The sequence below is a fragment of the Pecten maximus genome, chromosome 9 (genome assembly GCF_902652985.1).
Source record: "Pecten maximus chromosome 9, xPecMax1.1, whole genome shotgun sequence".
Lineage (NCBI taxonomy): Eukaryota > Metazoa > Mollusca > Bivalvia > Pectinida > Pectinidae > Pecten > Pecten maximus.
Genome location: NC_047023.1, coordinates 5,237,046 through 5,381,224, shown reverse-complemented (window position 1 = coordinate 5,381,224; position 144,179 = coordinate 5,237,046). Strand labels below are relative to the sequence as shown.

General features: G+C 35.6%; 5 protein-coding genes across 11 annotated transcripts; 2 read left to right on the top strand and 3 right to left on the bottom strand.

The window, feature by feature from the left end:
- The first annotated feature begins 4,459 nt into the window (after positions 1–4,459).
- Positions 4,460–21,593, top strand: LOC117334689. 2 transcript variants are annotated; one of them, XM_033894446.1, is made up of 3 exons: positions 4,460–4,832; positions 14,638–14,695; positions 19,875–21,593. In XM_033894446.1, exons 1-3 carry the CDS (start codon positions 4,830–4,832, stop codon positions 20,477–20,479), a joined length of 666 nt encoding a protein of 221 aa, XP_033750337.1. In that variant the 5' UTR covers positions 4,460–4,829; the 3' UTR covers positions 20,480–21,593. The 2 variants fall into 2 exon arrangements, with proteins under 2 accessions (XP_033750337.1, XP_033750338.1); XM_033894447.1 differs by lacking the exon at positions 4,460–4,832 and adding an exon at positions 14,355–14,546.
- A 7,969-nt stretch (positions 21,594–29,562) lies between these two features.
- LOC117334187 (centromere protein H-like) lies at positions 29,563–44,393 on the bottom strand. Of its 3 annotated transcripts, XM_033893669.1 has the most exons (10): positions 44,315–44,393; positions 39,040–39,236; positions 38,568–38,607; positions 38,236–38,307; positions 38,010–38,108; positions 37,273–37,336; positions 36,732–36,783; positions 32,604–32,694; positions 30,366–30,537; positions 29,563–30,315 (listed from the first exon to the last, which is right to left on the bottom strand). In XM_033893669.1, exons 2-9 carry the CDS (start codon positions 39,200–39,202, stop codon positions 30,387–30,389), a joined length of 732 nt encoding a protein of 243 aa, XP_033749560.1. In that variant the 5' UTR covers positions 39,203–39,236; positions 44,315–44,393; the 3' UTR covers positions 29,563–30,315; positions 30,366–30,386. The 3 variants fall into 3 exon arrangements, with proteins under 3 accessions (XP_033749560.1, XP_033749558.1, XP_033749559.1); XM_033893667.1 differs by having other exon boundaries at positions 29,563–30,537; positions 44,315–44,391; XM_033893668.1 differs by lacking the exon at positions 44,315–44,393 and adding an exon at positions 44,167–44,269 and having other exon boundaries at positions 29,563–30,537.
- Positions 44,394–44,455: 62 nt separating this feature from the next.
- On the top strand, positions 44,456–55,071 carry LOC117334186. Of its 2 annotated transcripts, none has more exons than XM_033893666.1 (8): positions 44,456–44,563; positions 44,883–45,124; positions 47,199–47,402; positions 48,268–48,404; positions 48,762–48,916; positions 51,658–51,775; positions 52,533–54,213; positions 54,340–55,071. In XM_033893666.1, exons 2-7 carry the CDS (start codon positions 44,890–44,892, stop codon positions 52,770–52,772), a joined length of 1,089 nt encoding a protein of 362 aa, XP_033749557.1. In that variant the 5' UTR covers positions 44,456–44,563; positions 44,883–44,889; the 3' UTR covers positions 52,773–54,213; positions 54,340–55,071. The 2 variants fall into 2 exon arrangements, with proteins under 2 accessions (XP_033749557.1, XP_033749556.1); XM_033893665.1 differs by having other exon boundaries at positions 54,273–55,071.
- A 1,981-nt stretch (positions 55,072–57,052) lies between these two features.
- Positions 57,053–119,567, bottom strand: LOC117334185 (dual oxidase 2-like). 2 transcript variants are annotated; one of them, XR_004534058.1, is made up of 32 exons: positions 119,429–119,567; positions 110,957–111,043; positions 110,417–110,578; positions 109,035–109,210; positions 107,766–108,000; positions 106,731–106,897; positions 105,285–105,399; positions 104,998–105,094; positions 104,089–104,236; positions 99,545–99,638; positions 97,689–97,873; positions 91,813–92,009; positions 90,965–91,086; positions 88,734–88,901; positions 87,925–88,035; positions 87,386–87,606; positions 86,987–87,172; positions 84,232–84,454; positions 82,867–82,960; positions 82,016–82,197; positions 81,725–81,812; positions 70,589–70,794; positions 68,951–69,181; positions 67,399–67,492; positions 66,505–66,554; positions 66,005–66,286; positions 64,859–65,094; positions 63,688–63,849; positions 62,587–62,742; positions 61,209–61,337; positions 57,646–57,860; positions 57,164–57,593 (listed from the first exon to the last, which is right to left on the bottom strand). XR_004534058.1 is itself a non-coding variant. In XM_033893663.1 (31 exons), the coding sequence occupies exons 1-31, from the start codon at positions 119,475–119,477 to the stop codon at positions 57,738–57,740; spliced, it is 4,776 nt and encodes a 1,591-aa protein (XP_033749554.1). In that variant the 5' UTR covers positions 119,478–119,567; the 3' UTR covers positions 57,053–57,737. The 2 variants fall into 2 exon arrangements, 1 of the variants encoding a protein (XP_033749554.1); XM_033893663.1 differs by having other exon boundaries at positions 57,053–57,860.
- Positions 119,568–123,688: 4,121 nt separating this feature from the next.
- LOC117334184 (thiopurine S-methyltransferase-like) lies at positions 123,689–127,834 on the bottom strand. 2 transcript variants are annotated; one of them, XM_033893661.1, is made up of 2 exons: positions 127,665–127,834; positions 123,689–124,539 (listed from the first exon to the last, which is right to left on the bottom strand). In XM_033893661.1, the coding sequence occupies exon 2, from the start codon at positions 124,530–124,532 to the stop codon at positions 123,843–123,845; it is 690 nt and encodes a 229-aa protein (XP_033749552.1). In that variant the 5' UTR covers positions 124,533–124,539; positions 127,665–127,834; the 3' UTR covers positions 123,689–123,842. The 2 variants fall into 2 exon arrangements, with proteins under 2 accessions (XP_033749552.1, XP_033749553.1); XM_033893662.1 differs by lacking the exon at positions 127,665–127,834 and adding an exon at positions 127,282–127,318.
- Between the last annotated feature and the right edge of the window lie 16,345 nt (positions 127,835–144,179).

The following is a 144,179-nucleotide window of genomic DNA, read 5'->3' as shown; positions in this document are numbered from 1 at the left end:
GGGTTACAGTGAATACCTTAGGGGTCAGGAACATTGATTTACAATAGGGGTTACTGTGAATACCTTAGTGGTCAGGAACATTGATTTACAATAGGGGTTACACGGAATACCTTAGTGGTCAGGAACATTGATTTACAATAGGGGTTACACGGAATACCTTAGTGGTCAGGAACATTGATTTACAATAGGGGTTACTGTGAATACCTTAGGGGTCAGGAACATTGATTTACAATAGGGGTTACACGGAATACCTTAGGGGTCAGGAACATTGATTTACAATAGGGGTTACTGTGAATACCTTAGGGGTCAGGAACATTGATTTACAATAGGGGTTACACGGAATACCTTAGGGGTCAGGAACATTGATTTACAATAGGGGTTACTGTGAATACCTTAGGGGTCGGGAACATTGATTTACAATAGGGGTTACTGGGAATACCTTAGTGGTCAGGAACATTGATTTACAATAGGGGTTACAGTGAATACCTTAGGGGTGAGGAACATTGATTTACAATAGGGGTTACTGTGAATACCTTAGGGGTCAGGAACATTGATTTACAATAGGGGTTACAGTGAATACCTTAGGGGTCAGGAACATTGATTTACAATAGGGGTTACACGGAATACCTTAGGGGTGAGGAACATTGATTTACAATAGGGGTTACTGTGAATACCTTAGGGGTCAGGAACATTGATTTACAATAGGGGTTACTGTGAATACCTTAGGGGTCAGGAACATTGATTTACAATAGGGGTTACACGGAATACCTTAGGGGTCAGGAACATGCATACAGTACTTACTAAGAAAACGTGGAAATTTCGAATGAGGGAATGAATAGTGATAACGTCCTTCATAAACATATTGATCAGTTGTGTGTGAAATATTTAATGATTCTACTATATATATACTGGCTCTTCTTTATTCTTCTTGATCATTTTTTAAATGATAATTAAAACAATATTTTAATGTACTTTATACATGCTAGGAGTTTTGTTATAAAGGATATTACTAAGGGTTGATATTTATTATGTTTTGTGCCATTTTAAATTTCGCGGACTTTGTAAGATGCGGAAGGGGGAAAAGGGTTGTATGCGCATGCGCAACAAATCAGCTGCAGGAACACAAAGGAAAACGGTTATATCAGGTCAGTCAGTATTTTCATTTAATTACAAGTAATTGAGAAGTTTAATTTCAATCCGCCGCCATCCCCTCCTCCTTCCGTTTTTATAATTTTCTAATGTGCGAATTTTGGATCATGAAAACAACTTTATCATTACTAGTGTCCATTTGTATTCTTTTATGTAGAACAATAGTGTTCATTTGTATTCTTATATGTAGAACAATAGGAGACGTTTCCGTATATTTTCTTATGCGTGAATTTTTGATCAGGAAAACAACTTTAGCATTACTAGTGTCCATCTGTATTCTTATATGTAGAACAATAGGTGGCGGTTTTTATCCCCACCTAGGACCAAATGTTTTTCTTGTATATCAAGTTGGATGTCAGACTTGATCATTCATATTTTCAAGTCCGTCGTTTATAAAAATATTTCCCCACTCCACGTGGACACAAAACGTTGTAAATTGATATTTTCTTAGCCAGAGCGTTATGAAAAATATTTTGTCCGTTACCAGTGTCGCTATGATATATATTTTGTCGGTTACCAGTGTCGCTATGATATATATTTTGTCGGTTGTTAGAGCCGCTATGATATATATTTTGTCGGTTGTTAGAGCCGCTATGATAAATATTTTGTCGGTTGTTAGAGCCGCTATGATATATATTTTGTCGGTTGTTAGAGCCGCTCGGTTGTTAGAACCGCTATGATATATATTTTGTCGGTTACCAGATCCGCTATGATAAATATTTTGTCGGTTGTTAGAGTCGCTATGATATATATTTTGTCGGTTACCAGTGTCGCTATGATAAATATTTTGTCGGTTGTTAGAGCCGCTATGATATATATTTTGTCGGTTACCAGATTCGCTATGATATATATTTTGTCGGTTGTTGGAGCCGCTCGGTTGTTAGAACCGCTATGATATATATTTTGTTGGATGTCTATTTCCTGAAAATAGAACATTTGTCTGGAATTATTTTTAACTGACACTGATGTAACTAATATGACATTGTTCGAAGATTTCTGATTCGTCAATTTAATACGGATATCTATGTTTTCACAAACATCGAACTGTAAAAGTGTTGTGTTTTTACTTGTGTGGTTTTTTTTAACAAGTGAAAATGAGTCATGAAAAATAAACAAAATTGTTATTTTCACTTGATTGGAAGAAAAAACGTGTTTTCTGGTTTAATATTTCTATATATTTTACTTGGTATTCTACGTCCTCGTGAAATATACATGGTTTCCCACAGCTGACATTATCCTGTGAATCACTGTGTCAGTTTGTAAGGTGTGATTTGTCACACTATACTTCCAGGCTGTTGTAGAACTTCCTCTTCTGTACATACGTGGTGATCACTGGTGTATTTACCAGACATATTTTATCCCTAGACACCAATTTGAGTCCTCCGTCCGTCACTGCCAGCTTTAGCTAGATGTAGAGTGTCCAGTCCGATCTGGTCTGACAGGTACCGGTCAGGGTCAATGTGTCTGGTGTATATTACCGTATAAACGTACTATGTGACTGTTCAGAAAAATGACGCATTTGTTGGGTTAAGATAATTAACTGATGAAAGAGGTAGAAAGACAAGTCTTCCCAATCAGATGTCGGGGCCCATGAATCCGAAATGGCTGTCTGTCTGTCAGTCATTTTGTCTGTCAGTCATTTTGTCTGTCTTCTTAGTCTCAAAATTACATAGGCACAACTAAAAATCGAATAGTAGCTCAATTGAGGGAGCTCGATAGCTAAATCGGTTAGAATGCTAGTCACGTTACCCAAGGTGTGCGCCGCGATATCTCAGTCGGTTAGAGCGCCGGTCACGTTACCTAAGGTAATTAAGTGCGCCGCAATATCTCAGTCGGTTAGGCGCCGGGCACGTTACCTAAGGTGAGTGCGCCGCGATATCTCAGTCGGTTAGAGCGCCGGTCAAGTTACCTAAGGTGAGTGCGTCGCGATATCTCAGTCAGTTAGAGTGCCGGTCAAGTTACCTACGGTGAGTGAGCCGCGATATCTCAGTCGGTTAAAGCGCCGGTCACGTTGCCTAAGGTGAGTGCGCCGTGATATCTCAGTCGGTTAGAGCGCCGGTCACGTTGCCTAAGGTGAGTGCGCCGCGATATCTCAGTCGGTTAGAGCGCCGGTCACGTTACCTAAGGTGAGTGCGCCGCGATATCTCAGTCGGTTAGAGCGCCGGTCAAGTTACCTAAGGTGAGTGCGCCGCGATATCTCAGTCGGTTATAGCGCCGGTCAAGTTACCTAAGGTAAGTGCGCCGCGATATCTCAGTCGGTTAGAGCGCCGGTCAAGCTACCTAAGGTGAGTGCGCAGCGATATCTCAGTCGGTTAGAGCGCCGGTCAAGTTACCTAAGGTGAGTGCGCCGCGATATCTCAATCGGTTAGCAATTTAAGGTGAGAGCTCCGTCATAGCTCCGTTGGTTGGTTGGTTCAACGCTTCCTTCCCTAATTGCTGTTCATTGAGGAAGTCATCAACTACTACAAGAAAATCCCACCTCAAAACGACCATGACTTTTCACGTGGCGATAAACCAAGCAAACAAACAATAGGTTTTAGGCTTGTCAAGATTACCTTGATAGACAGATTTGCGATATATAGATATGATCTTAATACAGGTTTTAGGCAAATAGAAGTGACTTTATGGACAGGTTTAGATATGTAGAGGTGACCTGAATAGACAGGTTTTAGGTTTATATAGATGTGACTTTTATAGACAGGTTTTATATGTATAGAGATGAATTTATAGACTGGTGTTAGGTATATAGAGGTGACCTTAATAGACAGGTTTTGTTTATAGATGTGCCTTTATAGAAAGGTTCTATATATAGAGAGGTGCCTTTTATAGACAGGTATTCGGTATATAAACGTGGCATTTAAATACAGGTTACTGTATATAGAGGTGATATTTAGAATCAGTATTAGGAAAATCGACAACACAACAGAATGATTCGGACATGTTCGAAAGTGAAATGTTCCGTAAATTAATTGAATTAAAGTTATGATAAATATCATCGCCTTGCCTTCAAATGACCATGACAATTGAAAGGACGCTAAACAATACAAATCCAAGACTATACAATTAATATTTTGTGTAAACAGACTATATAATTTATATTTTGTGTAAACAGACATAAGCTTTCATTATCACGGAAATTAAAAAAAAAACTAATTGTAGGAAGTGATTTTCCTAATAAACTCGTTACGAGGTAAGTGAACGCCCTGCCGAGCGTCACATCAGATTATCACCTGGAGATAAATCATTTGATTGGCCAATGTTCTGTGATGTATACACAGCTGACCTCTCCAGCCATCTTATTTATCGTCCGTGTGGGACTGGTCACATGCGACATCTCACTCCGTACGCCAAGTCCATCTAATCCGACAGTCAAACTGTCGTCTTTACTTAGTTATGCTTCGGTCTGACAAAATCATTAATTAAGCGCTCCACGGTAATATTTTATCTGTCTGTACGATTGTATTACAGGTAAATAGTATATGCGTCTCATCTCAAACTCATCTCTCAAATCTGCAGCAACCGTGGTTGAGTTATTTGCTGGCGGACACCTGTATGGGCAGTTTCGACTTAAGGTGAAGGGGAGGAGGTGACACTCGTAGTAACACCGGTTATCTTTGAATAATGTGGTAACTCTCACATCTGATTCTTATTGTGCTTGGACATTTCCCTGGCGTTTTAATATGGTAAGTTTAAGGTTAAAACTGTGGGGTTTTTTAATTGATTTGAAAGAAATTTTGTGCAATTTTTTTTAAATATCATTGTTCAGCTTAATTAAAGCAACTGTATCTTGTATATCGGAACAGCTTTTCTTACTAATTGAATAAATTATGTGGTTTTCTTTGTTCTAAGCGACAAGTATGTGTTTCCTAGGACTACGACGTAATGTCCTTTGTTACGATTTAGACAATTGTTCATAGCACGGTTTTTTTGTTAAGAAAAAGTTAAAAGTTTAAAAAAAAAATTATTCACAGTACAGCTTTTGTTACGACTACGACAATTTTCCGTGACACGACTTTTGTTACGACTACGACAATTTTTCGTGACACGACTTTTGTGACGATCACAACAATTTTTCGTGACTCGACTTTTGTTACTATCACAACAGTTTTTTTCGTGACACGACTTTTGTTACTATCACAACAATTTTCCGTGACACGACTTTTGTTACGACTACGACAATTTTTCGTGACACGACTTTTGTGACGATCACAACAATTTTTCGTGACTCGACTATTGTTACTATCACAACAGTTTTTTTCGTGACACGACTTTTGTTACTATCACAACAATTTTTCGTGACACGACTTTTGTTACTATCACAACAGTTTTTTTCGTGACACGACTTTTGTTACTATCACAACAGTTTTTTTCGTGACACGACTTTTGTTACTATCACAACAGTTTTTTTCGTGACACGACTTTTGTGACGATCACAACAATTTTTCGTGACACGACTTTTGTTACGACTACGACAATTGTTCGTCAGCTACTGTTACATGTTTTTGTAACAACTATTCAATTAATACACTAACGCTCTCTCTTCTATATACGGGCATATCACATTTAACATGTATTTGTATAATATATTCAACATAAAATGATAGACGACACCACGTGCAGTTATGTGAACATCTGTACAGTTTATATGTATATAATGTAAGAGTTATTCATTCCTCCAAAACAGTCCGTCAATACGTATTTCTTATCTAATTGTACGATTAAGACGTGCCCTAGGAACACAAAACATCTTCGCAAATTAATAAACTTTTTTTTTCATTTTTATGTATACATCTTTTAAAATAATGTGAAATAGGTCTTATATACGATATATGACAAGGGGAGACGCCTGGGTCAAGTTTTGAACTCCTGTCCTAGTATTGTCACACCGTTTTATGTTATGTGTCATATTCCTGTCCCATATTGTCACACCGTTTTATGTTATGTGTCATATTCCTGTCCCATATTGTCACAGCGTTTTATGTTCTGTGTCAGGTTTCAGACCTCTGTCCCAGTATTGTCACACCGTTTTATGTTCTGTGTCAGGTCCCAGTATTGTCACACCGTTTTATGTTCTGTGTCAGGTCACAGTATTGTCACACCGTTTTATGTTCTGTGTCAGGTCCCAGTATTGTCACACCGTTTTATGTTCTGTGTCAGGTCCCGGTATTGTCACACCGTTTTATGTTCTGTGTCAGGTCCCGGTATTGTCACACCGTTTTATGCTCTGTGTCAGGTCCAATATTGTCACACAGTTTGATGTTCTGTGTCAGACTCCTGTCCCAGTATCGTCCCACTGTTTTATGTTCTGTGTCAGGTCACAATATTGTCACACCGTTTTATGTTCTGTGTCAGGTCCCAGTATTGTCACACCGTTTTATGTTCTGTGTCAGACCCCTGTCCCAGTATTGTCACACCGTTTTATGTTCTGTGTCAGGTCCCAGTATTGTCACACCGTTTTATGTTCTGTGTCAGGTCCCAGTATTGTCACACTGTTTTATGTTCTGTGTCAGACTCCTGTCCCAGTATTGTCACACCGTTTTATGTTCTGTGTCAGGTCCCAGTATTGTCACACCGTTTTATGTTCTGTGTCAGGTCCCAGTATTGTCACACTGTTTTATGTTCTGTGTCAGGTCCCAGTATTGTCACACCGTTTTATGTTCTGTGTCAGGTCCCAGTATTGTCACACCGTTTTATGTTCTGTGTCAGGTCCCAGTATTGTCACACCGTTTTATGTTCTGTGTCAGGTCCCAGTATTGTCACACCGTTTTATGTTCTGTGTCAGGTCCCAGTATTGTCACACCGTTTTATGTTCTGTGTCAGGTCCCAGTATTGTCACACCGTTTTATGTTCTGTGTCAGGTCCCAGTATTGTCACACCGTTTTATGTTCTGTGTCAGACTCCTGTCCCAGTATTGTCACACCGTTTTATGTTCTGTGTCAGGTCCCAGTATTGTCACACCGTTTTATGTTCTGTGTCAGGTCCCAGTATTGTCACACCGTTTTATGTTCTGTGTCAGATTCCTGTCCCAGTATTGTCACACTGTTTTATGTTCTGTGTCAGGTCCCAGTATTGTCACACCGTTTTATGTTCTGTGTCAGGTCCAGTATTGTCACACCGTTTTATGTTCTGTGTCAGGTCCCAGTATTGTCACACCGTTTTATGTTCTGGTCAGACCCCTGTCCCAGTATTGTCACACCGTTTTATGTTCTGTGTCGGACCCCTGTCCCAGTATTGTCACACCGTTTTATGTTCTGTGTCAGGTCCCAGTATTGTCACACCGTTTTATGTTCTGTGTCAGGTCCCAGTATTGTCACACCGTTTTATGTTCTGTGTCAGACCCCTGTCCCAGTATTGTCACACCGTTTTATGTTCTGTGTCAGGTCCCAGTATTGTCACACCGTTTTATGTTCTGTGTCAGACCCCTATGTCCACCTTATTTGGTGCACATCACACCGTTTTATGTTCTGTGTCAGGTCCCAGTATTGTCACACCGTTTTATGTTCTGTGTCAGACTCCTGTCCCAGTATTGTCACACCGTTTTATGTTCTGTGTCAGGTCCCAGTATTGTCACACCGTTTTATGTTCTGTGTCAGGTCCCAGTATTGTCACACCGTTTTATGTTCTGTGTCAGGTCCCAGTATTGTCACACCGTTTTATGTTCTGTGTCAGGTCCCAGTATTGTCACACCGTTTTATGTTCTGTGTCAGGTCCCAGTATTGTCACACCGTTTTATGTTCTGTGTCAGGTCCCAGTATTGTCACACCGTTTTATGTTCTGTGTCAGGTCCCAGTATTGTCACACTGTTTTATGTTCTGTGTCAGGTCCCGGTATTGTCACACTGTTTTATGTTCTGTGTCAGGTCCCAGTATTGTCACACCGTTTTATGTTCTGTGTCAGGTCCCAGTATTGTCACACCGTTTTATGTTCTGTGTCAGGTCCCAGTATTGTCACACCGTTTTATGTTCTGTGTCAGGTCACAGTATTGTCACACTGTTTTATGTTCTGTGTCAGGTCCCAGTATTGTCACACCGTTTTATGTTCTGTGTCAGGTCCCAGTTTTGTCACACCGTTTTATGTTCTGTGTCAGGTCCCAGTTTTGTCACACTGTTTTATGTTCTGTGTCAGACTCCTGTCCCAGTATTGTCACATCGTTTTATGTTCTGTGTCAGGTCCCAGTATTGTCACACCGTTTTATGTTCTGTGTCAGGTTTCAGACCTTTGTCCTAGTATTGTCACACCGTTTTATGTTCTGTGTCAGACTCCTGTCCCAGTATTGTCACATCGATTTATGTTCTGTGTCAGGTCCCAGTATTGTCACACCGTTTTATGTTCTGTGTCAGGTCCCAGTATTGTCACACCGTTTTATGTTCTGTGTCAGGTCACAGTATTGTCACACCGTTTTATGTTCTGTGTCAGGTCCCAGTTTTGTCACACCGTTTTATGTTCTGTGTCAGGTCCCAGTATTGTCACACCGTTTTATGTTCTGTGTCAGGTCCCAGTATTGTCACACCGTTTTATGTTCTGTGTCAGGTCCCAGTATTGTCACACTGTTTTATGTTCTGTGTCAGGTCCCAGTATTGTCACACAGTTTTATGTTCTGTGTCAGTTCCCAGTATTGTCACACAGTTTTATGTTCTGTGTCAGGTCCCAGTATTGTCACACCGTTTTATGTTCTGTGTCAGTTCCCAGTATTGTCACACCGTTTTATGTTCTGTGTCAGATTCCTGTCCCGGTATTGTCACACCGTTTTATGTTCTGTGTAAGGTCCCAGTATTGTCACACCGTTTGATGTTCTGTGTCAGGTCACAGTATTGTCACACCGTTTTATGTTCTGTGTCAGGTCCCAGTATTGTCACACCGTTTTATGTTCTGTGTCATATTCCTGTCCCATATTGTCACACCGTTTTATGTTCTGTGTCAGGTCCCAGTATTGTCACACCGTTTTATGTTCTGTGTCAGACTCCTGTCCCAGTATTGTCACACCGTTTTATGTTCTGTGTCAGACTCCTGTCCCAGTATCGTCCCACTGTTTTATGTTCTGTGTCAGGTCACAATATTGTCACACCGTTTTATGTTCTGTGTCAGGTCCCAGTATTGTCACACCGTTTTATGTTCTGTGTCAGACTCCTGTCCCAGTATTGTCACACCGTTTTATGTTCTGTGTCAGGTCCCAGTATTGTCACACCGTTTTATGTTCTGTGTCAGGTCCCATATTGTCACACCGTTTTATGTTCTGTGTCAGGTCCCGGTATTGTCACACTGTTTTATGTTCTGTGTCAGGTCACAGTATTGTCACACCGTTTTATGTTCTGTGTCAGACTCCTGTCCCAGTATTGTCACACCGTTTTATGTTCTGTGTGAGGTCACAGTATTGTCACACCGTTTTATGTTTTGTGTCAGGTCCCAGTATTGTCACACCGTTTTATGTTCTGTGTCAGGTCACAGTATTGTCACACCGTTTTATGTTCTGTGTCAGGTCCCAGTATTGTCACACCGTTTTATGCTCTGTGTCAGGTCCAATATTGTCACACAGTTTGATGTTCTGTGTCAGACTCCTGTCCCAGTATTGTCACACCGTTTTATGTTCTGTGTCAGACTCCTGTCCCAGTATTGTCACACCGTTTTATGTTCTGTGTCAGGTCCCAGTATTGTCACACAGTTTGATGTTCTGTGTTAGGTCCCAGTATTGTCACACCGTTTTATGTTCTGTGTCAGGTTTCAGACCTCTGTCCTAGTATTGTCACACCGTTTTATGTTCTGTGTCATATTCCTGTCCCATATTGTCACACCGTTTCATGTTCTGTGTCATATTCCTGTCCCATATTGTCACACCGTTTTATGTTCTGTGTCATATTCCTGTCCCATATTGTCCCACCGTTTTATGTTCTGTGTCATATTCCTGTCCCATATTGTCACACCGTTTTATGTTCTGTGTCAGGTTTCAGACCTCTGTCCTAGTATGGTCACACCGTTTTATGTTCTGATTTATCATCAGACAATTCCCTGCACGTGTTTTTATTTCCTGTTACAGTGCAGGCTGATATATACGTAGAGTCTGATATATCGAGATTGATGCGATATTTCCAACCCCTAAACTACGTATATACACCAGACGTAGAGGCTTGTTTTCAATAATAAGTTTGAAAGTTAGAACGATAAAGTGAAGCTAACTGAAATGTGGTTTTTCCTAAAAGATGAACACGAAAATGTCGCGGTTCATTAACCTTGATCGATGATGTCTATTTTACCTAAAACAATTTAAAAGTACATTTGGTGACATTGAAAGTATGCATTTGTGTGTGTGTTGTTTAGGCCATAATAAATTAATTCTTAGATTCTCATTCGAATTTTTTTTCGGGGTGAATTTTATTTTTAACTTTTTTTCCCCAAGAATTCCCTGTATTAGTATGACGTTCTACTTTCCAGAGAAAAAATGTAACAACCAAGATATAATTATGATAACATATAGCAAGCAATTTGAATCCTGTGAAATGGATATTTGACCCATTACAATAATTATACCTACTACTACATATATAATTGTAAAAAGAGGGGGGAAACAAGCAAAACCACATCTACATATCGCTGTGTAAAAAGTCAGAAAACTTTTTACAGACGGCATATAATATGTATGTCCCTAGAAAAATAAATTCAAAAAAGAAAAGTAAAAAAAAAAAAAAAAAAAAAAATACTTACATTGATATGTTGGTATTTTACCCTTTCATATAATACAAAAAAAATTAAGTTTGTCTATATTCTCTAAAAGTAAAAGTTTGATCTATTTTTGAATTCAATCATTAACCTTAATACTAATTCAGTTTGAAGAAGAAGAAAATAATAAGAATGAAAAATAATAAAATATGATCATTTCCGGATTATGTCCAAATGTCGGTCCCCTTATATATATATATATATATATATAATTATTTGAAAACAAACACTGCCTTTTTTGACAGATGACCATCAGTTCTTTACCGAGTTTCGTATGTGAAATAAAATATATTTAATTGGCTACAAAGATTGCTACTTTGGCGGTTAGTATCACTTTCCATGTATTGTTCTTTGTTTGTTTTACTCCAACTGTAATAAACAACAACTGTTACTAAAAATAGCGATGTTTTACAGCATCAATAAAACAGAAATAACTTGACAATAGGCATCAACTATCCTGATGTATAGTTCGGAAGCAGCACACATACTTAGATGTGAGACAAGAAAATATAATATGGATTACGGATTCTATTCATTCTCTTCTCCTCTCTCCCAACAGGAATAACGCAAGTTTGCATACGAAACATTTTCGGGAGTTTACAGCTCTTTCGCAGTTGCTTGATGTTTTGACATTTAAACAACGATTGATTAATGTTAATCTAGAGACATCTGAATCGCATCAGTGTATACAAATACACAAAGAAATAGAAATCGAGAATCATATATAAAAAGAAAAACAACGAGTGCATTGCTTTTTGATATCTAACCACATCTCGACATTACAACTGACTTACCGTCTTTTTGATATCTAACCACATCCCGACGTTTACCGTCTTTTTGATATCTAACCACATCCCGACGTTACAACTGACTTACCGTCTTTTTGATATCTAACCACATCCCGACGTTACAACTGACTTACCGTCTTTTTGATATCTAACCACATCCCGACGTTACAACTGACTTACCGTCTTTTTGATATCTAACCACATCCCGACGTTACAACTGACTTACCGTCTTTTTGATATCTAACCACATCCCGACGTTACAACTGACTTACCGTCTTTTTGATATCTAACCACATCCCGACGTTACAACTGACTTACCGTCTTTTTGATATCTAACCACATCCCGACGTTACAACTGACTTACCGTCTTTTTGATATCTAACCACATCCCGACGTTTACCTTCTTTTTGATATCTAACCACATCCCGACGTTTACCGTCTTTTTGATATCTAACCACATCCCGGCGTTACAACTGACTTACCGTATTTTTGATATCTAACCACATCCCGACGTTACAACTGACTTACCGTCTTTTTGATATCTAACCACATCCCGACGTTTACCGTCTTTTTGATATCTAACCACATCCCGGCGTTACAACTGACTTATTGTCTTTTTGATATCTAACCACATCCCGACGTTTACCGTCTTTTTGATATCTAACCACATCCCGACGTTACAACTGACTTACCGTCTTTTTGATATCTAACCACATCCCGACGTTTACCGTCTTTTTGATATCTAACCACATCCCGACGTTACAACAGACTTACCGTCTTTTTGATATCTAACCACATCCCGATGTTTAAACTGACTTATCGTCTTTTTGATATCTAACCACATCTCGACGTTACAACAGACTTACCGTCTTTTTGATATCTAACCACATCCCGACGTTACAACAGACTTACCGTCTTTTTGATATCTAACCACATCCCGACGTTACAACTGACCTTACCGTCTTTTTGATATCTAACCACATCCCGACGTTACAACAGACCTTACCGTCTTTTTGATATCTAACCACATCCCGACGTTACAACTGACCTTACCGTCTTTTTGATATCTAACCACATCCCGACGTTTACCTTCTTTTTGATATCTAACCACATCCCGACGTTACGACAGACTTACCGTCTTTTTGATATCTAACCACATCCCGACGTTTACCGCCTTTTTGATATCTAACCAAATCCCGACGTTACAACAGACTTACCGTCTTTATGATATCTAACCACATCCCGATGTTTAAACTGACTTACCGTCTTTTTGATATCTAACCACATCCCGACGTTACAACAGACCTTACCGTCTTTTTGATATCTAACCACATCCCGACGTCACAACAGACCTTACCGTCTTTTTGATATCTAACCACATCCCGACGTTACAACAGACCTTACCGTCTTTTTGATATCTAACCACATCCCGACGTTACAACTGACTTACCGTCTTTTTGATATCTAACCACATCCCGACGTTTACCGTCTTTTTGATATCTCACCACATCCCGACGTTACAACAGACCTTACCGTCTTTTTGATATCTAACCACATCCCGACGTTTACCGTCTTTTTGATATCTAACCACATCCCGACGTTACAACTGACTTACCGTCTTTTTGATATCTAACCACATCCCGATGTTTAAACTGACTTACCGTGTTTTTTATTTCAATTTTAATTGTTATTGACGTCACAAAGGTTCCCATTAATATTCTACTCTGTCAGCCAACCTTGTGTAGCTCTACTGGGAAATATATTTAGTAATCAAATCATCGCATAACCTTCAACTTGGTGACCGATTACATATTTTGCAATGAATTATTACATTCTGTTCTCTATTGTTGTGTTTGGGGTTTGCTTTGCTGTGTGTACAATATAGAAAATCTCGAACACGTGGTGCCTCCAACTTATATTTTATTCTTCTTCAACTAAACATCAAAACAACTTCCGGTGATGGACGGACACAAATTACGGAACAATTAACATACTAACATAAAAAGATGATATTGATTAATTCCGGATACACACTTGATGGTTGATAATATATATATATATACCATATATATAACATTATACTACCAGGTTAACTTGTACATCTCGAGCAAAGTATAGGCACCTAAACGTCTATGGAATAATCCTGGTATATAGAAAAGATAAGTAAGTATCGTTGAATATATTTGAAATGACGTAATCATAGTTTGTACATGATCGAGCGATTTGGGATGGACGTGTAAATGGCAGTTATAGTGTAAGCATGTCACGACACTTAAAATTCAACATAAAAATCACCACGCAGAAATTAATTTCTTAAATGTCGAAGTTTGTATCTAATAATATAACAAATGTCTGCAGTTTAATGTAGTAATCCAATAAAAAAAAAAAGCACGGCATGTCAAATATACAAACACTAATGCACTTTCTTTGTCGTCCTGTGGCCGATTTGAAATATTCATATGACTTTAAAATATTAAAAACAATAGTATGAGTTGAGTTGGTATGACATAAAGGAGTGGCTATATAGCCAGATAAAACATGAACACAGCTTTTATATAGTTTTTTTTTAAATGAAAACGGACAAGACACGTTTTCATAGCAAAAATGACAAGCTATGTCTGTCGGTGAAATATTACCGGTTCAAAGGTTAGACTGATATCGTGTCGTAATGTTGAAGTAATGAGCACTAAACGACACTAATTCCCTAGCCGTCTGTCGAGTGCAAATGAGCTGAACTTATTAGTGGACATGTTAACAACTTAACGATGAAAGTTATATCCAATTTATGATCGAAGAATGACTAAAAACTTAATGTATGGAAAATTATTCTCCTTCTCGATTTGGCACCCGCAAGTTTTGGCGCAGCACTTGTGACTGAGAAGGAACGATTATATTATGGTAATATGGCTGATTTATAACGTGAATACCTGTCTTTATTTCTAACACCTGACCATTAAGGATTTCCTAAACCTCATTTCCTTATTTACAGAACTTGGAACTGTTTTGGCTGACGCTGCTGGTGGTCGGCGGGAGTGCTCAGCGTCTCGGTAAGTACATACACAATGCTGTTTTTGTTTTTTCAAAGTCTTTATTTCTTTTTTGGCTATTTTTCACAATTATTAGTGTTTTCATCGTGTCCTTAACATGTTATAACATTGCTCGTAGCGCCAATGTTTAAGTAACCAATAAAAATGTCGTGATGTTTAAGTTCCAGTAAAAATGTCGTGATGTTTAAGTAACCAATAAAAATGTCGTGATGTTTAAGTAACCAGTAAAAATGTCGTGATGTTTAAGTAACCAGTAAAAATGTCTTGATGTTTAAGCATCCAGTAAAAATGTGGTGATGTTTAAGTATTAAACCAGTAAAAATGTCCTGATGTTTAAGTAACCAATAGAAATGTCGTGTTGTTTAAGTAACCAATAAAAATGTCGTGATGTTTAAGTAACCAGTAAAAATGTCGTGATGTTTAAGTAACCAGTAAAAATGTCGTGTTGTTTAAGTAACCAATAAAAATGTCGTGATGTTTAAGTAACCAATAAAAATGTCGTGATGTTTAAGTAACCAGTAAAAATGTCGTGATGTTTGAGTAACCAATAAAAATGTCGTGATGTTTAAGTAACCAGTAAAAATGTCGTGATGTTTAAGTAACCAATAAAAATGTCGTGATGTTTAAGTAACCAGTAAAAATGTCGTGATGTTTAAGTATCGAGTAAAAATGTCGTGATGTTTAAGTAACCAGTAAAAATGTCGTGATATTTAAGTAACCAGTAAAAATGTCGTGATGTTTAAGTAACTAATAAAAATGTCGTGATATTTAAGTAACCAGTAAAAATGTCGTGATGTTTAAGTAACCATAGTAAAAATGTCTTGATGTTTAAGTATCCAGTAAAAATGTGGTGATGTTTAAGTATTAAACCAGTAAAAATGTCGTGATGTTTAAGTAACCAATAGAAATGTCGTGTTGTTTAAGTAACCAGTAAAAATGTCGTGATGTTTAAGTATCCAGTAAAAATGTCTTGATGTTTAAGTATCCAGTAAAAATGTCTTGATGTTTAAGTATTAAACCAGTAAAAATGTCGTGATGTTTAAGTAACCAGTAAAAATGTCGTGTTGTTTAAGTAACCAATAAAAATGTCGTGATGTTTAAGTAACTAGTAAAAATGTCGTGATGTTTAAGTAACCAGTAAAAATGTCGTGTTGTTTAAGTAACCAATAAAAATGTCGTGATGTTTAAGTAACTAGTAAAAATGTCGTGATGTTTAAGTAACTAGTAAAAATGTTGTGTTGTTTAAGTAACCCATAAAAATGTCGTAATGTTTAAGTAACCAGTAAAAATGTCGTGTTGTTTAAGTAACCAATAAAAATGTCGTGATGTTTAAGTAACCAATAAAAATGTCGTGATGTTTAAGTAACCAATAAAAATGTCGTGATGTTTAAGTAACCAATGAAAATTTCGTGATGTTTAAGTAACCATAGTAAAAATGTCTTGATGTTTAAGTATCCGGTAAAAATGTCTTGATGTTTAAGTAACCAGTAAAAATGTCGTGATGTCTAAGTAACCAGTAAAAATGTCGTGATGTTTAAGTATCCAGTAACAATGTCGTGATGTTTAAGTAACCAATAAAAATGTCGTGATGTTTAAGTAACCAGTAAAAATGTCGTAATGTTTAAGTAACCAATAAAAATGCCGTGATGTTTAAGTAACCAGTAACAATGTCGTGATGTTTAAGTAACCAATAAAAATGTCGTGATGTTTAAGTAACCAGTAAAAATGTCGTGATGTTTAAGTAACCAATAAAAATGTCGTAATGTTTAAGTAACCAATAAAAATGTCGTGATGTTTAAGTAACCAATAAAAATGTCGTGATGTTTAAGTAACCAATAAAAATGTCGTAATGTTTAAGTAACCAATAAAAATGCCGTGATGTTTAAGTAACCAGTAAAAATGTAATGTTTAAGTATCCAGTAAAAATGTCGTGATGTTTAAGTAACCAGTAAAAATGTCGTTATGTTTAAGTAACCAGTAAAAATGTCGTGATGTTTAAGTAACCAGTAAAAATGTCGTGTTGTTTTCATTTCGCTAAGTTTTTTTTAATCCTCTTTCATAAATAAAGTATATATCCTCTTCTTTTAACGGTATAGGTGGTAACCGTGCCGCTTTTTGCAGTGAACGCACGTGTAGTTCACTTCCGTCAACGAGACAATAGTACTATTACTGTACCTTTACCGAGAGGGCAGCTAGAACACTCACCTTACATACATGTCGCACTTTAACCGACATCATACCTATGGTTAGTGTATAAATTTCAATCGTATGCGGTAAAACTGTCATCCTTGACGTGTGACGTGCGAGAGGCCAGTCCACAGACCGAGATGTAAAGGGATATCGTAGTTGACTGACTTCAAGGAAATTCATGTCGGCTATTCATCAATGTCCGAACAGCTGTGATATATGTAACCACGTTCTTATCTTACTAATGGACAAGGACGACATCAGATACTACATGTAGGTCAATAATTACGAAATACAGCGATTATCAATCGATATATATTCTCAAAGCATGTTCTGAATATATTTTTAATTATCCCATATATAACTCCATATACGGCAACGCAACAAAAAGAAACGAAACGAAATTGTGATCTGTCTAAGATAACATGTGATCCCACGTCATGTATCGAGTTTACAATCAGAGCGAAAAAAGGACTATTTTTGCTTTCTCGTTTTGTCTCCAAGAAAAAGAATTTGTGAAAAATTGAGTAAGCATAGTTGCGTGAGTTTCCGACGACACATCCGCTAAGTACCTAAATCATTAATCAGAATTAATCACACAAAAGTGCACGTGTAACATCAGCGTCTGACGGAAAGGAGTCGTCTAGTTATCACTGACACCCACACTGAACAGTAAACACGTGTGAGTGTGACAAAGTACATCACTGACACCCACAACAAACAATAAACAGGTGTGACAAAATACATCACTAATACCCACAACAAACAATGAACAGGTGTGTACTGTGACAAAATACATCAATGACACCCACACCGAACGATGAACAGGTGTGTAATGTGACAAAATACATCACTGACACTCACACTGAACAATGAACAGGTGTGACAAAATACATCACTGACACTCACACTGAACAATAAACAGGTGTGAGTGTGACAAAATACATCACTGACACCCACAACAAACAATGAACAGATGTGACAAAATACATCACTGACACCCACACTGAACAATGAACAGGTGTGAGTGTGAGAAAATACATCACTAATACCCACAACAAACAATGAACAGGTGTGTACTGTGACAAAATACATCAATGACACCCACACCGAACGATGAACAGGTGTGTAATGTGACAAAATACACCACTAACACCCACACTGAACAATGAACAGGTGTGACAAAATACATCACTGACACCCACACTGAACAATGAACAGGTGTGTAATGTGACAAAATACATCACTAATACCCACACTGAACAATGAACAGGTGTGACAAAATACATCACTGACACCCACACTGAACAATGGACAGGTGTGTAGTGTGACAAAATACATCACTAATACCCACACTGAACAATGAACAGGTGTGACAAAATACATCACTGACACCCACAACAAACAATGGACAGGTGTGTAATGTGACAAAATACATCACTGATACCCACACTGAACAATGAACAGGTGTGTAATGTGACAAAATACACCCCTAACACCCACACTGAACAATGAACAGGTGTGACAAAATACATCACTGACACCCACAACAAACAATGAACAGGTGTGTAATGTGACAAAATACATCACTGACACCCACACTGAACAATGGACAGGTGTGCAGTGTGACAAAATACATCATTGCCACCCACACTGAACAATGGACAGGTGTGCAGTGTGACAAAATACACCCCTAACACCCACACTGAACAATGGACAGGTGTGTAATGTGACAAAATACACCCCTAACACCCACACTGAACAATGAACAGGCATGAAGTGTGACAAAATACATCACTGACACCCACACTGAACAATGAACAGGTGTGAGTATGACAAAGTCCGTTGAACAGAATGTCAAATCTAATACATCTTGCTGGTTCAGAAGATGACAGAAGCAGTTAAACATTCCACAGTATATAAATCATGTGTCCAGCAACGGTCGCGGTGTCGGTCAGCCTGTTAAATGTAGCCGAATGTTATTAGTCATAAAGGATTACAGATATAGCATGTTACTGGTGTATTACCTCTACTATTTCGCGCTGGTTGCACCCGGTACTTCACTGTCATTCAGTCCAATTAGATAAGTATTGCGCGACTTTGCTCGGACGACTTATTTCGTCAGAAATATGTTTTATAACTCATTTGCGTCAAAATATTTTTTTATGTATGTTTGATACAATTCATTGATTTTCTTCCACAATTGAAAAAGTGGAACATGGAAAAGTTCTTGGGGATCTGATATCGCACCAATATTACAGTGAGGACATCTCAGAACAACCCCATGGTATAGGCTAGTTTGTATGACATATGTATAATCAATATGTGTAAACTGTCGAGATCTTGATGATGTTTTTGTATACATCAATAAATATATAATATCTTTATCTGACACATTAACTATGACAGCTATCTTGCACCTCGCTCACCATGCTGATAGTACGTGTACAATTAAGTACAGCACTAAGTCGTTTAACGACAACCTATATTTATTGATTTATCAAAATATCATTTGTTTCTATGGGGATTTAGACTGGCCACCAGACCCTAAGTTTGTTTTTTTTTAAGAATTTCCAAGCTAAATTCTAAAACCAGATTATCTGCCCCTAGTTTGAAACTCATAAAGCTCAATTTTATTTATAATTTTAATATTCTAGAGACAGGGGGCCAGTCTAATGGGGATTATATGGATCCCTATCCATGGTCGTATGTGGAGGATGGGTGACCATATGGGGCACCATGAAAATACATTCTGTGTAGCTTTTATCTTATGGTTTTGAATTGGTTTGGTTTTATTTGTTTAACGTCCCATTAACAGCCAAGGTCATTCAGGCCAAATACATTTTATAGATATCATGAAAAATTATTGCATGAAATCGTGTATTTACTAAAAGTCAAATGTACTTTGTTACAAACATTTTGTATATATCAGTGTTACAATGTTGGCTTATTTGTTCAAGTTCGTTTATCATTGTTTTCTTTTACTTGCCAGCTCCCTACTTGTACAGATGGCGCAACATGCAAAGAACACCGACCACGAGAGCTGGTAACCTTAACGACCGTTTTGTAACCAGACAACCACCATTACGAAATCAGTTGAATACATTAAGACTCCATCAGAGGGTAGCATCTAGACTAGCCAGACAGCGATTGGCTAACTCACTAGCCAATCAGAGATTAAATGCAAATCTGGCCAATCAAAGACTTGCATTCTTGGATCCGGTACGCGGTAACCGCCATTCTGTCAACTACCGACCTCTGTCAAGGTCGGATCAAATAGGTCAGTACTACAAAGGTAAAACCCAAAGTTTGACGGGACTAAGAATGTTCCCAGTGAGGGCCTCAAAATCTTTCGAAGACGACAGCATTTTCAAGAACACTGCATCCTCTGAAAATGAAAATACATACGCCAACGATAACAATTTCTTTCTGACGCTGCAGAAGACGAGACAGCAGCTTGCCGGTGGATATTCTGACAATAGCAAATACAGCATTAGTGTCATTCCTCGGGAAAACACAGCCGTGAGGATCGTACCCAAGACATCCCTTTGGGACAGGCTCATTACTTACTTACTCAACGACTGGGAGAGCCAATAACGGCGACATCTGGTGTTTGGTCCTACCAATAATAAACTCAGTCGAGACGCAAATGGCAGTTTTATTCCAGTAATATTTTCATAGGGGAAAGTTGCTTGACATTTTATCACAATATGCTTATATCCATAAATATAACATTACCACCCACCTTGCATAAAGCTATCCCGTGATCGTGTCATTAAACACTCCCCCATACACGGGTCAAGGAGATAGATGACAATGCACGAATGCTTGCTTTAAAGGATTTTGTTTGCTTTGCTTAAAATTCAGAAATCTCCATAAATCTTTTCTCTGAAATCAGTGCTATGTGACACAAACCCCAGTGGTAAAGAACATGGATTTTGGTTGATTCCTTGGAGATGGGAGTGGGATACTTGCGAGTTTCTATGCGAGCTGAGGCTAGCTGATTTAGGTCAGAAATCACATCAACGACATACTAGTGGTCATCAGATTTGGACATTAACTGACCAGTACAGATTCGTGTACTAAATATTGACAGTAACTTAAACAAGTGTCTGACCCGTGTCAGCTGAAGGAAGTGAGAATCGGTTGTAATAAAAGTGCTGCGGTCCTAGAAATCCAGTAGAGTTAAAATGGACGATATTAGCGCACGAGGACCAAACGCTGACAATTGTTTTGAAAGAATATACTAAAGTGAATCACGTGACAATTTTGAATGACGTAATACAAATGAATAGTGGTTCACATTGGGGAAACGACTGGTTGACAGTTATTTTTTCTCAAGTGACTGAGAACAAGCTTCATTGTTTGGAATAAGGAAAATATTTACCAAAAACGGCCACAACTTAAGATTTGACGTGTAAAAATGTTCTTCATTATTTCTTTCTACAGTGAAGTAGCATTCAATAATTCCCGATATTTTACAGTTTAAATATAATTTTGAAAAACAAAAAAAATGCTATGGTTTATATTACATTCCCTTTCGTCATAATGGATAATACCCTCTTATGATACTCACAGCACTCTTGTGTCCTGATCGTTCTGTAGCGCCACACGCCTCGGATATATTTGTAGTCCAAACGTGAACAATTGAGAAGGTTGAAAGTCTTTGTATTTATTTTTCAGCTACAAATAAACCGGTTTTTAATCTAAATACTTGACTTGGATAGTATGTCTTCACGAATTGGAAAAGATGTTCCATCAAAGTAGAGAATCTCGTGTCTTTACGAGTTGGCCGAGACTTTGCGATCAAAGTAATGTACCTTAGTCTTCATGAATTGGCCGAGACTTTGCAACCAATTATTTAATTTTGTGTCTTCATAAATTGGCAAAGATGATGTTATCAAAGCTGTTCAATACAGCCACAGAACATATATAAACACATACCATAGCAGCTCAACATGAACAGTAAAGGAGTTAATCTAATTACATGTAAAACTAGGAAATCAAAAGTTACACAGAAATATTCTGTTGATTGTGACGGAGATCTTTGACAAAAAAAAAAGCCATTTATTAGAAGCATCCTTTAAATGTTTCTTCAACACTATAATTATAGCCACGCTGTTGATGATATCATATAGCCTATTATTTACTCTCCAAAATAATATTACCATATTACTTATAATGTGTGTCCGTACATTCCTTTAACAACTGAAGCTTGAGGACACATCAACACTTAAAATCTGGACGGATTATTGAAAACAAATCTTTCTTTATGCTTGAAAGTTATGTGGAGGAAAACGCATCAGAAAAACGCCATTGAGCGTTGCTTGGACAAATCCATGTGTTTCTCCAAAATGGTAAAGAATATTACTATGTGGGTAAAAAACATAAAAGCAGCAAATGTATCAAGTAGATTAACAGAATCACATTCTCTGTATAAATACTCTGTGTATGTTTGCAGTATGTGTTAATTTATACGATGACTTTGTTTAACTTGAAATTCTAATTTCATTTAGAATTAGAATTGGATATCAATCTGCGCGCTGTAATATTCTACGTAAATGTTTAGGCTGTGAAAAAACGACATGTCATGTGTAAATTCCATACAAACTATTAAGGAAGTGTAACGCCATCATTGCAGTAATCAGACATGCTATAATATGTGTATATTGGTAAATGATAGCTAGCTAGCGTTTTACCTGTACAGGTAGGTCACACACCTGGACACACGACGTGTATACCTATCTATCATTACAGGTACAAATCATTGACAAGTATACACATAAACAACTACCTGTGACCTATGGTCCAATCTACTCTGCTTCGTGTCAGTATTCTCGTCAACAAATTTGATACACGTGGATAAAAACACCAATTCGCTTACATTTTTTGTCTATTTTACATTGATCTATAGAAAAGTATTTCCGATATAAGTGTAGACGGCCAATTCCACATTAGACTGGCGGAAGTGGTGTGTAAACCATACATGACATCTGGGCCCAGTTGTTCCCAAGTTAATTCACTAAATTCCCCTTTAAAACCCGTTTTTGTGTATTTGCTAAAACTCGCAGATACGAAGAAATTGATGGGTGTTGTATTTTCACGATTTTTTTTTTTTTTATTGATTTTTTTTTGATTTTTTTTTTTTTTTTTTTTTTGTCAAATTGGTTCTACCAGAAATTATTTCATTAGGATACATTGTATTGAAATTGTTGTTAGATTGTGATTAGACTTATCACCTTTTGAACGACAAGGCTCTGATCTTAGCACACATCCAAATTCTATATCGGTAAAACAAGTCAAGTTATCATTTTGTCATGGAGCAATGCTGTTCCAGCAATTAATCAGATTGTATGACATATTTACTTTTGTGATATTATATATAGCAATTTAAGTATGTTTTCAATTATTATATCAATGAAGGGGTTGTAGCAAGGCCAATTTCCCATAGGGGATCGACCAAAAGAAAAGTTTTCCCATTTGAGAAAGTGATCGCCTCCTTGATTTGTATTATCTAATTTTAAAAAGTTCATGCCTTTTGCTACGCACAAGAAATAAATAATGATCCATCTGGCTAATTAATTAATTATGTAATTAATGAATCATACTACGATTTAATATTAGTGCAAACTATTTTAGGGATTTGGAGTGAGCTGCCCTCAGGAATTAGTTGAGTGACTTATTTGGAGACCTCCCTTCTGTGTGCACACTTAGTGAAAAAAAATAAAAAAAATAAACTCAATGAACCACGCCCTCAATAAACCACGACCTCAATAAACCACGCCCTCACTAAACCAAGCTCTCAATAACCCAAGCTCTCAATAAACCACGCTCTCAATAAACCAAGCTCTCAATAATTCAAGCTCTCAATAAACCACGCTCTCAATAAACCAGGTCCTCAATAAACCAAACTCTCAATAAACCAATTCCTCAATAAACCACGCCCTCAATAAACTACGTCCTCAATAAACCAAGCTCTCAATAAACCACGCCCTCAATAACCCAAGCTCTCAATAAACCACGACCTCAATAAACCACGCCCTCAATAAACCAAGCTCTCAATAATTCAAGCTCTCAATAAACCAATTCCTCAATAAACCAAGCTCTCAATAAACCACGCTCTCAATAAACCAGGTCCTCAATAAACCACGCCCTCAATAAACCACGTCCTCAATAAACCACGCCCTCAATAAACCACGTCCTCAATAAACCACGCCCTCAATAAACCAAGCTCTCAATAAACCACGCTCTCAATAAACCAAGCACTCAATAAACCACGTCCTCAATAAACCACGCCCTCAATAAACCAAGCTCTCAATAAACCACGCCATCAATAAACCAAGCACTCAATAAACCGCGCCCTCACTAAACCAAGCTGTCGATAAACCACGCCCTCACTAAACCAAGCTCTCAATAAACCACGCCCTCAATAACCCAAGTTCTCAATAAACCACGCCCTCAATAAAACCACGACCTCAATAAACCACGCCTTCTTTTTATCATCTTTAAAATTGAAGCTAATACATATTTGGTTTTGTGACTAGTTACATCTATTATTATGGTTAAGTTATCCCTAAAATCTACAATACAATTGAACGGTTAATGATATCGACATTATAGAAAGTCAGCTTGTCTTGAGGGTATAATTATTGTGCTGTGTCCCGTTTACAGCTAAGGTCTTTTAAGGGTCATCCGAGCCTGACTTCTCTATTCGGGCCATATTTCACAGAAATAATTTACATGTACTCCTACTATGCATCATATCTAATCACGGACCTTGCTTTTGTCACTTGTTGGACAAGAAAACAGTTCATTGGTATTTAGTCACATTGCTCTCATCTCTCGACATAATATTTACACCACAAAACACAAAGATGCATTGTTTCTGTTGTGGGTCAAAATAAACACAGGTATGATGGAAACCGTAAACATCATTGTTTACAATGTCGAAATAAAGTGTATCAAAAACATTCTATTTTGTGATAAGAGTATAAGACAAAACTGTCGTATCGATGTTTCTTTCTCATGTCCACCTCAAAACCATCTGAAACCCAGCGATGTTTTCAGAAGCATCCTTGGTGCATAGACACTTCCGAAAGGTGCAGATTGCCAGAAGAAATGAAACCGAAATTCATACGCATAGCTCTACCTGATGTCTATATTGTAAACACGGGAGGAACATTTCCCGATAGTGCCAAGGAAGTCTTTCGTGATGGAGGAGGAAAATGTGGCTGTTCTTCCTGGCTTTAGTGGTGGTTTATCCGATTTAGAGTCACGTGACTTGTCACCAAAAATGCTATCTTACCCAAACCCGGACAGTCACAACTGAACATCTATTGGCTAATCCTGATAGACGAAGTATAGTAGAATCTTACCATGGAATACATGTATCAAATAAAATTTTGCCTCTAATGGATTGTTGGGACAAAACAAACAAGAGATCCCAGAGGGATCTTGGCGCCCACCATTGAATGATCTTTATAGGTTCCATGTCAGATTGATCTTTTCCCTACTTTTCCCTTCCTCTAAGTCTTACTTATCTGTGTAAATTCAGAAACAGCCCTCTAGTACTTTTCAAACAAGGGGAACCTATATACAGAATTTAGGATTTAGCTATAATGGCTGTCTGTCGGCCATGTTGTTTTCGTATTGGTCCCAATATGCAAAACTAGGCACCGATGGGAACCTACATATGAAATTTGAAAAAGATCCCTTCAGTACTTTCACAGAAATAGCGATAACTTCAATTGTCAAAATCCGAAATGGCTGCCTGTCGGCCATGTTGTTTTCTGATTAGTCTCAAAATGCAATATGCATAACTAGGCACTGAGGGGAACCTGCATATGAAATTACAGAAAGATACCTTATGCACTTTCTCAGAAATAGCGATAACAAGCTTCAATTGTCAAAATCCAAGATGGCTGCCTGTCGGCCATGTTGTTTTCCGATTGGTCTCAAAATTCAATATGCATAACTAGGCACCAAGGGGAACCTACATATGAAATTTGAGAAAGATCCCTTCAGTTCTTTCACAGAAAAAGCGATAACAAATTTCAATTGTCAAAATCCAAGATGGCTGCCTGTTGGCCATGTTGTTTTCCGATTGGTCTCAAAATGCAATATGCATAACTAGGCACTGAGGGGAACCTGCATATGAAATTTCAGAAAGATCCCTTCATTACTTTCACAGAAATAGCGATAACAAGCTTCAATTGTCAAAATCCAAGATGGCTGCCTGTCGGCCATGTTGTTTTCCGATTGGTCTCAAAATGCAATATGCATAACTAGGCACTGAGGGGAACCTGCATATGAAATTTCAGAAAGATCCCTTCATTACTTTCACAGAAATAGCGATAACAAGCTTCAATTGTCAAAATCCAAGATGGCTGCCTGTCGGCCATGTTGTTTTCCGATTGGTCTCAAAATGCAATATGCATAACTAGGCACCAAGGGGAACCTACATATGAAATTTGAGAAAGATCCCTTCAGTTCTTTCACAGAAAAAGCGATAACAAATTTCAATTGTCAAAATCCAAGATGGCTGCCTGTTGGCCATGTTGTTTTCCGATTGGTCTCAAAATGCAATATGCATAACTAGGCACTGAGGGGAACCTGCATATGAAATTTCAGAAAGATCCCTTCATTACTTTCACAGAAATAGCGATAACAAACTTTAATTGTCAGAATCCAAGATGGCTGCCTGTCAGCCATGTTGTTTTCTGATTAGTCTCAAAATGCAATATGCATAACTAGGCACCAAAGGGAACCTACATATGAAATTTGAGAAAGATCCCTTCAGTACTTCCTCAGAAATAGCGTTAACAAACTCCAATTGTCAAAATCCAAGATGGCTGCCTGTCGGCCATGTTGTTTTCCGATTGGTCCCAAAATGAAATATGCATAACTAGGCACCAAAGGGAACCTACATATGAAATTTGAGAAAGATCCCTTCAGTACTTCCTCAGAAATAGCGATAACAAACTCCAATTGTCAAAATCCAAGATGGCTGCCTGTCGGCCATGTTGTTTTCTGATCGGTCCCAAAATGCAATATGCATATCTAGGCACCAAGAGGAACCTACATATGAAATTTGAGAAAGATCCCTTCAATACTTTCTCAGAAATAGAGATAACAAACTTCAATTGTCAAAATCCAAGATGGCTGCCTGTCGGCCATGTTGTTTTCTGATCGGTCCCAAAATGCAATATGCATAACTAGGCACCAAGGGGAACCTACATATGAAATTTGAGAAAGATCCCTTCAATACTTTCTCAGAAATAGAGATAACAAACTTCAATTGACAAAATCCAAGATGGCTGCCTGTCGGCCATGTTGTTTTCCGATTGGTCCCAAAATGCAATATGCACAACTAGGCACCAAGGGGAACCTACATATGAAATTTGAGAAAGATCCCTTCAATACTTTCTCAGAAATAGAGATAACAAACTTCAATTGTCAAAATCCAAGATGGCTGCCTGTCGGCCATGTTGTTTTCCGATCGGTCCCAAAATGCAATATGCACAACTAGGCACCAAGGGGAACCTACATGTGAAATTTGAGAAAGATCCCATCAGCACTTTCTCAGAAATAGCGATAACAAGAATTGTTTACGGACGGAGGGACGGACGGACGGACGACGGACCACGGACGCAGGGCGATTTGAATAGCCCACCATCTCATGATGGTGGGCTAAAAAATATACTAGCACCTGTAAAACACGATAATAAGATGCAGAAGGGCAAAAATTAAACTGTATCATCATATGTCGTTCTAAGTCAGTGTCTGTGATGATGCAGGACTCGAAATACGCAGGTCAAAAGAGATGGGAGGTGGGAAAACTACGATAGCAATCGATTTCATGATTACCGACGTCGGATTTCATAACGTCAACTATTACAAATGAGTAAACACGTCACCACGAGGTTATGATAAACTTTTGGGACTTAAAATGAGTAAACACATCACCACGAGGTTATGATAAACTTTGGGGACTTAAAATGTACCAAAGACACACAAGACATTCACACCTCCAAATACAAGAGTTCGATACTGTAGAGACAAAAATAATCAAATTGCATCATACCGTTGTTTTGCCCTTCTAAGACTCCTCTGTGTTGCTGATGGCCTAAAGTAATCATAGGTGAAAAAGATATCAAAATGTAGATGGGGAGGTGAAATAGATTCATAAATTCAATAAATTACATAATGTGTAGTCGATACTGGAATTCAAAATAAAGTTACATACAGGAGTATATTCTGAACTGTGTTGTTACTCGAATCACATAAAATGTATTAAAGGAGGTGCTCAAGGATGTTCTTTTTAAGTCCTACTATTATTTTACTATATAGGGCCGTGCACCCGAGGACTGGTCTAATTCGATTTGTTTATATCGACGAGGTAGCACTCTAAAGTAAACAAGACAAGCGGCTTTTGCAAAATGGACAAAATTGGTGAAAGAGCAGATCCAATGTTTGCATTAAAATGGTTTAACACCTAAGGATATCCATTATGATATGGTAGCAACACTAGGGAAAGATGCCCCTCCATATGCTACAGTGACAAGGTGGGTGGCAGAATTTAAGCGCGGCAGACAGAGCTTTGAGGATGACCCCCCCCCCCCTCTTGTCCTGGATGGAAGGCCTGTACTGTACATGTTGACAGACGAGTCATAGAAAGATATATAGCCAGTAGAGTTGGCATTTCACAGCAAAGAGTACATTCCATTCGAGGATGGATTACCTGGTAACGAGGTACCGATGGGTACCAAGACTTCTGACAGTTGATCAGAAGCACACCGGGCGCACATTATCGCGTGCTAATCTTAACCTTTATGAGGAAGATCCTGCCAACTTTCCTCAGAGATTTGTCACTATGGATGAAGCATGGGTCCATCATCTTACCCCTGAGGCCAAACAACAATCGAAACAATGAAATCTTAGAGGAACTGAATAAAAAACAGAACACTTCTTGCATTTGCTACACAATGCACATATTTGGCAATAAAAGGGGCATAACTCTGCTAAAAATAATCAAGAAATTCTGTAACATGAACTGGCTTAAGCTATCGTGCCATAGAATATTTGTAGCAAGTTTCATAAAAATCCATAGATAAAGGCCAGAGAGTTTTACAAGGAAAAGTTAATGGACGGATGTAGAGACGGACATACGGACAGCTGTACAGACGGACATACGGACAGCGCAGGATATACCATAATATGACCTGTCCTTGACAGGCTTATAAATTGTTGTTTTGTTAGTTAGGAATCAATATCTAGGTTTCTCTTAATGACAGAAACTGAACACAAAAAACAATGCTTTCAACATTTAATTCATTGCATAACCATAAAGAAATATAAATACAAAGATGTACGTAAAATACTAAGGGGAGACCACTCTGTCTCCCTGAATTATACAAATGAACACATAAGACTTCAATATTTACAGAGGTAAAGTACTGTTACGTGTATGCTGCGTACTAGTTCTCTGGCTAAGACGACCTTCGACAATTGGAACCAGACGGTCTGAGTTTTTGAGCTAGTGGTTGTCGTTGTGACAGCTACCTAGTGGCCTAGCCTCTAAACATAAGGCTTTGGAACAATGGTAAACTGTTTCCACACTTATTTTAGCAAAGTGGACAACTTTTTGGGTGTTATAACTCGAGCTACTTGTCCATTACTAGGACCAGTTTGAGAATTCTGTGTGGTGACCTGTTTGAGAATTCTGTGTGGTGACCTGTTTGAGAATTCTGTGTGGTGACCTGTTTGAGAATTCTGTGTGGTGACCTGTTTGAGAATTCTGTGTGGTGACCAGTTTGAGAATTCTGTGTGGTGACCTGTTTGAGAATTCTGTGTTTTGACCTGTTTGAGAATTCTGTATGGTGACCTGTTTGAGAATTCTGTGTGGTGACCAGTTTGAGAATTCTGTGTGGTGACCTGTTTGAGAATTCTGTGTGGTGACCTGTTTGAGAATTCTGTGTGGTGACCAGTTTGAGAATTCTGTGTGGTGACCTGTCTGAGAATTCTGTGTGGTGACCTGTTTGAGAATTCTGTGTGGTGACCTGTTTGAGAATTCTGTGTGGTGACCTGTTTGAGAATTCTGTGTGGTGACCAGTTTGAGAATTCTGTGTTGTGACCTGTTTGAGAATTCTGCGTGGTGACCAGTTTGAGAATTCTGTGTGGTGACCTGTTTGAGAATTCTGTGTGGTGACCAGTTTGAGAATTCTGTGTGGTGACCTGTTTGAGAATTCTGTGTGGTGACCTGTTTGAGAATTCTGTGTGGTGACCAGTTTGAGAATTCTGTGTGGTGACCTGTTTGAGAATTCTGTGTGGTGACCTGTTTGAGAATTCTGTGTGGTGACCTGTTTGAGAATTCTGTGTGGTGACCTGTTTGAGAATTCTGTGTGGTGACCAGTTTGAGAATTCTGTGTGGTGACCTGTTTGATAATTCTGTGTGGTGACCTGTTTGAGAATTCTGTGTGGTGACCTGTTCCGAGTAATAAAGGTGTTACAACTCTAGCTTCTTGCCCATTTCCAGAACCAGTTCCTGCATGGCAGGGTCCTGAGCCCAGTTAATACCACTGCCTACAATGACAGCCTGTAGGGTATTACGGACTATTGTGATCTTCTGCAGACTTTTGTCGAGTTCTTCAAGCAGTCTGAAAAAGAAAACCATGACAATTTAGTTTCCAAATACAATGATTTTTTTTCAGAATATAGAGAGGGCCTTCTTAGGTTTTAGCTGTTGCCTAAAACCTCTTTATTGATAATTCTCAGAACGGTCACTCTTTAGATCCAATCATGCAAAACAGTTTGCGGTATTTCTCAAGTTCAAACTTTTGTTTCAGTCTCATTAATGAAACCATATTCCAAAATTGATGTAAACTAATTATCTAATACTAACGTCAATCCTGTCTATAAAAGCACTTCGCATGGGAGCAACAAAGAACTACCTTTATAGACATGTGGTATTATATGCATGTGGCCTTTATAGAGAGGTAACCTTAATGGACAGAAAGGTGACCTTTATAGACAGGTGACCATTACAGAAAGGTGACCTTTATAGAGAGGTGACCATTATAGAAAGGTGACCTTTATAGACAGGTGACCATTACAGAAAGGTGACCTTTATAGAGAGGTGACCATTATAGAAAGGTGACTTTTATAGAGAGGTGACCATTATAGAGAGGTGACCATTACAGAAAGGTGACCTTTATAGACAGGTGACCATTACAGAAAGGTGACCATTATAGACATGTGACCATTACAGAAAGGTGACCTTTATAGACAGGTGACCATTATAGACAGGTGACCGTTATAGACAGGTGACCATTATAGACAGGTTACTTTTATAGACAGGTGACCATTATAGACAGGTGACCGTTATAGACAGGTGACCATTACAGAAAGGTGACCTTTATAGACAGGTGACCATTATAGACAGGTGACCGTTATAGACAGGTGACCATTATAGACAGGTTACTTTTATAGACAGGTGACCATTACAGAAAGGTGACCTTTATAGACAGGTGACCATTATAGAAAGGTGACTTTTATAGACAGGTGACCATTACAGAAAGGTGACCTTTATAGACAGGTGACCATTATAGAAAGGTGACTTTTACAGAAAGGTGACCTTTATAGACAGGAGACCATTACAGAAAGGTGACCTTTATAGAGAGGTGACCATTATAGAAAGGTGACTTTTATAGAGAGGTGACCATTATAGAGAGGTGACCATTACAGAAAGGTGACCTTTATAGAGAGGTGACCATTACAGAAAGGTGATCTTTATAGAGAGGTGACCATTACAGAAAGGTGATCTTTAGACAGGTGGTCTTTATAGATTCTTCTATACAATAAATTGTTTTTCATATGTTACTGAAACCTATGTGGACAAGTTCTTGCTATATGTAGAGGTGGCCTTAAGGGCAGGTTCAAAGGTATATCAAAAAGTCCATTGATACCAGCTAGAATTTGCCCCCTTTACTGCCTGGGCAGCATCAAAATACCCTGAGCATCAAACCCATTTTATTGATTTAATGAAAGTTCAGAGGATGAATTACCTGGTAATATTACATCCATGGCTATATATATGAAGTTTTGCTTCCTGAGCTAGAGAAACAAAATCTGGATTATCAGTTACAGAGACTAGTTTAGACCAGAGGATTTGTGTTTTCTTAGACAAACAAATCTGGGTTATCAGTTAGAGACTTTAGACAAGATGACAAACAAATCTGTATCATGTTTGTGTTTGTTTTGGCTGTAATCTGTATCATGTTTGTGTTTGTTTGGCTGTAATCTGTGTCATGTTTGTGTTTGTTTGGCTGTAATCTGTGTCATGTTTGTGTTTGTTTTGGTGTAATCTGTATCACGTCTGTGTTTGTTTGGCTGTAATCTGTATCATGTTTGTGTTTGTTTTGGTGTAATCTGAATCACGTCTGTGTTTGTTTGGCTGTAGTCTGTATCACGTTTGTGTTTGTTTGGCTGTAATCTGAATCACGTCTGTGTTTGTTTGGCTGTAATCTGTATCATGTTTGTGTTTGTTTAGCTGTAATCTGTATCATGTTTGTGTTTGTTTGGCTGTAATCTGTATCATGTTTGTGTTTGTTTTGGTGTAATCTGTATCACGTCTGTGTTTGTTTGGCTGTAGTCTGTATCACGTTTGTGTTTAAATTAGATTTTTTATATGATTTTTGTTGTCATCTGACAGTGAGATACTGACTGCTGTGTCTCCGGGTCCTGGTTGTCCGTAACCTTCGGATTCTGTCGATCCTGGAGAGCTTCCATATCATGTCTGTTTGTCCCCATCTGATCTGAAATTAAACAAATTTAATAAGAACTTTCTCCCAAACTGGCAAATATTACTACTCAATTTCTTCATGTGTGATTGCTTGCTTGATATTTCAACTGTCTCAGGACTCAGTAAAATATCTAACAAAAATATGGCACCAGGCATAGATGTGATTTAATTCAAAAAGTATACTTTACAGTATACTTAGCTGTGTTTTCTCCAACAAACATGTACATGTAACCCTGATAAATACTATAAGCACTATATGTACAGCTCGGCTAGAGAGAACTTCTCTTTAGCTCAATCAGTTGATCATGAGCGTAAGACTAAATAGCCAGGTTCAATCCCTAGCGAAGACATTTAAATAAATGGAATTAATCAAGCACTCTGTTACACATAAAATGTCTTTTTATGGAGTCCAGATAACTTGCAATAAAACTATTCCATGGGAGATAACTGCAGTTTGATAACTTGTGTGTGTACTCATGATTTATTGGGACAACCTTTGATACTAAGTGTATGAAACAGGCAAAAACTACAACAGCCTGGTAAATAATGTATGTACAAAGTAACAGAGAAGAAATAAAAGAACGATAATTTTGAATGTACTAATGTTTGAAAACTCATTAATCTTGATAAATTTGTGATTGCTACTGTGAAGAAAACTCCAGAATGGGAGAACACCTATTGTATTAAAATGTGTGTACTTATTACAATTAGTATTGATCATATGAGTTCTAGGAGAAAACAATTAAATGGGCTCTGTATACCTAATTACCTTTAGGTATCCATATGAAACTGAGTACTATAAGTCCCATCATACCTTGCATTTATTAAGCATTGATGTCATTTTTTTTTAGTTTCATCGGGGTATGAAACAAATTTTGTTTGCAAACTGTATGAATCCGCATAGCGGATTCTTACAGAAGTTTGCAAACAAAATTTGTTTCATACCCCGATGAAACTAAAAAAAAATTGACATCAACGCTTATAATTAATTTTTGAAAATGATTTTCTAATTCAAAACATGTTTTATGTACAATTTTACTGGTTTTAAATGGCATTCTTTTTCTCAAATCAATACGCAATGTCAATTGTCGTATTGTGACGTCACATTTTTTTCGCGCCATTCTCAGAATTTCTTTCATAGAAGAATGAAAAGAATTTTTCGACCAATCACATTTGAGTATTTACCATGAAAACAAAGAAAAATTAATCATTCTATAATGAGATTAAAATGATTCAAATCCATTTTTTTTCTCTTTTTAATGTCGATGTTGTTTTTTTACCTCATTTCCTTTTATAGTATGTAGAGAAGCATCAAAACAGATTTTATTCAATTACACTTCCTGATATCAAATGTTTTGACCCTGTCTTATCTACAAGTATCTCTTTATATTGTGAATTTTGAAGTAAACAGAAAAGCTATTGGTTACAACAAGCAACTGTTAACAAATACCATCAACCAATCAACACCATCAACACCATCAACCAATCAACACCATCAACCAATCAACACCATCAACACCATCACCCAATCAACACCATCATCCAATCAACACCATCAACCAATCAACACCATCAACCAATCAACACCATCACCCAATCAACACGATCAACCAATCAACACCATCAACCAATCAACACCATCACCCAATCAACACCATCAACCAATCAACACCATCAACCAATCAACACCATCAACCAATCAACACCATCAACACCATCAACCAATCAACACCATCAACCAACAATACACCACACCCAATCAACACCATCAACCAATCAAACACCAACCATCACCCCAATCAACACCAGCAACCAATCAACATCATCAACCAATCAACACCAGCAACCAATCAACACCATCAACCAACAACACCGTCAACCAATCAACACCATCAACCAATCAACACCATCAACCAATCAACACAACATCAACCATCAACCAATCAACACCATCAACCAATCAACACCATCACCCAATCAACACCATCAACCAATCAACACCATCAACCAATCAACACCATCAACCAATCAACACCATCAACCAATCAACACGATCAACCAATCAACAACATCACCCAAATCAACACCATCAACACCATCAACCAATCAACACCATCAACCAATCAACACCATCAACCAATCAACACCATCAACCAATCAACACCATCAACCAATCAACACCATCAACCAATCAACACGATCAACCAATCAACAACATCACCCAAATCAACACCATCAACCAATCAACACCATCAACCAATCAACACCATCAACACCATCAACCAATCAACACCATCAACACCATCAACCAATCAACACCATCAACCAATCAACACATCAACCAATCAACATCCATCAACCAATCAACACCACAACCAATCACACAACCATCAACCAATCAACACGCATCAACACCAATCAACCACCATCAACCAATCACAACCATCACCCATCAACTACGATAACCAATCAACACCAGCAAACCAATCAACCAATCACCAGCTCACCATCACACGATCCAATCAACCAACGATTCAACCAATCACCAAATCAACCAATCAGCACTCACCAATCAACACCATCAACACCAATCAACAAGCACCAACCAATCAACACCATCAACCACATCAACCAATCAACACCATCAACACCATCAACCAATCAACACCATCAACCAATCAACACCATCAACCAATCAACACCATCAACCAATCAACACCATCAACCAATCAACACCATCAACTAATCAACACCATCAACCAATCAACCAATCAACACCATCAACCAATCAACACGATCAACCAATCAACAACATCACCCAATCAACACCATCAACACCATCAACCAATCAACACCATCAACCAATCAACACGATCAACCAATCAACACCATCAACCAATCAACACCATCAACCAATCAACACCATCAACCAATCAACACGATCAACCAATCAACAACATCAACCCAAATCAACACCATCAACCAATCAACACCATCAACCAATCAACACCATCAACACCATCAACACCATCAACACCATCAACCAATCAACACCATCAACCAATCAACACCATCAACAAATCAACACCATCAACCAATCAACACCATCAACACCATCAACCAATCAACACCATCTATGTTTGTACAACAATGCATAAAATAACATAGAGAAATTCTGAAGCCTAACATCAAGGCTTCCAATAATAAACTTACAGCATTGATAACATCTAGCCTTGTCAGACTAACAGGCGAGGCCAGCACCAACACACTTGATATCCCTGTTCTATCCTCATACATTAACATTTTGTGAGTAATGTAATAGAATGATATTTCCAAATGGAAAAATTTGTAGTTTTCAATTTTTATTGGGGTGGTTTTGCAAGGAACAATGAGGTATATGATATATACACCTAGCTGATTTTATCTTGATCAAGAATGGTTAATTCAAAACAAAATATAAAATAGAACTATCCGAGGATAGATGATTAATAACCCCTGCACATGAAAATGAAAATTGAGCAAATGCATAGCCGGTAGTGCTGCAACGATACGTTTTATTTATTTTTTTGTTCTGTTACAAGAAATCCAAAATATTTCCAAATAAAGCATGCCATTCTTTCAAATCTAAACAGTCACTCGCTGAAAGCACTTCCGCCACCATGCTGGTCTTGGGCAATACTAATTACCCCACAGAAAACCGGAAATGGCCTGATCTAGAAAAATGCGGGTGTATCTTGAACCGAACCATGCCATTTATACAGCGATATATATATCACCCCACATATTACTGTTGCAGAACTTAAAGCAGGACAAAACTGTATCAATTTTTTTACATAAATGGGGCATAACTCTCTTAAAAAGGGGACATTTTGTAAAATTACTTCAGGGGCACGACAACTCCATATTGTACTGATCAATGCCACAAAGTTTGCCTATGGACAGACGGACAGACAAGCTGATTCCAGTTTACTCTGTTTCCTTCGACTTTATTGCAGGTGGGATAAATAAATTGTGTAGATATCTATGTACAAGTTTATTAATTATTCTTACCAAAATTCTGCTTCTTTAGCTCAACCAGTCTTTTCTTTTTGGGTTCCATTTCCTTAAATAAATAAAACATAACTAACTTTATTGAAGAGTTCAGATATTCTAAACAACAGTAAATCTGGTGGAAAAATTATCTGTTGCTTTGATATCTGAAAACCAGTGAATCTTACAACAAGCCTCCTTAACTGCTTACAAGATAACACTAATGTCTACAGTAAAAAATTATCTCATGTTTAATGGAAAAATATAATTTCTGCAAGCTGAAAGTCGAAAACAAATATATATTCTCAGTTCTGAGTGCAAAAGAAAAGAAAAGAAAAAAAAAAAAATTATCTCCCCTGTATCAAATTATGTAAATCGTAGGGGTAAACTTGATCGTATGTCAAAGTTGAAAAGAACACACAACCAACAACTGAATTCTGTCCTGTTTATGTCTGTGCAATCATGGCACATTCTAGTCATCATGTATCCCTGTCAAATTGATGAGACAGATAAAGTCACACACAAGACAGCGATCCATTTTGTGGAAGGTGTACAAACATACCTTTACATTCTTCATGATTCCACTCACAAGTCCACACTGTTTGTCAAGTAATTCCTTCAAATACCTGAAATCAATCAAAACCTTATAGTACACTTCAGATCAGCTTTACACAAACTACAGCCACATGACATGGAAGGGGCCTTATTTTGTATATGAGGAGGGCACAATGGTATGTAAACGAGGTACGACACTAACTTTGTACCGATTCTTATATAATTCCATTCAGGATATCCTTTATCTTCCACATGCATACTTTAATTTTTATATCTATTCTCTTCACAAGCTCTCAACTGACCACTGGTCACTTTCCTTTGAAAATGACCACTATTCCTTGACTTACTATGGAGATATTGTGGCAAGTACATGTAGTTGAACATACAGGGTTTCATTTTAGCCAGGTTTTTGAAACACAGGTTAAAACAGTCACGATAGAGAGTGACTCTATTGAAGATGATATTAAATACCAAGATTTTATTCTACGTTTTATAAATAAATCCTCTGATGTCAACTGAGTATACCGGTATAACAAACACTACAAATTTATCAGGCACAGATCAAGAGGTCTCTCAGGAAGTGTATTCTAATAATGCCTGGATTAATTCAGACTAAATGACCATTGTTCTTGGATTAGTCTCAGATTATGTGACAATTGTTACTGAATTAATTCAGACCAAACGACCATTGTTCTTGGATTAATTCAGACTAAATAAGATTAAATGACCATTTTTTTTTCTTACTTTATTCTAACTGTCTGCTTCTCCTTTTCTGCTGGGTCAATACCGTCTGCTGTGGACTGTTCAAATAACTGTTTTATGAGAAATTCTCCCATCTGCATCCTGTAAAAGTATCACATACACGTATTATATTATATGTATTCAAAAATTTCTATGGTTTTTCTTCATCAATTTTTTTTTTTACAAAATAACAATTTTTGAAATATTCAATCCTGGTTTTAAGACATACCTCTTAATGATCAGTTCCTTCCTATCTTTCTCAATGTATGCATCTACAAGTTTCTTCTCCAAATCTGCCAATCTACACAAAAAGATAATCACATTTGTAATAAAATATATCAACTTCAAAGAATTTTGTTTAAATGTTTGTGTTGAGTAAATTTCATGCAGTTTACTTTTATACCACATCAATAAAGATTATTAGCAAAAATCTATAAATGTTAAGAGATTTTGTTCATAAACTGACACAGAAACATGTTTTACCAGTACTGATGATGGCATCAATGGAAACAATAAATACATGTACATGTATATAAAAACAGTTACTTTACATATGCTTACACATCTGCTTTTCCACCGGTGTCTTCATCAGCAGTAGATCCTGATTTTTTATAAGAAATAAACAATGAAACATCATATATCATTGAAAATAGTTTTTTATGAAGGTTTATCAATACTGTGTTGTTATGATTGGAGATTTATCAATATTGTGTTGTTATGATTGGAGATTTATCAATATTATGTTGTTATGAATAGAGATTTATCAATATTGTGTTATCATAAACTGAGATTTATCAATATTATGTTGTTATGACATCAGACATGAAGATATACAATATACCTGCATTTTTTTTTTTACTTGTTAAGGGTTGGGTCATTTCATGCTATTTTTGAAAGAAAATTAGTGAATAGAGAATTTTCAGAAGCAAACTGCAGATGTAGGGTTAATAGAAAATATAACTTCAATTCGGAATGGGCCATTATTGACACCACGAAGCCTTGAGAATTATCCGAGTACTGAGTCTGTTCTAACCTGCTAACATCACTGCCTTGTGGTTGTCTATCTGAGCCTGAAGCCAGTTTTGTTTTGCTAGGAGAGTTGTACTCGTTTCCTGATGGTCCTCCTCAGGAGAGTCCAAGGGTGTCGAAGCCATGGGTTGCTGATGGCCTTCACCAGCCACAGGAGACACATCCATCACACGAGTCTGCTACATCGGAAATTCTCAAAGTCTGCATTAACAAACAAATAAAGACAATGAGTACAAATGTATAATGAACAATATTTAGTTGGTTCCCAGGGCTTTTTTTCACTACTTTGGGAATGGGGCCTATGGCTTTGGGATTGGGAAAAAATGCGTGGCTACAGGTGTATTGGGAAAAATGGACATAATGGTAAAAATAACAAATACATGTAGACACAAATATGGATATCTATGCTATATTTATTTAGACTCTAGAACATTATCTCTCTTTATCAGGCCAGAATAACCAATAAAATGTAGACGGGGCGGCACCATCCAGATTTTTAAAGACATAATTTTTTTTATAGATCATTCGATTGGGAATTTTAACTGGTCGGATTGGGAAAAACATCCAATTTTGCCATGGGGAATGGGGCCGAAATTTGGTCCCAAATCGACCCCCAAAAAAGCCCTGGTTCCCTAACCCTGCTTAATTTACCTTTAACACCTGCGTTGTACATGTACTATTGCAATAAACACACTAAGTAGCAAATATACCAGTAGTGGTACTATAGTACTGTTGAGCGTGGCATCTCAAGATCATTTTAGGAAAATCTGAGCCAAATCCCACAGCTGCTGGAGAAGAAGTTTGAAATGTGTTTTTCAGATGACGGACACAGTATACGTACGTGGCCATCTTGGATTATGGACCGACTTGAGAAATATCAACACTTGGTCACAAGACCATCTGAAGATCATTTTAAGCAAGTTTGAGCTGAATGCCATTGATGAAACATATGTGCCATTGTTGAAACATGAGCTATAAATGCTGCAATTTCAGCCCGAGGTGGTAATAGTTTTTTTTTATATATAAACAACAGACTATACAATGGCATATTCTGATTCATTGATTATTAATTTAATCTTACACTTGGTAGCAATGTTGTCTAGTTTGAGGCAATTTCATTAACAATAAAGCATGTAAACCAAACATTCATTGGCAGGCAGTCATTATCACATGACAGTAAACCAGCAAAAGCATGTACAGGTGAGTGAAACTGTGTTTAGAATCATCATGTAATTACCAAATAACAATGATTTATTGTATCTGACAGACCCTCCCCTAAATATCTGGAGGGGATGTTTCTTGTATCTGATGAGCTCGAGACCTCCACTATATACCTGGTGGGGATTTGTATTGTATCTGACATTTCACCCGAATGCAACACAATAAGTACAACTACAAATTCCACAGTCACACCTATGGGGGGAGTGTGCCGATACACATGCATATCGTTTAATTTGTGGTGCACAGAAACACACTAAACTATGGATACTATATATTTTCAGCCAAGCTGTACTGTATATATGAAACAAGAATGTTGATGAGGACAGATTCTCAGTAGATAAAATCAAAGGCTTACCACGTGCACTGAACCCTGAAACACAATAGTGATATACAGTTGGGAGCAAACTAAACTTGGTACCAAGTGCACTTCGTAGTGCACATGTAGTGAACAACGTAGTGCACTAGACTAAACATCGTAGTGCACTTGAGTTCACTACGATGTTAACTCCAGTGCACTACAATGTTAACTCCAGTGCACTACAATGTTAACCCATGTGCACTATGATGTGCACTTCAGTTCTTGGGTAAATGTTGTTATGAGCTATATGATTTGATGTGTTGTATATTATGTGTGCAAGTCAAGTTTTGAAGGTATAGCTACCCATGTTCGTGTATGTAGCACAATTAAACCTGACTCAGTACTAATTTAGACTTGCTGACAGAGATTTCTTATTTAGACTTAAATATAATACATGTATATTCTGTCAAAATGTCAGTCTTAACGTATAAAGGCCAGATGAATTCGATCCATGCTAGATGCAGGAAATGTGTATTTTTAATACTATGCTAAAACAATATGAAATATTAAATTCCATCTTCAGACATTCTAGTGGTTTGGTTTTATATTTATTTCATGTTTGTAAATGATGTATTAAGGAAACCTGACTACAGGTACATTCATCTTGTCAATTATTAAACTACATATTATGAGAGGATACCTATAGTTAGATAAGGTATCAGTATAATGCCTGCTATAAATGGACCCCCTTGGAGTTAATTGGGGAAACCAGCCTGATCAGGTATGACCCACACCACACAGGGTAATTAATATGTAACAGGCATGAATGGCAGTGGTCTAGGGGCCCCAAGGGCACTCGACTGGTATCAGTTTCTTGCAGTTAAGATTTTATTAGGATTTAGTGGCACTATAAAATTCATTGTGTGTAAAAGTATGTAGCTTCCCCTCAACTTAATTATTTGTTTTATATTGAATAAGCAAACAAATTTATTTATTTTCCTGAAAGCTTCACATACAATGTTATAATTATTATTCATGATATATAAATGATTAATTGATTAGGGAGTATACCTATAATTATGTATACATATTAAGTAATCTCCATTGAAAGCCATTAATTACTTGTTTGATATTAGATAAACAAACAAATTAATTTTTTAATCATTTTAGATTTCATCCATATACTAATTAGCAATACTGCATTTTGATTGTCATTTAAATATTGAAACTGAAAATTCAGTGAAAACAAAAACAATTTTGTTTACTGCAGATACAAAATATTAAACAATTGACCATGCAAGCACTGTTTACTGTTGTATACTGTTCACAGAACTGTATTAGATTGAGTCGCGTTATATAATTATGAAAACAGTTCAAACTGAGGAACAAGTTAATTTCCCTGTGGCTTCTCGGTTGTATCTTGTGCCCATCGATCTCCCCCACCAAAAAAGAGAGTCAAAGTGAATAATCCAACTTTAAATGTAAGCATTAATAAATTTGCATTCTTATTGATCAATATACGACACCCAGCGTTTACCAGGTAAGACATTCTGAACTATGATACAGGTAAAGTATTTGCTTGGTCAGGTGAGACTACAGGTGTGAGAGTAGAACAATAGGGGATAATTACAGGTAAGGTCTAACCAACAGATCAATTTTCACACCTTGGTCTTGTATGGTCATACCTGAGTGACCACCAGGTAAATTCCATGTAAAAGTGGTCAGTCAAATGCATCATTTTGTAATCAATCATTTCAGCAAAATAATAATGATAAGTAATTAACCTCCCTATAGACATTTGAAAAAAAATCATTCGTTTATAATCTTATAAATATAATAATGTAATAAGTAATGAAAAAAGTAATCAAATTATAAACATATTTGTTTTACCTATTATCTTTAAGATAAGTAGTCGATGCAGACATTTGATCTAGCATGACTGTAACTATAATTTTTGACACTTGGATTTGACCCATACTCTAATACACACAGCTTGGTGACACTTATCAAAACGACAGGTAAACTCACAAGTTTTTGTTTGGATTTTAAAAACCGTTATAATATCATCTCGAAAGCTTGCAAATCAGTACTTTTTATTTCCCAATAAAAATCAATAATTTTAACGGGGAAACTAATTTATACACTTATTAGGTACATACCATACAAATTAGATAGAGGACTGATTATATATAATTACATGAGAGTTTAGGGAAGGGGTAACCATGCATGACTAGTACAGTACCTGTACAGGTAAACCCTTAATTAAGCTTAATGCCCTTTGGCCATGCCCAGAACAGCTGGACTCCTTGTGCCAGATTCCTCGGCTGTGTTTTCACACCTTTCAACAAAATTACAATCATAATCCCATTTTGAGTGATTTACCTGGTCTGGAAAGACTATATACCTGACGGTATACAAACTATAACATTTATGTTGCATGTACAATATCTGTTTCAATGAAGGCAGAATCAATATTGCTTGATGCTGATCGATTTAATTTTAATTTCAAAACTGGTATTTTCCATGCTTCCTTATAATTATAACTAATCTTAATTTAGTGTAAATGCATGGATGTAATGGATGGATGTAATGGGTGGAATTAATGTAATATGATACCTGTATTTTGTCAGTTTTTGGGTATATTCTATTTACCAATACGTGACATGAATGTATATACATGTAATAAACATATCTGAAATAAAAGTAAAATGTACACACCATCATGAACACACACAATATACATGGACTAGTCCCTGTATATATATTTTTGAAATTTTGTTTTAATGAAACATTTATATGTTCAAGAGATTATGCATTGTACATAATGTATATCAAATACTTTGTATGTATTGACTCTAGTGCACTACGATGTGAACTCGAGTGCACTACGATGTTCACTCCAGTGCACTACAGTGTTAACTCTAGTGCACTACGATGTTAACTCCAGTGCACTACGATGTTAACTCAGGTGCACTACGATGTTAACTGGAGTTAACTTTTGTAGTGCACTGAAGTGCACTAGACTACCAAGTTTAGTTTGCTCCCAACTGTATTATTTCCTCATGCAATAGGATTTGCGAAAGACGAATTATCGAAGGCAATCAGACATTTTGTTTTCCATTTATCCTGTCTACAAGTCCTTTCACTTGGCATGATAGGATATAAGCTAGTGGGGTTCACCTAGCTAGCCTGGATTTCTTCTGATCCTGACACCATATATCTGGTGTAGGGCTATAGCTAGAGCACATTACTTTATGAAAACGTGGAATTCTCCGACACCGTTTAAATTTGGTGTCACTATGATTTTAGTGCAGAAAAAATGAAATCGGGAGCGACATATCACCAACCTTAAAATTTTTGATACATGAGATATTTATTAGCCCCTATTAGAAGATAATTTATAAACATTGTGAAGTTTTTATATGTATTTAAATATCTGTTTATACTGCAGCACTAGTGACATGTCCCAGTGTGTGCAAGTTTGTGTTCCCTGTACTGTCCTGACTATGATAAAGCATAGATAAATTGGTGTCGTATATCGATAATGTCAATGAATGAGTATGAATCGGTTAATGTTGAACAGTTGGTCATGATCATGAAGTTGAGTTTCACCTGTAGATGTGCATTAATCATTTCCACCGATTGACTTATTCAGAGCACGTAGAGTTCATAACCTGATTACTGTATTTGGGGACTATCGTTGATTCTAAGTCAGCATTAAAATTTAAAAACAAAGACGTGCTCAAATTGCAATATTTACCTATATCTACCACACACACATGCTAAGGTGAGCTTCTGTGTTTATTTCTTTTTCCCGCTTCCGTTTTCCGGTGTCGTCGTCAATGTAATGTTTGTAATGCATAAATATTTAAAATTACAAAACAAGCGTGTCCGAGACGATTGTTTACATTTCATGGGAAGCGGTAGATACAAAAAGTCACTAGTAGCCAACACTGCTATCCTAATCATACAACCATCAGACTGTGAGCACGGTTAGTCGTGCTGTAAGGTACATCTAAAACAAAACCGAGAGAAATATTTTGACACTTAGATGATTATGAACATTGGACATACATTTGAAACATTTTTTTTTCAGGTTAGAAAAATTATTTTAAAAATGCACCAGACTTTAAAGTTTAATTAGGTCGTCATCAACATCTATGAACTTTGTATCAAACAATCCTATTTGTGCTATAGATCCTCAATTAATTGGTTAACAACAGTAGCTAGTGTAAACACTTTTAAAGAACATGTAGATATCTATAGGTATATAAAAAATATAAACCATGGTAACACATGTATTTATTCAGATATTGAATTGTTTGTAGGTCTGATATGGCCCGAACTAATCAGGAAACTCCAGGATCTGCCAGGACCAAGACACTAACTAAAGGGTCAAATGGCTCCACTCCTCGTAGGACCAGAACTCCTGACTCAAGCAATTTTGGATATCTTAGACAGAGACTTGAAAGAAGGAGTGTGACTAGAAATCCTATTCAAAAATTGGGAGAAGATGATAGCTTCCAAGCAAAGACAAGTCCTACATTGGAACGGTTGAGAATGACACCAGGTTAATATATTTTTGTGATTGGCCAATTTTTCATTTTGTTTCAATTTTGAGCATGAATTTGTCACAACAGTTTTAGATGTATCACAAAGTATTGTACAGACATAACAGTATATATTATGTGTGTTTGTGTATGTGTGTACATGCACATGTACACCTGTATATGGTGTATGTGGAATTATATGGTATATATGGTTTTAGTTGTGAAAAGGAATGAGTTCTATAACTTGTTGGACAATATAAGGTTGTCAATATTTTTCTGGAGACCCCATGCTAGTGTCAATGATAATTACGACAATCCGACAGGTACTAAATCTAAATAAGGTCAAGGTGTTTATATCACTGACTTGTAGACTGTAGTAGACTTTGGTATATCACAACCAGTATCGGATTGGTATATCACAGCCAGTATTGGATTGGTATATATCACAACCAGTATCGGATTGGTATATCACAGCCAGTATTGGATTGTTATATCAAATCAGTATTGGATTGGTATATCACAGTCAGTATTTGATTGGTATATCATAGTCAGTATTGGATTGGTATATCACAGCCAGTATTGGATTGGTATATCACAACCAGTATCGAATTGGTATATCACAACCAGTATCGGATTGGTATATCACAACCAGTATCGGATTGGTATATCACAGTCAGTATCGGATTGGTATATCACAGCCAGTATTGGATTGGTATATCATAGTCAGTATTGGATTGGTATATCACAGTCAGTATTGGATTGGTATATCAAGTCAGTATTGGATGGTATATCAAGTCAGTATTGGATTGGTATATCACAGTCAGTATTAGATTGGTATATCACAGTCAGTATCGGATTGGTATGTCACAGCCAGTATCGGATTGGTATATCACAGCCAGTATCGGATTGGTATATCACAGTCAGTATTGGATTGGTATATCACAACCAGTATCGGATTGGTATATCACAGCCAGTATCGGATTGGTATATCAAGTCAGTATTGGATTGGTATATCACAGTCAGTATTGGATTGGTATATATCACAACCAGTATTGGATTGGTATATCACATGTACAGTCAGTATTGGATTGGTATATCAAGTCAGTATTGGATTGGTATATCAAGTCAGTATTGGATTGGTATATCACACCCAATATCGGATTGGTATATCACAGTCAGTATTGGATTGGTATATCACAGTCAGTATTGGATTGGTATATCAAGTCAGTATTGGATTGGTATATCACAACCAGTATCAGATTGGTATATATCACATCCAGTATTGGATTGGTATATCACAACCAGTATCGGATTGGTATATCACAGTCAGTATTGGATTGGTATATCACAACCAGTATTGGATTGGTATATCACAACCAGTATCGGATTGGTATATCACAGTCAGTATCGGATTGGTATATCACAGCCAGTATTGGATTGGTATATCACAACCAGTATCGGATTGGTATATCACAACCAGTATCGGATTGGTATATCACAGTCAGTATTGGATTGGTATATCACAACCAGTATTGGATTGGTGTATCACAACCAGTATCGGATTGCATTGGTATATCACAGCCAGTATTGGATTGGTATATCACAGTCAGTATTGGATTGGTATATCACAGCCAGTATTGGATTGGTATATCAACCAGTATCGGATTGGTATATCAAGACAGTATTGGATTGGTATATCAAGACAGTATTGGATTGGTATATCACAGTCAGTATTGGATTGGTAATCACAACCAGTATCAGATTGGTATATATCACTTCCAGTTTTGGATTGGTATATCACAACCAGTATCAGATTGGTATATATCACAGCCAGTATTGGATTTATAAGCTTTTGATGACTACACTCTAGCGTCACCCCAAACATCACACTTTAAATCCTATATCCGTTGTGATTCACTAAAGACTACTCCAATACATACTAATTATAACCTGAAGAAAATGTTTCATCAAAACTGTACGCCCATTCTCTCCTATTATAACCTGAAGAAAATGTTTCATCAAAACTGTACGCCCATTCTCTCCTACTCCATGAGGAGATTTCTTAATTCATTGTAAACTCTATATTACTTACAGGGAGAGTGTTTAAAGATCGTCAGACCCTGATAATGAAGCATGCTGAAGCCAAGGACAAAGTGGACTGTCTCAGTGTAGGAGGGGGTGTGGCCATGTGGCCCGAGATGGAACGAATGAGGCTATCCCGTGGAGATACAGTTCAAATCATCCTTGTTGCAATTACGCTATTCAGCACTGTTATCATCTTGTTCAATTATCTTCATGGTAAGTATAGGAATTTCCACATTTGTTGATTGTCAGAGTAAATTCCCCAATTGTTACATTTAGTAACTGTACAGGAAACTTATGACATCAATAATAATTTTGCTCTTCGAGAAATGGTAGATAATCCTTCGAAGCTATGTCATTATAGACTAGATTTATGTCCACTCCAGGTGCTGTCATATAAGCTATATTAGGTATATAGAGGATTTTGAATGGTTACCTGTTTAATTTAACATATTGTTCACGAATATGACAGAATATCGATATTTTCACGAGTGCGAATCACGAGTGATAAATATCGAAATATTCTGTTATATGAGTGAAATATATGTTATATTAAACGGGAAACCATTCAATTTTCTTTTTATTGCATTCTATATACTTAAAAACAAAATTTAAAACATTGACAAATTAATAGTGTCAAAAAGTGCGGGAGTCATTCATGATCTCTTCATGACGTTACTCAATGTCAACTTGACGGCGCCATTTTGAAAGATCTGATAAGCGCAATTTAAGCATTTTCTGCCGTTATCAGAGAATCTGTGCATGAATAGCTAAGGTCAAGTGAGTGTTTTGTCAAAACTTAGTCTGAATATTTCAGAAATACACCAAAATAACCAATTTATTTATCTTGGCTTCGACTGGAAAAATCGACAAGTTTGAATGCGGTGAATACAAATTAAAGGTTCGCTCTGATTGGTCAAAAATGGAAAACTTATATTTTCACTGCAAAACTTATATTTTCACTGCAAAATCTTATATTTTTACTGCTCATTCGATGCAGTGAAATATAAGTTTTATTAGTTTGATAAATTTCTATATTTCATTGGCAAAAATGTAATAATATGTTTTATGTCCACTCCAGGTGCTGTGATGTCCAACTTATTATTTTACTATGGGAAGCTGAAGACACACCACACTTCCCATCCTGTTACCATGACAACACAGGAACAGTTCAACATGAGCCTCATCAGCTGGCATAAAGACTTCACCGAGTTACTGGTAAATTTGTCAGTGGTCATGTTCTGGAATCTATTAGATACATGTAGGTAGATGGCTACATTGGTGATTTGGTACACGTACAATATCGTATTTGGTGTGTTAACACTTAAATTTTAATGAATCAATCTAAAACTATGGATGTTTTTGTAGATACATCTTTTGTGTTTAGAGTACACAACTCTTTAGTTCAAAAGTAAAAACTCTCAAAAATAATAACTTACTCTACAAAAATCATAAAAGTATGTCTGAAAATATTTAATCAATTAAATAAAACATTTCAGAGTTTTTTTTCAATTTGAAAATAACGGTTTTGAATTTTGGATTAGTTACGAATTAATGTTCATGTATTATTTTCAGAATGAAATCCACCAGCGATTTGATGTGAGCAGTGTACCCCTAACCTACCATATATATATATGCTGCTATGCTGCAGGGCTCGGTACGCTGATGTATTATCTCTATGATAGCATGTTTGCCAAAAATAAACTTTCACCCAAAAGGATCAAGAAATGGTTAGTAATACTGACACTGTTTTGTAAAAAGAAACCTCAATTGTATTCCGTAATGAAAATTATGTTGATTGATGGATTGATTTTAGAATTAGCCACGCTACACAAAAGTAGTGTCGAGGATGACTGTAGAACACAATTCAGAAGAGGTGATCGCTGTTGACTCTAGATAGATATGAAGTTTGTTCTGCATAATGTAAAGGTGTTGATTTTGACTAGGGCTATTTGGAACTTAACGGTTATAAACAAAAAACATGATGTAAAGGTGTTTGATTTTGACTAGGGCTATTTGGAACTAAACAGTTATAAACAAACCCATGATGCACCTGTGCTGGATGTAATGTACAGTTTCATTTTGCCATCTTTATCCCACACTTTCGACAAACTTCAAAAATCATGGGGTCAAAGGGAAGGGATCTAAAACAGTTCTAGCCACTTAGTGAAACAGACCTTGTTCAGACTTAGTTAAGTGGTGTAATTTATTAATGTCTGTAATTTGAGACATCAGGTTTTTAAAGAACCGTTAATATGGAAATATATCAGAAACTTATTAGCCAAAATTGAGATATTGACTGATTAAGAAGAAAATTATAAGGGTTTTGAGGGACAGCAAGTACTATGGCGCCAATTTCGAAAACAAATAGGTACCATTTGGTTGCCATGGTAACCAAAAGAAACCATACTCATTGAATGTTTGGGACCATGTGTAGATGTAAATGATCATTCAATGCACAGGTTTTGTCTAATGGCCAATAACTCATCAGTCCTTGGATTAATTTTATTCATATTTGGTCAAGAGGTGTCTAGCTTCCTAATGCCTATAAATAATTAAAGACATCAAGTGTTCCTAGAACTGTTGATATGAAAACATAATGAAGGCCTCTGATTGGTCAAAATTTAGATATCGTCATAATAAGTTGAAAATTGGTAAGTAAGGGTTTTAAGGGACAGCAAATACAAAAGTGCTATTTTCCAAAAAAATAGATGTGATTTAATTGGTTGCCATGGTCGCAAATGATGAGTAGCAGGTGGTATTCTGTTCTTTGCACCAGCATTGATTTGTAAAAAAACTCCTCAAAACTTCCAATAACCAGCCATTTTGTTTTTATTATAATATGCCCATCAAACTTCAATAGGCATATAATTTGGTATAACGACTGCATCCATCTGGTCACACATCTGCCGTCTGGTTAAAGTTTTGATGCAAGTTTCTTGAGTGGTCTACAGTTCTATTTTCCTGATTTTGGGTTTGAACGTTCATGTGGAAATTATCAAGGACAATATATATGCATTTCATTTTAGAAAATGACTTTTCTGTTTTTTTGTGTCACCTTCCGGGACAGCGATGACCAACGTTAAAAGTTTTGCATTTTACTGTTGCATATACATTGTATGAGACTGTTTTCTGTCAAATTATAAAAACTAGAGCAATCAAACTTGGTTATAGATGTATCATGGTTGTATTACTGAATGTATTATACTTTTTACTAGCATTTCTACGAAATTTGTATTTTTGTATTTCAAAAACTTCGAAGAAAATCAATGAGTTTTGTTAGTCTCTTCTGTCCCCATGTAAAATGCGTATGATATTGACAAAGCGGGACAGACAACACATATTATTACAAGTAATGGGTGTTTTGAAATTTTGGACATAATTGCGACTTACTTTTCTTTAACAATTTTTGGTTTGTTCATTGGTCTACAGTTCAGTCAGATTATGTGTTACTGTCCTAAGTTTTGGCATGAATATAAGGAAATTAAGCATTGATTTTGTTTTGAAAAGTTTATAGCATGCCAGTTAGCCACTCCTAAAGTGAGACAAAGCTTATTCTAATGCAAGAATGTATATTATGCATTTATGGCTCTTGATGAGTGATACGGAGGTTTGTTTACCCGACGATGTCATGAGAGCTGAGGTTAAATAAACCTTCTTATTACCCTACATCCAGCTGGGCTATAAAATTTTGATTACTGTAAACGTACTTATTTTAGCGCAATCAAATTTTAGCGCATTTGCAGATTTTAGCCAGTTAGCGCAATGATGAATTAGCGCATCCACAGAACTTTCTATAGAAATAGAACGTACAAAAAGTAATTAGCGCAATCATAATTTAGCGCAAGGCTTCCAGCGCGAAAAGCGCTAAAATAAAATTACCGCTAAAATATGTACGTTTACAGTATACTGAAAAAATAATCAGTAATGAGTAATGATATTCAAAAATAAACTGAAGACATCAAATATAATTTTATTACAAACCCCTGTGATCCCGGTCGCTCAATTGATACGATTCCAAGGCGAGGTGTTATTGACAGTTTCTTTTAGAAACTCTTGGAAACAGTTGATATGTACATTTGTTGATATTTTGGTGTTCTGAGTTCTGAGAAATCTTTTTTTTTTTTGCAGTATTTTATCTATTTCTGCTTCATCGCGCAAAAATGTTTGCATTTATGTTCGTTTACCACTTGTATACAACAGAATGTGAGGGTCGCCATGGGGGCATGCGCTCCACGGAGATATGTTTTATATCCCTGGCTTATGCAGCCCAGGGAAAATATGATGTTTTATTTCCCGGCCAAGTGATAGTGTTTCGGCTATTCACGGGCATTGATATGTATAATAAAACACGATATGTCATTCGACCAGCGTATATTGTTCTAACCCACAGTACTCTTGTTTATTACTGTTGATGTGAAATCATTTCCTGTTTTACAAACCTATTGTGACGGCTTTCCCTCTGTTGTAGGGTGTGTCTGTTGACCGTGATTGGGACATGGACATTGGCCTTGGCTTGTCTGCTGGTTTGTGCCTACCTCGTGGAGACTACAATTCAGATCAATGTCCACCTTGTTGGTGAAGTACTGGTGAGTACAATAAACTTTGATGTTAATAGTGGTACATCATTTCAGGCCACCAAATATCACTAAAAATCATCAAATATCACTACATACAATGTATCACCAAATATCACTAAATATCAACCAAATATCAACAAATATCACTAAATACATTGTATCACCAAATATCACTAAATACATTGTATCACCAAATATCACTAAATACATTGTATCACCAAATATCACCAAATATCACCAAATATCACTAAATATCAACCAAATATCACCAGGAATTACCAGGTCATACAAAATTCAGTTTTACATTTTCTTATAAATCATTAACTACCACAATACCTCGAGATGGAAATTAATGTGAAAACTCCTGCAGACATTCACAGGTTAAGACGAAATTACGCTAAAATTCCCCCATTGTCTTGCCAGGGGTCACGTTTTTGATTTCCAGGAATCAGTCTTGAAAAGATCTTCAATCATTGAGCTTCAGGAAACTAGTAATATGCACAAATATTTCCAAGGAATAGATCATATTTCAAATCTTTTTGATTCTACAATTTAATTTGAAAAGAAAAATAAGAAAACACAGTTACAGGCCATGGTTGTTTTTACCACATTACATTGATGTAAATACAGGATGCATTTAGAAAATAATGTTCACATATGAAATATACCAGTCCAGCATATGTCATCATAATAATTTGAAAATGCCTTTCTTTACTGTTCAAAGATCCAGTTTACCACATATATACTTGCTCTTTCTTTCCTCAAGGGGGATGCCCTAACTACCAATTTTGATCTTACAATGCTTGGACACATGTTGGATTATTGGAAGATGCGATGTCTGCCCCCGACGACGGCAGGGATGTTGACTATCTTGGGGGTTGTGGCAGTAAAGGACGTTATGTATTATCTACAGTACTACAGTTTACCTATAATTACTGTTCTGTTTACACCTGTATTTAAACTTATCGTGTCTCTTTACACCATATACAACATCAAGACACACTGACACCTGTATTTAAACTTATCGTGTCTCTTTACACCGTATACAACACACTGACACATGTACAGTTACACCATAACTCTCTATCAGGTTTACCTGTAATCAACACCTGTAGATATTCTATTACTTACATGAACAGTCTGTATTTGACCTAATAAGCATAGTTCACCTTTTTTAGAAGAGGATATGTGTATTTATTACAACATATAAACCTTCCTTACCTCACTGATCTGTTAAAATAATCTCCAGTCTTTTAACCAAAGTCTCTGAATTGTTTTCTTCACATGAAAATGTAAAATATGTAAATGAAAAAAAAATCTGTTGTTTTCTTCCACACAGATTTCACTGGTAAACTTTTCCTTTTACAAAGTTTATTAAGTGCACCAAGTGTTTTTGTTTACTAAGCACTTTTTGTTTAATATTAGGTCGCCTGCAGTAAATACTTGTGTTAAGTACAATTTATAGTTGTACATGTATATACATAATTGTAATACAATTCATTGGGAACTTATTTGTTTGAGGGGGAAAATCTTGAAACAAAAGCAATTTTTAACCAGAGTTTTCAGTTATCTGTCCCCGATAGTGTCCCCGACTTTCTTATCAGTTGTTACACGTTCATAATTTGATTTAAAATTCTGGTAAATGAACCTGAATCTCCGTATAAACTCAGTTAATTCATTAGATAAATGTTTCTTAATTTGCAAGATCATATTTAAAAACAGTTACTGTGATATATCAACTCTCTAGAGATGTCCAGTAAATCTTGGCTCTGCCTGGTACCTGTCTGGGACTGACTCATAGTAGATAAGGAATAGTGTGGAATAATAAGGTTTTGATTTATTGTATACACAATTGAGACAAAGTCTATATTAAACCGTTAGTCCTATATCATTATTTTACTTTGTAATATATTTCCGAGGCATGGCGGTCAATGGTATGACGTAGGGCTGAGTGACCAAATTATAACATATTGTTGAGGTACGCTGTCACACTGGTCAATGGTAGGACGTAGGGCTGAGTGACTAAATTATAGCATATTATTGAGGTACGATGTCACACTGGTCAATAGTAGGACGTAGGGCTGAGAGACCAAATTATAGCATATTGTTGAGGTACGCTGCCACACTGGTCAATAGTAGGACGTAGGGCTGAGTGACCAAATTATAGCATATTGTTGAGGTACGCTGTCGCACTGGTCAATGGTAGGATGTAGGGCTGAGTGACTAAATTATAGCATATTATTGAGGTACGATGTCACACTGGTCAATAGTAGGACGTAGGGCTGAGAGACCAAATTATAGCATATTGTTGAGGTACGCTGCCACACTGGTCAATAGTAGGACGTAGGGCTGAGTGACCAAATTATAGCATATTGTTGAGGTACGCTGTCGCACTGGTCAATGGTAGGATGTAGGGCTGAGTGACCAAATTATAGCATATTGTTGAGGTACGCTGCCGCACTGTAGGATGTAGGGCTGAGTGACCAAATTATAGCATATTGTTGAGGTACGATGCCACACTGGTCAATAGTAGGACGTAGGGCTGAGTGACCAAATTATAGCATATTGTTGAGGTACGATGTCACACTGGTCAATGGTAGGAGCTAAGCAGAGCAAAGTGACCAAAGAGTGTATCATCAGTTCCAGTCCCAGGGGCTCTGTGTTGTATCATCAAACAGGCTTTACTCTGTCCAGTTCCAGTTGACTTCATTGTAAATGAGTACATGACAGGGCAGTGCAAGAAATGTGTAAGCTGTTAGCACCGATTTGCTCTCCAGGAAGTTGAGAAAGAAATTGATGTAGTTACTTAAGGCCCAAGAACCATCAATAACAATTTGTGAATTGCTTTGAGACGGCTCTATTGCAGCGGTTCAGATTTATTATTATCAATAATTATATATATATACAATGTAGTTGAACTTAATGTTATATAAAATATTTTGTTGGACAATGGTCGCTGCTTTGTGTCATAAACTATATCAAATCTTTGCAGGAGAATCAAAGACATATTACATTCCTACAATATTCAAACATTCATTGTCTTAATATAGATCATCACATAGATACCATACCTGTACAGGTCCTTACACAGGCACTTGAATATAAAATGCTAAATTTCAAAATTTTAGATATGGCAGGGGTCTGGGTACTGTGGAAAGTAGTACCGAGACCCCTACCATACCTAAAACTTTGAAAAGTAATTTTAATATGTAAGTGACTGTGGTCCTATATTGTTATAATCTGTATAGACACAAAAATCAGTGTAATGTATGTATGTATTGTGAATATAAAATATTTATTTTTAATAACGATTTGTGTCCTTTATGTGTCGCCTGGAAAAGGCGACATATGAGTATCACTATGTCTGTAGCGGCATCCACCCAATGGTTTCCGTGTGATAACTTGAGTTCCCTTCAGCCAATCAAACTCAAACTTCATACAGTGCTTCCTTACCAAAAGTGCTTGCTTGGGATTGCTTTTCATGTTCATGGTATATGCCACTTTGTAAAATTGCATAGAAACCAATAATAAAAGATATAGAAGAAAACATAACGAAAATGTCCATAGATAGAAATTTATTTCAAATACAAAGAAAATTATGTGAATACTGCATTATATTGTCATACTGGTTACACAGGAAAGACAAAGAATACTGCTTCTTACATAGTAAAAACAAATCATAACAGACTCATTCACGATTAATTGTCCAGCACTTACAACTATCAACAGATACTCGAGGCACCATCACTCAAGACCGATGCTGACTAGATAATATTCCAGAAACTTGTCTGAGATTAGTTCTGACTAAATAGTATCACCAGATACTCGTCTGAGACCGATGCTGACTAAATAGTATCACCAGATACTCATCTGAGACCATACTGACTAAGATCACCAGATACTCGTCTGAGACCGATGCTGACTAAATAGTATCACCAGATACTCGTCTGAGACCGATGCTGACTAAGATCACCAGATACTCGTCTGAGACCGATGCTGACTAAGATCACCAGATACTCGTCTGAGACCGATGCTGACTGGCGAGATACAAATGTATGGGCAGTTGCTGAAATATAATCCTGACAAATGTAACAGTACAACAAGCATGATATTGATGTAGATGAAAAGAAACTTATTTATGAAATATGTAGATGGAATGTGTTTTAATATAGATATGATATTTATATAAAGGATCAAATTTACAAACTATTTGGATTGGATGTAGATATTCAATGATCTTTGATCATGAACTGATACATCTAAATAGTACTGGGTATGTATTTATTTACGTTAGGGATTCCCGAAAAATATTTCTTAATGTAGAAATATATTTAATAATAGATATTTCTATTAAGGATTCCTGAAAAACTATTTTTGAATGTTAAATATTACTGGGTATTTCTGTTAGAGTCCCCAAAACCAGTTTGATATTACTAGGTATTTCTGTGGAGGATTCCCGAAAACTTTTGAAAACTAGCTATTTTCTAATGTTTTCTATTAGGGTTTCCCAATAATTATTTTTTATTATGTATTTTTCTTACAATGTTATGTATTTGTGATATCTATATAAAATCAAAACAAAACTTCAGGAAAATGTAGTAATACAGATTAAATTTTAAAGTCTTTCGTAGATGGCATAAAAAATATTTAAATAATTTTTTTTTTTCATTTTTTTTTTTTAATTAGTTATCTGACAAATTGCGTAGGTAACAAACATCCGATGTATGTACATGTATCATCAGTCACTCACCGATACTTGCATGAGTTATATACTAGAAGCTGTAAATTATACAATCACAGTCACTCTTTCAATGAGCAATGTTCATATAAACTGATCCAGTTACAAAATGTACATATCAATTTAATCTATAGCTTAACGACATGCAAGTCAAATCTTTTAAAGCATTTGTAGAATCATTCATAAATATCGCCTGATCATCATCTTGAATCCTTACTACATGGAGTGCATATTACATGTAGTTCTCCAATTAAACTTATGCTTAAACACCAATAATTAATTTTTCTTTGTTTTCATGGTAAATACTCAAATGTGATTGGTCGAAAAATTCTTTTCATTCTTCTATGAAAGAAATTCCGAGAATGGCGTGAAAAATGTGACGTCACAATACGACAATTGACGTTGCGTATTGATTTGAGAAAAAGAATCCCATTTAAAACCAGTAAAATTGTACATAAAACATGTTTTAAATTAGAAAATCATTTTCGAAATTTATTATAAACGTTGATGTCAATTTTTGTTTGCAAACTGTATGAATCCGCATAGCGGATTCTTACAGAAGTTTGCAAACAAAATTTGTTTCATACCCCGATGAAACTAAAAAAAAATGACATCAATGCTTAATTAGTAAAAAGATTTCAAAACTGAAAAAAAAAGAAAACAAAAAAAAACAAAAAAAAACAAAAAAAAAAAGTAAAAACGAACACCTGCAGCTAGCCCTCTAAAAATCTTTGAATGTATGCGATATATACAAATACAGTAGCGATTTTTTCCCCAAATGTCATTAAGCCACTTAACCAGCTTTTATAAACAAAAATATACTTTATCCTAAAAAAAGTAGTGCTGTTTACACAGGTATTAAATGTCATAATTTGGGAAAGATTTCTTTCAGAAATCCCCCAAATAAAGTGTAATACATGACATTAAAACCCTTTAGGGATATCAATAATACACTGTACCTCCATACTCACCAATCTCTGCCTACAGAGAGATAACAGTAACCTGTCATAGATGTCAATCATATATACATTTCAACTACAGAGACTTGTGTGTCAAACTGTCATAGACACATTATACTTTCAAGCAGGTAGATATACATCTCTGAAGACGGATTCTCTTGGACATTCCAACAGGTAGATGAGCATCCCTGAAGATGGATTCTCCTGGACATTTTGCAGAAATCTTTGTTTAATGGCAGAAGGGACTGTCCCAAACATGTACTGTATCTCCCGTCTAAAAGTTCTCAAAGTGGTGTTTGAATATGGTACCCTGAATTTTGTTGAGGTCAGAGCAGGTCCTGTCCAGTTGGTTGGTCATTGGTGGAGGGCCACAGCTGAACACTCCGACACGATTAACCTGTAAATACGAAAACACTGGACGTAAGAACGGATTCATCATCGGTTTATATAATACATCATAATGGTTTTAATATACGATGTATACTATAAACTTTAGTTAGTTGTCTGGTGATAATGTACTATAAACTTTAGTTAGTTGTCTGATGATAATGTACTATAAACTATAGTTGTGTGATGATAATGTACTATAAACTATAGTTGTGTGATGATAATGTACTATAAACTATAGTTGTCTGATGATAATGTACTATAAACTATAGTTGTCTGATGATAATGTACTATAAACTATAGTTGTGTGATGATAATGTACTATAAACTATAGTTGTGTGATGATAATGTACTATAAACTATAGTTGTGTGATGATAATGTACTATAAACTTTAGTTGTGTGATGATAATGTACTATAAACTATAGTTAGTTGTGTGATGAAAATGTACTATAAACTATAGTTAGTTGTGTGATGATAATGTACTATAAACTATAGTTGTGTGATGATAATGTACTATAAACTATAGTTAGTTGTGTGATGATAATGTACTATAAACTATAGTTAGTTGTGTGATGAAAATGTACTATAAACTATAGTTAGTTGTCTGATGATAATGTACTATAAACTATAGTTAGTTGTGTGATGATAATGTACTATAAACTATAGTTAGTTGTGTGATGATAATGTACTATAAACTATAGTTAGTTGTGTGATGATAATGTACTATAAACTATAGTTGTGTGATGATAATGTACTATAAACTATAGTTGGTTGTGTGATGATAATGTACTATAAACTATAGTCGGTTGTCTGATGATAATGTACTATAAACTATAGTTGGTTGTCTGATGATAATGTACTATAAACTATAGTTGTCTGATGATAATGTAATATAAACTATAGTTAGTTGTGTGATGATAATGTACTATAAACTATAGTTGGTTGTCTGATGATAATGTACTATAAACTATAGTTGGTTGTCTGATGATAATGTACTATAAACTATAGTTAGTTGTCTGATGATAATGTACTATAAACTATAGTTAGTTGTGTGATGATAATGTACTATAAACTATAGTTAGTTGTGTGATGATAATGTACTATAAACTATAGTTGGTTGTCTGATGATAATGTACAATAAACTATAGTTAGTTGTCTGATGATAATGTACTATAAACTATAGTTAGTTGTGTGATGATAATGTACAATAAACTATAGTTAGTTGTGTGATGATAATGTACTATAAACTATAGTTAGTTGTCTGATGATAATGTACAATAAACTATAGTTAGTTGTGTGATGATAATGTACTATAAACTATAGTTGTGTGATGATAATGTACTATAAACTATAGTTGGTTGTCTGATGATAATGTACTATAAACTATAGTTGTCTGATGATAATGTAATATAAACTATAGTTAGTTGTGTGATGATAATGTACTATAAACTATAGTTGGTTGTCTGATGATAATGTACTATAAACTATAGTTGGTTGTCTGATGATAATGTACTATAAACTATAGTTAGTTGTCTGATGATAATGTACTATAAACTATAGTTAGTTGTGTGATGATAATGTACTATAAACTATAGTTAGTTGTGTGATGATAATGTACTATAAACTATAGTTGGTTGTCTGATGATAATGTACAATAAACTATAGTTAGTTGTCTGATGATAATGTACTATAAACTATAGTTAGTTGTGTGATGATAATGTACAATAAAATATAGTTAGTTGTGTGATGATAATGTACTATAAACTATAGTTAGTTGTCTGATGATAATGTACAATAAACTATAGTTAGTTGTGTGATGATAATGTACTATAAACTATAGTTGTCTGATGATAATGTACTATAAACTATAGTTGTGTGATGATAATGTACTATACACTATAGTTGTCTGATGATAATGTACTATAAACTATAGTTGTCTGATGATAATGTACTATACACTATAGTTGTCTGATGATAATGTACTATAAACTATAGTTAGTTGTCTGATGATAATGTACAATAAACTATAGTTAGTTGTGTGATGATAATGTACTATAAACTATATAGTTGTGTGATGATAATGTACTATAAACTTTAGTTAGTTGTCTGATGATAATGTACAATAAACTATAGTTAGTTGTGTGATGATAATGTACTATAAACTATATAGTTGTGTGATGATAATGTACTATAAACTATAGTTAGTTGTCTGATGATAATGTACTATAAACTATAGTTAGTTGTGTGATGATAATGTACTATAAACTATAGTTGTCTGATGATAATGTACTATAAACTATAGTTAGTTGTGTGATGATAATGTACTATAAACTATAGTTAGTTGTCTGATGATAATGTACAATAAACTATAGTTAGTTGTGTGATGATAATGTACTATAAACTATAGTTGTCTGATGATAATGTACTATAAACTATAGTTAGTTGTGTGATGATAATGTACTATAAACTATATAGTTGTGTGATGATAATGTACTATAAACTATAGTTAGTTGTCTGATGATAATGTACTATAAACTTTAGTTAGTTGTCTGATGATAATGTACAATAAACTATAGTTAGTTGTGTGATGATAATGTACTATAAACTATATAGTTGTGTGATGATAATGTACTATAAACTATAGTTAGTTGTCTGATGATAATGTACTATAAACTATAGTTAGTTGTGTGATGATAATGTACTATAAACTATAGTTAGTTGTGTGATGATAATGTACTATAAACTATAGTTAGTTGTGTGATGATAATGTACTATAAACTGTAGTTAGTTGTCTGATGATAATGTACTATAAACTATAGTTAGTTGTGTGATGATAATGTACTATAAACTATAGTTAGTTGTGTGATGATAATGTACTATAAACTATAGTTAGTTGTCTGATGATAATGTACTATAAACTATAGTTGTGTGATGATAATGTACTATAAACTATAGTTAGTTGTGTGATGATAATGTACTATAAACTATAGTTAGTTGTGTGATGATAATGTACTATAAACTATAGTTGTCTGATGATAATGTACAATAAACTATAGTTAGTTGTGTGATGATAATGTACAATAAACTATAGTTAGTTGTGTGATGATAATGTACTATAAACTATAGTTAGTTGTCTGATGATAATGTACTATAAACTATAGTTGTGTGATGATAATGTACTATAAACTATAGTTGTGTGATGATAATGTACTATAAACTATAGTTAGTTGTGTGATGATAATGTACTATAAACTATAGTTAGTTGTGTGATGATAATGTATTTGGTCTGTCCTGCTCTGTACAATAGAATACTTGTCTATAACAAGGTTATATCTATATGCTATGATGGACTATACCGATGGATGTTCGTTGCTAATAGACTTGAGAATATCCTGAAACTGTGGTCTGCCAAAATGGGTGGTGGCACTCAGTCCAGTGAATAAACTTTTCCCAGCAACCTTTTGGAAGTGGCGCTCGCAAATGTACTGTAGAAACAAAAAAGACAAAATTATAAAACAACTCTTCAGCATTTTTATGTCTGCCCTCATTCCTACTGAAACTTTGAAAGAATTGGATCTTATAACACAAATTCTTACAAATATTAATGAAGCAGAAATATAGGTCACAGCAACCAAAAACAAATTGAAACCAACAACTAGCAGATGCTGTAATGAACTAGATGAACAATAGGCCTTATTCCAGTACATAACATTTTGAATTCCCAAGATGTACATATCGTTTTAAGTGCATACTATGTATATAGCTGTTCACCTAGTTTGGTGAATGTCCCAGACCTTCAAAGAAAATTAAACCTTATTTTATAACTATAAGGACCATATATTTCTGTATTTGGATTTGGTTTGTTTTGTTTAACGTCCTATTAACAGCCAGGGTCATTTAAGGATGTGCCAGGTTTTGGAGGTGGAGGAAAGCCGGAGTACCCGGGGAAAAAACCTGACCGGCCTACAGTCAGTACCTGGCAACTGCCCCACGTAGGTTTCGAACTCGCAACCCAGAGGTGGAGGGCTAGTGATAAAGTGTCGGGACACCTTAACCACTCGGCCACCGCGGCTCCTATATTTCTGTATGGACACAATTTCAGTAACATGGCACCTTACAATAAGGTAGGTGTATAAAATAGCTAGAACTTAGTCAATGGACAATTATTTGTATCCAAAATTGATATTAAAAAAAATAAAATTACGCATTGGAACACAATATTAAAATGCAACTTTCTGCCTTCTCAGGATAATAGGTATTGTCTTTGGTAAATGTTGACAAAATCACAAAGAAGGTTTGTTTGTTTTTGTTTAACGTCCTATTAACAGCCAGGGTCATTTAAGGATGTGCCAGGTTTTGGAGGTGGAGTACCCGGAGAAAAACCACCGGCCTACGGTCAGTACCTGGCAACTGCCCTACATACTGGTTTCGAACTCGCAACCCAGAGGTAGTGTTAAAGTGTCGGGACACCTTAACCACTCGGCCACCGCGGCCCCTCCACAAAGAAGATAAAGTTTATGAATAATAGCATTTTACTTTTTATGAGTAGTCAACCAGACTTGTCATTTCAATACAATCCCTAACAAAGACTGGCATTACAAAGGAATTGTATTATGTGGAAGACAATGACTGTACAATCTATACCTTGGCAGCAATAGAAAATCTACTTTAACGACCTTGACCTTTAATATGTTAATCAGTTTTGTCAGGACACTATAAATTCTGTTTCCTTACCAACATGGTCGTCCTGAAGTCGAACTTCTCCTTGAACTGTGTGATAAAGATGTGAACATCCACAAAGTTTTTCAAGTCGTTGTTTTCAACCTCCCGGATAATATCCGTCATCCATTCGAACTGCTTCTGTGTACGAGTAACCCATAGGAAGTAGACCTGAAACATCGAGATAAAATCTGTATACTAAACTACTAAATTAATGAGGACCTTATACCAAAAACTAACATGTTACTTTCCAAAGTCTGTCTTAGAAATGGGGAAAAAAAAAAGAGAAAGAAGAAAGATACACCTGGACCAGGTCTCATCAATATTCCTCAACTTAAGTAGGAGACTCCATCAGGTAAATTTCTCCATTGTAAAGAGTGACAGAATTTATGGAAGGTTACTAAGCCAAGATTTTTACATTAAATCTACTGATGTTTTCCTAGGGAAAGTTTTGAAGTTAAGAAGTTTCCTGAGGTTAATTTACAAACCGCTCAAGGCCTGCCTTTTAAATAGTACATGTCTTATCCATCAAGTATAACCATGATATTATATCTACTGTGATATACTACAATCCTTACCCACCACTATGATATATATCTACTGTGATGTACTACAATCCTTACCCACCACTATGATATATATCTACTGTGATATACTACAATCCTTACCCACCACTATGATATATATCTACTGTGATATACTACAATCCTTACCCACCACTATGATATATATCTACTGTGATATACTACAATCCTTACCCACCAGGTATAACGATGATATATATCTACTGTGATATACTACAATCCTTACCCACCACTATGATATATATCTACTGTGATATACTACAATCCTTACCCACCAGGTATAACTACGATATATATCTACTGTGATATACTACAATCCTTACCCACCAGGTATAACTATGATATATATCTACTGTGATATACTACAATCCTTACCCACCACTATGATATATATCTACTGTGATGTACTACAATCCTTACCCACCACTATGATATATATCTACTGTGATATACTACAATCCTTACCCACCACTATGATATATATCTACTGTGATGTACTACAATCCTTCTACATGTATGGCGGTGAACCAACCTTTTTGCAGGGAAATCTGAAATCATCAATTTTTGACTTGTGTACAATGTCTTTCAAGATGGAGGCGAAAGGTGTGACTCCAATTCCACCACCAACCAGGATAGCTATCTGGAATCGGTACCAATCCTGGTGTCCCTCCCCATAGGGGCCATCCAGGAACAGCTGCAAAACATAATCACTTTTTTTACACTGCACTCCTAGAATAACCCTCACACCTCCTAACAGGACAGCAAGCTCTGTTTATTCAGAGAAAATGACACAACATGGTATTGGCGAAATAAGGCTCATCTTTTAGATGGTCGAATATTTATTTAAACATATTTTAAAAAGAATTACCAAACTTTTTAGATAACATTTTTTATGAGTAAAGGTGCGGCCTATAAATTAAGCGCCCGCCACATATACAAAGTTAAACATTTGAAGTACTATTCAATACAATACATAGTAAATATTATATACAAAACATGAAATAAGGGTGAGGTGGGAGGGTTAAATTGCTTTTGTTGTTGATGGGTGAATTCTTCAGGAAAAAATCAAAGATGGCGTGAGGCTTGAAAATATTGATCTGTCCCCTGTGGGGCTCGTATGCTGAAACAGGGGTCAGTTGTCACGTGGTACAGAACTGACCAATGAACATGCGTTCCAAAAAATAAACGCCGATAAATAGAATGACCAATGAAATAGTGTTACAAATGTAAATACCGGGAAATTCAAAATATATTAAACTGCATCAAATATATACGTTTGTGAAAAAAGTCGTCTATTGCTAGACTTTTATTTTATAATATTTTGATAGCACATTTAAAGGCATGTCACAGTGAGACCCCTTTTCTATTGTTAATTTGTAGCCATGCCCCTTTTTGTATAGTTAATTTGTAGACATGCCACAGTGAGACCCTTTTTCTATAGTTAATTTGTAGCCATGCCCCTTTTTGTATAGTTAATTTGTAGGAATGCCACAATGAGACCCCTTTTCCTAAATTTTTAATGTTGAACCTTGTTTCCTGTGGCAAGATCTAATTTGTATACGAATACATGTACATAAAATTATCACATAGTATCAAGTATTAAATGGAATGTTCCCTGAACCAAGATTGTATTTTAACAAAACAATTTCCTTTTTAATACAGTCAGTAAGAATTAATTGTTGTAAGGATTCATGAAGACTTACCTTAGGAAGCTTGAACTTTTTGTATTCCAGCCGGTCGGGGTCATACAGTTCACGGATGTTGGTGGTCCAGGGTCCAACAGCCCGGATGTGGAGACTGAGATGTTCTTCGTGTGGGGCCGAAGTTAAAGTAAACGGATGGTACTCGCTCTTCCCAAGGTTAAGGCAGGCAATCCGAACCCACTGACCCGACTTGTACTCAAAACTTGCAGGTCTCTTGAAAACTAAAGCTGTTACATCTGAAAGAATGATGTCACTCATCATGAAGTTACCATAACCCGGGATACATTGGTAAATGAGAAGTCATCACTTAATTTAAATCTTAAGATTTTAAGACATTTGATGCCTTTGAACTTTGTAAGTCAAGGTCATTCATTTCAATGAACTTTGTAGCACTTCACTCACACATATTTTCAGGCTGCTTCATGATGGAGCTTCTTACTTGAGAACAAGTTGTTTTACTCTTTCAACCCTACTGACCATATTGGACTTCAAATTATGAAAGAATGGCAGAGTCCACTAAAGTTTCTTAGGGTTGAAAGGGTTATAGGGAAAAGTTGACACCAGATGGACACCGCTGGATGACCAACACCACAGCATAAGCTCACTTTCCCTTTAGACAAGTGTGCTAAACAGTATTATTATATCAGTACAGTCTAATTAAAATGTAGATGTTCATTCTCACTACGTTACATGAACATCTACCAACATAAGGGGTCAAGTCAGGATGACCTTTGTTACCTTAATATTTCACTTTTAGGTCAAATTGACAATTTTTCGATGTCATCGATCTCACCTATTCGTCACATCATGCAACTGAAGACAACCATTTTGGTACAGCATGTATATAGCTATGTGCTTCGTTGGACGAAATGACTTGAAACAAATTGACAGATTATGCAAGGCATGCACTCTAGTCATGCTATTTCGGAAGAATTCACTTCCAAGATTCTGTAAGTAGTACATGTAATTTGATTGGTTAATCCAAAAGGTCATCCTGACGTGACCCCTTATGCGATGTTGTTAGATGTTCATGTAATGTTGTAAAAATGACCATCTAGATTTTAGTTAGATTGCTATCAGTATAGAGTTTGATATATACAAGTATTTTTTACATGAGAATTAATTGTAAAATGTAACAAGTCTCACCTGAGGGCAAGAGGTCGGCGCTGATGACCCCTATTTGAATCTTGTTACGACTAACACTGATCATTTTATCAATGAGGAAGATGACGAGACACGGAAGGAAGTACAACCAGAACAGGGGTGCTTGGACGAGACGCCCAGAGCCGTGCATGATGTTGAAGATGTACAGCAGCACGTAGAATTTATGTGTCGTCCAGAAGGCATTGAAGACGTATCGACGAGCAAATGGCATGGCAAACACATACATCACGATGACGATTAATGTCAAAATCACTCCTGTGAGTCCTGTTTAATAAATATTGAATAATGAATATCACATTTAACAATAGGTATATCGCTATTCTCCTATAAATTAGTAAATAAGTGGTCAGGCATAATTAATCTACTTGTTACAAGTACGCCATATTCAATTTCCAGTAATTATGATATACTTTATTGTTTTAAATCTTAATAGGTCTAGATATTTTTTGCTATATTACTTGTTACGTATACTTCAGACTTACCTGTGATAGTTGTAAACGTCCAGTAATGAAAAGATGCCAGTACATCTTGTCTGAAAACAAATTATTTGTTTACTTTCTTTGTAAAAATATACAATGATTTTTGGATTATATACAGGCATACAGGTTCTTACATAGAATTATGTGAATTAATTATGATTTTTTTCATAGCCCCCGAAGGGGGGAAAGGAGGATAATGGAATCAATGTGTCCGTCCGTCCGTAGAAGAAATTTTGTACCACCTACTCCTGCCAGCAGGATTATACAATAGATTTCAACAAAACTTTTTTACATGTCCAAGAAAGCCATTGAATTACCAGAGTTATGGCCCTTGGTGCCACTAAGTGAGACATAAATTGTACCCTGGCCGGACTAATCCAAAAACAGTTAACCAATTTCAATATTTCAATGAAAGAAATATAGTCCCATTAAGCTGAAAATTAGTATCTAATATAAGGGTTTGAGGGATGGCCTACCATGGTACTATTGCCATAGCAACCGTACAAAACTCTATAAGACATGTTTTGTCTGGACTACTTGTCCAAACCTGTTATTCCAATCTCAATGAAAATGCATAGAGATATTTAGGGACCATGTGCAGATGTGCTAAGCTGTGGGTTGTTTTTCTAATGGGGAGGGGGGTAAATTTTTTTCTTTTAATTTTGGTTACCATGGGAAACCAAGTCACGATGTACAGGTGTAATGACTAATACCTCATCAATCATACAATCAATTTTATTATAACTTGGTCAAATGTTGTAACTTATCAATGCCTATATAAATGTTGTATATGCGTAATAATAAGTGTTTACCAACTTTATAATAAATGTTGTATATCTGTAATAACAAGTGTTTACCAGCCTTATGATCAATAATAAAAAAAAAGTAAAGACTTACGCTCTGAAATATTCGCGGAATATACAGTTGAGATCCCCTGAAGACTGGGTAGATATGTGGTAGAGATTGATACTGTGACCGACCACATGGACCACTGAAAAAACAACAAAATCACAGTGTAACAGGAGAGGAGAAAATGTAGCGGCCAGACCGGGGTTCGAACCAGGGACCTCTGAACACTAGCCGGATGCTCTACCAATTGAGCTACCTGGTCACTGATGATCGACCCAGTCCAGTCCCGCTACACACCTCCCTCCTTTTTTCCCCAAGTCTTCGCCCTCAAAGACACACGAGCCCCACGGTTGGGCGCCAATTTTGTAACAGGAGAGGAGAAAATGTAGCGGCCAGACCAGGGTTCGAAACCGGGACCTCCGAACACTAGCCGAATGCTCTACCAATTGAGCTACCTGGTCACCGATGATCGACCCAGTCCAGTCCTGCTACAGATCAGTATACCTGGGTATAGATCAGTACTGTATATACCTGGTAACACAAAACATATTAGCCCCATTTTAAATTCACCCTAAATGTTTTTTAAGAAATATCCTTTTCCTCGTTTGTAAAATCAGAAAATTCCATTCGGAATTCTCAATACAAGTTGCACTCGGACCACTCGGGACTTATCGAGTTCCCCAATTGTCTTACCAGCATGACATGTAAAATGTGATCAAGTGTCAAACAAAGAACGGTTACCTGCATGTGCTCAGATTTTCTTTAGGTCCCTGCTAATTCAAGTAGTATCGGGTATACATGGGTGATTTTAAGCAAACACGATCAAATGTAAGTTCACCGCACCGTGACTAATGACTGACCAGTGTTTTCTCTTGTTCACATGTACATACATACACATGAATGGAAGCCACCATTAAGGACGGTGAACTCATCAAATTAGTCTTTTCCATGGCAGGAATTTGATGCCACTCTGTATTTCATTTTTACCATGACTGGACTACATAATTTTTAAAAAAAGACTGAATTTTTAGAATAACTTGGTATGTATCGTTTTTTAATTGAAAATGCTAAACCTAGTACGTGATTTTACAGTTGAAAAGTAAGAGGGTATGTTTGTGATCCGACTACACTTGGCCCATGTACTATGGTTTATAAATCCTTCAACTCAGCTTGAAATTTTCGCTTTCATCTTAAATTCGCCCTATCTTCAAAGGGCGAAAATGGCGAAAATTAAACGGGGGCGAAAATTACCAGGTATACAGTATACCTGGGTATAGACCAGTATACCTGGGTATAGATCAGTATACCTGGGTATAGACCAGTATACCTGGGTATAGATCAGTATACACCAGTATACCTGGGTATAGATCAGTATAGATCAGTACACCTGGGTATAGACCAGTATACCTGGGTACAGACCAGTATACCTGGGTATAGATCAGTATACCTGGGTATAGACCAGTATATCTGGGTATAGACCAGTATAGATCAGTATATCTGGGTATAGACCAGTTAATTCTTCTAGTGTGAAATTTCTTACTCCATGTCCTTACACATCATGACATATAAATGTTCTTTAATCCTCTGACTTTGGACTTACTTGTGAAAAAGAGACCCCAGAATGCGATATACTTGTGAAGGAAGTGCATCGAGTCCCAGGGAAAGAATCGGTGCAGAGAAGTTTCACGGAAGAATGTGATCAAGTTTCGACTCATAGTTATGAGTAGCGGGCAATATGTAAACATCATGGCACTGGCAGCCCCTCGAGTTATTGTTACCCCATAGCCAGCGATTCGACGCAGCCCAGCATGTTCACGCTCCACAGAATAATCTGTAATAAGTAACAGCCTTTAACATAGATACTACTGACAATAATTATACAGTTCAAAAATTACTATATAATTTCATAATGTAAGTTCAATGATAATTAATTCACTTGGCTACTATAATTGGCAAAATGAATCCTAAAAATTTCATAATTGGTAGAACGTCTCCTAAAAACTCCATAATTTGTAGAATGACTCCTAAAAACTCCATAATTGGCAGAATGTCTCCTAAAAACTCAATAATTGGTAGAATGACTCCTAAAATCTCCATAATTGGTAGAATGTCTCCTAAAAACTCCATAATTGGTAGAATGTCTCCTAAAAACTCCATAATTGGTAGAATGTCTCCTAATAACTCCATAATTTGTAGAATGTCTCCTAATAACTCCATAATTTGTAGAATGTCTCCTAAAAACTCCATAATTGGTAGAATGTCTCCTAATAACTCCATAATTGGTAGAATGACTCCTAAAAACTCCATAATTGGTAGAATGTCTCCTAATAACTCCATAATTGGTAGAATGTCTCCTAATAACTCCATAATTTGTAGAATGTCTCCTAATAACTCCATAATTGGTAGAATGTCTCCTAAAAACTCCATAATTGGTAGAATGACTCCTAAAAACTCCATAATTGGTAGAATGTCTCCTAATAACTCCATAATTGGTAGAATGACTCCTAAAAACTCCATAATTGGTAGAATGACTCTTAAAAACTCCATAATTGTTAGAATGTCTCCTAATAACTCCATAATTGGTAGAATGTCTCCTAATAACTCCATAATTTGTAGAATGTCTCCTAATAACTCCATAATTGGTAGAATGTCTCCTAAAAACTCCATAATTGGTAGAATGACTCCTAAAAACTCCATAATTGGTAGAATGACTCCTAAAAACTCCATAATTGGTAGAATGACCCCTAAAAACTCCATAATTGGTAGAATGTCTCCTAATAACTCCATAATTGGCAGAATGTCTCCTAAAAACTCCATAATTGGTAGAATGTCTCCTAAAATCTCCATAATTGGAAGAATGTCTCCTAAAAACTCCATAATTGGTAGAATGACTCCTAAAAACTCCATAATTGGTAGATTGACTCATGAAAACCCAATACTTGGCAGAGCATTATTAAACACTTCAACACTGATACAGAAAACCACCAAATCTATTTATAACATGATGATGAAAAGTTAACATTGCTAAGCCTACTGTATGGTACACTTGTCTTTTACCATCTTAACTAGACTTTCATTCATCTGCCAACACATCTGGCTTTTTCTCACCTGCAAAATCCTATTAATATCAATTTTAGAAACTTGTAAAATAATTTGATCCAATTATCTAGACATTTTTCCTCATCAAATCAAGCCCCTAAATGTTTGCGACAGTTGTATTTGTAACAATTTTACTTACAGAAAGCACGTTCAGCAAAGACGCCTGCGAGGCAGAGCGTGTAGAGAACGGTCCAGAATATAACTAGCTGGTAGGTGGCTACCCAGGATGTGAACTGGAACCACAGCTGGCCCATCCTTGTCTTTGGGTAAGCGAGTGTTTTTGTTGTCACCCTCACTGTAGTGCCTCTCTTACGATTTGACAGTCCCTTTCCCTTTGACGATTTACTGAAATACACATTGAAATATTTTGAATTATAAAACATCACTCCCAAATTCACCCTGATTCCAACTCATTATATATATACGTACACCATTAAGAATTACACTCCCAAGTTCACTTTGATTCCCAATCATTACATATACACCATTATAAAACATCACTCCTGAATTCACCCTCATTCCCACTCATAGGTACAAAATCTGTGACTATATTGAAAGCATATATATATAGTTAATAGTGTATAGTGTACTTTGTCCATGACTATATTGACAGTATTATAGTGTACTTTGTCTATGACTATATTGACAGTATTATAGTGTACTTTGTCTATGACTATATTGACAGTATTATAGTTTACTTTGTCCATGACTATATTGACAGTATTATAGTTTACTTTGTCTATGACTATATTGACAGTATGTATAGTGTACTTTGTCTATGACTATATTGACAGTATTATAGTTTACTTTGTCTATGACTATATTGACAGTATTATAGTGTACTTTGTCTATGGCTATATTGACAGTATATAAAGTGTACTTTGTCTATGACTATATTGACAGTATGTATAGTGTACTTTTTCCATGACTATATTGACAGTATATATATATATAGTGTACTTTGTCCATGACTATATTGACAGTATATATATATATCGTGTACTTTGTCCATGACTATATTGACAGTATTATAGTGTACTTTGTCTATGACTATATTGACAGTATTATAGTTTACTTTGTCCATGACTATATTGACAGTATATATAGTGTACTTTGTCTATGACTATATTGGCAGTATTATAGTTTACTTTGTCCATGACTATATTGACAGTATATATAGTGTACTTTGTCTATGACTATATTGACAGTATTATAGTTTACTTTGTCCATGACTATATTGACAGTATTATAGTTTACTTTGTCTATGACTATATTGACAGTATTACAGTGTACTTTGTCTATGGCTATATTGACAGTTTATATAGTGTACTTTGTCTATGACTATATTGACAGTATTAAAGTGTACTTTGTCCATGACTATATTGACAGTATTATAGTGTACATTGTCTATGACTATATTGACAGTATATATAGAGTAATTTGTCCATGACTATATTGACAGTATTATAGTGTACTTTGTCTATAACTATATTGACAGTATATATAGTGTACTTTGTCCATAACTATATTGACAGTATATATATAAATATAGATAATAAATTGTTTTTATCCTTACGGACGAATTATAAAAGAAAAATAAAAAAAACAACTCTCCGTTAGCGCTTTCGTCATATATATATGACGACAGCGCTAACTATATATATATATAGTGTACTTTGTCTATGACTATATTGACAGTATTGTAGTGTACTTTGTCCATAACTATATTGACAGTATATATAGTGTACTTTGTCTATGGCTATATATACAGTATTATAGTGTACTTTGACCATGACTATATTGACAGTATGTATAGTGTACTTTGTCTATGGCTATATTGACAGTATATATAGTGTATTTTGTCCATGACTATATTGACAATATATATATAGTGTACTTTGTCTATGACTATATTGACAGTATTATAGTGTACTTTGTCTATGACTATATTGACAGTATATATATATAGTGAACTTTGTCTATGACTATATTGACAGTATATATAGTGTACTTTGTCTATGACTATATTGACAGTATGTATAGTGTACTTTGTCTATGACTATATTGACAGTATGTATAGTGTACTTCGTCTATGACTATATTGACAGTATGCATAGTGTACTTTGTCTATGACTATATTGACAGTATATATATATATATATATAGTGTACTTTGTCCATAACTATATTGACAGTATATATATAGTGTACTTTGTCTATGACTATATTGACAATCTTATAGTGTACTTTGTCCATAACTATATTGACAGTATATATATATAGTGTACTTTGTCTCTGACTATATTGACAGTATTATAGTGTACTTTGACCATGACTATATTGACAGTATATATATATATATATATATAGTGTACTTTGTCTATGACTATATTGACAGTATTATAGTGTACTTTGTCGATAACTATATTGACAGTATTATAGTGTACTTTGTCTATGACTATATTGACAGTATATATATAGTGTACTTTGTCTATGACTATATTGACAATATTATAGTGTACTTTGTCCATGACTATATTGACAGTATGTATTGTGTACTTTGTCTATGACTATATTGACAGTATATATAGTGTACTTTGTCCATGACTATACTGACAGTATATATAGTGTACTTTGTCCATGACTATATTGACAGTATGTATAGTGTACTTTGTCCATGACTATATTGACAGTATTATAGTGTACTTTGTCCATGACTATATTGACAGTATGTATAGTGTTCTTTGTCCATGACTATATTGACAGTATTATAGTGTACTTTGGCCATGACTATATCGACAGTATTATAGTGTACTTTGTCTATGACTATATTGACAGTATATATATAGTGTACTTTGTTTATGACTATATTGACAATATTATAGTGTACTTTCTCCATGATTATATTGACAATATTATATTGTACTTTGTCCATGACTATATTGACAGTATATATAGTGTACTTTGTCCATGACTATATTGACAATATTATATTGTACTTTGTCCATGACTATATTGAAAATATACTGTATATATAGTGTACTTTTTCCATGACTATATTGACAGTATTGTAGTGTACTTTGTCCATGACTATATTGACAGTATATATAGTGTACTTTGTCTATGACTATATTGACAGTATATATATAGTGTACTTTGTCTATGACTATATTGACAATATTATAGTGTACTTTGTCCATGACTATATTGACAGTATGTATTGTGTACTTTGTCTATGACTATATTGACAGTATATATAGTGTACTTTGTCCATGACTATACTGACAGTATATATAGTGTACTTTGTCCATGACTATATTGACAGTATGTATAGTGTACTTTGTCCATGACTATATTGACAGTATTATAGTGTACTTTGTCCATGACTATATTGACAGTATGTATAGTGTTCTTTGTCCATGACTATATTGACAGTATTATAGTGTACTTTGGCCATGACTATATCGACAGTATTATAGTGTACTTTGTCTATGACTATATTGACAGTATATATATAGTGTACTTTGTTTATGACTATATTGACAATATTATAGTGTACTTTCTCCATGATTATATTGACAATATTATATTGTACTTTGTCCATGACTATATTGACAGTATATATAGTGTACTTTGTCCATGACTATATTGACAATATTATATTGTACTTTGTCCATGACTATATTGACAATATACTGTATATATAGTGTACTTTTTCCATGACTATATTGACAGTATTGTAGTGTACTTTGTCCATGACTATATTGACAGTATATATAGTGTACTTTGTCTATGACTATATTGACAGTATATATATAGTGTACTTTGTCTATGACTATATTGACAATATTATAGTGTACTTTGTCCATGACTATATTGACAGTATGTATTGTGTACTTTGTCTATGACTATATTGACAGTATATATAGTGTACTTTGTCCATGACTATACTGACAGTATATATAGTGTACTTTGTCCATGACTATATTGACAGTATGTATAGTGTACTTTGTCCATGACTATATTGACAGTATTATAGTGTACTTTGTCCATGACTATATTGACAGTATTATAGTGTACTTTGGCCATGACTATATCGACAGTATTATAGTGTACTTTGTCTATGACTATATTGACAGTATATATATAGTGTACTTTGTTTATGACTATATTGACAATATTATAGTGTACTTTCTCCATGATTATATTGACAATATTATATTGTACTTTGTCCATGACTATATTGACAGTATATATAGTGTACTTTGTCCATGACTATATTGACAATATTATATTGTACTTTGTCCATGACTATATTGACAATATACTGTATATATAGTGTACTTTTTCCATGACTATATTGACAGTATTGTAGTGTACTTTGTCCATGACTATATTGACAGTATATATAGTGTACTTTGTCTATGACTATATTGACAGTATATATATAGTGTACTTTGTCTATGACTATATTGACAATATTATAGTGTACTTTGTCCATGACTATATTGACAGTATGTATAGTGTACTTTGTCTATGACTATATTGACAGTATATATAGTGTACTTTGTCCATGACTATACTGACAGTATATATAGTGTACTTTGTCCATGACTATATTGACAGTATGTATAGTGTACTTTGTCCATGACTATATTGACAGTATATATATAGTGTACTTTGTTTATGACTATATTGACAATATTATAGTGTACTTTCTCCATGACTATATTGACAATATTATATTGTACTTTGTCCATGACTATATTGACAGTATATATAGTGTACTTTGTCTATGACTATATTGACAATATTATAGTGTACTTTGTCCATGACTATATTGACAATATTATAGTGTACTTTGTCCATGACTATATTGACGATATTATATTGTACTTTGTCCATGACTATATTGACAATATACTGTATATATAGTGTACTTTTTCCATGACTATATTGACAGTATTGTAGTGTACTTTCTCCATGACTATATTCACAATATTATATTGTACTTTGTCCATGACTATATTGACAGTATATATAGTGTACTTTGTCTATGACTATATTGACAATATTATAGTGTACTTTGTCCATGACTATATTGACAGTATGTATAGTGTACTTTGTCTATGACTATATTGACAGTAGATATAGTGTACTTTGTCCATGACTATACTGACAGTATATATACACAGTAGTGTACTTTGTCCATGACTATATTGACAGTATGTATAGTGTACTTTGTCCATGACTATATTGACAGTATTATAGTGTACTTTGTCTATGACTATATTGACAGTATATATATAGTGTACTTTGTTTATGACTATATTGACAATATTATAGTGTACTTTCTCCATGATTATATTGACAATATTATATTGTACTTTGTCCATGACTATATTGACAGTATATATAGTGTACTTTGTCCATGACTATATTGACAGTATATATAGTGTACTTTGTCTATGACTATATTGACAATATTATAGTGTACTTTGTCCATGACTATATTGACAATATTATAGTGTACTTTGTCCATGACTATATTGACGATATTATATTGTACTTTGTCCATGACTATATTGACAATATACTGTATATATAGTGTACTTTTTCCATGACTATATTGACAGTATTGTAGTGTACTTTCTCCATGACTATATTCACAATATTATATTGTACTTTGTCCATGACTATATTGACAGTATATATAGTGTACTTTGTCTATGACTATATTGACAATATTATAGTGTACTTTGTCCATGACTATATTGACAGTATGTATAGTGTACTTTGTCTATGACTATATTGACAGTAGATATAGTGTACTTTGTCCATGACTATACTGACAGTATATATACACAGTAGTGTACTTTGTCCATGACTATATTGACAGTATGTATAGTGTACTTTGTCCATGACTATATTGACAGTATTATAGTGTACTTTGTCTATGACTATATTGACAGTATATATATAGTGTACTTTGTTTATGACTATATTGACAATATTATAGTGTACTTTCTCCATGATTATATTGACAATATTATATTGTACTTTGTCCATGACTATATTGACAGTATATATAGTGTACTTTGTCCATGACTATATTGACAATATTATATTGTACTTTGTCCATGACTATATTGACAATATACTGTATATATAGTGTACTTTTTCCATGACTATATTGACATTATTGTAGTGTACTTTGTCCATGACTATATTGACAGTATATATAGTGTACTTTGTCTATGACTATATTGACAGTATATATATAGTGTACTTTGTCTATGACTATATTGACAATATTATAGTGTACTTTGTCCATGACTATATTGACAGTATGTATTGTGTACTTTGTCTATGACTATATTGACAGTATATATAGTGTACTTTGTTCATGACTATACTGACAGTATATATAGTGTACTTTGTCCATGACTATATTGACAGTATGTATAGTGTACTTTGTCCATGACTATATTGACAGTATTATAGTGTACTTTGTCCATGACTATATTGACAGTATGTATAGTGTTCTTTGTCCATGACTATATTGACAGTATTATAGTGTACTTTGGCCATGACTATATCGACAGTATTATAGTGTACTTTGTCTATGACTATATTGACAGTATATATATAGTGTACTTTGTTTATGACTATATTGACAATATTATAGTGTACTTTCTCCATGATTATATTGACAATATTATATTGTACTTTGTCCATGACTATATTGACAGTATATATAGTGTACTTTGTCCATGACTATATTGACAGTATTATAGTGTACTTTGTCCATGACTATATTGACAGTATTATAGTGTACTTTGTCCATGACTATATTGACAGTATTATAGTGTACTTTGTCCATGACTATATTGACAATATCATATTGTACTTTGTCCATGACTATATTGACAATATACTGTATATATAGTGTACTTTTTCCATGACTATATTGACAGTATTGTAGTGTACTTTGTCCATGACTATATTGACAGTATATATAGTGTACTTTGTCTATGACTATATTGACAGTATATATATAGTGTACTTTGTCTATGACTATATTGACAATATTATAGTGTACTTTGTCCATGACTATATTGACAGTATGTATAGTGTACTTTGTCTATGACTATATTGACAGTATATATAGTGTACTTTGTCCATGACTATACTGACAGTATATATAGTGTACTTTGTCCATGACTATATTGACAGTATGTATAGTGTACTTTGTCCATGACTATATTGACAGTATTATAGTGTACTTTGTCTATGACTATATTGACAGTATATATATAGTGTACTTTGTTTATGACTATATTGACAATATTATAGTGTACTTTCTCCATGACTATATTGACAATATTATATTGTACTTTGTCCATGACTATATTGACAGTATATATAGTGTACTTTGTCTATGACTATATTGACAATATTATAGTGTACTTTGTCCATGACTATATTGACAATATTATAGTGTACTTTGTCCATGACTATATTGACGATATTATATTGTACTTTGTCCATGACTATATTGACAATATACTGTATATATAGTGTACTTTTTCCATGACTATATTGACAGTATTGTAGTGTACTTTCTCCATGACTATATTCACAATATTATATTGTACTTTGTCCATGACTATATTGACAGTATATATAGTGTACTTTGTCTATGACTATATTGACAATATTATAGTGTACTTTGTCCATGACTATATTGACAATATTATAGTGTACTTTGTCCATGACTATATTGACAATATTATATTGTACTTTGTCCATGACTATATTGACAATATACTGTATATATAGTGTACTTTTTCCATGACTATATTGACAGTATTGTAGTGTACTTTGTCCATGACTATATTGACAGTATATATAGTGTACTTTGTCTATGACTATATTGACAGTATTATAGTGTACTTTGTCTATAACTATATTGACAGTATATATAGTGTACTTTGTCTATGACTATATTGACAGTATTATAGTTTACTTTGTCCATGACTATATTTACAGTATATATAGTGTACTTTGTCCATTACTATATCAACAATATTATAGTGTACTTTGTCCATGACTATATTGACAGTATATATATAGTGTACTTTGTCTATGACTATATTGACAATATTATAGTGTACTTTGTCCATGACTATATTGACAGTATGTATAGTGTACTTTGTCTATGACTATATTGACAGTATATATATATAGTGTACTTTGTCCATGACTATATTGACAGTATGTAGTGTACTTTGTCTATGACTATATTGACAGTATATATATAGTGTACTTTGTCCATGACTATATTGACAGTATATATATATATAGTGTACTTTGTCCATGACTATATTGACAATATTATAGTGTACTTTGTCTATGACTATATTGACAGTATTATAGTGTACTTTGTCTATGACTATATTGACAGTATATATAGTGTACTTTGTCTATGACTATATTGACAGTATATATAGTATACTTTGTCCATGACTATATTGACAATATACTGTATATATAGTGTACTTTTTCCATGACTATATTGACAGTATTGTAGTGTACTTTGTCCATGACTATATTGACAGTATATATAGTGTACTTTGTCTATGACTATATTGACAGTATATATATAGTGTACTTTGTCTATGACTATATTGACAATATTATAGTGTACTTTGTCCATGACTATATTGACAGTATGTATAGTGTACTTTGTCTATGACTATATTGACAGTATATATAGTGTACTTTGTCCATGACTATACTGACAGTATATATAGTGTACTTTGTCCATGACTATATTGACAGTATGTATAGTGTACTTTGTCCATGACTATATTGACAGTATTATAGTGTACTTTGTCTATGACTATATTGACAGTATATATATAGTGTACTTTGTTTATGACTATATTGACAATATTATAGTGTACTTTCTCCATGACTATATTGACAATATTATATTGTACTTTGTCCATGACTATATTGACAGTATATATAGTGTACTTTGTCTATGACTATATTGACAATATTATAGTGTACTTTGTCCATGACTATATTGACAATATTATAGTGTACTTTGTCCATGACTATATTGACGATATTATATTGTACTTTGTCCATGACTATATTGACAATATACTGTATATATAGTGTACTTTTTCCATGACTATATTGACAGTATTGTAGTGTACTTTCTCCATGACTATATTCACAATATTATATTGTACTTTGTCCATGACTATATTGACAGTATATATAGTGTACTTTGTCTATGACTATATTGACAATATTATAGTGTACTTTGTCCATGACTATATTGACAGTATGTATAGTGTACTTTGTCTATGACTATATTGACAGTAGATATAGTGTACTTTGTCCATGACTATACTGACAGTATATATACACAGTAGTGTACTTTGTCCATGACTATATTGACAGTATGTATAGTGTACTTTGTCCATGACTATATTGACAGTATTATAGTGTACTTTGTCTATGACTATATTGACAGTATATATATAGTGTACTTTGTTTATGACTATATTGACAATATTATAGTGTACTTTCTCCATGACTATATTGACAATATTATATTGTACTTTGTCCATGACTATATTGACAGTATATATAGTGTACTTTGTCTATGACTATATTGACAATATTATAGTGTACTTTGTCCATGACTATATTGACAATATTATAGTGTACTTTGTCCATGACTATATTGACAATATTATAGTGTACTTTGTCCATGACTATATTGACAATATTATATTGTACTTTGTCCATGACTATATTGACAATATACTGTATATATAGTGTACTTTTTCCATGACTATATTGACAGTATTGTAGTGTACTTTCTCCATGACTATATTCACAATATTATATTGTACTTTGTCCATGACTATATTGACAGTATATATAGTGTACTTTGTCTATGACTATATTGACAATATTATAGTGTACTTTGTCCATGACTATATTGACAATATTATAGTGTACTTTGTCCATGACTATATTGACAATATTATAGTGTACTTTGTCCATGACTATATTGACAATATTATATTGTACTTTTTCCATGACTATATTGACAGTATTGTAGTGTACTTTGTCCATGACTATATTGACAGTATATATAGTGTACTTTGTCTATGACTATATTGACAGTATTATAGTGTACTTTGTCTATAACTATATTGACAGTATATATAGTGTACTTTGTCTATGACTATATTGACAGTATTATAGTTTACTTTGTCCATGACTATATTTACAGTATATATAGTGTACTTTGTCCATTACTATATCAACAATATTATAGTGTACTTTGTCCATGACTATATTGACAGTATATATATAGTGTACTTTGTCTATGACTATATTGACAATATTATAGTGTACTTTGTCCATGACTATATTGACAGTATGTATAGTGTACTTTGTCTATGACTATATTGACAGTATATATATATAGTGTACTTTGTCCATGACTATATTGACAGTATGTATAGTGTACTTTGTCTATGACTATATTGACAGTATATATATAGTGTACTTTGTCCATGACTATATTGACAGTATATATATATATAGTGTACTTTGTCCATGACTATATTGACAATATTATAGTGTACTTTGTCTATGACTATATTGACAGTATTATAGTGTACTTTGTCTATGACTATATTGACAGTATATATAGTGTACTTTGTCTATGACTATATTGACAGTATATATAGTATACTTTGTCCATGACTATATTGACAGTATATATAGTTTACTTTGTCTATGACTATATTGACAGTATTATAGTGTACTTTGTCTATGACTATATTGACAGTATATATAGTGTACTTTGTCTATGACTATATTGACAGTATATATAGTGTACTTTGCCTATGACTATATTGACAGTATATATAGTGTATTTGTCCATGACTATATTGACAGTATTATAGTGTACTTTGTGACTATATTGACAGTATTATAGTGTACTTTGTCTGTGACTATATTGTTAGTTTATGTTCTTTTTCACTTACTCTTTCTTTTTCTTCTTTTTTGGTTTTTCTCTATGAACAATAATCACAGGAAATGAAGTACACCAAATAATATAATCATACATAATTTATACATTAATACAACATTTGATTTTCAAGGTCAGTAAGTTAAGTGTTCAAAAAGACAGTGTTTAAGGCTGGGGAAATGTTATACCAATCAGGAATACCTACCCATAATTCCTCATCAGTGTCTGACTCCGGGAGTGAAGGGTGCCATGCTTCTTCTTTACATTATGAGATTGAGCTTCCCCAGACATTCCTGTCAAAGAAACGATTCGTAAGTGCTGATGGATAACAGAATCTTCTGTAGTATATATCTTAGGCAATTTGGAATCAGCCTCATGCAGAATTCTCAATTTGTCTTTAAAAAGAAGTTTATGAAAATGGTGTTCAAAAAAGAACAAAATATTTTTATTCAAACTCCAGTTAGGTTCTTAATTCATAATCTGAGTAAAATTTTACCATCTAGATCCAGCTTAGCGTTAGCTAGTGTTTTGGCATATTCCTCATCTGCAAAGATCTTTTTGAAGTCTGTAAATGTCATATCAGATCCCTCTCTCACATTAGCAACACGATACATTGAGGAGATGAGGTCAGTGACTTTACTTTTGTCCAAGGTCGAGTCTGATAAGTCCAGGAGAGATCTGCATTAGATATAAAATAGTCAGGAAATTATCATTTACATGTACAAGCCAATAGTTATAAACTGATGTTATATATTAAGTATTCGTAGTGCTAGTATAGGGAACAACCAACCAATTGAAAAAATATATTTTTGAAACAGCCCCTGTGTATAGAACGTTGAGCCAAGGATAAAATGTCTGGCAGCCACTGATTGGCCAGTATGTTATGAAGTGAGAAAATAGATATGTAGCCTGATAGGTAACTATCAATAAGAAATGTTGATATAAATTTCGTAAATCCGATGGATTTTTTTCCCAAAAGTTCAGGTAATAATAATTAACAGGTAAACATTTAAGATTTTTGAAAATTTTTACTGTGAAATTCACCCATTTTCAAAATGGCTACTCTGGAGAAAATTTGAGCTGAAGGACCCAACTTTTTTTTTTGATTAGGTGTTATATCAGACCCTAAACTTTTGTTATAAACCATAATTGTCATATTGAATTCAAGATTTTGAATGAAATACTCCAAAACGTTAACACTAAAGTCTATGGGAAAACAATTGGTTGGTTGGTCTCTTTAACAAGAGCAGAAGCAATTTTGTATTCTTAATTATCTGTCCGTTCTTTAGTGATTAACAATTAATGATTTAGTCATCAAAAGATCTTTTTTTTTTAAGAATGTCTTACGTTATCATTTTAGCGAAGTCTGATTTGGAGAGTACACCTTTCTGTCCAATGTCGTACATGTTGAAAATCAGCTGCACTTTGCTGTCCGCATCCTCTGTATAAATAGAGCAAAATTGTCATATAATGATCATTTTCTGATACTACCATTTTGGCCATTTTTATACCTTCATACTCAATATTCAAAGCTTGAATTAGTTGGAAATGTTTAAAAGACAAACAAGCGTCTGCGACATAGATTATTGTATCAAAATGTAGAAATGGAGGAAAAATCATTCAATCAAAAAATCATCAATAATGCAAGGGTTAAAACCTTACCAAACGTTTTAAAGAGATTGCTTCAAGACAGGTGAGTTAATTTAAACAAAAAGTGCAATAGGTCAACATCACTCCACTGGTCAAAAGAACTTGATTCTAGACCCTTTGCTAATAAGATGAAGTCCTTTGAATGTTTTAACAAATTTGACCCTGTGACCTTTCCTATGGTCAAAGTTCATCTTTTTATTCAAATTTTCTTGAATCTTGATTCTAGGGCATTTATTTAATCAGAAGTTATTTGAGGGTTTGAACAAAGTTGACCTCCATAATCTTGAATGGATCAATGTCATTTATTTTCATAAAGTTTGTTTTGTGTTATCAAAGAAACCTTAAGAATCACGATTCTCAGCCTTTGGTTTCTCAGAAGCTGTTTGAATGATTTAACAAATTTGACCACTATGACTTTGAATATGGGTCAAGTTCATTTCATTTTGCAAACATTATGTTACTCTACCAGCTAAATATCATGATTCAAGGCCTGTTGGTTTGTGAGAAGAAGTTATTTGAATGTTGATAAATTAGATCACCGTGACCTAGAATATAGGTCAAGGCAATTTCTTTTCATAAACATATTGTGGGGTTCCATCCCAGAAAATGACCAGCTAAATATCATGATTATATAGGCCTTTTTGGTTTGTGAGGAGATTTAATGTTGTAACAAATTTGATCCCTGTGATTGGGTCAAGGTAAAGCCTTTAAACGTTATCAGGATTTATCTTAGGAACTTACCATGCTTCAGTGCCATTTGGCTAATCAGAAGATGTTCAAGGGTTTTTAAAAAATTGTCCCCTGTGACCCTGTGAGATTGAATATGGGTCGAGGTAAGTTTTCAACACAAACTTCGTCAGACTTCATCTTATCAGGCAGATGGCATGGCCATGGGATTCTTGGTTAATGAGAAGAAGTTGTTTAATTGGAAAGTTGACCGGACTGACGATAGATGACTGACGACAGACAGGTGAGCAAAAAATTGATTGGATAGAAAGAAACAAAGCCAGATTTCCTTGACTAATATCTACATGTATCTTTAGGTGTCAATCAAAAACTCACGTGATGACAGAACTACAAAGAAGTCCAAAAATTCTCGGAAGTTTACGAAGCCGGACTTGTCAGAATCCACCAACAGAAACATATTGCGGACAAAGATTGAGGTCGGTTTCAGGCCGAATGCCTCTGCGAATTCTGTACGGGTCAATTTGATGTCGGCCAGCTGTTTGGCTGTTTCCTGGTCCAATGGTTCCATCGCCATATCCTCAGCAGTACCTTGGAATGCCTGTGATGAACAACAAACTCAGAATTGTAGGCTTCAGCTAAACTAGAGATTTCCTTTCCTCCGGAAAAGTACCTACACTCTATACTTGTTATATTGCCACCTTTGGTCGATGGCTGATTTATAACCAGGGTGGCGATAGTATTGAATTATGAAAATTACAACTATGAAAGAGATTGCAGTACCAACGTTTCATTAAATACAAGCTGAGTAATATATCTACATTTGTATGTATATTGTATTGATTATAATACGTATACGATTTCCTTAATTTTGTGTTTTAGGTTTATCTACATGAGATAATCTTGTTGTAAATAACATAGATTCATTAGTCTATGATTCTATAGGCTATAGGTTTTGTATATATAAGGTTAAGATTGTCACAAAAAACTTCTAGAAATAGTCATTAATCTGCTTTTGCCACATGCCATCCATTATTATTTGTCAAACTATGTGAAAGTATTCCACAGTGACTCAACTCACATTCAGTAGTTTTAATTATCTTAAGTTTTGTGGAGTTTTCATCCAGACTGACAAAGCCTAATGTTCATACTGATAATATTACTCAATAGTTAATTTTAAGCTTTTGTGTTATTTTGTGGGTATACGATGTGTTTACCTGAAATAGCCTATACTGGCAATGAACTCATCTTTTGTAACCAGATATTTCTTCATAAATACCTATTATCTATAAAACGCTCCCCCAATACCAAATCAACAATGTTTTATAGAGTCCAACATATTTTACCATCGTAACTTATCCTCTTGCTAGTGTAAAAGTTCAAGGAGTCGTAGTGTGCAGCCAGCCGGGATCGAACCCGCAACCCCCGGCTTACTGGTCCGCCGCTCTACCAACTGAACTAAAGGGAAATTCCCCCAAGCCGGAAGCTAGAAGGCGACCATACAACTATGTACAGTATTTACAATTAAAACCCGGCCTGCTACACTACTCCCTCCTTCAAACATGTTCGCCCCCGAACACACCAACCCAGGTTCTATCTCCAAGGAAGCCTCTTGTTTTCACTTGGAGTGGTCTGCGGCACCAATGTAAAAGTTCAAGGAGTCGTAAGTGTGCAGCCAGCCGGGATCGAACCCGTGACCCTCGGCTTACTGGTCCGCCGCTCTACCGACTGAGCTAAAGGGAAATTCCCCCAAGCCGGAAGCTAGAAGGCGACCATACAACTATGTACAGTATTTACAATTAAAACCCGGCCTGTTACACTAGCTAAACACATACAAATTCACGAATATCAGAACCTGATGTTTTTAATATCAAATAATAAAATTTAATTACTCTTATATACAGTGGAACTTCGTTAACTCGAAGTCGACGGGACCACGAAAAAACTTCGAGTTATCCGAGTGTTCGAATTAAGCGAGTTATCGTTTTTGGTGAAGAGTTTGGTCAATATTTGTCAACATTATATAATCATTATAACTTCGCTCTGTCGCTCATCAGTTTAGTGTGAAGACTGGTCAATACATGTAAATATATATGTAATGTTTCGTTATGTCACTTGTAATTTGGTGTAGTTTTGCCGATATACAGTCACGATGAAGTTTCTTTCACTTAGTCACTTCAATAACGATCTGATGTGCAAGTCATGTTTGCAAAAGGTAAACGATAAAACGGAATTCGACAAAATAACAAGTTATTAATGTCAAAACAAATAACCGTTTAAGTTTAACACAAATTGCATACAAAACGTAACAGAACCATTACCTTTTATTGGACATATATAAGATACTGTTTGATCGGCCTACTTACTTTTTATTGATAACCACGCCATTTCCATATGTATTAGCACCGGAAGTTGGGCTGCGAATGTGCGTATAAAATGTTACTGTAACTGAGTTGGCATTTTATCCGATTTAATAGACAGCACTGACCGTTACAGTTGTACTCTGAACACCTTGGCAGTAATTACGCTATTGTTTCAGCAGTTTAAAGATTTAATAGGCGCCGGTGACTGTGTCATTTCTACACCTGTAAAAACATCAGCCGGGTAGATCTACCGGTGTGTCAGAGATTAGTTCCGCTTGAGCGAACGGGTAGATGAGTTGTTGACTATCGTGTGTACTGATATCGGCGACCGCCTTGGGAAATTACCTGATGTAAGTAAAGCAGTACTTTTTATCACCAAGACTTGTTGTTATTAGATTCAACCGGCAATTTCTTTTATGAATTTATGAAACACTTATAATAGCATGTAGGTTAGTAGTGCCGATATGTTCAGTATTACAAACGGAATTTAGCTCTTAAAAAATGTCGGCGTTTGCCACCGATCGATGAAAATTATACTTCGAGTTATTCGAACATTTCAAGTAGGATTTTTATTGTTGGGACAAAATTTTTACTTCGTATTATCCTAGTTTTTCGAGTTATCCTAATTCGAATTTTCCGAGTTTTTTTTACTAAGATAAAGAGAGAATTCGGCCGGGACCGGCGAGGTACTTCGAGTTAGGCGGGGTATTCGAGTTATCCGAGTTCGAGTTAACGAAGTTCCACTGTATACTGAAATAAGTATGACCTACCTGGAGTGACACAATTCTGAAGAACTTGTCCAGGAGTTTCTGACGCTTTTCTTTGGTCTGGGCATTGTTGAGAATGATATCGTGTCTCATGTGGGTCTGGTTCATTTCAACACCGATTGAGTTAAGGAAATTCTCCAACCTTTGGACAAATTCTGCCAGGTCGTCCATGTCAGCAAACTTCAGAACCTGATACAAACAAATTAGCTTTGTAAATACTATACCAGGTCTCAGAGAATCTTGGCTGTAAACTACTACCGATCTCAACTCAACAAATAAAGTTTATATACTCAATGCAGTAGACAATGACAAATCCTAAAATGTTGGTGAAGGCAAATTAAACACTTCAGCCAGCTTCTATTAATGTTTTAAATGATAATTTTCTCGTTAGTTTTACCGTACCAGATCAATTTCGCCCTCGGCCCGTACAGAACACATTGTCTGGGAATGATCGTCCTCTAGCCATACATAGATGGGTCGAATTTGGAGATCTCCACGCTGCCGCAAGTCAATCATGCGAAGAGGTTTGCCTCTCCGATCGCTGACATGTATCTTACGACGCTGGCTGTCAAAGCGTATTTTTATGTTCCGCTCTCCGTCTTTGGCTCCAACCCATTCCAAAACTAAAAGAAGAGCATCATATTTTATCGTACATCTGACTTGCGTGATTCTCTGACAGAAGATCGAGGAACCCCATGAAATTGCAATAAAGTGTGCATATTCAATTATATATATTTATTAACTTTCTATAAGAATTTTATTTTATTTTTTTTAAAGTAGAAAATTTTCTCAAACAGTAAAATACAAAAATATATATACATGTACATAGTTATTGTATATTAATTAATTTTCCATAAGATTTTTTTTTTTTTTATATATAGAAGGAAATTTTCCCAAACAGTAAAATACTAAAATACCAAAAACCTGAGAATCTGACTTACCATCAAACATATTAGGATCACCACCTTTGACTTTCTTGGCAACTTTCTTTTTCCTCAAGACCATTTTCTTTATTCTGTGTTTAGCCAGCAGAATCATAATTCCAACAGTTGCTAATAGAAAATATAATATCAGATACATGAGAAAACAATTAAAGTGATGATGTTTGACATATTTATCATTGAAATCAGATTCTTTGCTGACCAATATTATTACTGACAAGAATGACTTCTAATAGGCATTAAAAACAGATGAAACAAGATACCATGGGCATAACAGTCGCATGAGTCTGAAATACAATGTAGTTACTTATATTTAGTGAGTTACATGACATGGAAATAAAAAACATATTGTAGAGCTATGTATATTGCAGCAAGCTACTAACCCAAAGTTGATTTTAGGTCTTTAAGTTCTTAAAAAAAAAAAAAATACACTGTCTATCAACATTTGACTGCTTTGACCTTGAAAATTGGTCAAGGTCTTTCCATTCAGGAAATTCTTTGCAAAACATTGCAAGATTTAGCCCTGTATCATGACATTTAATCTTTTGATTACAACCAGGGAAAATTATCTGAGTAACAGTTTTTACAAGTAAGGCTCTTGTGACCTTCGGTATTGGCCAAGGTCATTCGTCTTTACAAAGTATATAGAACACCATATAAGCAAGCTATCCCATTAATCGTCAACACAGATCAGCACAAAAATTCTTCGTAATAATTATTAATAAATTTCTGTCATTAAATCAACTGTCCATTCCATCATTATAGAGAGGGTCAACCAACTGGGATAATAACATTTCCTATAATCTTACCTGGTATGCAGAGTCCGACGGCTAGAAAGGTAAGAGCGAATGAGATCTCACTGTTGAAGAAATAGTCGTACGTTTGAAAGCCTGTGCAGTTCTCTATGATGAGTGATGTCTGTCCATTCAGGTTGATAGTAGTGTCGATGTTTAGCTGCTGAGGCTGAGGGCAGATATCTGTAACAAAAAGTGTTACTATAGTAACATGGAACATGCCTTAGAAAGTCACAAGAACATCATCAAAAGCATTATAGATTATTTAATAGATATTTAATATTTTCAACCAAATCAATTTAACAAAATAAACTTACCTCTGGTTTTGAAAAAAAAAATGGCAGGAATAAACAAAAATATTTCATCCCTCTCTTAAAGTGATGAAACAAATACAAACAGAAGTGACTCTAGTCTAGTTCAGCATATCGTTAAATAAAATTTTTCTGAGATGCAGTGATATTAAATTTTAAACTTAAAGCTCAAATAAGTTTAAGTAAGGAGGAAAAAAACAAAGCTTGTGATCATTTGAAGCTTGTGATTAACAAAACCATGTCTTCCCTTCTTCCTAACTAAGTATTGAATGTTTTTCCACTCAACTGACCTTTGTCCTCCAAATGTAGGTTGCAATGACCCGATTATAGTATAGTGCACATCCCCTGACCCCATTTATTTTGGACTTACACACAAATGTAAATATAAGGCACAGACTTGGCCGACGTACCATTAGCAGCATCAAATTCTACCATTATACTGGACAGATGACACAGACTTGGCTGACGTACCATTAGCAGCATCAAATTCTACCATTATACTGGACAGATGACACAGACTTGGCCGACGTACCATTAGCAGCATCAAATTCTACCATTATACTGGACAGATGACACAGACTTGGCCGACGTACCATTAGCAGCATCAAATTCTACCATTATACCGGACAGATGACACAGACTTGGCCGACGTACCATTAGCAGCATCAAATTCTACCATTATACCGGACAGATGACACAGACTTGGCCGACGTACCATTAGCAGCATCAAATTCTACCATTATACTGGACAGATGACACAGACTTGGCTGACGTACCATTAGCAGCATCAAATTCTACCATTATACTGGACAGATGACACAGACTTGGCTGACGTATCATTAGCAGCATCAAATTCTACCATTATACTGGACAGATGACACAGACTTGGCCGACGTACCATTAGCAGCATCAAATTCTACCATTATACTGTACAAATGATACAGACTTGGCTGACGTACCATTAGCAGCATCAAATTCTACCATTATACTGGACAGATGACACAGACTTGGCCGACGTACCATTAGCAGCATCAAATTCTACCATTATACTGGACAGATGACACAGACTTGGCCGACGTACCGTTAGCAGCATCAAATTCTACCATTATACTGGACAGATGATACAGACTTGGCTGACGTATCATTAGCAGCATCAAATTCTACCATTATACTGTACAAATGATACAGACTTGGCTGACGTACCATTAGCAGCATCAAATTCTACCATTATACTGTACAAATGACACAGACTTGGCTGACGTACCATTAGCAGCATCAAATTCTACCATTATACCGGACAGATGACACAGACTTGGCCGACGTACCATTAGCAGCATCAAATTCTACCATTATACCGGACAGATGACACAGACTTGGCCGACGTACCATTAGCAGCATCAAATTCTACCATTATACCGGACAGATGATACAGACTTGGCTGACGTACCATTAGCAGCATCAAATTCTACCATTATACTGTACAGATGATACAGACTTGGCTGACGTACCATTAGCAGCATCAAATTCTACCATTATACCGGACAGATGACACAGACTTGGCCGACGTACCATTAGCAGCATCAAATTCTACCATTATACCGGACAGATGATACAGACTTGGCCGACGTACCATTAGCAGCATCAAATTCTACCATTATACCGGACAGATGACACAGACTTGGCCGACGTACCATTAGCAGCATCAAATTCTACCATTATACCGGACAGATGACACAGACTTGGCCGACGTACCATTAGCAGCATCAAATTCTACCATTATACCGGACAGATGATACAGACTTGGCCGACGTACCATTAGCAGCATCAAATTCTACCATTATACCGGACAGATGATACAGACTTGGCTGACGTACCATTAGCAGCATCAAATTCTACCATTATACTGGACAGATGACACAGACTTGACTGACGTACCGTTAGTTGCATGTATGAAGGGATCAGTCTGTATCTGGGTCTCATCTACGTTTGTGACGTTCTTAATGATGTCAAATATTGTAATGCCGTTGATCATGTCAATATCAGCCTGGGAAAACAATCTGTAAAACCAAATATTGAGGAATATCATCAGGGTTGGTAAGCATGAAGTTAATAGGACAAATTCGACCAGTTTTCTATAAAGCAAGTCTTTGTATTTGAAATAAACATAAAATGTGATTCCTCAGATTATTGTATAAAATATTCATCATACAAGAGGCCCAGAGGGCCTGCATTCCCCACCTGGATATTTCAGTAATCATTGCAAAGTTACATTACAAATATTTTTATATCTTTTTTATGGCTTAAACTAAATATGGATCAAAGCATGTCATTCTTCAAGAAGAAGAAGGTTTATTTTGTTTTTTTTCTCTTGCAACATTTCCTTATTAGGCCCTCTCTCCAAGCCCCAAGGGAACCACACCCTCCCTTTATACAACATCAGATCTCCTTTGACCAATAACATTCCCAACCAAATTTCATCAAAATCCATTCAGTAATTCAGTACTAGAAGAAATTTAAAGGATTTCCTCAATTTCCCCTATAGAGCCCTGCCCCACCGACCCCAAGGAAGCCACACCCTCCTTTTCTACAGCATTAGATCTCCTGTGCTGAATAATGCAAAATTTTATCAAAATACATCCAGGAGTTTAGGGCTAGTAGAGATTTAAAAGAAATGTTGACGTACAACGGACGATTGACAGACGAGAGACGAACAGACATCGGACACTGAGCCTGGCATAAGCTCACCTGGTCAGATCCTACAGTGTCAGATTCTCGTAACTTACCCATTGTCCAAGTTTTCATACCAGAAGCGATCCCCATCTCTAATACGACAGAACTGCTCCACCAAAATGGCACGGAAAAGAGGCCCTGGCCCATCAAAAGTGGTCTCCATGAGACCCCCAGTGAACAGGTCTATATCATCAGGAAAAGTGCCATTCAGTCCTTTATCAATGTACATCTGCCGTAGGTTAGCTATGGCCTGTATTGACAATTAAAAGTTAGCATTAGAGATTGTAGTTATATTTACATAGCTGAAAATATACTACATCACACATCACATCACATGTACTAGACAAGTCACTAATTACATCACACCATGTACTGGACAAGCCACTAACATCACACCATCTACTACACAAGTTTGACAATATAAAGAGAACCTCATATATTTGTCAGCCAATATATAGAGATAACATTTGTCAGCCAATATATAGAGAGACTCATACCTAGAGATGACATTTGTCAGCCAATATATAGAGAGACTCATACCTAGAGAAAGCATTTGTCAGTCAATATAGAGAGAACCTCATACCTAGAGATAACATTTGTCAGCCAATATATAGAGAGCCTCATACCTAGAGATAACATTTGTCAGCCAATATATAGAGAGACTCATACCTAGAGATAATATTTGACAGCCAATATATAGAGAGCCTCATACCTAGAGATAACATTTGTCGGCCAATATAGAGAGACTCATACCTAGAGATAACATTTGTCAGCCAATATATAGAGAGACTCATACCTAGAGATGACATTTGTCAGCCAATATATATAGAGACTCATACCTAGAGATGACATTTGTCAGCCAATATAGAGAGACTCATACCTAGAGATGACATTTGTCAGTCAACATATAGAGAGCCTCATACCTAGAGATAACATTTGTCAGCCAATAGATAGAGAGACTCATACCTAGAGATGACATTTGTCAGCCAATATATAGAGATGACATTTGTCAGCCAATATATATAGAGACTCATACCTAGAGATGACATTTGTCAGTCAATATAGAGAGACTCATACCTAGAGATAACATTTGTCAGCCAATATATAGAGAGACTCATACCTAGAGATAATATTTGTCAGCCAATATAGAGAGACTCATACCTAGAGATGACATTTGTCAGCCAATATAGAGAGACTCATACCTAGAGATGACATTTGTCAGCCAATATATAGAGAGACTCATACCTAGAGAAAGCATTTGTCAGTCAATATAGAGAGAACCTCATACCTAGAGATAACATTTGTCAGCCAATATATAGAGAGCCTCATACCTAGAGATAATATTTGTCAGCCAATATATAGAGAGACTCATACCTAGAGATAATATTTGACAGCCAATATATAGAGAGAACCTCATACCTAGAGATAACATTTGTCAGCCAATATATAGAGAGCCTCATACCTAGAGATAACATTTGTCAGCCAATATATAGAGAGACTCATACCTAGAGATAATATTTGACAGCCAATATATAGAGAGCCTCATACCTAGAGATAACATTTGTCGGCCAATATAGAGAGACTCATACCTAGAGATAACATTTGTCAGCCAATATATAGAGAGACTCATACCTAGAGATGACATTTGTCAGCCAATATATAGAGAGCCTCATACCTAGAGATGACATTTGTCAGCCAATATAGAGAGACTCATACCTAGAGATGACATTTGTCAGTCAACATATAGAGAGCCTCATACCTAGAGATAACATCTGTCAGCCAATAGATAGAGAGACTCATACCTAGAGATGACATTTGTCAGCCAATATATAGAGATGACATTTGTCAGCCAATATATATAGAGACTCATACCTAGAGATGACATTTGTCAGTCAATATAGAGAGACTCATACCTAGAGATAACATTTGTCAGCCAATATAGAGAGACTCATACCTAGAGATGACATTTGTCAGCCAATATAGAGAGACTCATACCTAGAGATGACATTTGTCAGCCAATATAGAGAGACTCATACCTAGAGATGACATTTGTCAGCCAATATATAGAGAGACTCATACCTAGAGAAAGCATTTGTCAGTCAATATAGAGAGAACCTCATACCTAGAGATAACATTTGTCAGCCAATATATAGAGAGCCTCATACCTAGAGATAACATTTGTCAGCCAATATATAGAGAGACTCATACCTAGAGATAATATTTGACAGCCAATATATAGAGAAAACCTCATACCTAGAGATAACATTTGTCAGCCAATATATAGAGAGCCTCATACCTAGAGATAACATTTGTCAGCCAATATATAGAGAGACTCACACCTAGAGATAACATTTGTCGGCCAATATAGAGAGAACCTCATACCTAGAGATAACATTTGTCAGCCAATATATAGAGAGACTCATACCTAGAGATAACATTTGTCAGCCAATATATAGAGAGACTCATACCTAGAGATGACATTTGTCAGTCAATATATAGAGACTCATACCTAGAGATGACATTTGTCAGCCAATATAGAGAGAGACTCATACCTAGAGATGACATTTGTCAGCCAATATAGAGAGAGACTCATACCTAGAGATGACATTTGTCAGCCAATATATAGAGACTCATACCTAGAGATTACATTTGTCAGCCAATATAGAGACAGCCTCATAACGTAGAGATGACATTTGTCAGCCAATATATAGAGAGACTCATACCTAGAGATGACATTTGTCAGCCAATATATAGAGACTCATACCTAGAGATAACATTTGTCAGCCAATATATAGAGAGCCTCATACCTAGAGATAACATTTGTCAGCCAATATATAGAGAGACTCATACCTAGAGATAATATTTGACAGCCAATATATAGAGAGCCTCATACCTAGAGATAACATTTGTCGGCCAATATAGAGAGACTCATACCTAGAGATAACATTTGTCAGCCAATATATAGAGAGACTCATACCTAGAGATGACATTTGTCAGCCAATATATAGAGAGCCTCATACCTAGAGATGACATTTGTCAGCCAATATAGAGAGACTCATACCTAGAGATGACATTTGTCAGTCAAAATATATAGAGCCTCATACCTAGAGATAACATTTGTCAGCCAATAGATAGAGAGACTCATACCTAGAGATGACATTTGTCAGCCAATATATAGAGATGACATTTGTCAGCCAATATATATAGAGACTCATACCTAGAGATGACATTTGTCAGTCAATATAGAGAGACTCATACCTAGAAATGACATTTGTCAGTCAAAATATATAGAGCCTCATACCTAGAGATAACATTTGTCAGCCAATAGATAGAGAGACTCATACCTAGAGATGACATTTGTCAGCCAATATATAGAGATGACATTTGTCAGCCAATATATATAGAGACTCATACCTAGAGATGACATTTGTCAGTCAATATAGAGAGACTCATACCTAGAGATAACATTTGTCAGCCAATATATAGAGAGACTCATACCTAGAGATAATATTTGTCAGCCAATATAGAGAGACTCATACCTAGAGATGACATTTGTCAGCCAATATAGAGAGACTCATACCTAGAGATGACATTTGTCAGCCAATATATAGAGAGACTCATACCTAGAGAAAGCATTTGTCAGTCAATATAGAGAGAACCTCATACCTAGAGATAACATTTGTCAGCCAATATATAGAGAGACTCATACCTAGAGATAATATTTGACAGCCAATATATAGAGAGAACCTCATACCTAGAGATAACATTTGTCAGCCAATATATAGAGAGCCTCATACCTAGAGATAACATTTGTCAGCCAATATATAGAGAGACTCATACCTAGAGATAACATTTGTCGGCCAATATAGAGAGAACCTCATACCTAGAGATAACATTTGTCAGCCAATATATAGAGAGACTCATACCTAGAGATAACATTTGTCAGCCAATATATAGAGAGACTCATACCTAGAGATGACATTTGTCAGTCAATATATAGAGACTCATACCTAAAGATGACATTTGTCAGCCAATATAGAGAGAGACTCATACCTAGAGATGACATTTGTCAGCCAATATAGAGAGAGACTCATACCTAGAGATGACATTTGTCAGCCAATATATAGAGACTCATACCTAGAGATTACATTTGTCAGCCAATATAGAGACAGCCTCATAACCTAGAGATGACATTTGTCAGCCAATATATAGAGAGACTCATACCTAGAGATAACATTTGTCAGTCAATATAGAGACAGCCTCATACCTAGAGATGACATTTGTCAGCCAATATATAGAGACTCATACCTAGAGATGACATTTGTCAGCCAATATATAGAGAGACTCATACCTAGAGATGACATTTGTCAGCCAATATATAGACAGCCTCATTCCTAGAGATAACATTTGTCAGCCAATATATAGAGAGACTCATACCTAGAGATAACATTTGTCAGTCAATATATAGAGCCTCATACCTAGAGATGACATTTGTCAGCCAATATATAGAGACTCATACCTAGAGATAACATTTGTCAGCCAATATATAGAGAGACTCATACCTAGAGATAACATTTGTCAGCCAATATAGAGAGACTCATACCTAGAGATAACATTTGTCAGCCAATATAGAGAGACTCATACCTAGAGATGACATTTGTCAATCAATATAGAGAGACTCATACCTAGAGATAACATTTGTCAGCCAATATATAGACTCATACCTAGAGATGACATTTGTCAGCCAATATAGAGAGACTCATACCTAGAGATAACATTTGTCAGCCAATATATATAGAGACTCATACCTAGAGATGACATTTGTCAGTCAATATAGAGAGAACCTCATACCTAGAGATAACATTTGTCAGCCAATATATAGAGAGACTCATACCTAGAGATGACATTTGTCAGCCAATATATAGAGAGACTCATACCTAGAGATGACATTTTTCAGCCAATATATAGAGAGCCTCATTCCTAGAGATAACATTTGTCAGCCAATATATAGAGAGACTCATACCTAGAGATGACATTTGTCAGCCAATATATAGAGAGACTCATACCTAGAGATGACATTTGTCAGCCAATATATAGAGAGCCTCATTCCTAGAGATAACATTTGTCAGCCAATATAGAGAGAGACTCATACCTAGAGAAAGCATTTGTCAGTCAATATATAGAGAGCCTCATACCTAGAGACAACATTTGTCAGCCAATATAGAGAGCCTCATACCTAGAGATAATATTTGTCAGCCAATATAGAGACAACCTCATACCTAGAGAAAGCATTTGTCAGCCAATATAGAGAGAACCTCATACCTAGAGATGACATTTGTCAGTCAATATAGAGAGAGACTCATACCTAGAGATGACATTTGTCAGCCAATATAGAGACAACCTCATACCTAGAGATGACATTTGTCAGCCAATATATAGAGCCTCATACCTAGAGATGACATTTGTCAGCCAATATATGGAGAGACTCACACCTAGAGAAAGCATTTGTCAGCCAATATATAGACAGCCTCATACTTAGAGATGACATTTGTCAGCCAATATATAGAGAGCCTCATGCCTACAGACAACAGTTGTCAGTAAATATATAGAGAGCCTCATTCCTAGAGATAATATTTGTCAGCCAATATATAGAGAGACTCATACCTAGAGATAACATTTGTCAGCCAATATATAGAGACACCACTCACTGTTGAAGCTCCATTATGTTGTTATAAAAAAAAGATGTCCAATGGGCCTGCATTATTCACCAGTTCCTAGGAGACTTATTCTATCTCACAATGTGTAAAAAAAACTCGCCCTCGTTCAACTTATTTAACTACTGACTGACAGAAATGTCTATCAACTTTACAGCCACAAACATGGACTATCATGTTGAAATGCAATCATTCTTCAGTGGGCAGACTCTTACATCAACAGTTGATGCAGGAACATCTGCAGGGAAGGTCGGATTAATTTCTTGCCAGCTGTTTAGTCTTGGTAGGTCGAAGGCCTCTCTCACAGCCTGATAGTCTGGTAGGCCATGATCGCGACCTCTCTGGATGTTTAATGCAGCAAGGTCCCGCCGAGAAAACTCTAGTGGCCCAAATACATCACCTGCAATTAATGTAAATTTGATAAATGATACTTATTTGCATGTTTGTTGAACATTTTATGGTGACACTATCAATGAAATGTGATCGGCACCGTACTGGAGTTAACAGCTATAGAATCTCCATGAAGTGCCCCAGAACCCTACGGGAGTGAGCTCAGGACAGGGCGATGTTTACCAGAGTGAGCTCGTCAGGACAGGGCGATGTTTACCAGAGTGAGCTCGTCAGGACAGGGCGATGTTTACCAGAGTGAGCTCGTCAGGACGGGGCAATCTTTACCAGAGTGAGCTCGTCAGGACAGGGCAATGTTTACCAGAGTGAGCTCGTCAGGACGGGGCAATTTTTACCAGAGTGAGCTCGTCAGGACGGGGCAATGTTTACCAGAGTGAGCTCGTCAGGACAGGGCGATGTTTACCAAAGTGAGCTAGTCAGGACAGGGCGATGTTTACCAGAGTGAGCTAGTCAGGACAGGGCAATGTTTACCAGAGTGAGCTCGTCAGGACGGGGCAATGTTTACCAGAGTGAGCTCGTCAGGACAGGGCAATGTTTACCAGAGTGAGCTCGTCAGGACGGGGCAATGTTTACCAGAGTGAGCTCGTCAGGACAGGGCGATGTTTACCAGAGTGAGCTCGTCAGGACAGGGGCAATGTTTACCAGAGTGAGCTAGTCAGGACAGGGGCGATGTTTACCAGAGTGAGCTCGTCAGTGCAGGATAATGTTTACCAGAGTGAGCTCGTCAGTGCAGGATAATGTTTACCAGAGTGAGCTAGTCAGGACAGGACCATGTTTACCAGGGTGAGCTCGTCAGGGCAGGACCATATTTACCAGAGTGAGCTCGTCAGGGCAGGATAATGTTTACCAGAGTGAGCTTGTCAGGGCAGGATAATGTTTAACAGAGTGAGCTCGTCAGGGCAGGATAATGTTTACCAGAGTGAGCTCGTCAGGGCAGGATGATGTTTACCAGAGTGAGCTCATCAGGACAGGAAGGTGTTTACCAGAGTGAGCTTGTCCGGACAGGGCGATGTTTATTAGAGTGAGCTTGTCGGGACAGGGCGGTGTTTACCAGAGTGAGCTTGTCGGGACAGGGCGATGTTTACCAGAGTGAGCTTGTCGGGACAGGGCGGTGTTTATCAGAGTAAGCTTGTCGGGACAGGGCGATGTTTACCAGAGTAAGCTTGTCGGGACAGGGCGGTGTTTACCAGAGTGAGCTTGTCGGGACAGGGCGGTGTTTACCAGAGTGAGCTTGTCGGGACAGGGCGATGTTTACCAGAGTGAGCTTGTCGGGACAGGGCGGTGTTTACCAGAGTGAGCTTGTCGGGAGAGGGCGGTGTTTACCAGAGTGAGCTTGTCGGGAGAGGGCGGTGTTTACCAGAGTAAGCTTGTCGGGACAGGACGATGTTTACCAGAGTAAGCTCGTCGGGACAGGGCAATGTTTACCAGAGTAAGCTTGTCGGGACAGGGCGATGTTTACCAGAGTAAGCTTGTCGGGACAGGGCGGTGTTTATCAGAGTAAGCTTGTCGGGACAGGGCGGTGTTTATCAGATTAAGCTTGTCGGGACAGGGCGATGTTTATCAGAGTAAGCTCGTCGGGACAGGGCGGTGTTTATCAGAGTGTACATGAAATGAACAAGCCCAGAGCAGTTTAGTTTTAAAGAGTAAAGAGATGTGTACATACCTGCAAGATCAGCCACCATGATATGATCTTCTCGCTCACCAAGGGTGGAAGCCATTCCACGGAACAACGCATCTATATCCTCCGTAACAGCCTCCTACAATAATTGGCTGGATTTAGTTTTATATAAATACAAATCTATATCCTCGGTAACAGCCTCCTACAATAACTGGCCAGTGTTAGTTTTATATAAATACAAATCTATATCCTCGGTAACAGCCTCCTACAATAACTGGCCGCCGTTAGTTTTATATAAATACAAATCTATATCCTCGGTAACAGCCTCCTACAATAACTGGCCGGCGTTAGTTTTATAAATACAAATCTATATCCTCGGTAACAGCCTCCTACAATAACTGGCCGGCCTTAGTTTTATAAATACAAATCTATATCCTCGGTAACAGCCTCCTACAATAACTGGCTGGCGTTAGTTTTATAAATACAAATCTATATCCTCGGTAACAGCCTCCTACAATAACTGGCTGGCGTTAGTTTTATAAATACAAATCTATATCCTCGGTAACAGCCTCCTACAATAACTGGCTGGAGTTAGTTTTATATAAATACAAATCTATATCCTCGGTAACAGCCTCCTACAATAACTGGCCGCCGTTAGTTTTATTACAGTTTAATTAATAATATATAATTAAACAAATTTATTTTGGATTTTCGATCAATAGATTTGAGTAAAGGGCGAGTGTAAAGAGTGAAATAATGACCCGGATATCAAAGGTTAAGTTAATGGCTGTTCAGTTATCTCTCAATTATAGATGGTCTTGCCATTAGTTGGTGCAGGGGGATATAAATTTTATAGCTGTCAGGGCACCGGTCTCGGTGGCCGTTTGTATATGTCAGATAAGGTTAACTGATGACCCCTCCGGGGTAAGGGAGGCACAACTTAGCTTCATGCCTATTGCATCTGATAATTGTTTAATTAATCCCGTAGCACTTGACACGCATTTTTTGATGCAAAGGTATATTGGGAGTATCCTGCATGAAGCCGATCAGTTCTCAGTAGACCCCGTAGCACTCGACACGTTCATGAGCAGCAATCTTATAACAACCGGTTTTTAGTATTAAAATTTTCCCACCATCCTTCCCTTTCACACCGCCCTATTTCAAATAATTAATTATTTTGATTATAAAGTAAAGATTACATATATGCAAAATAAGGTCTCGTATGTTGTATTAATAAATGTGTTTACCGATGACGGTGTATACGTATCGGTGTCTGATGTACAGATACAAAGCTATACTCATACATTCAAAGTTGATATTTAATTATTACTTAATGCATTTGAAAGTTTAACGTTTTTATGTTTTATAACCACTTTTCTGCTGTCGAGTTTATCTCTTTCAGTACTTGATTATTGTGGACACATCAGCAGGTTGACATGGGCCTTGAGTGTAACAACATTTTCTGTGAATTGTCTCCAATCATCAACCATATGAGATATGTGTATCTTGAGTGACTTTGAATTTTGGTGAAAGGAGGCAATTACATTACGGCATAAGGACTGGAACGCGGGTCAGCGGTTTTGGAATACTGTGTATTGGACTACGATCGCGAGTGCTATACTTTTATGCTGCAGTCTTTATTTCAGGACAGGATATGGCAGGCAGGCATATAATTACACATTTTTGTGTCATATTATTTAATTCTGGTGGTATTAAGTATACTAGACTGTGCTCTGTTCGGCCAATAGTCTTGCTATGGTTTACCCTGGGGGACTAAATCTTGCTACGGAGGTATCCTAGGAGTTTCTGGCAGGCCAGTGCTAAGTCTAAATATAATAATCCTGATCTTGTAATGCTTGCCACGTGATATCCTGGGAGCTAAAGGCAGGATTATGGTTTTCTCCAGGCTGGAGATGTTGGTTCCTCTTGCGAGAGGTGGTTTCGGTTTTTTACAAGTGCAGGCAAAATCTGCTAGGTCAGAGGGCAAGGGGCTTTATGTCCGGGTACCTGCGGGTAGACATTTAGCATGGGTCCTTGCCTTTGCATGCACTTGTAATAATAAGTTTTGGCTGCGGCCATTGTCATACTAAAATTCATAAATTGATAAGCCTGCTCGCCATATTCTGAGGTTGTATACGTTTCATATTAAATGAGGCTGCGGTCATTTAAATCCAAATTCATTGTTTGTTTTTTGTTATAAAGAAGAAAAGTATACTAAAATAAATAAATACAAATCTATATCCTCGGTAATAGCCTCCTACAATAACTGGCAGGAGTTATATTTATATAAATACAAATCTATATCCTCGGTACAGCCTCCTACAATAACTGGCTATATCTTATAGTTAATGAATAGGACCGTAAACTTGTAGGAGTTATTTCTATAACTACAAATTTAACAGAGATAGAGAATAATATAAGCATATCATATATTCTTCTGTCCTTACATAAATAAGGTTTTTGTGGTAATGACTTGGACTCCCTAGGTAGTATTGATATAGTTAGTATTATTAATGACTTGGACCCCCTAGGTAGTATTGATATAGTTAGTATTATTAATGACTTGGACCCCCTAGGTAGTATTGATATAGTTAGTATTATTAATGACTTGGACCCCCTAGGTAGTATTGATATAGTTAGTATTATTAACGACTTGGACCCCCTAGGTAGTATTGATATAGTTAGTATTATTAACGACTTGGACCCCCTAGGTAGTATTGATATAGTTAGTATTATTAATGACTTGGACCCCCTAGGTAGTATTGATATAGTTAGTATTATTAATGACTTGGACCCCCTAGGTAGTATTGATATAGTTAGTATTATTAATGACTTGGACCCCCTAGGTAGTATTGATATAGTTAGTATTATTAACGACTTGGACCCCCTAGGTAGTATTGATATAGTTAGTATTATTAACGACTTGGACCCCTAGGTAGTATTGATATAGTTAGTATTATTAACGACTTGGACCCCCTAGGTAGTATTGATATAGTTAGTATTATTAACGACTTGGACCCCCTAGGTAGTATTGATATAATTAGTATTATTAACGACTTGGACCCCCTAGGTAGTATTGATATAGTTAGTATTATTAACGACTTGGACCCCCTAGGTAGTATTGATATAGTTAGTATTATTAACGACTTGGACCCCCTAGGTAGTATTGATATCGTTAGTATTATTAACGACTTGGACCCCCTAGGTAGTATTGATATAGTTAGTATTATTAATGACTTGGACCCCCTAGCCCTAGGTAGTATTGATATAGTTAGTATTATTAATGACTTGGACCCCCTAGGTAGTATTGATATAGTTAGTATTATTAACGACTTGGACTCCCTAGGTAGTATTGATATAGTTAGTATTATTAACGACTTGGACCCCCTAGGTAGTATTGATATCGTTAGTATTATTAATGACTTGGACCCCCTAGCCCTAGGTAGTATTGATATAGCTAGTATTATTAATGACTTGGACCCCCTAGGTAGTATTGATATAGTTAGTATTATTAATGACTTGGACCCCCTAGGTAGTATTGATATAATTAGTATTATTAACGACTTGGACCCCCTAGGTAGTATTGATATAGTTAGTATTATTACTGACTTGGACCCCCTAGGTAGTATTGATATAGTTAGTATTATTACTGACTTGGACCCCCTAGGTAGTATTGATATAGTTAGTATTATTAATGACTTGGACTCCCTAGGTAGTATTGATATAGTTAGTATTATTACTGACTTGGACCCCCTAGGTAGTATTGATATAGTTAGTATTATTAATGACTTGGACTCCCTAGGTAGTATTGATATAGTTAGTATTATTAATGACTTGGACCCCCTAGGTAGTATTGATATAGTTAGTATTATTAACGACTTGGACCCCCTAGGTAGTATTGATATAGTTAGTATTATTAACGACTTGGACCCCCTAGGTAGTATTGATATAGTTAGTATTATTAATGACTTGGACCCCCTAGGTAGTATTGATATAGTTAGTATTATTAACGACTTGGACCCCCTAGGTAGTATTGATATAGTTAGTATTATTAATGACTTGGACCCCCTAGGTAGTATTGATATAGTTAGTATTATTAATGACTTGGACTCCCTAGGTAGTATTGATATAGTTAGTATTATTAATGACTTGGACCCCCTAGGTAGTATTGATATAGTTAGTATTATTAACGACTTGGACCCCCTAGGTAGTATTGATATAATTAGTATTATTAACGACTTGGACCCCCTAGGTAGTATTGATATAGTTAGTATTATTAACGACTTGGACCCCCTAGGTAGTATTGATATAGTTAGTATTATTAACGGCGTTGTATTGAGGGTCCTGGTGTTATAAGGGGACTGCGTACACAGAGCCAGTATATAGTGCCATGTCAGTGAGATGTTATAAATGGTAACATGCTCTCCTCTCCTCACACTGTCTATCCTGAGTGATAAACTCAACCTGTCTGACATAAAAACACAGAGAACTTTATATTCACCGAAGTGATTACCCCTAATATGCCTAGTTAGGGGAGTTCATTCCATATCCCATCCACCTCGATGAATGTTTAGTTATAAGTTACGTACCTGTGAGTTCCAGTAACCATTACACAGACGGAAGGCATGAACTTGATCCCCAACCTGACCAGGAACTTTGAGGGACGTACGTGTCCAGTTACAGTTTTGAAGGGCGCTGTTTCCCCTCAGATCGTCTCCAGATCCTTGAGGTGTGCCCCTGTCATCAGAAAATTGTTTTTCAATTTTAGTTGTTTTATTCTCACCAGTTGATTTGAATAAAAAATTAATAAACTTTTTCAATGAATTGATATGTCAGCCCTTTACCCTACTCCAACAATGTTAGAGGTTTTACACAGCGAGATACTTTTGACAGGCGCCGTGTAACAGTTGGCAAAATCATATCCGATAGAAAAAGGGCCGACCAGCAGACTCTTATGTTATAGGTGTACATTTTACCCGAGCTTGCTACTGACCAAATATTCTGATCCCGAGCCTTTTGGTAAAAAAAAAAAATTAACAAATATCACAGGAGAACTTGTAAGAAAGAAAGTGATGTCAGCCAGTCTCACCAACTGTATAGAGCCTACCTAATCCTGGCTCAGATGAATAAATCCTCCTTTATCCTCAATAATACATTCACTTTCACTTTCACTTTCTACAGCCCTTCAATGTGTAATAACAATATCTCGCAGAAAAAACAAATACACTAGTTTGGTTTTTATGAGATCCTCATACTGTTAAACTGACTGACTTTGAACTTTAAAGGAAAGAAATTCATTCCCTTAGGGTTTTCCCAGGGTTTTACTTACTGACACGATTAAATAGCCTAAGTTGGATGCCTTTAATTTGGCCATGACATATTCTAGTGGTACAGAGGCTGATAGTGATGTACCTGAGGTAGTCTACTGAGGGTGATAGTGAGGTAGTTACTGAGTATTGAGAATGACACTCCTTAAGGCTCAACTAGATACTACTTACCTACGCCACAAACCTGGTGTGACAAGTGTGTGTCCGTATCTCATGGCCGAAGTTTGAAACTCGTGTGTGATACCAGGATGGATGTTTGGGTTATAGCCTTGAAAAACAATATAAAGTTATCAAACCCTTAATCCCTACAAAATATAGACCTGTTATCTAAATATAAAAAAATGGTCTTTTTTCTTCATTTTCTCATTAAATCAAAAAATTGACAGAACAATTACAGATAGTGAATTAATAAAAATGAACTTTGTAGTATTGTCTCATTTTTTTGTGAAATGACCCACCTTTATAAGGACACGTCGGCCTCTCTGGTGTGGATGTAGAATCAGTGATATTATAGATTGACCCATCTTCTAGAATCTCCAGCCATCTTGGCAGCCAGTCATACACCGTGATTTTCTATTGAGACGAAGTTATACAACAAACATTGTTAGGATTTATATAGACAAAGTATGATGGGTGTCGTTGATTTGACCTAGATTTGTATGACAGAAGTCATTGATTTGACCTAGATTTGTGTGATGGGTGTCGTTGATTTGACCTAGATTTGTGTGATGGGTGTCGTTGATTTGACCTAGATTTGTATGACAGAAGTCATTGATTTGACCTAGATTTGTGTGATGGGTGTCGTTGATTTGACCTAGATTTGTGTGACGGGAGTTGTTGATTTGACCTAGATTTGTGTGATGGGTGTCGTTGATTTGATCTAGATTTGTATGACAGAAGTCTTTGATTTGACCTAGATTTGTGTGATGGGTGTCGTTGATTTGACCTAGATTTGTGTGACGGGAGTTGTTGATTTGACCTAGATTTGTATGACAGAAGTCATTGATTTGACCTAGATTTGTGTGACGGGAGTTGTTCATTTGACCTAGATTTGTATGACAGAAGTCATTGATTTGACTTAGATTTGTGTGATGGGTGTCGTTGATTTGACCTAGATTTGTATGACAGAAGTCATTGATTTGACCTAGATTTGCGAGACGGCTGTTGTTGATTTGACCTAGATTTGTATGACAGAAGTCATTGATTTGACCTAGATTTGTGTGATGGGTGTCGTTGATTTGACCTAGATTTGTATGACAGAAGTCATTGATTTGACCTAGATTTGTGTGACAGAAGTCATTGATTTGACCTAGATTTGTGTGACGGGAGTTGTTCATTTGACCTAGATTTGTATGACAGAAGTCATTGATTTGACTTAGATTTGTGTGATGGGTGTCGTTGATTTGACCTAGATTTGTATGACAGAAGTCATTGATTTGACCTAGATTTGCGAGACGGCTGTTGTTGATTTGACCTAGATTTGTATGACAGAAGTCATTGATTTGACCTAGATTTGTGTGATGGGTGTCGCTGATTTGACCTAGATTTGTATGACAGAAGTCATTGATTTGACCTAGATTTGTGTGACGGGAGTTGTTGATTTGACCTAGATTTGTGTGATGGGTGTTGTTGATTTGACCTAGATTTATATGATGGGTGTCATTGATTTGACCTAGATTTGTAAGACAGAAGTTTATATTTTTGTACATATTTCCCCCTCATTTCATTGATTTCGTGTTAGAATTATAGTTTCGTTATTAGATCGCTTTAATCTCTGTTGCTCCAATTTTAACCTTTTTTAGGAATTTTTAAGACCGGATGGTTGAGCATGTCTCACACCAGGGCAGTAACTCGACAAACAAATACCGTCCCTGAAAGCTCACTTCTCTACGGATCTGACTTACCTGATGTATGGCCACTACATACTTCCTGGCCTCGGTAAACAAAGCCTCGTCGGAATAATCAGGGTGTTCTCGGCTGATCATATCCGCCCAGAAATTGTGGAGACGAAACCACATCACACCAAAACACAGAAGGAAAGGATTTTCAAAGCCTCTGGGATTGCCCAGCCCTGAAATCAACATCATATTAATATATAAATAATCAAGGTTTCCCTACAGGTATACTTAAAGGGACAATCATGCTCGTTTATCTTTGTAGCGTGTCACTAAATCTTTGATTTAATTGTAGTTCTGTACTCCTTATAAACATGCCCGTATATTGACAAAATCTTAGGTTTTCTAAATACTGACAGCAAAAACTTAAATAGTGCAGGCAACATTTTAAACATGGAAGAAAAACATCTGGGAATCACTGTAATTTTCTAAATTTAGTGAAATACATTTCATGAAAAGTGTAAAAACTCTCATTGAAAGCTATATATGTTTGGTTGAATTGAAATAAACACACAAGTATAATATTACAGGTTTTATAACTTATGCTACATTAACAAATCAACATTGCCTGAAGCATATTTAACCAACTTTGTTAAAGATATTTGTCTAGCCATTTTTCTAATAAAGCTTCCCTACCAGGTCCTATGCCAATGTAGAAGGCTAGCAAGTTTTGATAGTGAACTATTTTAATAGCTTTGAATACTCTTGTTAGTGATAGCAACACTAAACAATACACTAATAAAGTTCCGCAGACTTACGCCAGAACCTTGATAAAGTTCTGCAGACTTACGCCAGAACTTGATAAAGTTCTGCAGACTTACGCCAGAATCTTGATAAAGTTCCGCAGACTTACGCCAAAACCTTGATAAAGTTCTGCAGACTTACGCCAGAACATTGATAAAGTTCTGCAGACTTACGCCAGAATCTTGATAAAGTTCTGCAGACTTACGCCAGAATCTTGATAAAGTTCTGCAGACTTACGCCAGAATCTTGATAAAGTTCTGCAGACTTACGCCAGATTTCTTGATAAAGTTCTGCACTTACGCCAGAATCTTGCAACAGGCTGTAGTCGTTCTTCGGTGGTCTGCGCCCTGGGATTAGGAGGATTAGCAAAAGGCAGTCGAATGTTATTGATATCCGGGAAGCTCTCTTGTATTGGTGTGTATTTGCCATCCAAGGCCTTCAATCGACCACCCTTAAATTCTCTAATAGCATCTGTCCACGCCCGAGCTGGACCATACATCAACTGGCCATCAAGGTACGGAGTAATCTCATTCAGCTGAAATAGAAAATCAGGACTCAAATGTTGATTATCTAGTTGTTGTTTAGGTAAAAGTACTCAATAAGTTAATTATCTAGTTGTTGTTTAGGTTAAAGTACTCAATCAGTTAATTATCTAGTTGTTGTTTAGGTAAAAGTACTCAATTAGATAATTATCTAGTTGTTGTTTAGGTAAAAGTAGTCAATAAGTTAATTATCTAGTTGTTGTTAAGGTAAAAGTACTCAATGAGATAATTATCTAGTTGTTGTTTAGGTAAAAGTGCTCAATAAGATAATTATCTAGTTGTTGTTTAGGTAAAAGTACTCAATAAGTTAATTATCTAGTTGTTGTTTAGGTAAAGTACTCAATCAGTTAATTATCTACATGTAGTTGTTGTTTAGATAAAAGTAGTCAATTAGATAATTATCTAGTTGTTGTTTAGGTAAAAGTACTCAATAAGTTAATTATCTAGTTGTTGTTTTGGTAAAAGTACTCAATAAGTTAATTATCTAGTTGTTAAGGTAAAAGTACTCAATAAGTTAATTATCTAGTTGTTGTTTAGGTAAAAGTACTCAATAAGTTAATTATATAGTTGTTGTTTAGGTAAAAGTACTCAATTATATAATTATCTAGTTGTTGTTTAGGTAAAAGTACTCAGTAAGTTAATTATCTAGTTGTTGTTTAGGTAAAGAACTCAATCAGTTAATTATCTAGTTGTTGTTTCGGTAAAAGTACTCAATAAGTTAATTATCTAGTTGTTGTTTAGGTAAAAGTACTCAATCAGTTAATTATCTTGTTGTTTAAGTAAAAGTACTAAATAAATTAATCATCTAGTTGTTGTTTAGGTAAAAGTACTCAATAAGATAATCATCTAGTTGTTTGATTGAAAGTACTCAGTAATTCAATAGTCTTGCCTAACATAATGAATTTCGGCTTCTTGGTTCATGTAACTTTGTTATTTGACAGTTTTAACACATTTGACCCCTGTGACCTTGAAAGTAGGTACATGTCTGTATAAAGATCGTGCACTGCTGGCTGTTTTTATAAGTTACCTGTTGTCGTGGATTGCTTGGTGACTGTCCAGTTCTAGCATCAAACCGTGAACGTGTAAATGGCATCTGTATTCCAGGCGTGTACAACGGATCATTATCAGGAACTACAATGTTCTCATACTCCCTTGGACAACCTGGTCTTTGGACATCCATGATTTCCTCCACAACTTGTTGCCCTGGTAACAGGAGTGAGTTCATTATCACATGTAAGTTTTTCTATTTATAGATTGTATATATGGAAATAGAGACCTTGCAATTTTCTGAAATTACCCGGGAGGGGGCACTGAATGAGGTTTGATTGATGGTCTCTGTATGAGGTTGAAAATGAGGTTTGAATTCTGCTTGCTTTATTAAGGTTAAAAATGTTTTTCACAAGGAATGTAGTTTATTTTAGTAGAAATCTATTTTCTATTAAAAGTATTGATGGCGTTCATCTTTATAAATCCTCCGATATGAAACGCAATCTCCCAACAAGAGAACCGCAGGGCCTTTAAAAAGCCGCCCCATTGGTCATCTGGTCACAAGTATGAACCATTGCATGTTTGGTTGAAATTTGACTGTTTGTTCAGCATTAGACTGGCTCCCTGTCTCTAGAATATTAGAACTTATAAATAAAATTGACCTTTATGATTTTGGTCACTAGGATATGTCTGATTCAAGGTTTGAAACTAGGGGGAGATAATCTAGTATTAAAATTAAGTGGAGCAGTTCTAACAAAAACTTAGGGACTTGTGGCCAGTCTAGTTCAGCATAAGTTAGATGAGTTTATGACAGATGTGATTGCTGCATCATGATCAGCTAATTCTTTGAGTTAGATATGTGTGCAAGTTAAACACAGCCTAGCTACAGATATATGGCAAGCCAAAGTGGAAAAAAGGTCACTATTTATGGATATCCATAATTCATTTTTAAATATTCATAAATGTCCATAAATAGTCAAAAATTATGGATATCCATAATTCATTTTTAAATGTCCATAAATGTCCATAAATAGTCGAAAATTATGGATATCCATAATTCATTTTTAAATATCCATAAATAGTCAAACTATGGATATCCATAATTGATTTTTAAATGTCCATAAATAGTCGAAAATTATGGATATCCATAATTCATTTTTAAATATCCATAAATGAATTATGGATATCCATTAATGACTTTTTTCCACTTTAGCTTGCCATACAGATACACTTCAATATATTTTAAAATATCTCTATATTTACAAATGACTTGTTTTTTAACCAGCCAATCTTGATTCGACAATCGGCGATCCAAGTAAACTAGAGAAAAAAATTCTTCTGAATTTTTAAAACCCTTAATTGATTTCAATTGCAATTTTTCACACTCTACCATAACACTTCCCGTGATGTAAATTAACTTACCATAATAAGTCATAAAGGCAGTCCGGCCCCTCTCCGATCCCAATCCCATGATGCCTCTGTGGGCGATCTTACTAATTTCAAAAGGGTTGGGTCTATTTTGACCGGCCATGTGGTAAACTCCATCGGCATAAGAAGTGGGACTCTTACGCAACAAAATGGTATCTAAATGTATACAACATTAAGCATTTCATTCCAATATACATTTTAAAAAGATCATTCATTCCATGAACACATATCAGAGTCAGAAAGAACACACAGTGTAATTAAAATTATTATCATAAAACATTAAATATTTTGACAACAAATTCACAAGACATAATGTACCAGGTATATTGCCAACCTCTTTGAATTTCCATGATTTGTATTTTCAGTCTCGGAAAAGAACAAAATCTTTTTAATATATTTCAGCTGCTATTTCTAGTGCACTAATTAGATTTGTTTGAGTATGAGCTACAAAGTTGTTATACTGATTTTAAATGTCTAGATTTATGGTGAAGAATTTAGAGTCTCCCTCCAGATTAGGTCGACCTGTTCACTTACCCACGGCACCCCAATCTGGGTGGAGCAAGTTGTTGTACCAACCATCGAGGGGAGCTAACTCTGGCTCAGTAGTTTCCTGTCCTGACACTGTAAAAACACACATACATGTTGTTGTTACGATAATGATTTGATGCATGTATACTACGGAGTTAGATACAATGTGTATATATACATATACATGAATATAATAAACACTATGCAATTACACATACATGTACATTTTTTTTATATATATACCACTGCCATCCATACAAAAAAAATTGCAATTTCTTCAAGATTGTATATTTGTCCGTGACAAGGATGAATTCTTATGAAAATTATCTACCTAATGAAATTTCGGGGAGGTTCAAGTGAGGGACCTGTTTTTAAAGATATACCACAAGATACTACAAGATGAATTTAGCAAGGATAGGAACAAGACTGACAGGGATATACCAGACATTTTATTTCTGATTAATATCATATAATGAAAATTTTGAGCGAAAGTGTTTGCAAGACCTGTGGAATTAATAATAACGATAAGAAGGGGGAAACAATGGGTGTACCTAATGAGTGACCAGGGAGTAATGAGTGTCCAGGGAGATACTTTTCACGCCCAGGAATTCGTTAATGAAGATTTTTTGAATTTTTTTTCTGTAACGTACATATTGTCCCATTATCTACCACCATGCAAAATCTCACTTCGGTCGGACCAGTGCATATTATTAAAATGCACCGATGAAGTTGCAGTGCAGCGTGCACTCGGGTGTCCCGGGCGTATTTTACACGCCCAGGAAGTCGTTGATTTAAATTTTTTGATTATTTTTTCTGAAACATACAGATTAAACCTTTATCTAACATCATGCAAAATTTCACTTCGATCGGACGTGTGCATAATACAAAATTTTACCATTAATCTTACGAAGTTACGATGAAATTGTCCTGTATTTCGGCTGCGGTCAGCACGTGAGTGTCCAGGGCGTATTTTTCACGCCCAGGAAGTCGTCGATTTATATTTTTTGATTATTTTTTCTGAAACATACATATTATACCTTTATCTAACATCGTGCAAAATTTAACTTCGATCGGACGAGTGCATAATACTAAATTTTACCATTAAATCTTACGATGTTACGATGAAGTTGCCCTGTATTACGGCTGCGGTTGGCACATGAGTGTCCAGGGAGGTTTTTACACGCCCAGGAAGCCGTTGATTTATATTTTTTATTATTATTTCTGTAACATACAGATTATACCTTTATATAACACCATGCAAAATGTCATTGCGATCGGACGAGTGCATAATACTAAATTTTACCATTAAATCATACGAAGTAGTGTACTCCAAGGATTGGAAGGGAAGTAACTCTATTGTTAAAATAAGAATGTTACCAGACTGCGATGAGGACGCGGTTCTACAAAGAGTCCATTATTTATTTATTTTATAACGAGTATAACTAATATATTGGCTATATGTAACACATTTACTTTATTTTTTTGACTCTCCATAATTTTATTTTATTTCTTAACACTAAGATATTGTTTATGATAAAGTTTTTCAAGTATAAAATCAGAATATACTATTTGGAATAATTTCCTCACTTTGCATTAAAACATTATTTATTTGATTATAGATGAAGATGTAATTTATTATAAAACTTATATTATGTGTATTTTGTACTGAATAATGTCACAATGTTTGATGATGATTTAATATCTTAACCAATTTCTGCATTGTACTTTGCATAATAGTTATTGTTGTAACTCATAATTGATTCATCTATATTCATGTACCGGTATTATTTTTTATGATATTTATTTATTAAATGTTTGATAATAACTTAATATCTTAACCAATTCATGCATTTTAATTTGCATAGTAATTATTGTAAGTCATGATCTATTCATCTTTATTAATGTATTATTTTTTATGATATTTTTTTATTGAATGCCTTTACATGAGTTATATATACTAACTGTTTTAGACTTTTAGTTAATTTTTGTTGTTGTTAGTTACTTAGTTATTGATAAATTGTTCAATTGGATATTTATATAATTACATTTTTTAATAAACTGCTGTAAAACTATTCTAATGTGAAAAATTCTGACAGGATTGCCTGATAATAATGCTATGTACAGTGTGATTTTTGTTTTTAATATGCAGCATTATTTCTTTTAACAGTATAAATATAGGAGATAGGTACATATAAAGTTAAATGACTGCATCGGGAAAGATCACGACATATAAATGTTTGGAATGAATTCAAATATACTTGATCGATTAGAAGAAAAAACATTTTTAATATTATATGGATAAATGGAGCATTTTGGATTAAGTTTTTTTATTATAGGAAAATAGTATGAAAAGAAGGGGTTGGGGGATAGGAAGTGATGATTAGTCGAATCTTCCCGACCTACTCAAGAAGTTTTGCACAACTTTGGCGATTTTTACATTGTCAGTTGAGGAGATATTCGTGTCACCATTGCAAAGTATATTTACATTAACAGGACCGTACCAGGTTAAATCAGCAATAAGAGTTCCTCTTAACTTCCTCCTTTGTCATTAAGAAATAAAATTTAGAATCATAACAGTAATTTAGAAAGTCAGCATTCACTGTTTTGTCATGATTATAAAGTTTTTGATGTTCTTGGTTATAAAAGATATATTTGCCTAAAAAATGGGATTCTGTTTCAACGTCGTAAGAATTAAAGTATACAAGTAAATTAAAACAAATACATGTACACATATGTAGATGTTTCTTTCGTGTAAGTATATTATTTATTTTTTTTCTCTCTCATTTCAAACATTGATTGTTAACACAGCAAGGAAGTATAAGTACAAGTAGTACAACATAGAAAATGATACATTAATGTATTAAATAAAGGTATTAGACAACAGACTTTTAAGAGAAATTAAAGGAAGAAAAAAAAATCATATCTAACAAATGACTCTTTTGAAATGCGTGTATATTATAATCATATAAATTAGAGAGTTTGAAATCTGAAATGAAATACAAATAAAACAGTCAACTGGCATTGGAAACTGTCCTATATCCAATAAACAGTTCTTCAAAATCTATTTCAAAGTTTGAAACTCGAAATGAAATACTGATAAAAACTTGTTGATATAATGATATAATGATAAAAAGAACGTGCATATGGGATAAGAATGTGAAATGGCATCGGAAACTGTATGAAATAAATGTTTTACATGGAGTGTACAGAGGAGTCCGCGTGTAAAAAATATTATAATCTGTCAAAATGTATTGCAGTATTTCAAAGTTAGAGTCTGCAACCAAATTGTGAATCATGATACGAGATTCGTATCAAATAATAGAAAAAACGGTCGATGGATTTTAACTGAAATAAAAGGTGATAATTCGTGCCATTTCGGGAAGATAAATGTGTACAAGTTTGTACATGCAGGGACATACTATACTCCTACATTTGTTTAACCAAGGACAGATCAATTAAAAATCTTAAGTCCCTTATATCCAAAATAAAAAGGCCACTGATTTTATTTTTTATCCGACCATATTGGGCTGATACCTAGTGTGATTAGAACCATCTTCTTGGGATCTAGATAAACCCTACCCTACCACATTGTTCCGACAATAAACGATCAGTACCTCTAAAAACGGCCCTTTTCAAAGCCGACCTCTTCACGAAATGTGTTAAAAAATCTCGAAAATGCACAACTTAAATCGATAGAACTTACACTTCAAAAAGCCAATTGGTGGTATTACGTAGTCTTCAATAACAGTAATTGATGATTATTCACTCGGGCAACAAACGGTCATTTTTGTACACGTGTTGTTGCAGCAGTACAAGATGCAGAAAATTACATTTGGTAATAAGATGACTTGTTTTTTTCATGTTTCTGGTAGCAACAAAATATTCTTTTTATATTAGAATAGAAATAAGCAAACTGATGGTGAGGGACAAACAGCACGACACCTAATTTGTTAGTTACGTGACTCCGCCTACTGATGGCTTTCGTTACCTGTCACTCGTCTTCCATTGAACACAAGTGAGGCGGAGACGCGGGTTAGTTGACAGCTAGACAGGCGCCAAAGTTATATAAACTAATCCAATTAGACTACACCGCAGGTGGGCGGAGTCACCGATAGATGATCTTTTTCACTTGACTCGGTCAATTATTGTTTTATAAAATATTAATGCATTTATTGATCACTTCGAAATTGTAAGAATGTATTCTTGGTTTTGATGAAATAATACGTTTTTATAATTATTTTATTTCAGGTATCAGATTTGGAATTCCACAATTGACATATTAGAGACGTGTACATAATTTGGTTTGATTTATTTTGTTTAACGTCCTATTAACAGCTAAGGTCATTTAAGGACAGCCTCCCGTGCGTGCGACATACATCCGTGTGGTGAGTGCGTATGTTTTGGGAGGCTGTGGTGTGTTCGTGTTAAGTCTCCTTGTGATAGGCTGGAACTTTTGCCGATTTATAGAAGAAACGCAGAGAATGTCTTTATTCTTCTCTACCAAAAATGGTATAGATATAAATGTTCTTTGTGACATCCTGCCAGAAAGATTAGCAGAAATCCGTAATATTTTAGATTCCCATCATCTGAGACAACCTAACTTTCGATTAGAAAATATGCGTATTTCCTTCTTTCCGTCGTCCATCAAACTGGAACGATCCAGATATTAAAGGATTCGTCTACTTAGAAGTTCATTAAAAGAAATATACCTAGGAAATGTCCAGTAATAAAGGCATCTTGGTGTGTGGCTCCCGCATGTTAAAAATACTGCATAGCCGTTTGAAGAACCGTGCTAGCTCTCTTAACTATGAACTTTTCAGAGCAAATTTTAAAATTAATTCTCCTGATTATATGTGTGGTAATCCTTGAACGACCCTAAAGGTCCTTGGTTGTTTTTCTATTTACAATTTACATTGTTATAACCTTTCCGCAAAAATCAAACCTCCGACTTTCTCCTATTGGGCGAACCAGAATACGGGCATGTTAAATAAGTCTATAGCCGATTTTAATACATTTATCAGGTATGGCAACGGAGTTATAACGTTACAATTAATTCTATCATAATGCGTTATATTCTATTTGATTTGCAGGAGATTGATAAATAATTGCTAGATTAGCCGAACACGCGGGTTTGTCACTCATTAAAACTATTTATATTGTAAAAAAATAATGTTAGTATTTAACTTGGAATGTATGATTTTCGTATTTATTTTAGAACTCAAAGTTTACGATGTTATTAAACGTTCTAATTACGGAACTGAAACTGTAACTGAAGGAATAATCGTAACTGATGAAATAGTAAGTTTTTATTTGTATTTTATTCCGGGTTGCAATATGTTATATATCAATTAACAGGGACATGTCAAGTTGTTATGTAAACCAATACAATTACCGGTCACACCGCAGGTGGGCGGCGCTCCGGGATTAATTTGTCAGATCACAGGTAGATATAAAATGGCCTGGACAATGAAGTGATCACCTAAGGCTGGATTCAGTAACAAAATACAATAATATACACTCGTCCGATCGAAGTGAAATTTTGCATGGTGTTAGATAAATATATAATCTGTATGTTACAGAAAAAATAATAAAGAAATGTAAATTAACGGCTTCCTGGGCGTGTAAAAACCTCCCTGGACACTCATGTGCCAACCGCAGCCGTAATACAGGGCAACTTCATCGTAACTTCGTAAGATTTAATGGCAAAATTTAGTATTATGCAATCGCCTGATCGAAGTGAAATTTTGCACGATGTTAGATAAAAGTATAATCTGTATGTTACAGAAAAAATAATCAAGAAATATAAATCAACGACTTCCTGGGCTTGTACAAACCTCCCTGGTACTCATGTGCCGAGCGCAGCCGTAATACAGGCCATCTTCATCGTAACTTCGTAAGATTTAATGGCAAAATTTAGTATTATGCGATCGTCTGATCGAAGTGAAATTTTACACGATGTTAGATATAGGTATAATCTGTATGTTACCGAAAAAAAAATAAAAAAATCTTCAATAACGGCTTCCTGGGCGTGTCAAATACGCCCCGGACACTCAAATGCACGCTTTAATGCACCTTCAGTGGTGCATTTCCGTATTATAAAATCATTTGATCGAAGTGAAATTTTGCATGGTGTTAGATAATGATGTTATTAATATGTTACAGAAATTTTTTTAAAAAAATCTTCATTAACGAATTCCTGGGCGCGCCCGACACCCGAGTGCACGCTGCACTGTAACTTCAGAGGTGCATTTCCATATTATGTAATCATTCGATCGAAGTGAAATTTTGCATGGTGTTAGAAAATGGTCTCATAAGTATGTTACAGAAAAAAATTATTAAAAAATCTTCATTAACGAATTCCTGGGCGTGCAAAATGTCCCTGGACACTCCCTGGTCACTCATTAGGTACACCGGAAACAATGGGTTTTCTATCCGAAATGGACACCCGTAATAATATAACCGGAGTGCATTCACAGAAGATGTCTCTTTCATACTCGGAAATATACATTATCAAACACAACTCCGCTCACGACAGCTATCGCAGGAATATGTTTGTCATATCGATTTAAGATAATCAGAGACCTATATAGTATATAGGTCTCTGAGATAATGTAGCGTATCACTTCAACTAATAAAACGTGTCGATTTAACAACAGGTTAAAAACATTATGACTGTTCAATTTTCAAAACGTGTTTTCTAGCCATTGCCTAAGTGTCAAATATTAATAATTAGCCGTACTTTCTAAATTCATGCATTGGGTAATTCCATGGCTCTGTTTTTGTTTCTTTATCGCGTAGACTAACGCATGCGCACGTCGTAAATGAAACCGGAAATTAAATTGTCAAGATTCCAAAATATCTTCCTGCGAAAATAGGCAATAGTTGAGTGACATTTCAAGTATCTTATCTTGTGACAACAGTATCGAGTTGTCATTATCAATCATTACATTCCGTGTTACTAACAGGTTCAGAACATTATCTTCTACTTATTTCAACATGAAATATATGTTTACTGGATGAAGTAAGGTATATTGTCAAATGACATTAACTTCAGTACAAAGTCTTATGTTGCCTTGTTTGGCTTTAAACTTCCGGTATAAGGGCTCACTCGAGAGGTACTTAATCTACACCGTCATCCAGGAAACCCTTAGAGGAAGATACTGTCCCTATCCTGGGTTGAACGTCTTAAATCCTTAAAGTTGTGTTTAAATGGGATTTTTCATAAACTTTGGGTTTTCAAAATAAATCACTTATTTTCTCAATATTTGAAATTTGGGATTACTCTAAACATGTTTACATCTTTAGCAGGATCAAGGAAAATAGCATTCACCTGATCGACTTGTATTACGTTTTCAACAACGCTTCATTACAAATTACAAGTATGAAACCTAAAATGTTTGTATTGTCGCAGCGATTACTGATTTTATTGACCGTATATTGAGATTTTGTCCCTTTTCTTCCGGTTAACCTTGGTAGGTTCTTAAGATTAAATAAAACACTTCCCTAATAACACTTGTGATTTTGCATTGCGATTTACTTGATTACAAGCCACTAAGCAAGGTTTTGTGTAAAATACACATTATGCCCGAAATAGTACTGAGTAAATATTGACATGTGTTTTAATGAAATTGGCTGCGCAATAGTTTGTTTACGAAATAAGAACATGGAACCATTGTAATTTATGACTTACTCCATATTTAATAACGTTGTATCCATGATCAAGCTTGGGCACTTATTTAAACAACAACGTATCAAGGCATCTTTTGTTCTTTATTTAAACAATAATGTATCAATTCATGCTTTAGCCCTTATCTAAACGTCCTTATTTAAACGTCTTTATTTAAACAACATTTAACAATTCATTATTTGGTCCTTATTTAAACAACAATGTATCAATGTATGTTTCGGTCCTAATTTAAACAACAATGTATCAATGCATGTTTCGGTCCTAATTTAAACAACAATGTATCAATATTTAAACAACATTTTATCACATCATGCCTTGGTTCAAATTTAAGCAACATTTTATAAATTCGTGCTTTTGACCTATAATGATTTCACTCACTAAATAAGACAGTATAAATCCTTTAGTTCATATATAATTGTGTATTTAAATCACTAGTTGTCATACACATATTATTTGTCATACACGTACGTGTATAACGGTACATGGACATGTTTATATCGGATATGTGTTTTATTTACCGATATATAATGTTAATTGGTTTGATTGGGGGAAAAACAGACGACCATTGTCTCTTTGAAAATAACAACCAAACTTATTTACTAGTCTCCGTCTCGAAACTCTCTCCTGTAACACACATTGAGTAACTCTATATCCTTCGGTGAATTGCATTAACAGAAACTATTATCAATTCGCTCCGATATTGTTAGGTTAAAAGACCTAGGCACATGGCAGTACCCTAACTATAAATGTTAATGAGTAAAACTTCAAAACCACTAGATTACGAAACTTACCAATCACTGCGACCAGGAGAAAGCTACCTGCAGTCGTTGCGAACATCATGTCTCTCGCCAAGCTATGCGCGCCGTCCTCTGCGTTAGGGACACGGAAGAGTTTCCGCCAGGCCGGGTAAAAGGATGAGTCGGCTTCGTACAAACAGGAAAACCCTATCTAAACACGCGCGCACGTTCACTCTGACCACATTCAGGGATGACCGATCATTAAACAATTTAAACCCCTATTAACTTTCTCCAAACCGATTGGCTACATGATTAACAAACCGATTAAGATGCTGACGCAATCTGGACCTGGCTTATAAAACCGCTTCCATGACGATAAGACAGTATTACCGATTGTTTATCTAACTTCTATAAAACGGACCGATTTATGTTGACGCGGAAGCAGGGATTAGGTAATATGCATCCAAAAGAATCAATTTGTACCAGAGATGTTCAACCTTCGGTAAAGATAGATTTTTTGTTTCATTTTTTAATCGAATATCATTTAATATAATAGAAGGTGAAGAGCCCGAACGAACGAATGGTACAGGCACTCGAGACGTTCCTTCCGTCTTTTTAGGGTGGGGTCATCTTTAATATTCAATACATTATAGTTTCATTTAACATCTTATAAGTATGTGTGTGTTGTGGTGTCACTAATGGTCGAGGGTCAAACTTAGTTTCCAAATTTCGACCATTATAGTACCTTTTTCAATGTACCTAGAAACAATGTTCAGTCATGACAAATAAAGGTCGATATAAAGGTCATCACAGGTCAACTGGCCACCAGTTTAGATAAGTGTTGTGCTTTTTTTCTTTTAATTTAATATATAGGTTACCAAAGGTCACTCGTCAAATGATTTCCAATTGACACGAGCAATTCGCACCATTTCACCAAAAAATGAGAGTTAGATCCAGGACACATCAGTGATGTTAGGGGCATCATACAGCTGTTTCGTCCTTCTACGAGTTGTTAGTGATGTAAGGGACATCATACAGATGTTTTGTCCTTCTAGGACACGACAGTGATGTTCGGGACATCATACAGCTATTTCGTCTTTCAAGGACTCGTCAGTAATGCTAGGGACATCATACAGCTGTTTCGTCCTTCTAGGACACGACAGTGATGTTAGGGACATCATACAGCTATTTCGTCCTTCTAGGACTCGTCAGTGATGTTAGGTACACCAAGAAGCTGTTTCGTCCCTTCTAGGACACGTCAGTGATGTTCGGGACATCATACAGCTATTTCGTCTTTCAAGGACTCGTCAGTGATGTTAGGGCCACCAAGAAGCTGTTTCGTCTTTCTAGGACACGTCAGTGATGTTAGGGACATCATACAGCTATTTCGTCTTTCTAGGACTCGTCAGTAATGCTAGGGACATCAAACAGCTGTTTCGTCCTTCTAGGACTCGTCAGTGATGTTTGGGGCATCTTACAGCTGTTTCGTCTTTCTAGGACACGTCAGTGATGTTAGGGACACCATACAGCTGTTTCGTCCTTCTAGGACACGTCAGTGATGTTCGGGACATCATACAGCTATTTCGTCTTTCAAGGACTCGTCAGTAATGCTAGGGACATCATACAGCTGTTTCGTCCTTCTAGGACACGACAGTGATGTTAGGGACATCATACAGCTATTTCGTCCTTCTAGGACTCGTCAGTGATGTTAGGGACACCAAGAAGCTTTTTCGTCCCTTCTAGGACACGTCAGTGATGTTCGGGACATCATACAGCTATTTCGTCTTTCAAGGACTCGCCAGTGATGTTAGGGCCACCAAGAAGCTGTTTCGTCTTTCTAGGACACGTCAGTGATGTTAGGGACATCATACAGCTATTTCGTCTTTCTAGGACTCGTCAGTAATGCTAGGGACATCAAACAGCTGTTTCGTCCTTCTAGGACTCGTCAGTGATGTTAGGGACACCAAGAAGCTGTTTCGTCTTTCAAGGACTCGTCAGTGATGTTAGGGCCACCAAGAAGCTGTTTCGTCTTTCTAGGACACGTCAGTGATGTTAGGGACATCATACAGCTATTTCGTCTTTCTAGGACTCGTCAGTAATGCTAGGGACATCAAACAGCTGTTTCGTCCTTCTAGGACTCGTCAGTGATGTTAGGGACACCAAGAAGCTGTTTCGTCTTTCAAGGACTCGTCAGTGATGTTAGGGCCACCAAGAAGCTGTTTCGTCTTTCTAGGACACGTCAGTGATGTTAGGGACATCATACAGCTATTTCGTCTTTCTAGGACTCGTCAGTAATGCTAGGGACATCAAACAGCTGTTTCGTCCTTCTAGGACTCGTCAGTGATGTTAGGGACACCAAGAAGCTGTTTCGTCCTTCTAGGACTCGTCAGTGATGTTAGGGACACCAAGAAGCTGTTTCGTCCCTTCTAGGACACGTCAGTGATGTTCGGGACATCATACAGCTATTTCGTCTTTCAAGGACTCGTCAGTGATGTTAGGGCCACCAAGAAGCTGTTTCGTCTTTCTAGGACACGTCAGTGATGTTAGGGACCTCATACAGCTATTTCGTCTTTCTAGGACTCGTCAGTAATGCTAGGGACATCAAACAGCTGTTTCGTCCTTCTAGGACTCGTCAGTGATGTTAGGGCCACCAAGAAGCTGTTTCGTCTTTCTAGGACACGTCAGTGATGTTAGGGACATCATACAGCTATTTCGTCTTTCTAGGACTCGTCAGTAATGCTAGGGACATCAAACAGCTGTTTCGTCCTTCTAGAACTCGTCAGTGATGTTAGGGACACCAAGAAGCTGTTTCGTCCTTCTAGGACTCGTCAGTGATGTTAGGGACACCAAGAAGCTGTTTCGTCCCTTCTAGGACACGTCAGTGATGTTCGGGACATCATACAGCTATTTCGTCTTTCAAGGACTCGTCAGTGATGTTAGGGCCACCAAGAAGCTGTTTCGTCTTTCTAGGACACGTCAGTGATGTTAGGGACATCATACAGCTATTTCGTCTTTCTAGGACTCGTCAGTAATGCTAGGGACATCAAACAGCTGTTTCGTCCTTCTAGGACTCGTCAGTGATGTTAGGGACACCAAGAAGCTGTTTCGTCCTTCTAGGACTCGTCAGTGATGTTAGGGATACCAAGAAGCTGTTTCGTCTTTCTAGGACACGTCAGTGATGTTAGGGACATCATACAGCTATTTCGTCTTTCTAGGACTCGTCAGTGATGTTAGGGACACCAAGAAGCTGTTTCGTCCTTCTAGGACTCGTCAGTGATGTTAGGGACACCAAGAAGCTGTTTCGTCCTTCTAGGACTCGTCAGTGATGTTAGGGACACCAAGAAGCTATTTCGTCTTTCTAGGACACGTCAGTGATACTTAGGATCTTTCAGCTTCAAATCTGATAACAACGTCAGGCTATATATATATTTTTTTCAAAATATATGCAAAAAAAACTAAAAAAAAAAAAAAAAAAAGACGATAATTCTCCCTTTTTGATTTTTGTTTCAAAACTGTATCAGTTGTTGCGATTGATATATGTGGCCATATATTTTGAGGAATGAATAAAACTTCATCTTTCCATTAAAATGGCCAATTTATGTAAACCAACATATTACATGATTTGTGTTAACTTACATGCGCTAGCCGAGTGCTGAGGAAACCCCAGGAAAGTGTCACCAAGCGTAACCAAGGTGAGTACGGAAGTGATGTACTACTATATATCCGTTAAGCCCACTTCACTTTACACACACATAATGTCCCTGTCATGCCATTTAAGAGGTTTAAAGGACGCCTTGACGGATTATATATGTAAAGGTCAGCTAAACGGGACATTCTCTAACTTATTGTAAACCAATTCATTGAAGAAGAGCTACGTGCAGCAACTTTATAAATAGTTTTTATAAATTGTATCAAAACTGAAAATTGACCCGTTTCTCCGATAATGCGCTAGACTAAATTTCATAGGAATTAATTCAGTTGTTCCTGGTCAGAGTCACATAGGTATGTCTGGGGCGGGGCGGGGGGCACGCACCAAAACAGCTACAGTCCTAGGGATAATAGTAGCCTTTTCAAAAGGAAAAGTGTTAATACAACGCTATTTTAAGATACATGTACAATATAAATTTACAACAATACTATTTACAGAATCAAGTAGCTTTTTTGGAAACTATAGATTTCAGCGAATCTACTGATATTTGGGTAATTATCAACTGAAACATATTCGGAAGTGTTCCTGTATGAATGTTTATAGTGTGTATGTCTTACTGAGGTAAATATTACTTCGGTTATAGAAACACGGCACAAGACTTCACAAAGACTTTGATATTTACTGAAGTTTTAATACATACAATGATATACTTGAGAAGTTGGGACAAACGTCTGATCCATCTAATGCTATATTATAGTCATTGACTAACAATATTAAAATGATGCTGGCTATGATAGCGGTAAAACTTGGCTGGGTCCGTCATGCCACGTCATCAGAGGAAATATAGAACATATTAAAACCCTCTAAGCCAAATTGTTCGTAATCCTTTCTCTGAGTTTTGGTGTAGCCCAGATACTCGACAGCGAACCTCTCCCCATACCACCGCTGGAGATCGCTGGACGTGACTTCATCGCTCAACGAAGGAACATCGGCCATCACCAGAGTCCTGCTGGTAGGCGCCAGTATTGACTTGATTACTCTGGTATAATCTTCCCTCTGTGACATCGGTAAGGAATACAACGAGCCAGCATCCCAAACGGCCTGGAACTCCCCCTCCACATGCGGCCCAAACTTAAAGAAATCACAGCAATAAATACGAATAGTCATGTTGTCGCTGGTACATGTGTATAAAGTTCCAAGAGGCTCCTCCATGGGCTTAGTTTCATAACTGATGCCAAACGTTTCAAAAAACTGGTGTATGGCGATCTCCGCGAATTCCAAGCCAACAACCTCATGTCCCAATTCAGCCAAGTATTTCAATTCAGCAGCCCTTCCGCAAAGTGGGATGAACACCTTGCGTTTTCCATCCCCTAGAAGTTTGTCTTGGTATTGTAACAAACACTCATTTGCCTCTTTGATAAAGACTTTATCTTCTGCCCAGTACTTAGAATATTCTTCAACACCAGGGGGCGTGTACTCCTCCTCTTCAACCTGACCTTCCGCAGACATCGTGAATCTGCAAAATAGAAATGGTGGACGTATTACAGATACAGAAATGAAACAATCAGAAAGTTTACATGACGGTGTTGTCATTGTTACACTAAATCATGAAGACAAATGGAATTTCGCCGATACGTATTGCACCAAATCATTTCCCTATGAACATATTATAGCGGTGTAATTTGTAATTTGATAAATGGCTGTGACATTTATGATAGTGTACTTATTTATTTTCACATAATTATGTTAGGAAATGGACATGCATGTCTACTACAGAATAAAAACTATTGTTTACGAGTCACTACTGGAAGTGTCAATAAAATCATTTCCTCCTTAACTCCATGTGATATATATAGGCCACAGATATTTGGTTGTATCTGAATATTTATATATTTCAAAGACAAATGTAATCTGCAGACTACAATGACCATATCCGTGGTATTCTAGTGTTAGTACATCGCTGAAGTGATTCATCAGCTTGAAATATAGATGAAATTGATATTATAATCCAATCTTCAAATTCAAGCACGAGATTTGTGCTCAGTACAGCTTCCTTTGAACTCGCTTAAATCATAAAATAGCAGTTTAAAAGGAAAAAAAAACATCGAAAATAACATTAAACTTGAAGTCTTTTCGAAAATCCATTCAAATCCTTGATTTAGATATCATTAAATTTCTTACCAAATCGTTTGAGCATGACTACGGTGTGTATACAGATCCTGGTGATCGAATTGGGAAAATGCCTAAATTGAGACAAAGTTTATATACATGTAGGTAAGAAAAACTCTCTATTAATGTTTCCATAAAATAACCTCATGGATGTTTATAGTCTAGAATATGACATCCATCCATTCTACGGTTACAACTTTCATCACAAAAAAAACCATGTTGCGTCCATCAACCGATGACCTTCAAAGACTTTTTTTGTGTTTTTGCCTGCCCATTAAATATTGTGTAAAACATGTCAATAACTTTCAATATGATGTCAACCCAAAAATCAGAATCCTGCTATTTCCCGATCATTCATATGCCGCAACTCTTCATAAAACACCAATATATCTTGAACATTAAATCGCACACATGCAGTGACTAGGTGACAAACATAAGTGAATGATATTGTTTAATTCAAATATCATTCTAAAGCATTAAAACCAGTAAAATTGTACTTTGTTGCGCTGACCATCACAAACGTGTGAATATGAAACAGGAAAGGCGTCATCTACAAAATGGACAAAAAAAACAGGAATCGGAAAAACTAAAATTCGACCCCCTAGGCCTAGTAATTTACTGCAACAACTGTACACTTGTTAGTTATAACCGATAATACTCGAGTTACCACTTGTTAGTTATAACCGATAATACTCGAGTTACCACTTGTTAGTTATAACCGATAATACTCGAGTTACCACTTGTTTCTTATACGATAATACTCGAGTTAACACTTGTTAGTTATAACCGATAATACTCGAGTTAACACTTGTTAGTTATAACCGATAATACTCGATTCACCACTTGTTACTTATACGATAATACTCGATTTACCACTTGTTTGTAATAACCGATAATACTCGATTTACCACTTGTTTGTAATAACTGATAATACTCGATTTAACACTTGTTTGTAATAACCGATAATACTCGATTTAACACTTGTTTGTAATAACCGATAATACTCGATTCACCACTTGTTACTTATACGATAATACTCGATTTACCACTTGTTTGTAATAACCGATAATACTCGATTTAACACTTGTTTGTAATAACCGATAATACTCGATTCACCACTTGTTACTTATACGATAATACTCGAGTTAACACTTGTTAGTTATAACCGATAATACTCGATTCACCACTTGTTACTTATACGATAATACTCGAGTTACCACTTGTTTGTAATAACCGATAATACTCGAGTTAACACTTGTTAATAATAACCGATAATACTCTATTTACCACTAGTTAGTTATAACCGATAATACTCGATTTACCACTAGTTAGTTATAACCGATAATACTCGAGTTACCACTTGTTTGTAATAACTGATAATACTCGATTTACCACTTGTTAATAATAACCGATAATACTCGATTTACCACTAGTTAGTTATAACCGATAATACTCGAGTTACCACTTGTTATTTATACGATAATACTCGATTTAACACTTGTTTGTAATAACCGATAATACTCGATTTACCACTTGTTTCTTATACGATAATACTCGAGTTACCACTTGTTTGTAATAACCGATAATACTCGATTTAACACTTGTTTGTAATAACCGATAATACTCGATTTAACACTTGTTTGTAATAACCGATAATACTCGATTTAACACTAGTTTGTAATAACCGATAATACCCGATTTTCGAATTGTAAAGTTATAACCTATAATATTACGATTAATATTGTGTTTTGAGTGGTCATTATTCGAAGTTTTCCACGAATGAAATCAAAACATATCCAACAACACAGTATGAAGCTGTTAATGCTTAAAACTATATAAATACACATTACACATCCGGCCTTCATCACACAAATGATACCCGAACAAAAGACTACACAGATTCTACACTATACAAATATCACAATTTTATGAAGAGTTCATTTTTCGTGTACAGTAAGAATGGAGACAGAATTTTTGTGGTAGAATACTGTATAATTTAAATATACTGTATGCACAATATCAGATCCACTTCAACCGTATTAACTCGTATTTAAACCAATCTAATACACGTACACTGATACACACTTACCAGTAATAAACCCGGAAGCTCAGCGTAAACAACATTCAGATACCCTCTTGATTATACCTTATATTATTTTTGTAGGCGATCTCGGGGTTTTTCCTACATATAAAACTCGTTTAATATGATATTGTTTTTAACTGCTACAAACCGGTAAGTGCATCTAATGTTTAAAACACACAATAAATGAGAAGAAGATAAAAACCAAGATAGGAATGCTCAGATTGTATATCCATGGTTAGAAACCGATTATGAATCAGGTTCAGCTTTAATGTCTGCAGATCGGGTTAAATTAGAGGTCAAGTATCGGCCTTCAGCTATATCTCCAGGTTTGGGTTTTAAATGTCCTAGAACAGAGACGTATCGGTATCAATTTAAAATTAATTACGTACCAATACTGGAGAGATGCTTTCCTCACCGGCGTGTCAATATGGCGACTTCTTACTCTGGAATGCAACGGCTATCAAATACCTTTGAATATATTTCATGCATGGTTTAATGTTTGAGATGGTCTGATTGAGCTTTTCAGCAGTCAAGCACGACGAGTGTACGGTGTATCGTTACGTCTAGAAAATAACGTTTGAGTATATCATATGATCGAAGATACACTTGACTTAACCATATGAAACATCTAATTATATCGGGCTGTGGGTTCATTAAACTGTTTTAATATCGAATTATTGTTTCTGCATCAGCTTCAAAAAAGTATCAACGTTTCTTTGTCAGTTCTCAAGACAATAATATAATACAAAAAGCCACACAAGTGTAATTCATCATCATCATCTTCATCACCGCCTTCATCGTCATCATCATCATCATCATCATCATACAACAAAGTGAATGCTATCAATATAAACGTTTCATTAGATCATATAAGATACTTGATTGTAACATCCTCACCCTCATTATCATCAACCTCATAACATTTCATTACATACTGGATCTCATACGAACAACATAATGTCATTGCATTTTAAGTATAAAGTACATCAGCAATTTATATTACCGTGCATACTTAAAATCATTGAACAAACAAAAAAATATTTAAAAAAAAAAAAAAAAAAAAAATGAAAACAGCCTCATTCCACCACGTTGCAGTCATCAGATTGAGAGCACAGCGTCGAATTACAGGTTTTGCAAAAAATAACAGGCAGTTTAAGAAATTAAATATCAGTAGCAAGATCCATGGTTAGCCAGGACACATACTGACCATTTACCAAGTAACTTCTCTTTATTGATTTATAAACTTGAAAACATTCACTTAATTAGCTATTGACATGGACCTTAAGTACATAATTCTATTTGTGTAAGCTGCGGGCACTACTGTTTTTTTTTGTTTTTTGTTTTGTTTTTTTTTAGTGTCAATTTTATTCAAATGCTCGTGCAGTAATGTTTCACGCTTGAAAGCTTTTAATAAACTAATACCCTTAATATGCTAATAAGCTTAAATCTGTTACGTTTTGGCTTTGAATGTGAAGTCCAATGCATGCGAACATGTCCAGTCTTTCATTAAATCCAGCAGAAGATTTTGAACGTAAACTTTATTGACATTTTTATTAAAATTTACATGCAATTGATTTCTTTCCATTGATAAATTTGAAACTAATGTCCATGCCATAACCTGTACATATATGAAAGATTCTGTTGATAGGGATGGCTCGATAAATTGTGCCAAATCCTTTGCACCTATTTTTGGACAATAAAATGTGTTTTAAGTCAAACCTGTCAAAACTTACAATGTAAAACAAATGCAATGGGCGAATGGTTCGGAAATTGATTAAACTTCTCACTTTTCGATAATCTCAAAATTAGAGTAATTACCTGATTTGCATCCGTTTACCGTTCTCAAACCACTTGCTTTACATATAAAATCAAAGCGCTTTTCCCCCGTCGGGTTTATATGATTATCTTGACTTTTTCCTTTCAGGAAAATAAATACCAGTTAAGTAATCAAACATGTTTGACAGAACATTTAAAGGTGACTTTCTAGTACAGTTTTCTATAAAGCTCTACTTGTATCAGTCTATTGAGATCACTGGTAACTATTACACATCTGACATGTCAACGTCATTATCCAACACTAGGGGTATCAATAATGACATGGATGTTGGATTTTTAGAAGAGCTGGTCTGAATCCCTCTACGCTTCCTGTGGATATGACACTATCGTCCATCTGGTTCCACTCGAGCGGTGTTTTGACGAAGACTGTTTTTACACGTGTCTTGTTGCTATACTGGGATGGTAAGTGGCTTGTTGACAACGTCTCTGTTCAGAGTTGAATGTGTGTCATATATAGTTCTCGTAAGGTTGGTGTTGGTTGTCCGTGTTCTTCCCGAGTGTTGGATTATCTGAGGGTAAAAATGGTATCATTTCCTCAACTATCATATACATGTACATAAAAACAAGCCGCTGTGATTTCCTTCTTTTTTGTAAAGTTTGCAATTTATTGTGTTGTACCATTTCCGTAACGAACCCTTCATCCCGACTTTTAAACTCTCCAGTAATTAGGTACATGTAATTAGACAGGATGGTCTCCTTTCTATTCTTTCCCGTTTTTCTATGTCTGAGTTTAGACCGGGATCCCAGATGATTCTGTCACAGTTCATTATTGATCTAACAAGTCATATGTGTTTTCTTGCACTCTTTTGGACAGTGTTTTTAATTTCCTCTTTAAAAGCTTAAAATTGAACTTGCTTTATCGGAATGTTTCTGATATGAGTGTTCCATTTGAGGTCGTTTGATATCTGCAGTCCTAGGTATGGGTTGTTTTAATCTGGAAGATTGTTGAAACATTTTTAGCGTCAAATTTTATTCCCCATGTACCTAGCCATCTTTCAAGATTTTGAAGATGTTACTGTTAGATTTTCTGATCGTTGAAGTTTTGATTTTGCAATATAGAAGGCAGTCGTCGGCAAAAAAAGTCGTACTTGTTGTGATTTGACAGCCCGGTAGATGATTTATATGTCAGAGGAAGAGAAATAGTCCTAGTACATGTACCGTCACTTGAGGCACTCCAGAGACTCGTATGATGTGGTACATTCAGTACAACCTACATTCTTCTCTGTGATAGAAAGGTTTTCTTTATCAATTTACGATCTCCTCAGAAATATTTAATTGCAAAAATGTTACTTTTTAAAAAAGAAATTAAAATATAGCAATTATGTTGTACTTCCAAAAATGGGCTGTTCAAGTATTCTATTTCTGCTAATATTAGAGAGGCTGGATTTTGGAAATGTGCGCATGATTCGAAAAGGTTTCCATAGAAAGGTGGGATTTTGGATTTTTGGATAAGTCCAGAGTTCGTGTGTCAGATAGCTTGCATCAAAATTATTTCTGTTTTTTTTTTTTTTTTTTTTAATTTCTTATCCATGTAGCTAATCCAGTGTTTACCAATTGCATCCCATGTGTCGTTTTCTACGAAAGCCGGTTAGGACCATTTTCGTAGAAGAAAATAGTATTTTTTTCGCGTTATTACGCGAAACTAACGCGTTATTACACGAAACTAACGCGTTATTACGCGAAACTAACGCGTTATATCACGAATATATATAGATAGCTGTAAGAAGTATCGGCTACTTTTGAAGAGTATTGACATTGACATTGGCCTATCCCAAGCTGAAATTTTGAGTTTTTTAACAATAGTGGATTGTGTTGTTTTAAGCAATTCAACACTTAAACGATATTTGAAACGATAGTGTTTAACAATAAGGAAATAAGTTCTCGGATATATACGATGTTGCATTATTCATTCTCAATGAATTACAAAACTCTGGACAGAAAAAAATCTTCGTTCTCGCCCTCCATCTTTACAGTCAGTATCTGATACTCTGAAACCATTTCATCGTCTTATATAACCTGCTGCGCATAATAACGCAAAGTTTCGTGATATTATACAATTATCGACCTGTTGTCAGGTGATTATGATGATTTATAAACTCGAGAAAATGATATTTCCCAAGGCCGAAGGTCATCGTATTCACCTGAAAATAGGTTGATAACTGCTTTATTATATGACAAAACTGCAACATTTTCATATTACAGAATGATTATCATTACCTGTCATAGGATTGAAAAAATAACAGTGATCGACCGGAGAAAAGTTCAAAATGACAATTAATAAGTCAAAGTCAACAATGAATTTAAACTTCATTATTTATTATTGCTTAAACTATCTAATGTCCGGGGTATGGGGGTGTTTTGACCTACACTGTAGCACGGATTCGGGGTTGATAATCATATTTGAACAAAGTGAGAATGTTAAGAATTGGCCAATCAGGAGAGGGGGGGGAATCACAGACATATAATAATACGCGTTAGTTTGGCGATATAACGCGTTAGTTTCGCGTAATAACGCGAAAAAAATATCATTTTTTTCTACAAAAAATGGTCCCAACCGGCTTTCGTAGTTTTCACTATTCTGTACTTTGTTTTAATTTGTCTTCTGAAAATGTAGTCGCTAATATTAACCATTTCTATCCCCCATTTTTTTGACGTTACTATGCGGTGGAGTAATTCTCTTATTTCATTCCATACAAAAAAATATATTAATGAGTCAACTTCTTTGAAAAAGTTTTCTGGGATACCACGAGCTTCTACTTCAAATTCTATCAATTAAAGATTTAATCACTCAGCTTTTTTCCTTACCTGCACACATGCCTTATTTTTTTTCTTCTCATATTGTATCGCCATCGATTATGTAACCATGATGCACCCCGAGTGTTTTAACACCAACCCTTGACCATTTTTTGTATAAATTGGATCTTTATGTTTCCATCTGCCTTAATATATACTTGTTGTTTTATTCAAGTTAATTGAATGCTTCCACAATCGACTGTTCGTCCCTAACGAAGAGTTGTGTGTCATCAGCAAACATATCAATTGCTATTTTCATTTCTTCTAACAGAGCATGCTAACGGTTCCACCTGTAAAATGTACAAAATTGGAGCTATCGGACAGTCCTGTCACGCCGATCTCGATATATAGAGAAATATTTACTCACAAAACCATTGGTTATTGTACATGTCGTTGAATTCTTTTATGATAACCATAGAAATCATCTTATTCCATTAATATCAATGGGTGTAAATATAGAGTGATGACATGAGTATGATATATAAATAAAACAGTCATTAGAGACATTGAGTAGTATTAACCTTCCTAAGAAACAATCGTTTTATTCATCATGTTCGCCTGTCGTTCCCGCAGACTGTGGCGTTACTGATCTGTCACTGCTCGCTCTTTTAAGCGTGATCACGGGTGTAGCGATCCATCTAGAGGGTACAACGTTGACTGGAATCTGGTCGTGTCAATGAAGTTTCTTATCACAGACCATAATTGTGCTGCACCAGAATCGCTAGCATTAACTCCGCCGAATCATTGGAGTCATTAACTCCGCCGAATCATTGGAGTCATTTATTTTATCACTTGACCTTGCCTTGGAAAGGCGATTTGAACATTCAGACATCTTTTTTGCTAATTTATTTACGGTAAGCGCCATTTCATTTGCCTCCTTCATTTTTTCACTTCTGCCTTTACGCGGGATCATTCCACACACGCGGATTGTCGTATGAGGTTGTATGTCCTCCAATTTGTTGATTGTAGTCGATAACTGTTCTGGATACCCAATGTTCCTGGTGACGTCGTTCGTACCGAAGTATAGTGTGACGTTTTTAATGTCGGCATTGCCGGGAATCAACGGTAAAGCTGTTTATGACAGCGTATATATGTACTTTATCGAGTGACGCACCAGGAATAGAACCGTCTATTATGTAGGAGTTTCTTCCGTGGTACGGTGGCGAATGTTTTGGGGTCCTGAATTGCTATGTCAACTTAATTTCCGCTATCGTGCGCTTTTAGAAGTCGTTCATTGTCGGGAATAGCTGTGTCTCGCATGATCAGACGCCATTATTTAGATTTGAAAGTAATTAATACTTTTCTAGGTGTTTTGGCATGTGTCGACATATATGTTTAATCAGTTTAAAGGGGACAGTGATACTGGGCGATAGTTGTCCGTAGTATGTTTGTCTCCCTTTTTATATATAGAGATATTGGCATTTCTTCATTCTGTTGGAAGTTATCCCGAGTCCAACGATCTTAGGAATATTTTTGCGAGTCCTAATGATATTTCTTCAGCACATTCTTCTTTACCGGGGCACATAGCTATAAAAACAAAACAAAATCTTGCTATTTTTAATTTTCAAGATAAGAACGGAGCGATCCCAAATAAGGGGCCGCGGTGGCCGATTGGTTAAGGTGTACCGACACTTTATCACTAGCCCTCCACCTCTGGGTTGCGAGTTCGAAACCTACGTGGGGCATTTGCCAGTACTGACCGTAGGCCGGTGGTTTTTCTCCGAGTACTCCGGCTTTCCTCCACCTCCAAAACCTGGCACGTCCTTAAATGACCCTGGCTGTTAATAGGACGTTAAACAAAAACAAACAAACGATCCCAAATATTTTTTTTCCTGTAGAACATTGATGTTTCATTTGTTTCCATAAGATATATAACAACACCTCCTCTCCTCCCACATCGTCAGATTAACACTGTTGAGTGTACTACACTACGCTACACAAATCGCCCGAGGGTCAACTCCGTGAAAAGTTCTCGTTTTAATAGAGGCTATTTGATTGGCTCCGTCACATTCTTTTTCGGAATTTCACCAAATCAGATTGATGGTAGCATACGCTTAACAGTAGCTGTATATCAAGAACAGTGGCGGCAGGTGTTCTCGAAAAAAGTGTTCCAGAAATTTGATATCAACGGGCTTAAATCATTTCAGCAGAATATTCCAATCAACCGTGAGTGACGATGCTCCTTTCATCAATTCTCAGAACTGACTAACATCGAAACCGGGCAGAGTTACGTCATTTTCTTTCACCCAAACACTACATTACGAGGATGTCACTGTTCTGCCTGTCCTAGTGACCTGTACGTGATCTTCCCATGGAAGCTAGGGGTTTCTATCGGGCTCTCAACAATTTCCGGTACGCAAGTTGTCGAGATTTCCGTAATATGTTCTCTGGTACGGCCATCGCCAGGTCTACAATTAGCTGAGGATGGTGACTGCATATCATTACTGCGCTCATCGTAGTTTTATTTCAAAGTTTTATTTTAATTTCAATCTGTAGCATATACTTTATGACCGTTAAGTTGCTAGAGAGTTCTGCCTAAAATCCAAACGTTAATACAGGTCAGGATCGCATTCAAACAGGGATAGTGGGTCAGAATAGTTAATTAACGCCAAATCACAGCAATGGAATTCAGCCTTAAACTCACGTACAAAGCCTTGAACTCACGTGCATAGCCTTGAACTCACGTGCAAAGCCTTGAACTCACGTACAAAACCTTGAACTCGCGTGCAAAGGTAAGCACCATACTGATCACGTGGTACGACACACTGTGACGTATTTGTGAATCGGTGGTCAAACATCGATGGCCATGGTTGTGGTCGTTGGTCAGTTCCAAATTCCTGACCAAAGGAAGAACCGTTTAGAATTTCATCTTTGCTTCTTCAACTAGAAGCTGGCCACAGAGCGAGGGTCTGTTCGTTTATGCCGACAAACTGGTTCGTCAGTTTTTAAATATTATATTTCAAACTGATATCTTAACTGACCTGTCAATGTTAATAGAGGCCTTGGGAATCTTTGTCAAGGCTCGTCTGAAAATAATAATAATCACCAGGTCCGTCTTTATTTCATAAAGGAACAACACCGGTCCAACTGGTCAAACCGTTTGGACCGTAAAAACGGAAATGGCCCGAGTTTGTGCTTTCCTTAAGGTAAGACTTCTCTATCCGTTTTAATTTTATTCAATTGTGATGACTCATATCATACTAGTAATATAATCAATGATTGTGTTAAACCATTGTATGAGAACTCATAAATATTGAAGTAAGTTAGGATTTGAATACGTTTCTTACAGCAGTTATTGTAAAGCTACTTTTCTTATGAAAGATGAATTATACATATACATGTAAATAGATCTAATAATCAGTGTACATACGTCAATAAAAGTTCGAAGCTGACTTGAAATGTTGCACCTTTCAACCTGTGCACACTCCGTAGCACTCCTTAACGATCTTTGAAAAGAAAAAAATGTTTACTAAAGCAAACGAAATTCGAATACAACCGGAAACTCTTTCTGGAAAAAGAATGTGATGTACACATTATGAGGATAGCATCTAGCGGGTCGACGGCTGATTGACGTTACATATCCAGTGCCGAGTGTCGACACAGGTAGTAACAAGCAGACTCGTTTTTCACTTCTGTGTTTTATCGGTAGATAAATATTATGGTAAATCAAAATGTATTATCGTGTTAGTTGAAAATGCCTAATTTCTAATATAAAACAATGTGTTTTCTTAACATTTGATCAGTTTGAAATTACGAACAACAATGTATGAAATGCCAAGGAAAATATATTGTTCAACCAGAGACATATATACAGAGAGATTGGCAGCTCTCTATTTGCCCTTGTGTTTACATAGTGGCCCCTGACCTTCCCACAATCCTTTGCGGTCGCTCGGTTCAGTCTTAACTAGACGCCATATTGGAGAAAACTTGAAAACCAGACACATAATTATCGATAATTTCTATTTGAAATCATCACCAAGATCCAATTATGTGCTTTAATTTTATTAATATCAAAGTGCAGAAGTGTCATCAATATGAAATATACAACATGTATCACAATTTGCTGTCCAAGTGTTTGTATTTTGAGTATGAAAGTCAAGCACAACGCAGGAAAGATAGGCGGGAATCTCCAATTTTCGAAAAGTCCCTATGGGGTTTTCGAGAATACGGATAAATGACAACAATGTGCATGATAATCAAGACCACATTCCATAAGTATGATAGTTTTTGGTTAATGTGGTAACTTTTGTAGTGGCCTAGATAAAACAATGTGCTTTTTGTGTGCGTTTAAAATTGACGATGTTTTGGTCGGACGTAATGGCTGCTTAATTACAAAACTTGGACATGTCGAATAGGACCCAATGGATTTTAGAAAATACGGATAAATGGCAACAATGTGCATGATCAATAAGACTATATCCCATAAGTTTGATAGTTTTTGGTTAATGTGGTAACTTTTGTAGTGGCCAAAATAAAACGATGTGCTTTTTGTGTGCGTTTAAAATTGACGATGTTTTGGTCTGACGTAATGGCGGCTATTTACAAACTTGGACATGTCGAATAGGACCCAATGGATTTTCGAAAATACGGATAAATGACAACAATATGCATGATCAATAAGACTATATCCCATAAGTTTGATAGTTTTTGGTTAATGTGGTAACTTTTGTAGTGGCCAAAATAAAACGATGTGCTTTTTGTGTGCGTTTAAAATTGACGATGTTTTGGTCTGACGTAATGGCGGCTTAATTACAAACTTGGACATGTCGAATAGGACCCAATGGATTTTCGAAAATACGGATAAATGACAACAATATGCATGATCAATAAGACTATATCCCATAAGTTTGATAGTTTTTGGTTAATGTGGTAACTTTTGTAGTGGCCAAAATAAAACGATGTGCTTTCTGTGTGTATTTAAAATGACGATGTTTTGGTCTGACGTAATGGCGGATTAACCAGAACATGTCGAATAAGTTCCAATACTACGATACACACATGCGCATAGCCCGATTTACCTGCGCTCGCGTGTGTTTGATAGGAGGCAGGACGCTCTCGATAAGGGATATGCTTGAGTGGTCACGAATAAAGGGAGCCACTATGTGTACGGAGAAATAGCGATGTGTATATATGTCTCTGGTTCAACCGATAAAACATCGCTTCACAAGAAAAAACAGAGTTCATCTATTTTGGTCATTTTGAACCACTGCTCGATACAAGATTTTTTATTTTGATTATATATCTTGCAAATTCATATTTGTTCAATATAATTCACAGCCGCCATTTGCATTTCAAGGTCAAAAGAGAATATACGTTTATGCTTTGATAAAATCAAACCTGGTCAAACAACTCGGTCGTACTACTGTACCTGCTATAGACACTTGTGACCATAACGACATGGTTATTTTGTGCAATATGACTGATCCACATGAGCTTTATTTGTTCTCCTAAAACATGCTTTTTATGTCTGTTTTGCCCAAATTAACATATAGCTTAACAAACCAAATGTCAAAATCAAGACCCATGGATAGCCATGACACATATTAACAATTGGTCAAGTTACTTCTGTTTAATTGCAACAGAATAGTGATTTTTAATCTGGATAAATATCACTTGATTTACTATTTACATGAACCTTAAAAAGAGATATAGATGGTTCCCCGTCTTTAATTGTGATATATACATATCCGATTTCAAATATGAAGCGAAATAGAGACGATGTAATTCCAAATCAACTATTTATTAACCTGATAACGATACCAATATGAAATTAAAATTCAAGGTTTAAAGCCCAAACCATTAAAAGCAAACGAAACAAAAATATGAATAAATAAAAAATAGTTTATTTCATTCTCCCTACTGAGCACATACGTACGTTCCATTACAGAAAGACATAACATCAGAGGACATATATTTATGTATTGACTTCATATTGACAGAGACATATATATATGATAATAAATTGTTTTTATCCTTACGGACGAATTATAAAAGTAAAATAAAAAAAACAACTCTCCGTTAGCGCTATCGTGGCGTCATGGCGACTCTTCAGAATGATTTTATTTTCAAAATAGATGATTATGACGTCATATATTATGACGTTATGATGTCATAGACGTCATAATCATCTATTTTGAAAATAAAATCATTCTGAAGAGTCGCCATGACGCGACGAAAGCGCTAACGAAAGTTTTTTTTTTTATTTTACTTATATATATATATATGTCTCGATATTGAAGATACAACCTGTTCTAATGAAAATTCCTTAATTTTATAATTAAGAAAAATCGTAAAATATATATGAACAGTGGTATTTAAATCAACCATTTATCAAAGATGCACTTCTGCTGTCGTAGCAAATCAGTAATGCTATACTGAAAACCCTGTGATTAGCTGGCAGTCAAACATATATACATTTTACAGTATTTTAATGCTGGACAAGCACCGTGACATCTATTTCTATTTTAATACTGATGGATTTTAATCTGATAACATACGGAAACACAACCGATGGATTTTTTTTTTTATCAAATAAAGTTATCATTTATCTATATTAAACACCAGATTATCCAGCGCCGCCATAGGGAGTCATTCTAAACTTCCTTCTCAATCTGTAATTGTTTACTGATCATTTATCTATATTAAACACCAGATTATCCAGCGCCGCCATAGGGAGTCATTCTAAACTTCCTTCTCAATCTGTAATTGTTTACTGAAGTACTTCAAGGAGGATTTAATGATACATTAGTGATCTCCGAAGTACACATGATGCTATACTTAATCTGGTAGTAGCTAGTAGGTACTTGACTATGTCTGTATACATACAACTTTCAGTTGTGATAGGATATCGGGAGACATGTCAGCTGGCTTTGGATGAACAGGTCTAGGAGATTATACGCATTATACCTACAACCAGCAATTGCAGTGTATGTCTTTTTTTTTTTTTTGTAATAAAAGACATTTACCCAGAAAACCTAGAGAAATTCATGACAAACACTTAACATGAACAATTTTTCTTGAACACATAGTTGAACCTGCAGCCAACTAGATTTGATTTCACAGTATTATTGTGAAATTGTAAATAAGAAATAAAATTTGGAACATTATAACAAATCTATGCAGAACAGGCAGAAAGTTGTGTAAAATATTACAATATAGCACCTTAGATATGAAAACGATAATTAATTAAATGTATCCCAAATATAAAGCTACCAAATACAGCTTATCTTTTTATGTTTCTTTATAGTGATGCTATAGAGGCAAATCCAGAAGGAAGGTTAGCAAACTGTATGTTGGTCTTTGATTAAAACACATAAATTCATATCGTTAATTAGGGTCAACTTGTCCATCAATGTCTTCAATTTAATCATTTTCGATAATTTTAATTTAATATAAATAAGTGTATAGATATATATTCGGATCATATGCCTTTATTTTTCAAAGAATTAGAATAGAGCATGCACTTAGTTTGACTACCAACGAATTAAAATTAGATTTAGGTTGATCAATTTAACCAGCATATTATGCTATAACAATGTATTATATCAACACTTACATGTACACAGACTTATGACAATACAAAACAAAGATATTCCATCAGAGACATGAAACAATACAGAAATTAAATATAAAACACTATATCTGGTATCAAACCTCCATATCTACGATTGATAAAGTAAATAAATCTTTCTTCCGGGCTATGTTTAACAATAATTTGTGTCCCTCCAGTGTCCAGACATTCGTAACTATGTCTGTACGTGGTTTAAATATTTTTGAACTACATGTATTATAACAATATGATAATGATTTTTTGACATATGGTTTCCTCTAGTTTCTCATACTATATATATGTGTATATATAAAACAGCAAGTAGCTAACAAGCTGACACAAAGGTTTCTAGATTAAAAAATTAAGCAAGCATGCAAACATCAAGCTCAAATATGTCAAATGTCTTACTTTTTATACCGTGCTTTAAAGAATTAATTAAAACAATGCTATTCTTTGTATCTTAGGCATGTCTCTGACAATGCTTATACGTATCAACATCCTTATAATGTTTTTACTGATTGTGATATAAGTTCGTCCTTAAACAGTTCAATCGTCATATCAGTAATGCTCTTGTATTCAAAACGCAGTGACGATATCAATTTCGTCAACCAAAAGTAACCGTTAATGCCAAGACATATAATTTGACTAGAACTTGGGCATTCATTTCATCTAATTATTACCTTAGCGGTTATCTTTGTGCAACACATTTTACTAATCAAAGTTTTATTGGAATTTCACAAATTCTTCACTAAAATTGCAATTACATTATCATTTTCAGATGATTTATGATTATACTGACAAACAATAACGATTGGGCAAGCAGATTGACTGCATCAGTCTGATGTATGCATGATATTACCAAAGAACAACTTCACACCTAGAAAATGGTCATTATCAACTTTACGGGTATAGTTATTATCAACTTTACTGGTATAGTCATTATCAACTTTATTGGTATCTATAGTCTTTATCAACTTTATTGGTATAGTCATTATCAACTTTACTGTTATATATAGTCATTATCAACTTTACTGGTATAGTCATTATCAACTTTACTGGTATAGTCATTATCAACTTTACTGGTATCTATAGTCATTATCAACTTTACTGGTATCTTAGTCATTATCAACTTTACTGGTATCTATAGTCATTATCAACTTTACTGGTATCTATAGTCATTATCAACTTTACTGGTATATATAGTCTTTATCAACTTTACTGGTATCTATAGTCATTATCAACTTTACTGGTATATATAGTCATTATCAACTTTACTGATATAGTCATTATCAACTTTACTGGTATCTATAGTCATTATCAACTTTACTGTTATAGTCATTATCAACTTTACTGGTATATATAGTCATTATCAACTTTACTGTTATAGTCATTATCAACTTTACTGGTATATATAGTCATTATCAACTTTACTGGTATGGTCATTATCAACTTTACTGGTATAGTCATTATCAACTTTACTGGTATAGTCATTATCAACTTTACTGGTATAGTCATTATCAACTTTACTGTTATAGTTTACTGTTATAGTCATTATCAACTTTACTGGTATAGTCATTATCAACTTTACTGTTATATATAGTCATTATCAACTTTACTGGTATCTATAGTCTGTATCAACTTTACTGGTATATATAGTCATTATTAACTTCACATTGCCCATACATATTTTACTATAAACATTGCCATCGCTAGTCAGTTGAAGGGAGACAACTCTATCTACATAATCTACATACATGTAAGTTACTATCACCAATAACATACATCCACAGACTCAAAAAAATCACTTCCAATAAAATACTGATTTCGTCATTGTTGTCTGATGAATAAAAAGTATGTCCATACCAAATTACTGCAAAGAATAATAAAATATAAGTAGCGAACATAAAAAGTGATATAAACAAATATTGCACATGTGCATAGCCTATGCCAAATAAAAGTATTCACTGACTACAATAACATCGCCTACATCAAAAGCACAGGGAAGCAGGTCTCCATTTAATCAAAGGTATATAAGTATAAATACATAATGTAAAAACTAATGCACTTATTCCAAGCATAGCATAATATTCATCATCATTTGTATGTACAAATTACCATAAATCTAATATTCTAATTCTTAGGCAAAAAGAGTGAAAATTTATGATAATGAAGTTGATAGAGTTAAGTAGTATAAACAATTCTGTCAACAATGGTAACTAATGAAAAACAAAACCCTTGTCTTAATAGACAAACATTTCAAACATCAATCATTCACAAATATCTCACGAAAGAAGAACAAGAACTTACCGATTAAATTTCAGGTTCAAATTAAGGTACAATAAAGTATTTCACTTAACGAGAGGACAATTAAATATTATAGTGTGTTGCTGTAAAACTGTATCTATAATTGATGGTTTTTTTTATGTATTTCATGTACTCATAATATGCAAAAGGATGAATAGAAATATTTCAAATTAAAAATTTTTTTTTTAAACATTTTAAACTTAATTATATGTAATTAATAGAAATAATCAAAATTGATACAATGTACTATTGCCTATTAAATTCTCATCAGTTTAACCCTGTCACCCCTATGTAACTTTAGTAGACTCTACTATCCATTGATCTGGAGGAGTCCATTATGGACTACAGCGGTGAAAGAGTTAAAAAGTATGACGAGCCATGCACAGAGACAATCCAAGTATTAGTTTGTTATATAAAACCCACAACACTATTGATAAAGAAATGTGTTGTGTATATTCTAAACTGGTTTACAAAAATAACAGTCACAACAGAATAGTGTACAAATCTATAAAATGGATCACGTTGACTGACATTTTAATGTTACAAAACACCTGACAATTTGTCAAACTAGAGGGCTTAATTCGATGACTGTCATATGAGATTTTATTCTAAACCACATAATCACTTTTTATCCACTCCAAACAAATGATATCTTATATTTGTTTTTGTTCTAATTATCTAACAAATGATTAGGAATACACCAATCAATTCTAAAGAAATTCCTTTACCATGCAATAAAATTGAGATAACTATAATTATTCATAAAAAATAATTTCCATTAAATTTAAGTAAAGTTTGTAAAATAGAATTTGAACTTAAAGTATGAATAGATTTTTTTAAATGACTGCCACTGTTTACTCCAAATGCTGGTGGTAACTTAAGGCATATCAAAAAGTCAATTGGTCACAGATAACACTGGCTAAGATAACCAGCAAGAAGCAGATGTCTTTTGTGTGAACAAATTTAGTTCCCGGGCCCTCACAAGAATTTTGACAAACCAACTAGTAATGATAAAATCAAGACAAATGATTGATTCATTGGCCTAGGTTATGTACAGAATATATTATGAAATATTACTTCTGTGGAATTTTATTACATACATTTTTACACTGGCCATCATTTATACTACAAAATAACAAAGATATTGAGCAAATCAATCAAAATGAACCTAACAACAAAATAATAAAATATATTTAGTCGAATACTTTTATACATAATGATAACATATGCTACTTTAGATCTACATAACAAAACAAAACCGCTGTGAAGTTGTCCTTCATTTTGTCTTATTGTGATACGCCAGACAAACTCTATTATGTCTTATTGTGATACGCCAGACAAACTCCATAATGTCTTATTGTATTACGCCAGACAAACTCCATAATGTCTTATTGTGATACGCCAGACAAACTCTATTATATCTTATTGTGATACGCCAGACAAACTCCATAATGTCTTATTGTATTACGCCAGACAAACTTTATTGTGTCTTATTGTATTACGCCAGACAAACTCTATTATGTCTTATTGTGATACGCCAGACAACCAAAACTAATACATGTTTTATTGTATTACGTCAGACAACCAAAACTAATACATGTTTTATTGTATTACGTCAGACAACCAAAACCAATACATGTCTTATTGTATTACGCCAGACAACCAAAACCAATACATGTCTTATTGTATTACGCCAGACAACCAAAACCAATACATGTCTTATTGTATTACGCCAGACAACCAAAACTAATACATGTCTTATTGTATTACACCAGACAACCAAAACCAATACATGTTTTATTGTATTACGTCAGACAACCAAAACTAATACATGTCTTATTGTATTACGCCAGAAAAACAAAACTTATACATGTTTTATTGTATTACACCAGACAAACAAAACTACCATAATGTCTTATTGTGATATGCCAGACAAACTGATAAGAATGGAAGTGGAGGAAATGTCACTTGGAAGACAAAATTTTTTGGATTGAAATTTTTTCAGTAATGAAAATAAATGTCAAAAGAAGAAACACCAGAAGTTGCATTTGTATAAAGTTATTAAATATAGATATATTTATAATAAATTACAAAGGTACAATACAAAATTCTGAGGAAATAATCCCAGCTTAGATCTCTGTTAATACTTTCTTTATATGGAATCTTTCTAAATCTAATATATACTATTTTTCACATATATAGAAAAACATGTTGAAAATGAATTTTGAATATATCACATTATACAGACTATGAAACTTGTACACAAATCCTTTTCAGGCAATGATATTTGAAAAATTTTGATTTTGATCCATTATCCCTGAACAAGAAAGGCAAACCTAGTTGATAGGTATCTGTTTGAAAACATATTTTGCATAGAAAGATAACAATTTTGATATATCACTCAGTGGTAAGCAAAATAGAA

Coding starts and splice junctions, on each gene's coding strand:
- LOC117334689 (XM_033894446.1), top strand. Junction 14,696..19,874: donor CGGGAGTGCTCAGCGTCTCG/GTAAGTACATAC, acceptor TTTACTTGCCAG/CTCCCTACTTGTACAGATGG.
- LOC117334187 (XM_033893669.1), bottom strand. CDS start 39,202: ATGGATGTGTCTCCTGTGGCTGGTGAAGGCCATCAGCAACCCATGGCT. Junction 38,308..38,567: donor ACCGGTGGAAAAGCAGATGT/GTAAGCATATGT, acceptor CTTTTTGTGTAG/ATTGGCAGATTTGGAGAAGA. Junction 37,337..38,009: donor AAGCAGACAGTTAGAATAAA/GTAAGAAAAAAA, acceptor GATTGATTTCAG/GTATTTGAAGGAATTACTTG.
- LOC117334186 (XM_033893666.1), top strand. CDS start 44,890: ATGGCCCGAACTAATCAGGAAACTCCAGGATCTGCCAGGACCAAGACA. Junction 45,125..47,198: donor ACGGTTGAGAATGACACCAG/GTTAATATATTT, acceptor TATTACTTACAG/GGAGAGTGTTTAAAGATCGT. Junction 48,917..51,657: donor CCCAAAAGGATCAAGAAATG/GTTAGTAATACT, acceptor CCTCTGTTGTAG/GGTGTGTCTGTTGACCGTGA.
- LOC117334185 (XM_033893663.1), bottom strand. CDS start 119,477: ATGATGTTCGCAACGACTGCAGGTAGCTTTCTCCTGGTCGCAGTGATT. Junction 82,961..84,231: donor CTTTGTAGTTCTGTCATCAC/GTGAGTTTTTGA, acceptor CTATTTATACAG/AGGATGCGGACAGCAAAGTG. Junction 66,555..67,398: donor TTCCGCGAATATTTCAGAGC/GTAAGTCTTTAC, acceptor ATTTGTTTTCAG/ACAAGATGTACTGGCATCTT.
- LOC117334184 (XM_033893661.1), bottom strand. CDS start 124,532: ATGTCTGCGGAAGGTCAGGTTGAAGAGGAGGAGTACACGCCCCCTGGT.